The 144,179-nt window shown below is 43.3% G+C and overlaps 2 protein-coding genes and 1 long non-coding RNA gene across 3 annotated transcripts; 2 read left to right on the top strand and 1 right to left on the bottom strand.

Moving 5' to 3' along the window:
• The first annotated feature begins 30,462 nt into the window (after window positions 1-30,462).
• LOC134514923 (inositol 1,4,5-trisphosphate receptor-interacting protein-like 1) lies at window positions 30,463-31,982 on the top strand. The gene has a single exon (XM_063333322.1). The coding sequence runs from the start codon at window positions 30,463-30,465 to the stop codon at window positions 31,957-31,959; it is 1,497 nt and encodes a 498-aa protein (XP_063189392.1). The 3' UTR covers window positions 31,960-31,982.
• Window positions 31,983-36,207: 4,225 nt separating this feature from the next.
• Window positions 36,208-37,704, top strand: LOC134514852 (inositol 1,4,5-trisphosphate receptor-interacting protein-like 1). The gene has a single exon (XM_063333168.1). It carries the CDS (start codon window positions 36,208-36,210, stop codon window positions 37,702-37,704), a length of 1,497 nt encoding a protein of 498 aa, XP_063189238.1.
• Window positions 37,705-51,673: 13,969 nt separating this feature from the next.
• LOC134515167 (uncharacterized) lies at window positions 51,674-109,931 on the bottom strand. The gene is made up of 5 exons (XR_010070893.1): window positions 109,757-109,931; window positions 60,599-60,712; window positions 59,975-60,026; window positions 55,301-55,467; window positions 51,674-51,808 (listed from the first exon to the last, which is right to left on the bottom strand). It is a non-coding gene; the product is annotated as an uncharacterized LOC134515167 (long non-coding RNA).
• Between the last annotated feature and the right edge of the window lie 34,248 nt (window positions 109,932-144,179).

The raw sequence follows: 144,179 nt of genomic DNA, 5'->3' as shown, positions 1-144,179 counted from the left end.
CAGTGTGCAGGGTCTTAAAGACATTTGGGTGTGACAAGTTTTGTGAAAACAAGGAGTGAAGTTTGGAAGCAAGAGCGAGGATGCCAGCTGCTGCCTGTTTGTACTTCTCCAAAGCTCTTGGGGCATGCCTTCTGATGCGCCCATCCATGGGCAGCTGCTCACAGCCCTTGTTTGACTCTCAAACTCAGTCCATACTTCAGCCTAAGTTATTATTTCCTGCAATACTGGGTAATACTGGGCAAGAGAACTCGACTTCTCGGGGCCCCAAGATCCCTTTTTGTAATCCATGGAAAAAACTCCCTTTTCCTGGCCTCTCTCACCCATTTTGGGTCTAAGCTCTTTGTGAAGAAAATAATGTTTTTTCAGCTACAGTATTAGTGCCAAGGGACTCTGTCCTAATTGGAGTGCCTGGGTGCCACTGCAATATGGACAATGTGTGTTCACGTACCTCAGAAACAATCCTGTCTCCTCAGGGCCTTAACACCTTCTCAAAGCAGAAAGGCAACTCTCCACCTCTTCACCTGAACGCAGGTAACTGCAGAGCAGTCTGGCAAAAATGCAAAATTAAATAGGTTATTACCATAACTCTTCTCCTTCACTGTCCCAGTTTTCCCAGTAGTTTTGCTTTCCTTTGAACTGCAAGATCCTTCTTGCAAGACTTCACATAAACTCTTTCTACCTGATGGCCATCCAACCATAAGCTGTTGGAGAGAGGAAAATATATACAGCGGACAGAGGGAAATATTTAAGGCGGTGCAATTGCCTTTTTAGGGCCATTTAAAGGCAGCAGCCAGGAAAGGAAAGGTGTGGGAGGGGTGGTGAACCACAGTTTTGCGTGGTTAATAATAACCACACACAGTGTCCTCCTGCAAACCTCCTCCTGCAGCTCCTCTCGTTTAATGGGAAATCAGGCAAAAAGCTTTTGATGTTGCCTTTATCTGCACATGGTAGGTTTCCCCTCTGCCAGACTGTTGAATTGAAGGGAGCTGTTGCTCTGACAGGGCTGGCTGGTGGGAAGGGCAATGGGAAGAGACCACTGAGGGCTCAGATCCACACTAAGAGCACTTAGCTTGCCCCACGTACTGGGGTGGGGGGAGGGATGGCCCTCACAATTAGCAATGATCATTATCATCAGGCAAGTGATTCTTCAATATTCCATAAAGCAGGGCCTCCGACTGCACAAGCAACAGCAAATATTGTAGCAGATTTATTAGTGGAGCATGAAACATTTATATTTTTCAGATGACAGGGCAGATGATGACTGTGTTATGCTAGCAGGCAGGATGAACCTCATTCGAAAAGTGCCTCGTAGGTGATGCCTAGATATGACAGCAAGATGAATTAAGGTCTTTGAGCATCAAGATGGAGTGATAGACCCTGGGAATTGAAAACTAAACACCAGTGGTATCCTTCAGAAAGCAGCTGAGCTTTCTTTGTGTAAGTCAAGGCACAGCCTTGATAATTGTGGTGCCCCGGTGACATTGGCAGGGATTGAATTTTCCTGTCATCTTTTAGAAGGGCGGTTTACCAGGGTAAATGTTTAGTGCTTCGAATTAGAGTTATAGTTAGCAAGAGATTGAGGGAAACTGGTGTTCCCCAGAGATCTGGACTTTGCCAAACAACTTAGTTGAAGGGGTTTTGAGCCAGTGACAGCTTCCATTTTTACTGTTTATTAAATCCATTACTCCTCAAATCTATAAAAGACCTGGACTGGGGTGTCTTTGTACAAAGAGCTGATTGAGGAGGACAGCTGAATAAGGTCCAACTCAGAGTTGCAACTCAGGTAGGGCTAATGGAGTAAGTAATTGGACAATATTTAACTTAAACAGTCAAGCTCTTTGGGTTTACTGGTGTTTAATTGCATCCATGTCAGTTCTTGAAGGGAAAGGAAAAGGCCATGGAGTAGAATCAAATAGGACTTTCCCTCAGCCATCAGCAGCCCAGAGGGAGAGACTGGCATCTTTATCTTTTCTGCATATTTTATCCTCTTCTAGCTTTTGCCATTTTTACTTTTTTTTTATATATATATATATAAACATATTTCCAGATGACAGATCTTCCCACCATTCGCTCTGTTACCAAGTTTAAATACATTTTCTTGAAGCAACCCAGTATGTGAATGAGTTTCACACCTCCTTTAAAATGTACACGCAGGTGGATCAAAACTGTGCTTGAGATGGCAGGTAAGTCTGACTTATATCCTGGGAATATGTCCCCTGTGAAACTTCACTGTGTACAACAAGATCAGCTACCTTTCACACTCAAAATACTTTGAACTCAGCTGCATCCTGACAAATTGCAATGGTCTCCTTCAAACAGAGAAGGCAGGAGATTGTGCACCAAGGTGTGCTTTGTCTTTTCTTTCTCAAGAATGAAATGAGTTTTGTCCTTCTTTTTTTTGGTGAAATCTGCAAAAGCCAAAAAGCCCCAAAGCCAAAATCTGATCTCTCCCCTGGTTCTGGGGGTGTTTAACATCGCGCGTAGTTTATTTTAATCTGTACTGGACTAATTCACACTGGTGTCTGTGTTTGCTTCCATTTCACTGAAGAGTGAATTATCGTTACATACCATAGTTAGTCATCTCAAATTTGTCTGGTCCCACTGAGATACTCATAGAATCATAGAATCATAGAACCATAGGATTGGAAGGGACCTCTGGAGATCATCTAGTCCAACCCCCCTGCCAGAGCAGGGTCACCCAGAGCAGGTTGCACAGGAACGCGTCCAGGCGGGTTTTGAATGTCTCCAGAGACAGAGACTCCACCACCTCTCTGGGCAGCCTGTTCCAGGGCTCTGCCACCCTCAAAGGAAAGAAGTTCCTCCTCATGTTTAGGTGGAACTTCCTAAGCTCAAGTTTGTGCCCATTACTTCTTGTCCTGTCACTGGGCACCACTGAAAAGAGCCTGGCCCCATCCTCCTGACACCCACCCTTTAAGTATTTATAAGTGTTGATAAGATCCCCCCTCAGCCGTCTTTTTTCCAGACTGAAGAGACCCAAATCCCTCAGCCTTTCTTCATAAGAGAGGTGTTCCAGTCCCCTAATCATCTTGGTAGCTCTCTGCTGCACCCTCTCCAGCAGTTCCCTGTCCTTCTTGAACACGGGAGCCCAGAACTGGACACAGTACTCCACGTGCAGCCTCACCAAGGTGAACCACTCATTTATCTGCCCTCTTAAAAGCCACATTCGTTCATGTCCAGCACTAAGGGGTTTGTGTCTTCATCTTACCAATGAGCTTCATGTTGAATATTTTTGTTGCTGGAGGACTTAAGATTATGGGAGGTCTGCAGGACTTGAGCAAACTGCCTATCCTTTATCAACACTACACAGTGGCTGTGTTGGCTGCAAGCACGCTGGGAGCCCTTAATGTTTACCTATTTCTGTTTTCAGGCTGGTTTGCTCCATCTACAAGCACTGCTGGGCTAGTGGGAGAAAAAAATACAGGTAAATGGTAAGAAAAAACTGTGTTCCAAATTAAACGTGGGACTAAGGCTTGGTCTCAACAAGCCCAGGATGAGAAAAAAAAGTCGCTTTTTCTGCTATTCCATACTTCAGACTTTTTGAAACTGTGACCTCAAGTAATTGGTACCCCACTCAGAGATCAGGCAGACAAGGCTGTCGCTTGGCACAGAGCTTCCTCCTGCTGTGACTGCTACCCTGCAACACCAGCAGCTCTGTTGGCACATTGCAGGGACCTCTGCCGGGAGTTATCCTTGCTTGCTGTGTCCATCTGTCTGGGCAGACCACTGCAAGGACACCCGAGCAGAACTGAAGTTTTCCCACGGAGAAACTGGGCTTCCATCTTTGCAACTGCAAACAGGCAATACTTCCCCTCCTTTAAGCAAAACTGGAATTTCTGACACAGAAGAACAACATTTCTTGGATTTTATTATAAGCATATTACAGCTTCTGTGGCCCCGTCCTGCTGTTTTGAGCCAACGTGGCCTCTACCTCCCCTCCACTCTGGATTGAAGGCATGAGGTTCCCATGCTCTCATGCTTGTCCAACATTTCTTAGTCAAGCTGAAGTTTGCAGGGAAAATTTCTTTTAAAATTAGAGCAGCTGATGGAGTTGGAAGAAAAGCAATGAACTTCAGTGTTCTTCACTTCTCTGTGGAGTGTCTGGCATTATAAGTAATGCTTACAGATTCATTTTACATCGCTTAATTCATGCTCCTGGACAATGGATATAATCCCTAATCTCAGTGATTTCTGTCACTATGATACAAAATAATTTTATGTGCTTTTGAACTATATTTAAACAGTTGGATGAAAGGGCGCTTATGGATCCACTAAAATGGATTTGTTACATCACTTGAATCTGCTAGTGCGGGACATTCAGTGCAAGCTGAATTGCCTTTTGTGCCTGGCACAATGCATTCCCTTTTTATTCACTCATACCGTGAAATCCAGGACTAGAAGTTACATGTTTGGCAACAAGTAGGTCTCACAGGAGCCTGGATGTCAGAGTAGAATGAGCTTTCATTACGTAATGAAGAGGAAAAAGGGAATGAAACCCTAAAAAAGAATTTTACCAAATTCTTCCCACGGACATCGTGTTATTAGAGTAGCTAGTGAAGTTAAAACAACACCTAAAATACCAACAAGCCAAGAAAGATCATAAAACTGCAAGGAGCAGGAAAAATGGCACACAGCACACAAACAATGTAAATTAAGACAAAGAAAATGACTGTAAATGCCAGCAGTCCCTAAAACATTAGGGACTAATTTCTAACAAACCATTAGCTGCATGGGGAATTGTCAAACATTATTAAATATAATTTGCTACATCTGTTTTATTATAGAATTCATTTGGCACATATGCTATTTACGTTGTACACTGTTTGGTTGTTGTTTTTTTCTTTATATACCGTCTTTTTCTTTAAACCTTACCTGACACCCAGGCGTAGTAGAGCAAGTGGCTTAGGATTTAGTTTACTCCGGCCGTAGGAGCTCAATTTGTATGTTTGCATACGCACTTATATGCGAACAGTTTCCCTCCTGCCTTCGCCCTCCTCCCACCTCCCACAAGCAGATGCACACGAATGTTTCTGCGGCACAATCAGCCGCCAGCCCCCAGCAAGTGCTCTTTCTGCTGCCTAATGCTATGAATGCATGTATGGAGGACACGGCTTGCAGCCTCTGCAGGGATACTGTTACCATCAATATCATTGTGCCATTAATATTTAAATGGAACCATGCTCTGAATTGCATTGGGTTTTTTTAAACTAATATTCAAGAGGTAGGTGGTAGCCTGTAAGCACTGATATCAACCGCATCAGCCAGCCAATGCTGTAATCTTGATCAAAAATAATAATGTCATCCATAACACTGTAAAGATTTATTAGTTGTGACAGATCTATACATTAACAAATCACTACATGGCCCTGAATCCCAAGTAAACGGAGCCAGTCTCATAAGGAATGCTAAGACCTTTTGAGAACCCTATTAAGAAGTGCTTCACTTAGGAAAAATTTGCCCCAAAATAGTACAAATTTGTGTGTTTGTGTGTGGGCATGGGTGATGGATGGCTGCCTGTCCACTCCTCCTCTACAGGCAGGATGGGGGATGACTAGCAAACCAGAATGGGCCCAATAAGTATTTTCTGGTGCAGTTCTGGTTTGGGTTCTGTTGTAGCTTGAATTTGTTCTCATTTGGTTCCACTTTCCCTTCCACAAAACTGCAGGATAACTCGCATTGAGTTATTCTGAGAAGGTATCTTTTAAGCTTGATTTGACACCTTCACAATAATTGTTTAAAATAGGCATTCCGATGACAGCAGCAAGGTGATCTTGTCTGACATGCATTTTGGTAGCTTTTACTGGTGTGGTGTACAATGCATAAAGTCATGAGACTCCTTGTGATGTTACAGTTTTAACAAAAGCAATTAAAATAATGGAAAATGCAGACATACATTATCCATTCACGCTTAGCTCTTTCTCTGTGGTGTTTCCATCTCAGGTATTCTGGTGGTGGAAAAGTCCTCAAGAAAGAAAAGACAAAAGTATCTGGCCTCTGAGGAGTCCTGTCCCTGGGAGGAATGCTGCTAAGTCCAGTCACTTAAAATTCATGATACAGTCCATAAATATCAGAAGATTAAAGTAATAATAACCTGGAGGGTTTGGTGTTTAGTTTTTTTTTCAGGCTGCTTCCAGGCTGTCATATCTTCGTAGCTCATACTATCAGCATTTCCTTCAAAACAGAAACATTCTAAAACATCCATAAACATTCATAACAGAATATCTAGAAACATTCTCTCCAGAGCTGCTGTCCTAGTGCAGGCAGAGCTTTAGTGTCTAGGGACTTTCTGCTCCTGTTCCCATGAAAGAAGAGCTGGTACTGTTGTTATGCCATAGCCTGTACCAGAGAGGAAATTAAGATTTTCTAGTCTCGAACACTCTTTTCCTTCTCTCTCTAATGCTATCCCCTTCTAATTCTTGTCTCAGGGATAAGCACGTAACTCAGTGCTCCAATATTGGTTTCAGTCATTTAGTTACGCGCTGCCAGAAACTTGAGGGTGCCCTTGAGCCAGAGGATTTTGGAAACTAGGCCTCTCCTCTCTTTTGTTGCCCTAAGCGATCATGTTGCCTGCAATGGGAGACTACAATCTTGAGGCAGAGCATGCAAGGATGTGGAGGATACAGCTTGGACGCAGCCGAGACTTTCTCTTTCCTTCACTCTCAGGGGCTGCTGAAACAACCCACGCTGCCTGTTGCTCAGGCTGCTTCTCTGTTCCTCACATCTGGACACCGTGCTGCAGATCTCTCCCCACTACATTTAATGCAATGTTTTCTCTTCACCCACACCCCTCATGCACCGTCCCTTCAGCTCTTCCCTCCTGTAGGATTACTTTTCTCTGTTCCTCAGCAGTGTTGTCACATTACCGTTCATCTGAATTCCAGTGCCAAGATGATTTTCTTATTCTGCTGTTTTACCCTCTCCTTCTCTGTCTTCACTTTCAAGATTTTTCACAAACTATCCATACACTAGTGTCCTTTTTTGCTGATAACTGACTCCTCAATGACCCCAAGACACTGGACTTCATTGCCCACTTGCCAAAGTTTCAAACAAGCTTCATATTTTCTTCCTTAAACTTGGGATGTGCTCACTGTGAACGTCCATCAACTTTTATCCCTTTCCCACACCCTCCTTAGATCTGTGTCTGGCTGAGAGTCATTGTAATCCTAACAGAGTATGACCATGCTGGAAGAATAAGAACTTTTGCATTTTTAGTCACTAAGCCAGTGGCAGGACATGAAGGTCTCAAATTAACAACTACCAGTGGCTGAACAACTGATTTTGTATGGTCTTTAGGGAGGACCAGCCTTTTCCAGGCAGTTGTGCAAAGGGTGGGAAAGTAAAAAACCTGAGGATTTTCAGTCAATCTAACTGATCAAAGAGTCAAAGGAAAAACTGGTTTTGAGTGACTTCCTACTCGAGAGAGAAGAAGAAACAAGTCCTGTTTTGACTTTTAAAGTATTGTAAAAAATTTTAATGAAAGTAAAATTCTTAGGTATGAGCAACACATACCAAGAGACTATCTTCATTTTTTGAATATGAGTTCAATAAGATTTCAAGAGTTTTGAGACTTTGTTTTGGTCCTGAGCTGGGACAGAAGGAGAAGCATGTAATCCTCCAAGCTCTGCAGACTGGGGATCTATTTCCTGCCTGGAAGAAAGCTTCATTGTCAAGGTATCTGTCGACAAAAAAAGCAGCACCAACACTCACTCTTACGATGGTGTTTTCACTCAGGTTGACCAGGACCCCTCTGCATGGTTGGCTTAAAAGATATGGCAGGATCAGCTGGACAGGCTTTTAATTCATATTTTCTGCTGGAACATGTAATTTGTGGAGCTGTTACAGATAATATGTTACAAAAATATCTTTTAGAGTGCTCTACCTCGTAAGTATAAGGCCCCTGATATTTTTGGAGGAGCATCATAAGCTGTGAAGTGCACCCCTAAGGCAAAGCCCGAAGTATTAAAATACTCTTTTTATGTATGGGGAAGGGACACTGGAGTGGTGCAGTGATTTGTGTAAGGGCATTTGGTTACTGAGTGATGGAGCTGAGGACTGAACCTGCGCTTGTGCTGACAGTCTAAGTACAGTGCTGCCTTTCCTACCCGTCTCACTCACAGACAGCCTCTTCGTGTGGTTTGGACATCACGATAAACATCATTAATTGATAACCGATAAATTTTCTACTTGGTCTGGGATAATGTGAGAACACAGAGGAGGGTTGAACATCTTCAGCAGCTTTATTAACTGTGTATTAAAAGATAAAGTGTATTAAAGGAGAGATAAATTGCATTTGCAGGTACTTCTGATTTAGAGAAGGGGCTTTTTCTGGAGGATTTAACATATAAGACACTGGGGTTTTATGAGCAATTGTCTCAAATCATGAAATGGGACCAAAGCAGCAATTTGTTCCCAATACTGCAGCCACACAGAGACCTTGTGGCAAATGACAACTAAGGAAATGTCAGCTGCTTTGATAGAAAATACCTATGAGGATGTTAGCAAGAAAGCAGATCTAGGCTCTTCACAGCAACAGACAATGGGCATAAGCTGAAACAGGGTAAGTTCAGACTGGATATGAGGAAAACATTGTGGGGACAGTGAAACAGAGGAACAGGTTACCCACAGAGGCTGTGCTGTCCCCGTCCTTGGAGATTTTCAAGACATGACTAGAGAAAGCCCTGAGCAACCTGGTGTCATCTCAGAGCTGACCCTGCTGTGAGCAGCAGCTGCCTGGACTGTCCCACGACCCTGTGGAAACGGGACTCACTTCACCGCAGCAGCCAGACTGGGACCCTGAAGGGTGTTGTTCCCAGTAGGAGAGTGAGGACGTACCAGGAATTATTCAGCAACTTTACAATGGAGTTAGGATGCAAGTAAGGAAAATCGCTTTTTCTCACCACCTTCTCAATATTACCAGCTCATCTTTGCTCATCTTTGTTTTCCCTCCTAACCAGCTTCAGGCCAAAGCAAGCCTCTGTACTTTCCCCCCTGAACTCTGTGTAAGGCCAAGAGAGACAGACATGAGGTCTCTTCTGAATTAGAAGAGGGTGCTCAAATGTGGTGGCATATAATCATATATGTCCTTCTATGCCAGGCTCTTGCATATTGCTTCTGAGCAGTGCTTGATCTGCTAGCTGGGCAAGATTAAATACTGTACCGATATCCCCCACGTGGCAGCATCTATGACAAGAGCATCAAATCAGTCAGTGACATACCACCAGTGGAAAAGTCATCAATCTGTCTCCATAGTGACACATCTTCTGGGCAAGGTACAGGCAAGAATCAAAGTTATAAAAGGTGTTTTTCTTATGCTGCAGATTCTGTTTGTGTTTGCTTTCTATGCTTTTTTTTGTGTTGGTTTGTGTTGGTTTTGGGTTTTGTTTTTGTTTTTGTTTTTGTTTTTTTTTTCAAATGGGTCTTGCTGCAATATATACTTAGGTTATTTTTTTCCTCTTTTGTGCACTAGTTTCTCTCTTATAAAATATTTCTATGATGATGGGTTGGGACAAATTTTTAAAGCCTGGATCCAAGGTAGCAATAATGGTACTTACGCATTTCTATAGTGGGCTCACTTAATGAATCCCCGCAGCTCCAAACTCCCAGGCCATATATGTGTGTCCAGGGTTGAAATCCAGATCTGATTTCTCCACTCTGAACTCATCTCTAATAATTAACAAGCGTTTGCTGGATTCGCAAACATGCCAGTGCAAGAATCTCATGCTTATCTTACTTATTTTCAGTCCTGTCCATATTAGCACATAACTTAAAAAAAAAATCTAGTGTTACTTATTGTAGTATTTGGGAGTTCTGAAAAATTGCCTGCCACTAGAGGTTATTCAAATTCTGGTCTTGATGTATTAGCCTAGACAGTTTTAAAGCCATATCTACAGCAAGTAGTTAGCCATACTGCTGAACAGACATTTTTTTAAATGAACTACAAAGAATAGCCTATTGTGGTTAGCTTATTTTATTTACAGCATTTCACATGGTGTGAACATTAAAAATTTACAGAGTAATATTGATTTGCAGCTCCATCAAACCATTTCTACCCAAACTACGGAATCAAACTGTTTGAGGTAAGGTGCCTTATTCCAATGATTATTTGTGCTGCTCCGAAGGCTGCTCTCTGCGAGGCAGCCATAAATTCACCTCCGGGCAGAAAGTTAAAGAGGAGGTTCAGAAAGTAAATAATTGCCAGGAAGCATCAGGAAAGGAGTCTTGCTAGTGCGTGTGATGCACGAGAGCTGGAGGAGACTGGTGTGTCTGATAAGGGTTTAATAAATGCGTTTTCGGGGGCTGGGAGGCGGTGGGTCCCGCAGCCGGCTGGGACGCAGGGTGGCACTGTTGTCAGCCACTTGGCTGGCTGCAAAGCATCGCCCATTTTCAGCTGGTGAGAAAGATTTTTTTTTTTTTTTGTCATTTCTGTCACTCCCCAGATTAAAAAAAGCTAACAAATTTGCGTAGACCAGAAACCCAAATGATACCGGGTAATGGCACACGGCTTTGCAGTGACACTTCTGCCTGACAAGTGAGTTGCAAAAGGGCAAAACGCGGGGAAAAAAAAACCCTCTAAAAATTCAGAAAGCCACGGAGGTCCAAGTAACCTTTTAAAAAAAAACAACAAAAAAAACCCCAAAAAACCCCAACAACCCACAAATGCAAAAATAGTGCTGGAAATAAAGATGCCCTTCTCAACCCCATTAATGGGAACTTAATTAGGCGTAAAATTTATGAAAGACATTGGAAACGTGATCTTTTTCCCATTAGGGAAAACTGGGCTAGCTTCAAGTCTGTGGGAGAGCTGGGTGAGATTCGTATGTAAAAAGATACATCTCCATCAGGAAAGATATATTTGGAACATCTGGTAAACTTCTTTGGCCAGCAATGTGTATGTCTTGAAAAATATATCTAGAATTCTTTTCATCCCCTCTGTAATGCACACATGGAATTAAACTGTATTCCATGCAGATGTTATAAACTAGATCACTCAGCTTTCAGTCTCTCCGCTCACAAGTTCTGCTCACACTTTGGAACTAAACTGCCAGAATTTCAAAAGAAATTGCAGTGGTGGGATGACCAGGCGTCACTTGTCAAGACAAAGGAGATTAAAATCCAGGTATTTTGGAAGTACTAATCAAATTCAGCTGCTGTTAGCCCTTTTTTTTTACATTGCTACAGCCCAAACAAATCTAAAGTAAAAGTTTAAGATTCGCACCAGTGCACATTACATCAGGATCAAATTAATCTTAACTCATTTAACTCACTGCTCATATTAACTCACCAGCATAATAGGGGCCAGAGTCACAGCTAATTCATTTGAAAGCATCCAGAGTGAAGGGGGAGAAACAAAGATAGGATTTTGTACCTCAGTCTAATACTTCTGAAAATAGCACATCAAAAGAAGATCTGGAAAGAGCAGACAAAACTCTGCTTGAAGTTTATGGGTCAAATTCAGCAAAGACCTGGATGGTGGTGCATGTTACGCAGCAGCTGTGAGGAGGTGAAAAGATATTTCTGAGTAATTTGCAGTAATATGAACGCAGAGATTTCTCACTAGAAGGGGCAAGTAGCAACAAGAACGGACAAAGGAAGCGTCGAATCTCCGCGGCACCACCTCCCGCTTGCACGGGTTGGCTCTGAGGCTCTGATGTTGCCCCACGGGGGACACATCATGGAGGGGGTAGGTGCTCGGGTCTGTAAAAAAGGCAACAGGCAGGAGACAAAGTTAGGGCTGCTTTACCGTAGCCTGTTATCGGTTTGTTTAGAGGCCTTTGTCCAGTGTCTAAATTACTCGGTGTGTTACTCAGCAGCTTATGGCCAGATCTGAAGACACTTAGGCTCTTCACATAAATGTAGGTGATTGAGTCCATCAGTATAATCCATTAGCTTCGCCAGCCTAATCTTTTAAGTCTCTGGTAATTTTTTTTTCATTGGTGAAGTAACTTCAGCACCTGCAGTTTTGCTCTAGGGGATATATAACGAAGGAAAATTGTCCCTGTGAACACAGAATTGCTTTGGTCCATAAAATGGGGCATCCCAGGAAGGATTTATTATTTGTAATGGTCTTATAAATGATAGTGAGATAAAAGTAACATGAGATTTGAAACAACATGAGTGTTTTAAGGAGAGATCTGAGTGACAGGAGATAGTGAAAACACCTTCCTTCCCTCTGACGGCATTTCAGTGTGTCCACTGAATCAAAAAAGCTTTGCATTGTGGAGGAGAAAGGGAAGGGAAGGGAAGGGAAGGGAAGGGAAGGGAAGGGAAGGGAAGGGAAGGGAAGGGAAGGGAAGGGAAGGGAAGGGAAGGGAAGGGAAGGGAAGGGAAGGGAAGGGAAGGGAAGGGAAGGGAAGGGAAGGGAAGGGAAGGGAAGGGAAGGGAAGGGAAGGGAAGGGAAGGGAAGGGAAGGGAAGGGAAGGGAAGGGAAGGGAAGGGAAGGGAAGGGAAGGGAAGGGAAGGGAAGGGAAGGGAAGGGAAGGGAAGGTCATAATCTGCTGTTGAAATTAATGGCAAAGATCCTGTTCATCTTTATCAGGCAGAATCGTCCCTCTTAGGGAGACGATGCTACGGGCGTGGGGTTTCCCTCCCTTCCCACTTCCAAGGGGGTAAAGTGGGGATGCTTAATTGAAATGCAGGCCATGTCACTGGGAAGATTATGCAGGAGGGAGCTGCATCTCTTCCTGATTCCAATTCTATATCTTTTACAAAGATCTGTCTTAATGGTACAGTCCTGTGCTACCTTGTCTTATAAACCACTAAAGGAGGGAGGGGGAGGAAGGCAATTCATTCTACAGAAGTAGGTCCACTAGAGAGGTATTTAGGTTTTATAAATAGGTCTATAAATAATACATTTCTATTTCTGCTGGTTTTATTGCTATTGATATGCAATATAGTCCTCTGGGCTTAAATCTGCAGATATTTTTATTACTTGAGGTCATTGCCATGTTGCATTGTACAAATAGCACACTGCATTCACCTCAGCATATGTTTATTTTCGCATGCCTCAGTGGCTGTCTTGAAAAGACGATGCATCGGGTGTTATCCATCTCTTCTACCTGTCCTTAGATTTTGCTAAGTGCATACTTTTATGGATCAGTTGAAAAGCCCCAATCACTCTGTAATTTCAGATTTTATGCCTGAATGCTGGATGTCATCCTAATAAGTGTGGTGGTGTACGCCTGCGTGTGAGGCGGTATAAAAGAAAATAATGCTTTGTTTCTCTGATGGGCTTCTGCGACTATTTCATGATACGGTCTGCCCCTTTGCTAATTGAATAAGGATTATTTTGGAATGAGGAAAGCGGTAGCAGCTGAATAAGATTCAGTCAGTGCAATTAAAATATTAATGTAAATTGCTGTTAAAGAGACAATAGATTTTTCCCAATGTACATAGAAAGAAGAGAGGTGAGTGGTAGGTGGTCAGCTGCTGGGTTATATTCTCTTCCAGCTTACAGTGTAGAATGCTACTAGGATGCAATAATTTCCTCTTTGAAGCTTGGTTTAATTGTGCTGTTATATATGTCAAGTCACCAAATGAGACCTGAGACTGCTCGCCTGCTGCTGTGTAACCACCCAACAAAAACTTGCACCCTCCATCCAGATACTTGTGTGCTGGTTTCTGAATTTTGCCACGTGCTGGCTTGTGTGTGGACGGACACCCATGCTGTAAAATCACGCTGAAGATGCAGCGCTGGAATGTCTGTGGTGCAGTAAAATCCCATGGGTACCTCTGTGCTCCCCCCAGCCGCTGAGTCTGAGCCAGACTGGAGCCAGCATGCAAATTACGCGTCAGATGCCCCAAGCTATCATGGCATTGTAGAAAAAAAGATCAAGGCTGCGGCTGAATCCAGCTCTTCCAAAGCCACCCAGCGCCCCGTGCCCGGAGGGTGATGGAAACCGAAGAGATGGGCCAAGGCAGACCATAAAGCACTGAGACTGCACTGCCATTTCCAAGTGGCGTCTAACGAAATGAAAAGCTCGTCCCTTTTCCTTTGTCATCACCTCTGTCACATCATCCCACAGAGATCAACCCCTCGCTCACAGAAAGGCTTTCTCCTAAAATATATTAACCTTAGTTCTCTCTCGTGTCACCACTCTAATTGAGACTTAATGTATTTACCTCTGCATTTTTCACCCCCCCTCCCACTCCCCTTTTATTGGTACCGTGTTGTATTAGCATCCGTAAGCATATGCCCTTTCCCGTACATGTCAGCCGGGCAGAATGCTGTCAGTAAGACCTATCATTTATCCAGCGGTGTTCTGGATCATTAGCACAGTGTCGCAGTTTCACCCTCCATCCTGGTGCTTTCCCTAACGTAGATTTCACCACATAAGTCTCATTTTCAAAACGATGGCTTAAGTGCACATGTTAATTGCAAGATTTAATTATACGGCAGCAAAGTTGTGAAATTTTCCTCCTAATTAACAAGGAAAAACTTGGCGTAGGAGAAAGGGTATAATGGGGAAACGCCTTTCGCATTTCATCATTAACAATTCTCGCACATGGCTGTCGCTGTGGTGCGTGCCCTGGCTCATCGGCTTCCCTGAGCGAGGATGGATCAGGTGCAGGTGAAGGCCAAGAGGTCCATAGCCAGACACCTGCAAGGAAAACGGTGGTGTAGGAGCTGGAGGGGAGCAGAGCACTGGCATTACAAGAGAAATATCCAGAGAGTTTCAGGGAGCTTCTTTTCACAGACATGTTGACCTGCAGCAAGCAGGATGAGCCCAAATCAATTTTATACTGAGATTTCTTTCCAAATTGGTATCTAGAGATTTGGTTCAGATTCATATCCAGTCTCCGTGAGCTACATCCCAGCATTAGATGGGAATTAGAGACTCAGACAAAAAAATGCTGCTTCCACTAGATGAGAATCTGTTTCTATTTCTGCAGATCTGCCTGCCTGCCTGCCTGCCTGCCTCCTAATGTGCCTTTTGAAGGTGGGAGACATGTTTTTTCTCATCTTGGGTTTTTCTTTTTCTTCCCCCCCCCCCAGCTTCTTTTTCTTTTCTTCTTCCAGTAGCCAGTTCAAATATTTAGCCTTTCTGTTAACTCTCCTTTCTCTTTCCTTTCCCCAGGACCGACTCTCAGAGAAGCTGTGCTGGCTGGGAGCGTGAACAGAGCCAATGTCAGTATGAGAGAATCAGAAATCAAAGAATATTAGAAAATTAATGTTTTCTTTGGGGTAAGGTTTTCTCACAAGTCCATCCTAACGGGGCTGAAGGGGTACAAAGAGCGCAGCTTACATCAAAACTGCATCACCCCTCTGCCTATAGCTTGTTCTCTTTTTTCTTTAGCCTTTGTCATTGCCTTATGTAATTTTTTTATTTTACCTTAGTGCCTCTGGTGCTGATAGTCTCAGGCTGTTGAGGCACTCTGCTCTTCCTGGCAGCCTTGGCTCCTTGCGCCCGGGTCGCTTCTCCCAGGGCTCCCATTTCCCATTCATTAGAGGAAGAGTCTCCTGAGTCCTGGCAATCACCTTTCAGGGCAGGAAGGGCAGCACCGGAATCCCTGTGAGACTGGAGAGCAGGAGGGTCATGGGAGCAGGCTACTGTTTGTTCTTTTGCAGGAGCTCAGTCTGGTGGAATTAACTCGTGTAATTTTGGAGACCCCATGCAAGTAGACATTGCAGTATTTCAGGATTTCCACATAATTGCTTTGTATGCAATTGGAAAGTTGCATTTCTATAAAATAAAAAAATATTTTGTTCTTTGTTTGTATTTTTGTAATTAATAATGCAACATCCCTTCTAAAATGAGGATTCGAATCTTTGATTTTGACCTTATCAAAAAAGTTTTGATTTGGTTTTTTTTTTCCCAGGTGAATTTTTCTGGGAATCGACACGATCCCATGGGAAGTCCTGAGACTGGCAGTGTATTTTTTTCATTCATCGTGCAGTCGCCTTACCTGACATTAGAATTTCACATGCTTGTTCTTTAAGGCACACTGCACGGACATATAATCCTGTACACTCAGACTCCAGGTAATGAATAATCACATTCACGGATCAACCTAATTAGATAGCAGAGAGCACTGCCTACAACAGTGTGGAAAAGTGTGTATATTCACAGCTAGACAACTGTTCATTAGGGGCCTGACCTTGCAGACATTATTCATGTTGAGTGGTACTCACTTATGGGAGATACCCCTATTGTCTTCAGCACGCATATTACTATGTAAAATATCATCTGCCAATGTTATGACTTCCTTAACATCCCAATATTTTCTACCTTCAATGACACCTGGTGTAAATTATGCAAGCAAATTTTTTAAGAGAAGGCAGCATTGGCAGCGCTGCTGTGCATTTCATCACATCTGAAGGAAAAATCCCTGCCGACACATCAAGCCAGTTACCACCCTAGCGCTGAGATAATCATAACTGGCCTTCAGTATGCTCCGAGTCTGTTGCTGTGTGATTTAAACTTTGTTTACTCAACCCTCGTGAGGAAACCTGTCTGACTTTGTGTTGCAGAGCAGCAGAAGGAAATGGTCAGTAGACCACACTCCAGCTGACGGGGCAGTTACCAGCAGCTGGGGGTCCGTTAACGTATTAAAATGCACTAATGCAATTGCAAGCAGTTGTTTCACCAGTCCCTCAGGGATGAATGGATTTGAATTGCAGATTCTTGTTTTCCTTCTCTGGGGCTCTCTGCATTTTTTTCTGTCCATTTTGCATCCTGTTAGCCAGGAGGTCCAAGTCCCTCTCTGACCCAGCCTGGTCAGTCTGAGCGCCACGTGTGCCCCGCACACAACCCTGCGCACATACAAACCTCTGGCAAGGGATGGCTGGGGGCAAACCAGTGCTGCCAGGCTGCTTCATACACCTATTTCTGCCTGTCCCCTTTCCCTTGGGAATAGGCAGGGAACGGGCTGCATTATTGTGTCAGCTCCCTGTGGTTAGCCACTCCTCTGATGCAGTAGAGAATAAGCAGAAGCTATTCATCATCAGGCACCCATGGAAAAATTCATCACATTATTTTTAATTTCCCAGCGAATCCATTGGATGGTGGAAGGAGTGTTTGGAGGCTCCTTCCTCAAAGAGCATACCCAAGTGAGGCGTCAGTCTAACATGGAAGAAGTTGTGTTTCAGGAACAGATCATCCGCCCGAAGGCTTGGGACACCTGGGTTTTCTCCTTGTTTTGCTGCAGACTGCCTGCAGGACGTGAAGTAAATCGTTTATTTCCTGTCCCTGCCCCGGTCCCCTATGACATGCTGGAGACCCGTATGCCCTGACAGAGTACTTGCTGCCCTGTCTCTGCTGTGACTTGCCCATTCAAAAAAGGGTTTTCAGGGGCAAGGCTATTTTCCAGTGCTGTACTGCTTTGTAACAAAGTGAGTAATACCCTGCTCAGCTGGGCTAGGCGGTGAGAAATGGGTGATCTTTTCATTGCAACAGGGTAAAACCCATCTGCCCGTGCTACCTCTTGATTGCCACACTGCCTCCGACCCCATTTCTGCATCCAGGGCCAGCACAGCCAGACCCCTGCCTTGCCTTGCTCTGCAAGCACTGCTGTACCACAGACATTAATAACAAGGCAGCCCCTGTATTTGTTTAATGCTTTGCTGTCTGGCAGCTTTTCGATATAGGTAAGCTTCATGGAAGAAGCGGTGGTAATGAGCTTGTGTATTGGCTTCATATATCAGGCAACAACATTCGTACATACAAGGCACCTTCTAACTACCGTGAGTGGTTTGTGAGCAGCAAAGATGCTATCTGCTGCCAGGAAAGGACGTTGTTTTTAATATGTGAGGCATGTGTTGCTGTCAGGTTTTGTCGAAGAAAGGACGGCTTATCTTATCTTGTGACCAGGCAGCTCTGAATACAACCATGGACATGGTGCGGTGACACGGGGAGGTGAGCTCCAGAAACAGCCTTTACAGGTAGAGTGGATGTAAGGATTTTGTGCCAGCAGATCCTCTACCCTCTCCTCTTTCTCCAGTGAGGAGCTGCCCTGAGAAATATGGTAAAGCTATTTCTTCTTCAGCTCTATGGGGATGCACAGGATTTAGCGCACAGCTGTTGAGCATGCATGTAGGACATGGGTGATCAGACAGCAGGTAACAGGGCCTGTGGCTGAAGAGAGGCAGCTCCCATGCCCCTGTGATGCTCTCACTAGCCACTGGGATGGTTCATGTTTCTGTACCAGATGAGAGCAAGAGCAGAAACACATTCCCACAGTTCAGGAGCTATATGGACAGGGCTCTGTGCTCAGACAGGCACTTTCAAGCCAATCAACATCCATGTTATTTCTGGAATCTTGGCTATTAATTATTCCTTTTCTTGCTTTTGCCAATATCAGTTCATGTACACCAGGGTTCTTACCCTGTTTCATGGGGAATCAGGCAAAACCTTTGGGCCTGATGATGGTAGAAGATGATCTGACTATACTGGAAGTGGTCAGGAGGTCAATGATATAGAATCATAGAATGGTTTGGGTTGGAAAGGATGTTAAAGATCTTCTAGTTCCAATCCCCTGCCATGGACAGGGACACCTCCCACCAGACCAGGCTGCTCAAAGCCCCATCCAACCTGGCCTTGAACGCTTCAGGGATGGGGCACCTACAGCTTCCCTGGGCAACCTGTTCCACTGCCTCACCACCCTCACAGTAAAGAATTTATTCCTAATATCCAATCTAAATCTCCCCTCTTTCAGTTTAAAACCGGTACCCCTTGTCCTATCACTACAATCACTGATAAAGAGTCCCTCCCCATCCCTCCTGTAGGCCTCCTTCAGGTACTGGAAAACCATTATAAGGTCTCCCCCGAGCCTTCTCTTCTCCAGGTTGAACAATGCCAACTCTCTCAGCCTGTCCTCATAGGAGAGGTGCTCCAGCCCTCTGATCATCTTCATGGCCCTCCACTAGAGCTGTTCCAACAGGAACAAGTCCTTCCTGTGCTGACGACTCCAGAGCTGAACACAGTACTCCAGGTGGGGTCCCACCAGACCAGAGTAGAGGGGTAGAATCACTTCCCTCGACCTGCTGGCCACGCTTCCTGCACATCCTGCTTCTGATGCAGCCCAGGATGGGGGTGGCTTGCGGGAGTGCACTGCTGGCTCATGTTGAGCTACTTGTCCACCAACACCCCCAAGTCCCTCCCCTCATGGATGATCTCCTTCCATTCTCTGCCCAGCCTGTATTTGTGCTTGGGATTGCCGTGACTCTTGCACTTGGCCTGATTGAACTTCAAGAAGTTTGCACTGGCACACCTCTCAAGCCTGTCTAGGTCCCTCTGGATGGCATCCCTTCCCTCCAGCATGTCCACCGTGCCACTCAGCTTGGTGTCATCGGCAAACTTGCTGAGGGAGCGCTCAATCCCACTGTCCATGTCACTGACAAAGATGTTAAACAGCACTGGTCCCAGTACTGACCCCTGAGGAACGCCATACTTATACTCTGTTAAAATGAATCTGGTCTGGATGGGTCAGGCACCTATTCAGAAGTTCACTGAGGCAGTGGAAATCTGCATTTGATTTGAGAGGATCAGGCGGTCGAGATGCAGCTAATCCTGGCCAGGATCCTACTGTTGTCCCAGTCTATGGAGTCAAGCTGATCTTCAGTAATGTGATACTCTCAGTGGGAGTCAAGCTGATCTTCAGTAATGTGATACTCTCAGTGTCTTCTCTCTTATAATTTGTAACTCTTTTACAGGATTTCTCCTTCTCTCTGTTACACGTGAGTGCCAGGTCTGTCTGAACCCACGCAGATCCCAGGGTGAGGCCAGCACTGCCCCATCCCCAGCCGGCTGCCCCTCTCTGCCGTGCACCTTCCTGTGCCCATCACCGGGGCCAAGATCTTACCAGCTTTCAGATCCTCCTTTCTCACATTGAGAGGGAGACAGAAAACGACTGCAGGAATTATCTCAGCCCCATGCATCTGAGAAGGGTCTCTCTGCCAGGGTTGTGATTTTCCTGATTCCTTTTCCATAGCGCTGGCAATGATACAAAAGCAAAAAAAAAACAAACCAAAAAAAAAGACGATGACCACAGAAAAGCTCCTAGTCCAAAAAGAGCTGTTGCTGTACAGCAGTGCTGTGGTGACTTATTGCCAACAGACATGTGAGTTTACTATACATCTACTTTAGGTCATAAGTGCAAAAACATATCTCGTTAATATTTAAAGATGCTTAGCACAAAAGCATGCATAATTAAACAGCGCATCAGAGCTGATAATTCCAAATAATTTGTCTTCTGAAAAGGGACTTTTGTAATTTGTTAAACTGGTTTGAAATCTGCAGCTTAGCAGCAGGAGTATGTTTGCATTACAAAATGAATTATTTTAAATGCTGGGCTGTGTCCATCCTTTCTGAGAAGAAAAAGAGACACGGCATGAGGGAGGGCTTTTAAAAATGCACATAGGTGTGGATTCAGCATTGCACAAAGCTCTGTGTCTGTCTGAGATATACACCCCATTTTTAAAAGCAAAACTATATTCCTGCCAGGTGTAGCATTGCTTTCTCTCCCAGGATATTTTCATGTTCCATGAGGAGCTCATTGATATTAACCATGTCTTTCTCTAGATAACTCAATAGTGAAGGTATGCCTGTAATAAGAATGATCTATTAGTTAGTAAAACAAGTGACATACAAGACAAATATGAACAAATTAATGGTGTCAGGTACAAGATACAATATACCGTGAGCTTTTCATTACATCCAAAAGGCTATCTGAGCAAATTTTCTGCCTGGATGCTAAAAATCTATGAGGAAAGAAAATGTGCTTATGATCCATTGCAAATCATGCTTTTCAGAAGTGCCAAAATACAAATTGATATGTGACCACAGCTATTCTTTAATTTAATGTAAGATCAAAAATCAAATGGCAAATGTTATGGAGCACACTCAGATCGTTGAGCACACAGGAGAGTTATTTACAAGGCAAATCTAAAAAACCTATTTTACAGACCTCACTGAAAGTATTCCTAGAAGTTACTGAGGTTGTCAGGGTCTTGTTTACCTGTGACAGTACTGGGAAATCAAATCTCAGCAGGCAAAGCTCTGCTGCGGTGAAGCTGTATTGGCTGTTATTAACTCAGGACCTGGAGCTTTTGGCTTAACTCCCTACCACAGATGTATTTTCTGTTTAGGCCATTTGGAAGGGTGTTGGGAGGTGCATTGGAAATTGTCACTTATTAATGTCCTACTTAGTGCTGTGCTTAATATTTAAGAGCCCAGCACTCCATTGTAAATAGGAGTACGAATTAAAGACTGAACCATGTGCGCCAGGTCCTGCCCTGAAGTGGCTGACACTAGTAGTGGAGGGAGGGAGAAAGGAGATGGTAGGACTTTGCTCTCACAGCAGGAGAATGAAGCCCAGAGAGATTTTATTCAGATGGTATGTCCTGGATGTTGTGGCACCCAGAGTGGATTTATGATGGATGCAGGTATCTAAATTCAGTTGATCACAAGTGAGCATCTGTCAGGGCCGCAGTACCCTGATGAAGCAGGTAGTCAGGAGAGAGCTGATCAGCCACATTGCAGCTGCCTGCGAGGGCTGGACGAGGTTACATCTGACACTCCTCTGGCTGTGCTGGGAGCCCTCAGTATGAAGGCAATCTGAATAGCTCATCATTTTCTTGAACTTAAACGTCCCCATTATCTGTCTGAATACACACAGAGAGACATTAAGGCCAGCTCATGAAATATATTTAGTTAAATAACTAGTATTTGCATGCATAATTTAAAAACAAAAAAGAAAAAAAAAAAGAAGGGATTTTGGCTATGTCTGACTCGGCAGAGGAGCAGACAAGTAGTGCTGAGGCCCCTGTACCTGTGCTATATTTGGTTCAGGGCTCTTACTTTGTGCTAGATTTTGTCTGGTCCCAAAGGCTGACATCCTCACCAGACCTGTGATTCAAGGTTACCCAAAGGACTATGTACTGGTGCAAGCCAAGATGTCCCCATTATGGAGTGCATCAGCAGCACGCGTGGAAGGCAGCTTTTCTCCAGGAGGAATGTAATGGGCATGAATCAAAACTGCTCTGTGAACTGAAGCAGCCTAGAGTAAGCGGAGTGAAACAGGGGATTCACTTCAAATGAGCAGCATTGCTCAGAGCCCACACTGATGCAGACACAGCCTAGTGCCTAACCTTCAGCACCTGGGCATGGGAGTTTTGTATGAACAGTGAGGAAACCTGCATGACTGAATCTGTGACTTTTGGCTCTATTACAAAACTGCACTGATATCAAATATCGACTATCTAAAGTTTAACTTGTGAAGAATATGCATTTTATATATTGGCTATGAAGAAGAGACAAGGCTTTCCCATCCAGCCACTGTAATTTATTTCTCCTCTAATTCCCTGTTTCTTGGCTCTATAAGTTGGATGCTCTGGGACACCAATGATAGTTTGACTGCTAATAAGGCCCTTCAGACTGTCCACAGGGGGATAATCAAAGGCTGCATATTGTGGCATGTACTACTTCTCTCTTAGAGGTGATGATATTCTTTCACTAGCAAGTCACAGAATGATGATGATGCTATTAGTGGAACCATGGTTGTTTCTTTGACATAAATTTCTGCTTTTTTTGAGGGCAATGGCCTGCATTGACTACCTGATGCCAGAGAGAGATAACTTCCTGCTATTTTGTGAAAACTAAATATGAATACTAGGAATTAATCTTTTTGGCCTCTTTAGGGGAAGGCTAAAGACAGCTTTCTTAATCTGTCCTTCTAGAAACCACAGACCTGCATTCCATAGGTATTAACGAGATTCATCATTATTATCTTACAAACTCTCCCTGGGCGTTGGTACAAAACATAGCCCCATGGTGTTACATTTCATGTTAAGGTATGGACATAGGCTCACCAGGACACATCAGACGTATATGTTTCCAAGGTGGATATTCTCACTTCTGCTTGAAGCCCCCATTCTTTTTTTTTTTTCTAGTAAAAAAAAAATTAAATTGTGTTCTTTAGACAATCCCAGGGATATACAGGGAGGCCATGGGATATCTATTGAGCTTTCATAAGTCAGCTACTTCTTTGGACTCTGGGAGTGGGATACAGCTTCAGAATAAGACACTTGAACATAGGTACGTCCTTGCATATGCCAGCTTGTAAACTAGTCATCTAAACACCTGTTATCGTCAGCAGAAGCTCACTCTGGTTGCCTTCAGGGATGACCTAAAATATCCGCTTGACCTCCAGTTGCTGCCAAGCAGGTCCTTTCTCTTATCTACCCCCCAGATGTCTTGGGTCTCTTATAAGTCTCTTTCTTCCTCCTCCCCCTTCCAGGAGAAGTGGGGAAAAGCATCTGTCATCTGTTTCAGTGGCCAGCCTGGCCCAAACCATAAGAGTACCTTGGAAGTACATGAACTTTAAGGCCCCTTCCTACCCGAACCATTCTATGATTCTACGATATCTGAAGTGGTGCTAGAAGTTCATATTTAGAGACCTGTCTCCCCCTGCTACCCAGATATTGCAAATTAATGTTCAGGTGCTTACAAGTAGACACATGTATTTACATGACCTAATCTGAAATTGAATCTCAGATATATCCCTGTTCTTTGGTTTTGCCTGCTTCCATCTCATCCTGGTATGGAAGGATGTCTCTTGCTTAGCCTTCCCCTGAAGCTGTTTCCTCAGGCCTGCACTGGGTAGAAAGGCAAGGCAGTAAACTGAGGTTACGGACTGATGATCATCTATGATGATTCACTGCTTTTCAGCTTCTTGTCCCTGGCTGGAGGGCTGAGGCAGTGAGAGGAGACCATATGGGCACTGTGAGGCCACTGCTGTGCAAAAGCACACCACGTTTCCTTAAATTAGTCAAGGGATTAGCAGTTCATGCTCAGAATTACAGTATCTCTGGTGAGAGGAGGATAATTGATTCAAACATGCCAATTTGCAAGGAATTGCCTTAACATATCTCTAAGTGATGAAGTTAAATGTTTTCTCTCTTCTGCATCTGCAGCTGCCTCTTGGTTCCTCTTCTCCACCCATCTCATGGGAGCTGAGGGTGAGCACGGACCAGCTGAACCATTTTGGCAGTGTGTCCTCCTGGTCGCCTTCCTTCATGTTTGCCTTGGCAATGGGACTGAGAGTCTTGTCATTTGTGTAACTAACCATTTGTGTAACTTGCTTGGCAATGAAGAGAGAGTCAGCACTGTGCAAGCACACAGGCAGTTATAACACCAGCTGTGAAAAATCACAGTCTAACTAATGATAGAAATAAGTTACTAATAGTTAAACTTCCCCTCTCGCCAGCCTCTCCTCCCTTACAAACTCACTGAATCACACTGTCCAAGGCCAGAAGGAGCCATTTCACCACCCACTGTGACCTGCTGAGCTTTGCAGGCCATCCGTTTCTGCTGAGTTAACCCTGCACTGACCCAGCTAAACTGTGCGTGGCTCAAGCATATCTTCCTGCATCCAGCCGTGACCCGAAGGGCAGGCTGAGGCAGTGCAGATATCCCGCTGGTCCTCCTGAGAAATGCCTCTCCTTTCCTGTGGTGATTTGCCTGGGTCTCCATGGGTTTTATTCATCATTAACACCTGCGAAGCTGAGCTGGCCAAGCAGAGGCTTTGTCATGGGGCAATGCCTTATTGCCAGTCTCTGAGGAATAGGAGTGTGCGGAAAGGATGGATAAAAGAACATCCAGGAGAAGAATATTTTCATACCTACTATATATCTTCTAAACTAGATGGTGTTTTCAGCCTGCTGACAAAATCTACTTAACACGTCGTGCTAAACTTCAGCTCCCAGACTGCAAAAAGTCTCACTCTGGGCTGCTATTACCGTCTCCTCCACAGTGAAACGTTCTGCATGATTTAGTTAGCAAAGCACTGAGAAAGAATACTACAGGTTGGGATGAGCTTTATTCCAGAGTTTACCTATCTAAAATGATTAATGCATGCTTAATAACTTCAAAGATTTCCCATCTCTTCAGAAGGAGGGGGTTTCTTCAAAGCTTTCAAACAGAGAGTCTCCCTTTCGAATTGATGAAGGCATGGTCCCAGTGGAGATTTTATATTGCCAGTATGTACTCCTTCAAAGATTTCATTGTTGGCATGCTGCATTTGAAGATTTCCTGCCCTCTGTTACCCATTCATTTCATTTTTCAAAAAAAGAAAAGGAAAAAGAACAAGAAAATCATATCATTGGTGTCCTCTTCAAAGCAATTTCATGTCACACCCCTGAACCCTGGAGAGGAACAGTGTACACCAAATTTAGGGAGTTGCTGTAGAGTAATTAGCATCTCTGAGGAAAAGAGCTGCCCTTTCCTAGAATTTTTTTCCTTCCTGGGAACTGTCTTTGATGTGCTTTGATTCAATTGCCAGATCATTTTTCAGATTAAATGCTGAACAATAAGTAATTCTTCAGTGAGTTCATCATTCACCTGGAAGGTTTTTGGATCAAGAAGACACCCACTCATAAGTCTAGATGGATTTAAAGGTGCTTTCAAGAATGTCAGAGCAAAATCTTCTAGGATTTTTAGAAGTAAAGGAAAATGCTTATCACATGGAGTTGCTAAGACTGTAGGAACATCGACTAACTTCTTGTTTTGTAGCTGTTTGTGGAAAGAGAAGTACAATAATACATTAACATCTGGAATTCATATTTTAAAAGTTTGCAGGGACTGCTAAAATTTCTAGCTGCTTCACTTCCACTACTCAGTCCTATCGATATAGTTTAAAGTAGATCTGAGAAAGACATAATTCTTCTAATGGTTTAATCAATTTACGAACACTGCTTTTACTCCTATTTTCCCCTGTGTAATAAATTGTTAATTAGTGTGTGTCAGGAACACATGAAAAAAATAAAGTCCCAGCCTGTATAGGCTGCCGAGAAAAGGAGGTTATTTCTGAAACTGTACATAAACCTGTGTAAACTGGTAGAGCTGAGATTCCAAAGCAGAGGTGTCCACATCCCAAATAAACAGTAGTGCTCCATTGTTTTGAATTGTTCTTTCTAGTTGTCCTTTGTTTTGCCTAGTGAGTACATTCATCAGCTCTTCATGGCTCAGTAATTCATGAAATTCTCTTTCCATTAAAAATAAATACTGCATTTTATATCCTTAAGATGGACCCCATATTCGATTGTCTTTTCTATGGCAGTGTATATTGAAAACTATAAAATTATAATACAACTATTAATCCGCTGTATCTGCTTGTACCTAATTTTTATTAAAAATGTATTGTGCTCCAGCTGGCTCATAAATTACAACGCGGTTGAAAAGGCTCCAGTTGGATTACTTCTGAAGGAGAACATATTGAAATAAAGAAAGGCTTACTGATTAATATTTTGACTTTATATACAGTGTTACTAAGGTAGCAGCTTGATTACCATAGAAAAGAATTTGTAGTTAACTATATTGCAGATGTGGTGAATGTAACAATGTGAAAGTTGTGGAAAGTAGCATTTACCAAAGAAACAACATTATCATCCCTGATCAAATCTTTCATGTCATCTTCTCCTTTTATGAATGACATAAAAAACCTACTTTGTTTCAACAGTAAATTAATACATTTACAGGAATGTGGCAGAATCTGGAATCACATACCATCTGTTCTCTGTCTCTCAACTGCTACCACTGATTGGTTTTGATGGCCCTTCTAAAAATGCCTAGAAATAGCTGAAATAGCTTTCTCTTTAGTTTTAATACCATGAGAAGCAAAACTGCTTAATAACTTCTCATTTGCGAAGTAAATGGAAAGGAGAAATTAGGATATTTGGCTTATAAACAAGTAGGGGCCTCCTTTCCCCTTTTGTATGCTTAACAGTCAACACAATTTTGGGGGTAAAATTTATACATTAAAAAAAAAAACCCATGGAACTCAGTGAGTAAACTGAGAAATTTCATCTGAAAGTTGAATTATTCCAACTTGCACTTGCTGCCTAAGACCAAAAACACAAGTTAAATGCACACGATGCACCCAGTTGTTAAACTGGAGGCTGTGACTGCTCATGGGTGGCAGAAGCTCACTGAAAAAATGAGCTATAGGCAAATGGGCACACAGGAGCTTGGACTACAGCCCCCATGGGGCCTGGTAGCTCCATTTCCAGTCTGAAACAGTTTGATTTCAGGGTGGGTTTTTTTTTTCCATAAAAAGCTTAGCTTCCAACACAGCCCTTTGCATTTTTTGTCTGCCTCACATCTTCTCTCATTCTTTCTCACACAGGCACACCAGGAGCACACCAGGCTATGCTCCTTTTTAATTGATAAGATGACAGAGAAGGTGAATTTTCTCTTACATTTGTGAGTTAAATGAGAATAAAGACCCTTTATTGTCTGTACTTTGTTCCTGAAGTTTTGCCAACAATAATGTTGGCTTTATTAGCTGTGTAGGACTGAAGATGCTATCGTGGTGTCAGACCACATACCAAGATGCAGGACTGCATATGTTTTTAATTTTCCAGTTATTTGTCTTGTCCTTTTGGTCAGCCAAAGACTCATGAGAATACCATCAAGCAATGAAACAGAAATGGAGTATTGTATTGGAAACAGCAGTGGCAGCTGTATTACATAGAAATAAAAGATTACTTAATGGCTGCCTTCCACAATTTTCTGGGCCAGCCATACAAGGAGATTTACAAACGCTCTCTTAAGGTGTCAGTGTAAGAACATAAGCATTATCCTTGATGTACCATAATGCTGACTGACAAGATATACACATGATAAGACTACTTGAGAGAGTAAAGTGGTATTCCTTTTGATCACAGGTATTTACAGTCATATGTAAAGCTCAATTCATTCCCTTCTCTATCTGATAGCAATGAGGCAGAACACGGGATTTAATACAGAGTGATTACTGGGTAGTGAAATAAATAAAAATAACCAGAGGGATTTTGATGCCCTGCAGTATACATGACCTTTCTGCCCACTTGGACAGACAGGCTCCCAAGCAGTTCGTTGATGTGTACACATGGCACCTGGATGAGACACCCCACATGAGTGTATGGCCTCGCATCACATCTTGTGGTGGTTCAACCCCAGGTGGGAGGTAGGAGCACACAGCTGCTCATGCAGTTCTCCCCCTTCCCCACAGAAGGACAGGAAGAAGAGGGAGAAAAAAACAACTCATGACAACTCAAGACAGCTTAATAGAACAATAACAGAAAAGGAAAATAACAATTATAATGACACAAGTCACTCACCACCCGGTGAATTGGTACCTTCATGAGCAGTGATTGCCGATTCCCCCCACCACTCCCTGGCCAACCCCTATTTACATATGGAGCATGACACCTATGGTATGGAATAATCCATTGGCGATTCCGTTCTGTCTATGCTCCTTCTCAGCTTCTATGGGAAGCTGAAAAAAGTCCTTGAATAGTATAAACACCACCTAGCAACAGCTAAAGCAATATGCATTACTGATATTCCTTTCACTGCAATCACTAGAAAGAAAATTTAACTCCTTCCCAACTGAAACCAGGACACATCTGAGCTTCAAAAAAGTAATTTATTTGCATTTGTGAGTATTTTCCTTTTTTTTTATTCATTATACGCCTTTTTACAGGCAATTCCTCTGGAGTTTCAGTCCTTGGTTGCTAGGAGTTTCTGAGGAATAGCTGACTATGGCATCATTGCTGGTGTCTGAGCAAAGCTCTTTCTAGTTCTGAGACTATGCAAATGGTGAGCAAACAGACGTATCAATTAATATGAGACACTTTCACTACAGCAAATCCAACTGATTGAGGCTATCTAAGGAAAAAAATTTAGAAAACAATTCCAATGATGGGAACCTTTGCGTTTTTATTCCTTTCAGAATTTTCACTCCAATGCCTCCCTCCTACCTTTACTTTGCTTTCTTTCTCTGGCCAGAAGAGGAACACAAGGCACTGAGACCATAACTTCTGTGAGGAGAGAGTTGTAAGTACAGACTGAAATTTCTTGGATTTCTAAGGAAAAGAGGAGGAAGGACATCCCACACCAAGAGGATACACCTTGGGTTTCTAAAATTCACATTAACTTTTATTTCAAAACGTTTAATTTTCTTGAAATTGGGAATTTTTCTCAATGAATAAAAAGACTAGCTTTAGCTTAATATGTATCGTTTCAACTTTCTAAACCCCTAATGAAAAACTGTTTCACAAAAATTCTGGGGATGATAATGACACAATCAGGTGAGGAAACTGCCACCAAAGGCTTGTGGGGGTGCCCATGTTCATTATTTACAGAGAAATTAATATGTTCCTGTGAACTTATTAACTGTGTTATCCAGTTCCCACATGCTGTACAATGACACCAGGCCAGTGCCTCAGGGGCTGAGCTCTTTTGGAAGCACCAACACAAGTTTCTTCAGCACAATACACTAGACCCACTCAGCATCGTCATCCTGCAGGCAAGTGTGCTGCCAAACGTTTATTACTGCTGGAATTTGAGGTAGTTTGATATATCAAACTGAATTACCTCCAGCATTGTCCTGACTTGTAGAGGAGAATGACACTCGTCCTTCCTCTCCCCAAAACGGCTCCTCCTTTTACAGCAGTCAGAAAGCAAGGCCAGAAGATCCCTGTACTCGGTGCCGTTCAATGTATCCAAGCTTCCAAATGGGTAATGAAATACGGCACCTGCAGGAACTTGTAAGCAGTATCAAAAAGTGTGTGAAACATTAAACAGGGGAAAGAATTCAGTAGCTATGTACATTAATTATTGCTTAAAAAAATGTTCTAAGGAAATTCCAGCACACAGTTCTAGATCTGTGCATGAACAATCCCTAAGTATAGCGGGTAAGCGATCCCTAAATATACACTGTGATCTGGAGTCGCTCCTCAAAAGTGACTAATAGCATGCTAAACTTTGAGATCGTAGCTAAGTCATGGAAAGGACTGATTGTGCAGGTATCGTCCTGTAGACATAAACACTTGAGCAAGCCTGGAACTAGCACTGGATCCAGCTGCCCCTGGACTCCTCTCTGAGAAGGAGTCTGGAAAGCAAGAGGGTCCTCTCTGAACCTCCTGACTCAACGGGAGGCTCTCCCTCACAGTTCTGACTGACCCTGCCCTCCATGCAGTAAATGACCGATTGCACCTCACCATCCAATCCTCTTAAAACACACTCACATTTACTACAAAAAGCTGTCACTGAGCCGGGGTGGGGGGTGCTCAAGGGTGGGGCTGGCTGCCGGCCTGTGATGCGCTCTGTCGCCTGGGACACCACAGGGGACGCATCACAATTGAGGGGGGTGGCTATAAAGGGCAGCAGCAGCAGTGCTGCCCCAGTACGGCCTGGGCTAGCGGTGAGTGGGGTGGCGGGGGGAGGCTGGGCTGGACCAGGGCCAGGGCAGAAACGCCGGCCCCCGCGGGGTGGGTTCTCACCCAGCATCGAGGGCCCAGCCACTGGCCCCTGGGCTGGGCACAGGCCTTGCTGCCTCCCTGCTGCCTCGTCCCCTCCCCTGCCTGCCCCCAGCTCCCTGCGGCTCCCATCCCCATTTCCCCCGCCGCCAGCTCCCTCCCTCCCTCCCAGCCCCACTGAACCCCTTCTCTCCCTATTCCTACAGGCTATGGCTGCAACAAGAGTCCTCGCCTTGCTTGTGCTAAGCATCTTCCAGTTCCTGCCGATGGTTGGCGATGAGCGGGATGATGGCAAGCACGAGCGCATGCAGCAGCGTGTGGAGCAGCTGAGCCTGGAGATGGCTCGGCTGCTGCAGGACCATGAGCGGAGCAGCTTGGACTGGGGAGCCCTGGTCTTTGCTGCCTTGCAGCAGTGGCAGTTCTGGGCGATTGCTGGAGTCCCAGTCCTGCTCTTCAGGCTCTGCTGGTGGCTCCGGAAAAGGAGACAACGGCCAGAGATCAGCCATGAAGAGGAGAGCTCCAGCAGCAGCACAGAGCTGGAGGAGGAAGCGTGTGAAGGAGGAGATTCTGATGAAGAGGGGCGTCTGGTCAGGGATTATGCAAAGCGCATCCAATTGTCAGTGAAGAGCATGGCCTACAGGAGACAGGTGGTGGAAGAGCTGGCGAGCAACCTCCTCACTGTCTTACAAGAACGCTTGTCAAATAGTTTCTTCCTGGCGCTGCAGCCAGCCATCGGGGTGGGCAGTGCCTTTGAAGGTTGGAGTCCCGCTGGGCATGATGCTGTCTACCGCCTGCTTGTGCCCATGAAGCCCCCCCGGGGCCACACCTTCCACCTGGAGCTGGGCGCTGCGGGGGAGATGCCGGCAAAGAACTGCGTCCGCGTGGAGCTGGAGTGCACCTGCACCAGGGACCAAGGCATGGAGAATGTGCTGTGCTCCCTCCACCAACGCGAGGAGGGGCTAGGCAGAAATCAGGTTTTGAGCTTCCTAGGCATCCTCTGCACCGGCTCCTACCTAGATATCGAGAAGATTGCCCGCTGGTTCCAGAAGTTGGTGAGGTCAGCCTGGCGGGAGATGCCTCAGTCACGTCTCTACACTATGAAGGTGCTGCCTTCCAGCCGCTCCTGCAAGCTGCAGCTGACAAACGCCTCCGGGAGATCCCTCTTCATTGAGATGATGTTTGGGGTGCAGCGAGGCGACTCGGACATCTTCCTGAGCAGCCAGACTGCAGAAGCCGCCTTCACCCCAAGCACCACGTGGGCAGAGACCTATGATGTGGCAGAGGCAAAGTTCTTCAGGCATGTGGCCAGGCAGGCCCCGCGTGACACCTCCCACCTCCAATGCCTGCAGATCTGCGCTGGTAGCCTGGTGGGCACAGGCTTTTCCTCTGATGTCTTGAAAACGGTTGTGATGCACCTCCTGAACACCATACCCCCGTCAAGCTGGAGAAGGAGGGAATTCCTGATGCGGCTGCAGGATATCATGTGGTACCTGCACAGCTGCTTGGAGGAAAAACGCCTGCACCACTTCTTCTTTGGTAATGAGAACATGCCTGAGGACATCGTCTTGCCCGCAGCCTTCCAAGCGGCTGAGCCAATCAACCTCTTCCAGTGCCTGCTGCAGGATCCAGCTGCCCACGCCAAGGCACTGCGTGAGTTTGAGGAAGTGCAAGGTCGGCTCACAAGACTGGTCTTCTGCGGAGACTGAAAGAGGTCTTCTCGGACAGAGCTGTGTTTGTGTCCCCTTGACTGCCCGTGCATCTTTGAAGAGCATCCCTTCCTTCTAGGAGCTCTACTTTGTGCAAAGTTGTCAATAAACGGTGTGTTTGAACAAAAGCTGCATCTCTGAGTGAGTGCGCATCAGTTTTTTGGGGAATGCGGGCACAGGGGGCTGAGTGCTGATGTGGTGGGCTCTGGTTTCACTGATTCTCTAGCTACGGCTCCCCATCCTGCCTGTGCTCCTGCACTGGGGCAACGGGAATAATTTGTCACCCTCCACAGCTGGGCACATTGCCTGGGTGGCTCCGCAGGGAGGGAGCCTGACGTGGCTTCCTTGGGGGCCATACACAAAGCAAGCCCTGGGAGCGCCATAGCATTGCCCTCGGGTGACCCCAGCGAGGTGGGAATGACGCGGGCCGAGTGGGGAGCCCTTTGCACGGGGCACAAGTGACACGACGGCAGAGCGGGGCTCTGGCGGCTCTGGCTCCTGTACCAACATGAGACTCATGCTCCACACCCTCTCGTCACCTCAAGCTTGGGTTCCCACCACTTTAACACGGCAGACTTAACACGTGCAGCAAGGTTAAAGAAAGCTTTTGAGATGCCTCCAATTCCAGGCATGCACTGGCGCAGTCTGTGCCACGTTTCTGAGAAGCAGTGGCCTGGCAGCAGCCATGGCGGCAGGAGAGCTGCACTCATCCCTGTCTTTGGGACACCTCTAGTGGAAATCCAAGGATGGTCTGTGGGTGAAGATTTGGAAGATCTTCGATAGTTATCACGTCAAAAGAACTGCCCGTGTCTGAGTGCTAAAGAAGCCCAACGGGTGCCTGGTGCCCATGAGCCCAAGGGACGCGGCTTTTCCGGGCTCTGCGAGGGCCGTGCTGTTTTAAAACCAACTCTTGCCTTTTATCACAGCAGACCTAGTTGGGGCCAGCTCTGCTGTCTGTCTCTCCTGGCCCCGGGCTCTGAGCTTCTCCTCTGAGCCCAATCTGAGAGCAAAATGCCAGCTTCTCTCAGAAGCACCGCCCCAGGGTGTAGCCAGAGGTGCAGCGAGTCACTGAGTGTCTGCCCAAGCCATCGCTGCCCGTGGTACACTGCTGATGTGCCTTCTGGAGAAGTGGACACCTTCACAGCTGCCTTGGATCAACGAGCCACCCGAACTAGCACTCTGCGCTGTCACTGTGAAGCTTCATGCTGGAACTCAGTCGCGTTGGGGGCAAGATGTCCTGCAGACGGGGTTCGGCCACTGAAAGCCTGCCACAGCCTTTGGCATACTGCTTCACAAGGGTCTCTGCACAGTTCCCTCTGCCGCCAGGAGATCTCAGGCTTGCAAGACAGCTCTGGGGGGTGTCTGAGGGCATTTCTGTGCCCCTGACACCCTTGGGCTGTGTGTGGGAGGGACTGGCAGGTCGGCAGGTCCTGAGGCAGTTGGGGGGTGCTGGCTGTCCCCGCGGCCCCTTCCAACCATGGGAGGGGTTTGGAAACCTTCACAACTGGCCTGTGCCAAGCCAGGAGAGAGGCTGGGATGCAAAGTACAGAAATTCAAGAGTAACGCTTTATTCATGCGCATGAGGTGTCCCGTTCAAATTGGCGCACCCTGAATGCGGTTTTACATGAGGTTCTTCTACCTCTCTCTACCATTCAGGTACAACATGATGTGGCCAATCCCTACTTAACACACGCATACTACAATTTTCAAAGCAGCTCTGATTCTGTGGCGTCGCCATCCATCTGCTTCTGTCTTGATCTGCACGACCCTGGGCTTGGTCTGGCTACAGCTCCTTCTCTCTGGTGCCAGGCAAGGGGAGGGTTTCACAGAGGTGGTAGAGGGGCTACGATGCAGACATGATAGTCCGGGATTGGGGAATTCAGGGCATGGGAGTAACGGACAGGATTCAGGAAAAGTCAAGCCGGCAGAGTTGAGCCACCCACCCGCATTAGAACCTGTGCCACTAGGAAAGCACGCAAGGTATTAGCAATTGGAGATTCCTTACTGGGAGGCGCTGAAGCAGCTCTTTGCCGTCCAGACAATTTCTCCAGAGAAGTTTGCTGCCCACCAGGAGCTCACACTCGGGACGTCACTGAGAGGCTGCCAAGACCTGAACCCTGCAGCTTATCACCCACTCCTACTACACGATGTAGGGTCTGACGACACTGTGACGAGGCAACCTAGAACCATCCAAAGAGACTGTATGTTCCTTGGAGCAATGTTCAAAGGATGAGGAGCAGAGGTGGTGTTCTCCTCTCTCCTCCCAGTCAGAGGAAGGGGTTCAGGAAGGAGGAGGCAAATTGAACAGGTGAATGCCTGGCTGCACAGCTGCTGCTCAAGCTTCTGTGATTGTGGATCACAGAAAAAGCTGCTGGCTCCTGTGATCGTGGATCAATGTTGGAGAAGCTGGATCTCTTGGGAGCTGATGGCATTCCCCTGACCTCATACTGCAGGGAAAAAGAGGGGAGAATGGGCGACACAGAAAGGAAAGGGAAATGCCCGCGCAGCAGCCCTCTGCCAACAGCGGCAGCGTGCTCCTCGCAATGGTCTCCCCAGCACAGCAGCCAGTGAAGACTGTGGCAGCTGCAAAGATGATTTTTGCACTGCTTTCCCTTCACACTGTCATGACTGTGGTGGTGATTTGACAAGGGCCAAGAAACTCCCTGGCAGCTCTGGCTGGGCAGGGACCAAGTGAGAGGAACCGCTGAGGTGTTTCCATGTGTTCACCGGGATCAAGGCAAAGCATCTGCCCATCCCAGACACTCCTTGGGGAGTTGGTGCCACAGAACAGAACGTGCTGGACATGGAGAAGCTGGAGAAGCATGGAGAAGCTGCAACCCCCAAAGAGGGAGTTGCTCGTTGGGAAATCTCCACCCGCACCCCCAACATCACCCTTGGGAAATGGCTCCTTGGAAGCAGTGTCCTCTCGCCGTGGCACAGTTGGAACAGAGGTCCTGCTATCGACAGGCCCCATCCCACCACCAGGATATGCACCACCACCTACCCATCAGTGTCATGAAGGCACCGAGAGCACACCCACCATCGCAAGCTCAGAGGCCAGCACCAAGGCAGCCGATTCCATCACTCAGGATGGGATCTCAAGGAGCAAGTAAAGCATCCACAGGCCACAATGCCCCTTTTAATGTTTGCTAAGGGTTTGGGGCTGCCTCTGTGATGGTGTGGTCCCCGCCAGGCACCATCATGACCTTTATAGCCCATAACCCTGCCCAAGCAATAACCACCTGTGGTGGTCACAATGGGTGCATCTGGTCATGATGGTGGCATCTGGGGCTCCAAGGTGGTTTTGGGGAGTCAGATAAAAACACAATAGCCAAGGACCAACTTAAGCAATGCTGGTACTGTGGTCAATATGCAAATAGGGCTACAGGGCAACCATCTTACCCCCATAAATAGTCACCCCCAAGAGCCTTTGTGATTCTCCTGCACGGCAGCATCTCCCCTTAAGTAGCAACGCCTCTCAAGATTACTTCTCGAGATGCAGAGATTCCTCGGCACAACAGATCCTGGGTAAGTGACTAACAGCACGCTAAACTCTGAAATCTCAGCTAAGCGATACAAAGGATTGATTGGGAAGATACAGTCCTTTTGACATAAACCCTTGACCAGGGCTGGGACTGGATCCAGCTGCCCCTGGACTCCTCTCTGAGAAGGAGTTTGGAAAGCAAGAGGGTCCTCTCTGAACCTCCTGACTCAACGGGAGGCTCTCCCTCACAGTTCTGACTGACCCTGCCCTCCATGCAGTAAATGACCGATTGCACCTCGCCATCGAATCTTGTCGAAACACAGTCGCATTGACCATCAAACGCTGCCGCTGAGCCGGGGTGGGGGGTGCCCAAGGGCGGGGCTGGCTGCCGGCCTGTGATGCGCTCTGTCACCTGGGACACCACAGGGGATGCGTCACAATGGGGGGCAGCTATAAAAGGCGCCAGCAGCAGCGCTGCCCCAGTACGGCCTGGGCTAGCGGTGAGTGGGCTGGCGGGGGGAGGCTGGGCTGGACCAGGGCCGGGGCAGAAACGCCGGCCCCCGCGGGGTGGGTTCTCACCCAGCATCGAGGGCCCAGCCACTGGCCCCTGGGCTGGGCACAGGCCTTGCTGCCTCCCCGCTGCCTCGTCCCCTCCCCTGCCTGCCCCCAGCTCCCTGCGGCTCCCGTCCCCATTCCCCCTGACGCCAGCTCCCTCCCTCCCTCCCAGCCCCACTGAACCCCTTCTCTCCCTATTCCTACAGGCTATGGCTGCAACAAGAGTCCTCGCCTTGCTTGTGCTAAGCATCTTCCAGCTCCTGCCGATGGTCGGCGATGAGCAGGATGATGGCAAGCATGAGCGCGTGCAGCAGCGTGTGGAGCAGCTGAGCCTGGAGATGACTCGGCTGCTGCAGGACCATGAGTGGAGCAGCTTGGACTGGGGAGCCCTGGTCTTTGCTGCCTTGCAGCAGTGGCAGTTCTGGGCGATTGCTGGAGTCCCAGTCCTGCTCTTCAGGCTCTGTTGGTGGCTCCGGAAATGGAGCCAACGGCCAGAGATCAGCCACGAAGAGGAGAGCTCCAGCAGCAGCACAGAGCTGGAGGAGGAAGCGTGTGAAGGAGGAGATTCTGATGAAGAGGGGCGTCTGGTCAGGGATTATGCAAAGCGCATCCAATTGTCAGTGAAGAGCATGGCCTACAGGAGACAGGTGGTGGAAGAGCTGGCGAGCGGCCTCCTCACTGTCTTACAAGAACGCTTGTCAAGTAGTTTCTTCCCGGCGCTGCAGCCAGCCATCGGGGTGGGCAGCACCTTTGCAGGTTGGAGTCCCGCTGGGCATGATGCTGTCTACCGCCTGCTCCTGCCCCTGAAGCCTCCCCGGGGCCACACCTTCCACCTGGAGCTGGGCACCGCAGGGCAGATGCCGGCAAAGAACTGCATCCGTGTGGAGCTGGAGTGCACCTGCATGAGGGACCAATGTGTGGAGGACATCCTGTGCTTCCTCCACCACCCTGAGGAAATGCTGCAGAGCAATCAGGATTCCACCCTCCTAAGCACCTTCTGCACTGGCTCCTACCTCCATGCGCAGAAAATTGCCTGCTGGTTTCAGAACTTGGTGATCTCAGCCTGGGGGGAGATGACTCAGTCGTGTCACTACAGTATGGAGATGCTGCCTTCCAGCCGCTCCTGCAAGCTGCAGCTGACAAATGCCTCTGGGAGATCCCTCTTGGTTGAGATGGTGTTTGGGGTGCAGCAAGGCAACTCGGACATTTTCCTCAGCAGCCAGACTACAGAGGCCATCTTCACCCCAAGCACAACTTGGGCAGAGACCTACGCTGTGGCAGAGGCAAAGTTCTTCAGGCGTATGGCCAGGCAGGCCCCGCGTGACACCCTCTACCTCAACTGCCTGCAGCTCTGTGCCAGTATGCTTGTGAGCGCAGGCTTTTCCTCCTATACTTGGAAGACGGTTGTCATGCACCTCCTCAACACCATACCCCCGTCAAGCTGGGGCAGGTGGGACTTCATGATGCGGCTGCAGGATATTATGTGCTACCTGCATGGCTGCTTGGAGGAGAAACGCCTGGACCACTTCTTCTTCGGGAATGAGAACATGCCTGAGGACATCATCTTGCCCACAGCCTTCCAAGCAGCTGAGCCGATCAACCTCTTCCAGTGCCTGGTGCAGGACCCAGCTGCCCATGCCAAGGCATGGCGTGAGTTTGAGGAAGTGCAAGATCGGCTCACAAGACTGCAGGTCTTTGGCGTCTGAAAGGTCTTCACAGACAGAGCTCTGTTTGTGTCCCCTAGACTGCCCGCACCTCTTCGAGAGCATCCCTTCCTTCTGGGAGCTTTATTTTGTACAAAGTTGTCAATAAACAGTGTGTTTGAACAACAGCTGCATCTCTGAGTGAGTTTGCATCAGTTTTTTCATAGAATCATGGAATTGTTAGGGTTGGAAGGGACCTTAAAGATCATCTAGTTCCAACCCCCCTGCCATGGGCAGGCACACCTCCCACTAGATCAGGTTGCTCAGAGACCCATCCAGCCTGGCCTTAAAAACTACCAGGGATGGGGCTTCCACCACCTCTCTGGGCAACTTGTTCCAGTGTCTCACCACCCTCGTGGTGAAGAACTTCTTCCTAATGTCCAATCCGAATCAACCCATCTTTAGGTTTAATCCATTCCCTCTCGTCCTACCATTACCCGACATCCTAAAAAGTCCCTCACCAGCTTTCTTGTAGGCCCCCTTAAGATACTGGTAGGCCACTATAAGGTCTCCTTGGACCCTTCTTTTCTCCAGACGGAACAACGCCAACTCTCTCAGTCTGTCTTCATAGGAGAGGTGCTACAGCCCTCTGATCATCCTCGTGGCCTTTCTCTGGACATGTTCCAGCACGTCCATATCTCTCTTTTAGTAGGGGCTCCAAAACTGGACGCAGTACTCCAGGTGGGGTCTCACGAGAGTGGAGTAGAGGGGGAGAATCACCTCCCTTGACCTGCTGGCCACGCTTCACCTGATGCAGCCCAGCATACGATTGGCTTTCTGGGCTGCTAGTGCACACTGACAGCTCACGTTGAGCCTCTCGTCCACCAGCACCCCCAAGGCCTTTTCTTCAGGGCTGCTCTCAAGCCAGTCACCGCCCAGCCTATATCGGTGCTTGGGATTGCCCCGACCCAGATGGAGGACCTTGCACTTGGTCTTTTTGAACCTAATGAGGTTGGCACGGGCCCACCTCTCCAGCCTGTCAAGGTCCCTCTGGATGGCATGTCTTCCCTCCAGCGTGTCAGCCGCCCCACACAGCTTGGTGTTGTTGGCAAACTTGCGGAGGCTGCACTTTATGCCACTGTCCATGTTGCTGACAAGGATGTTAAACAAGGCCAGTCCCAGTACTGATCCTTCAGGGACTCCACTTGTCACTGGCCTCCACTTGGACATGGACCCATGGGCAACGGTTTTAAACTAGAGCAGGGTGGGTTTAGATCAGACATTAGGAAGAAGTTCTTCCCAATGAGGGTAGTGAAACACTGGAATAGGCTGTCCAGAGAGGTGGTGGAGGCCCCATCCCCGGAGACATTCAAGGCCAGGCTTGATGAGGCTCTGAGCAACCTGATCTAGTTAAAGATGTCCCTGCTTACTGCAGGGCAGCTGGACTAGATGACCTTTAAAGGTCCCTTCCAACCCAACACATTCTATGATTCTATGATCTTGTCATTGACTGTTTCAGCAATTCACAAACTATACACTCGTGTGATGGGTCACGCTAACTCTGAAGGAGCCTTTTGCCGTGTGATCTGCAGTTAACACGTCACTAGGAGATTTTGGAACTGTACCTTTTAATACATGTTATTTTGCTTTGAAGGTGCACAAAGGCTCAGCGTACTGAGAGCTTCCTCAAAACACCTTGGGCTCTGTCCTATACACATCGATTGATGGAGCCATTAAGACCTGAATGGACGAACAGTAATGATTCCATTTGGACCGATCCAATTTCAATGACATTGTCTCATACAATTCCATTAACATTGGGGCTGTTACAACCTCAGTGACAGATTATTATTTCTTTTAAAAAAGGAAAAGGAAATTAACAGAATATATTGAATTGCACTGAATTGAGACAATAAATAATGGAATGTACCAGACACTAACCTCTCCCTTCTGTAATTCCAGGAGGAAAAATAGACATATTTACCAGAAAGTTGATGACATATGTAGCACTTACCTTAAAATATGTGGCAAATCCTTATAACATATGGTTAGAATTATGAAACTGGCTTGATCTCATATTGGCTGCAATATAACTTCAGGTGTAGGATTAGACAGTATGTATCTATCTATACCTATCTAACAATGGTCATTGCTGCAGTTACTGAGAAAAACACACTGCCAAGTAAGTGCTCTATAATGGAAGAAATGAATTTAAAGAGCTAAGTTTTTTGAAGGCACAATAGGACCAGTGACAAAATGAAGTGTGACCCACTAGACCCTACATTAATATGCAAGGCTGATATTTGCATGGACAGAGGAAGGGATGGCCTGTGTAAGTGTACCCAGAAGCCTTCCTCTTCCTCCAGGGCTACTTGAGGGCACAATCTAAGTAGCTCTATTCCCCAAGAGGAACAAGAGCTATACCATATTAGATGATCTTATACCATAAACTTTTGTTTGTCTAAAAGGATTTCTTTTGACTAAGATTTCTATAACTAATCACAATCTCTGACAGATCCCCACCCTTAATTCATCTCATCCTGATGAAAATTTGCACACCTCCACTGCTATTAAACAGTATCAGGACAGTTTTGTACTGTCTGAAGAATTTGACACAAAAAGAAGGACATTATTCCTTGAACTAGCTTACTGGATTCAGCTTCAGAGTGAATGTCATGATCTTTGAAGATGCTATTCATAGTACTTATTCCCACTGGATATCCAGCACCTGAAAACACATGTCTTGAATGCACAAGCACATTCTAGGGATTAGTGTAAAGATACCACGAGGAATCATGCTAAGAAGCTGTGCCTTCCATCTCCATGATATTGTCAACTCCTTAATCCTTGCTAGCATAGGATGATGACACAGGCACAGAACACGGGCCACACAGATGAGAAAATGTGCAAAGGGAACATTTTTAAAAGTGGATACAAAAATGAGCCGGCAGTGAATTTGCAATTCCAGTTGTTGCACCCTCTTTTGAAAATGTGTCTTCTTTGCATTTGCTTTCAGCAAATTTTCCGCTGTTTTCTAGCCCCCTTAAGTAATTCCTGTGCATTTGTGGTGTGGTAGTTTGCTATCTATTGCATTCAGAGATGGTAAGGCTGTCTGTTCTTTTTTGTCAAGCCCCTCATTTCCCTTTTGCACTGCTGCTGGCATCAGCAGCTCTGTTGCAATTCCCTGTCACTTGCAGTAAACCAAGTGAAGAGACTAGACAGAAGAAGGACAAAGGCCATTCCTACAGCATTCAGGTGAGTTCAAGACCCCTTAGTGATTCTTCCCATTCATTTTACCCTTAGATAAACCCCTTTATCTTCAGTGGAGATAACCCGCTTTACTGTAGTATCAGAAAGCAGATAATCAGTTGTGGCTTTTGGCAATGCCTGACAGCACCAGGTCTGATGGTCCAGGCTGAGCGAGAACCATGTGCACGTGCAGCTCGGAGCCCAGCGGGATCATCAAACCCCTCCAACACACCAGCACCTCCCTCAGGGCCACCCGCCAATGAAAAGAAGATCTCATCCTCCCAGCTTACAGCCTGCTCTGCTTCGCCAGAGACATCTAACCCTCCACCCAACACTGCTCCTGCCCCAGCACCCCCGCCTCCACCACCTCCACCCCCACCCTCTGGCACAGCAGCGGTGACCCCCATGTCCCCCATGATGAATACACCTCCAGCCCCTCCGATCCCTGGCATCCCTCCACCCCAACCCGCATTGCCTGGCATGAGGGGCATCCCTCCCCCTCCACCCCTGTTGCCCAGCATGGTGGGTATCCCTCCCCCTCTTCCCCCATTGCCTGGTATGGGTGGCATCCCTCCCTCTCCACCTCTCCTGCCTGGCACAGCAGGAAACCGTATAGAAGCCGTGGTGGCCTTCCAGTTCAGCTGCCCTCTTGGCTCGGGCAGGCCTCCCCCCAAGACAGTGAAGACGCCAACACTGAGAATGAAGAAGCTGAACTGGCAGAAGCTGCCCTCCAACGTGGTGAGAGGTGGGTGCTTCTGTCATAGAGTCACCGCTGCTTTAGGGGTGACACTATCTTTGAGTTTATCAAATGCGGTCGATTGCCTTTAGATACAGAACCTCCCTGATTTCCATTACCTCTGACCTTCAGAGCTTAAATAGTAGTAGTTTGGAATGGCTTATTTATAACTTTGAAATTAAAAGAAGGGGGAGGGATGGGAATATTTCCCTAATCCACCATGACATAGAATTATAGAATCATAGGATGTGTTGTGTTGGAAGGGACCTTTAAAGGTCATCTAGTCCAACCCCCCTGCAGTAAGCAGGGACATCTTTAACTAGATCAGGTTGCTCAGAGCCTCATCAAGCCTGGCCTTGAATGTCTCCAGGGATGGGGCCTCCACCACCTCTCTGGGAAACCTGTGCCAGTGTTTCACTACCCTCATTGGGAAGAACTTCTTCCTAATGTCTGATCTAAACCTACCCTGCTCTAGTTTAAAACCATTGCCCCTCGTCTGATTACTACATGCCCCTGCAAACAGCCCCTCCCCAGCTTTCTTACAGGCCCCCTTTAGGTACTGGAAGGCTGCTCTAAGGTCTTCCTGGAGCCTTCTTTTCTCCAGGATGAACAACCCCAGCTCCCTCAGCCTGTCATGCCTTAGACTTGAGTTCTCAACAGGTTCTGATCTGAGTGCCCCAGACTTTAATTCTCCAGTTCATCTATACTTGCATCTGGCCATGTAAAAGTCATGTTAAAGTCATATTAAAGTATATTAAAGAGGAATGGGAATCATTGACTTGTCTCTTGATTTTTGGGTTCCATTTCCCTGTCCTAGTGGATCCAAAGAGAAGCATGACATCTGAGAAGAGGCCAGGACAGGCAATGTCAGCTTTGTCCTAGACAAGCAAGGCATCCACTGCATGGAGGCCGGCATAGGTGAAGTCTAAATGAGGCGTGTGACCAAGTAACCAAGCCAGGTGGGAAACCTGCTCAGCTCAGCTCGAACCCAACGGCTCTTTTCAGAGCCCAAAAAAGGTCACTTGCGGAGAGTGCCGGCCCGCCCGTAGCGGAGCCGGGCGATCATGGCGAAAAGGGTCTTTTCCCGAGTTTTTCTGAGGCCGGGACAAGCGCGGGCAGCGGCAGGGACCCGCCGGCAGCTCGCGCGAGGGCAGTGGCACGTGACAGGTGCGACATTTCTTCCTGAGACATCTTTTCGAAATTGCATCTCCCGTTTGAAAAATCAACCTCTTCCTTTGAAGCTGAGTGTCACTTTTATTCCCTTTCCTGTTTCTGGTTGCTAGAAAGTGATAATATTTCAGTCAAAGAACGTAAAATGCTTTGCATTACTTGCAAACAGTTACATTTCAAAATCTAGATTAATTTTAAGATTAATTAAAATCATAATTATAGCCAAAGTAGAAGCCAACTGTATTTTATGCCGTTCTTTGAATAAACTTAATGATAGACACAAAGCTGACCACAAATATCAAATCATGCCTATTTTAGTTTCCTTCCTATCTGAGTGTTTGAATGACTTTTTCTAGTTTATGGCTTTGGGATTAATTAAGCTGTTAGACCAAAGTTAACAATATGGTGTCATGATGAGATGTCCTGCAGTTAAGGCTAAGTAAAAAGCCTTTAAGTGGTAAATTGGTGAATGAAGATGTTTATTACCCCGATTATTGCTAGCTACTTAGTCTGACTGTGCCCTCTCTAAAACACCCCTAAGAATTTTGACCCTTCTATCACATAAGGCTCAGTGTGATGAAGAGTTTAAGGAAACAGACCAGAGTTCACAGAAAGTAAAACTATGTGCAAGATTTGCTAAAAAATTCTTGGAGTGTAGTCCAGGAAGATCAGCCCAGAGGAGCAGCCATGTTAACTGTTAGCCAGGACGGTACTTACTGGTTAAGAGCACAGGTCACTGTAAAGAGCTTTATATTGGTACGCAGAAGAACATAGATTTGTTAATCACAGTGAGCTCAGTATGTGACTGGGAAGTCTGGGTGTTCATGTGCATGAATAATTGTGAATTCAGCTGTATTAATAATGTGTTACCCAAATTGTGCTTGGGTCAGCGTCTACCCTCACACAGCCTTTGTGGTTTCCAAGTCTGACCACCGTGTTAATATGCTCACTGGTTTTATACCCTCTGTGTGCCTGCATTAACCCAGTTGGAGCTTGAGCTGGTATTGCCACTTGGTGCCAGCAGCCAGGCTGTTGTGAAAATGAATAAAGAGAATGTAAGTTCTCTGAGCTTCACACACACATATTTGTCTCACCCAGACCCATGGCTTTGACCCTTTGAAAAATTTCACTAGATTATCTTCGATTTGCATTGGATTTGCGCTCTATGATCTCAAAGGCCTCTTCCAACCATGAAGATTCTAATTGCTTCTTTTTTGTTTCCCAGCTCTTTGTGAGCTCTCTGCATCTTTTCTATTGTCTCCCATTCAGTATGAAGAGGTCAACTCCCATTTCTGATTCACCCTTTATGATAACTTCTGTTTGTACTGCCAGACAATACTTTATTTTTCACTCCCTATCCACTGATCCACAAACTTATATTAAGTTAATCTCTCTAATTACTCCTTAAAAGTCTCCTTTGAACACAGAACCCCCAAACACTACTATTTCACCAATAGACTACTTGTTACAGTGTTGAAGGAGTTAAGTAGGAGGGTTTTTAGTTTTCCGTACTGGAATAGGATTTAGCAGGCTCTGATCCAGCATGAAGAGGGAAATGGTCTTATTTTAGTTGGGATATGATGGCTCCTTCAACATGACTGCTTTAAGGAAAATACTAAAGGAATGATTCCCCCTGCCCGAATCCCACCAGCTGTGCAAGATGCTGAAGTTATCTCCTGTGAGGGAATTGCAAACTTTCACATCGCAGCCCATGGGGAAGAATATCCTGGGAAGAAAAAGCCTCCATCCCATACATGTCATCCAGGTCTGAGTAAAACTAGGTAAGGAGCACTTCCCCCTTGCAGAGTAGTTCTGTAGATGGAAAAGGGCTTTTTGCAAGGAGAGTGAGAAATGCATTGCCCCCACAGTATTGTATGAAAAGCAAGAGACCAGACTACACTTGTGTTATTGAGGCACAGGTACTTGCCTAAAGACTTACAGATTTACAAATGGGGACTAAGAAATTTTATGGAAAAAATTAACAGAGCTAGCAATAGTTGCAGTTTTAAAAGACTAAAAACCTGACAATGCCCCTTGGTTACAAGCTGCCCCAGCATTGCCTGTACTGCTACACCTCTAAAGAAATATAGCTGGCAAGAAAATCCACTTGACTGTGCATATAATAGCTATCGGCTAAGCCAGCTTTTTTCCCCAAGGGCTCATGAGAAGTTCTTTGCTTGAATTCTCAACCACCAAGGAGCTCCGGGTGTTGATAGAAATAACTAAAACCAGTGCCTGGTTCTCCAAGCAAGGAAGCTGAGTGCATTGTCCTTCTCCACAGCCTTATGGAATTTTTTTAACTCGTGCGGACCTGAGATCCCCAGATGCATTCCTGTCCTTCAAGGCAGTGGTAAAGGTGATACCTTAGTAAACTGAGAGGTACTGTAACCCAGCAGAAAAGGGGCACTTGAAAAGGCCTAGAAGAGAAGACGACTCCAATGTAACAAGCTGTTGTAGTACATTTTTAACAGACAATTTTATGTTAGTCAAGGGCAAATCATGGGGGATTTTCTGACCCTTTCTGATTTGGTGTCTATTTGTGGTTATTATTTCAATAGGTGCATTTCAGAGAAATCAAGAAAGTTCACAGTAACTTTGAAGTGCAATATGATACTTTTCAAACATGCCCATTTGCCACCTACAACTTTCCCTATTGCTGCTCATAAACCTTAATTTTGCTGTATGTTAGGTCAGACTGTTTGGGGATACAAAACATAACCACTGCTTAGATAATGTCCATCTTCACTTATGGCTGACTGTAGGCAGGTCACAGCCTCCCTGTGACTCCAGCAACAGCATTGCTGTCTCTGAGCGCTTCAGTAGGTGCAGAGATGATATGTGATTAATGAAGGCACAGAGAGACATGTCTGTTAAAATCTATGCAAAATAGAGGTAAAACATGATAAAGTTAATGCAGTCTGGTTTTACCCCTCCATGTGCTCACAGACCCTGCATGCGCAATATTTCTGTATGGCAGGGGGAGATGCTACTGTTTTGGTTAACAAGGGAAGCCATCAAGGATCAAAATCCATATCCTTGGTTTTTAGCTAATTACCTGCAGCTACTGTGCTGGTGGAGGATGAGGCGAGGCTAGTTATCCCCTGATAACACAGAAGCACAGCACACTGGTGGTCCATTCTGTGTGCTGGCTCCCAGTTTGCTCTCCCTTGGGTCAGTATGTCTTAAGTGTGAGGAGCATAAGGATGTTGAAGTGTGGCCAAGGGTTCCTTGTCCTCTTCAGAGAGATTTTACTCTCCCACCCCTCTTCTTTCTATGTTACTTCCAAAAGTGATGGCCCCAAATAGTGCACAGTTACTGCTCACCCAAACTTCACAATTCCTAAAGCAGGATAGCAATGACTGTGCAAGTCTTATTAGCAGCCATGGATAAAGAGCCTTGTAGTTTGGTAGCCCAGTGCAGAGCTGAAATTCTTGGCTTGGCTCCAGCAGCAGAGGTTTGCCCCTTCAAGCACTGCTGAAACAATTGATTTTATTTTCCCGAGAGAGAAAATGAGTTAGGTGTAGCTGACAAAGATTTTCCATGGAACATTTTTCAAGCGTTGCTGGTTTTCTTTCTTTAAAATCTGGAGACATGAGGATGATTATAGTGAAAATATTTTGCATTAAGCAAATTTTTAGGTCTGTGTGAGTAGGTTGACTAGAGGTCGGGGTTTTTTTTGCCCATAGGTCTGGTAAAAGGTCTGTGCTTGCCCACATGAAAGGCCCTATTATCTCTCACTGCAAATACGCACACTAGGCTTTTCTCTCATCCATATGACCTATCAGGGCTTTCCCAACTGTTATGGTTTGAAGAACCCACAACAATTTATTGTCAACAATTATTCTATTACCTGATGACCCTTCCCCACCTGGGAAGTGGAATCATGAAAAACAAGGAAACCTGAGGACTGAAATATAAACAGATTTAATACCAAATAATTAACATTAATAATACTAGAGAAGCAGTATTGATCCCAATACCAATATAAGATATACAAGGATTATACTCAGCCAATTCTATCAGTAGGAAGGTGTGCACTCCCAGCAATGGACAGCAAATGTCGGATACTGTGAGTGCTACAGCTTTGGGAGGAAGGGAAGGGCTCAGGGGTTTGGCACTGGGGCAAGAAGTTCTCAGAATCACAGCCATCACAGAAGAGAGAGAACCCCTCATCAAACTTTCTAATTTATATCAAATGTGATGTTCATGGTATGAAATAATCCTGTTGCCCATCTTGGGTCAAGTGCCTGGGTCTCTTTTCTCCTTGTCCCTGCACTTGGTGAGCTCAAAAACACTGAGACCTTGAAACCTGCATACCATATCTGGCTATAAAGTAAATATTTTCACAAATTTAGACACTAGAGTCTTCTAAACATGCAGTTTTCCCAAGCATTAGAAGACACCTTACTGAAATATAGAATTACTGAGAGAGAAATTAATCCTGTGTTGCTCAAACCAGGACACCAACCCAACCCACCAGGGCAGAAGCATTTAACATTTATAACTCAACCTAGCCAGAAGCCAAAGCCCTCCAGCTGTGGCAGGGCTCTTTACCCCTCTGGTAAAGTTTTGGTTCCTGCCCCTCCTCAGGGAAAGCAGAGCTCAGATGGGAAATGCTGGGAGGAGGAGCTGCCTCTTGGCTTGTTTGCAGGGTGCGTGGAGGCCCGCCAGTTCTTGATGCTGAGATGACACTGGGAAGGGATCCTAATGGCAGCTCCTGGCAGTTCATTAGCACCATCAAAGTGTTCTGCCCATCCATTAAATGTCATTACCCTTAGTGAACTTAATGCTATCTTAGGATTGCATTTCAGTCTATCTGATATCTGTGCAGAGGTGCTGGCAGCAGGGAGCTGTTGGGTGGCCTCTGTGAGGCAAGGCCAGTGCCACCCTGTGCCAGACATGGCCACTTCCAGCTGGTTCCAGATGGCTCCAACAGACTCACCACAGGACACAGCTGAGCCCCTCAGCCAAGATGGTCCCTTCTCAGAGGGGAAAGCATATTTAAGAAATGGTAAAAGCACTGCGTGGCAGCTGTGAGAGGGAGGAGTGAAAAAACATGTGAGAGTAGCGGCCCCACAGCCATGGTGTGAAGAAGGCGGGGTGGAGGTGCTTCAGGTGCTGGAGTAGAGATGCCCCTGTAGCCCATGCAGGACCTTGATGGAGCAGATACCCATACTGCTGTGCGAGGAGGACCCCACAGCAGAACAAGTGGATGTGCTCTGAAGGAAGCTGCAGCCTGTGGAGAGTCTATGCTGGAGCAGTGTCCTGGCAGGACCTGTGGCCCCATGGAGAGGAGCCCACAGTGGAGCAGCACCCCCCACCCCCTTCAAAGGAGCCCCTGGGAGCGCGAGGTACCAGGGTGTGGGGCGTAAAGCTCCAGAGGGGAGTTCATCTGGTGAGAGGGAGCTCAGCCATGGTGTCTACCCAGTAGAAGGCTGTGTCTTCTGCACTTGCCAGAGCAGTCGTAGCAACACAGACAGAGCTCTAATGGAAGCATGCAGCCACCCAGGCCTCTGGTTGCAGGGGGTGCCACAACCTCAGGGCTAATGGAAGGTAGTAGGGAGAACAGCTGTGTGAGGTGCTATCAGGTGGATGATCTACTCAGCCTGGTGGCAGGGCTAAAAGAGGAAGCAGAAAGGATACTGAGCATCAGGGAGTGTGAGAAAGAAATAGATTAGTGGAATTGGGCTCTGACCTCCCTGAGAGAGAAACTGGAACAGCCGCCAAAAAAAAATCCACGTTAAAGGAGATCCTGCACCCTCCCCCTGCCAGACTGAAGGCAGTAGCCAAAAAGAGAGCTGTGAATGTAGGCAAGTCTGTGCTAGGGGTGGCAAGTGAACCCCCTCCTTGCCCACCTCCCCTAACCAGGTGCCTCTGTACAATAGGTATGAGGCTCTCAAGGAGGTAGGCCAAACCATGGATGATGTGGGGAGGGGGCCAAGGAAGCTGGTTAGTATTCAAGGATCCCAAGAAAGAGCTCATCAGGCAAAAAAGCCAGGAGGCCTGCAGGGTTTAACAAGGAGCTCCTGGACAAGCTCAAAAGCAAAAAGGAAGCCTACAGAGGGTGGAAGCAAGGACAGGTAGACTGGGAGTAATACAGAGAAAATGTCTGAGCAGCCAGGAACCAGATTAGGCAAGCTAAAGCCCAGATAGAATTAAATCTGGCCAGGGACATCAAGACAACAACAAGAAAAGGACAACAAGAAAAACTTCTATAAGTATGTCAGAGATAAAGGGAAGACTAGGGAAGATGTGGGTCCTCTCTGAAAGGAAACAGAAGACCTGGCCACACAGCATATAGAGAAGACTGAGATACTGAATGACTTTGTCACCTCAGTCTTCACAGTCAAGGGCTCTAACAACACTGGGCTTTGAGCAACCTGGTCTAGTGGAAGGTGTCCCTACCCATGGCAGGGGGGTTGGAACACGATGATCTTTAAGGTCCCTTCCAACCAGAATCATTCTATGATTTCCTCCAAAAATGTCTCGCTCTTGAGTCTAACCTTTCTGTAGCTGAAGCCACAGACTGTTTAGCTTCTCACAATGCTGGAACAGTTGCACACGCTGAAAGTGCATCTGTTTGAAATGTAATTAGGTTCATCATGGATAGTGAATTTCAGTTTTAATTAGGATGAGAGAACTTCTTTTCTCTTTAATCCTGCAGGACTGTTCTGAGCAGGTCTGCCTATCTGTATGTGAATTTGTTTCCCTCTGTTTGCTTTAAATACGCACAGAGTCTGCACACAATTGTAGGTACCAGAGGGAAAATTTGTGTCTGATATAGTGACATAGGGAAAGCAGCCACGTTCCCCTAGGCTATCCCTGAAGTAGAGTGAAACACCTTTAATCCTGTTTCATGAAGCCCTTGCTGTGCAGGCAAGAGCATGTGGGGCATGGGGACAGGAAAAAAGAAAGAGCATGATGGGAGAAGCAATGTCCATTTTGGTGTAATTCAGCTGCTGTTGACTATGAGATATTAACACAAAGCTTAAGCAGCTGTCTGATATTTTGCAGTAACAAAGCTTGATCCTGACAGGAAAAAAATAGTAGTGCAGAGTTACCACCCTCTCTTCAACCTGCCCATATCTGCAGTTTTATCTTCATCATTACTATAAATTCATCTTTGCAGCTGTGGAAATAACTGAAATAACTGGAATGCTTGCGGATGGCTGCTTTTGTCACATTTTCTGTAGCCTGTAGATGAGTTTTACCACAGGGAGAGCCGGGGGGTTAGTATTGGCTGTAGATCTGCAAAGCCTTTGTTTGTAATAGTCACCTTTTAATATCCTTAAGCCACCTTTGTAGATCCATTATTGTTGTTTTGTCGTCTCAGGAGTGGTTCATTGCACACTTTTTTCAGCCTCTTCAGGTACTGCAAGTAGTAATGGGACTTCTCCCCATCCCTTAATCCGCACAGTGGAGGAGATTTATTTTACGGTAACATTTCTGTTTCATAGGTTAGCTGATTAATTTGTAACATTATCAGGATACAGGAACCAGCACTAAAAAAACCTCTAGAAATAGAAGTAAAAAATCCCAAGCGTGGTGAGAGATGACACGCTGACTTCTGGTCAGCAGGGATCTTCACAAATTCTCCTTGCCTTGAGGGAAAAATTTTCGCTTTCCCTTGTGATCTGACACCATCTGGCTCCTGCTTCCCTCAACTGCTCAAGAAGGCTTGTGTTTTGGTCCAAGCACTAAGCTTGTGTTTATTTGTAAACACTCATAAATCACTTTGATTTCAAAGCATTTTTGTACAAATACAAGAATTTTTCATGAGATTTTGATACAATAGGAATCTGAATTTCATTTTAGATCACTTCAAAAGGAGGAGCTTTGCATTATTAGCTTTAGAGAGCTTGGAGTATTTGTGGGTTTTTATGTGTTTGTAAAGTTGACTTTATAGTTGGTTTTGCGTTCAAACACAGGGGAAGGAGGGAAATAATCAGGTTCCATCAGTGTAACCTATCAGTTTAAAATGGTATCTTTTCTTCCACTTAAAAAGAAATTGGTGTATTCATTTATACGTATAGTTAATTATCTTCACTCCGGTGATCTAAGTATTTCTCACAGCTAAATGACTGCAGCATTTTGAATCATCCTGAATTTAAAAAAAAAAAAAAAAAAAACCGAGGAAAAAAGTCATGCACAAAACATAATGAGATTCCTATGGGTTTAAAAACGTCTCTGTATATTCTGGGCTTCTATAAAGTCATTTAAATGAAAGAAGTATTAAAAAAAAAAAAATTCCTTGCCTTAAAGATGAACACAGACATAAAAACTTATTCCCCATGGAAATTGTGCCTTTAAATGACATTTTACTTTTATGAACAGTTTTATTACAAAATAGATTTCCTGCAGCTAATTTCATCAGTTGTCCCACTTCGCTGCTACTTTCCACTGCCTCTCTAACTTCTTGTTATCTAAGTAAGGGTACATTAATTGCTATATGATGTAAGAGAGTTGTCTGCATGCCAGAGCCCTACGCAGGGAGGCATTGTGCCTAGCAGGTCTCACTGAAGATGCCTGCACCCAGCTGACTGTGGTAGCAGTATTTAACCAATTTTTCCATGTGATGGATTAAGTGTCATTGATGGATGTGGGTAATGGTATCTCCTGAGTGTCATTTTAACAAGATGTATATGTTGTTGGACGTATTTCACAAGTCTTTGTAATAATGCATTAGTCTCACTGAGAAGGAATAAGTGATTAGTAGCACTAATTAGAAAGTTCTTGGAGACAGACTTTGGTTGATAAAGTACGGTGTGAGATTTCAGTCATTAACAATAACACAATGAGTTTGAGGTAGAATCAATCTAGGAGGGTGATCGCACAGATGACATTAAAAATTATACATTCCTTATTAATATATTGATTTGCATTCTGAATTAAGTGATGGCATTTAATAAAGAAGAAAAAGAGGGATTTTTTTTCAATTATATTTGCTGTGTGAGTGATGTGTAGTTCAGATTCAGAGCAAGGAGTTTAATCTTCTGTTATCTGCAGCAAGACCTGCATTTATGGAAAAAGAAAAAGAGAGAGCATGAGAGAGGGAATTACCTAGTGCCTGGGAAAGCTCATTATCTTGGATCTGGGTGGGCTGGGAAGCCTTTCACAAATATTGCTAGTCATTTCTTTTCTTTCTGTGTGGCAAAAGTGACGAAGAAATCAATTTCTCATTCTGCAATTTCCATTTCCAATTACCAAAGCTGAGGAAATCTTGGAAATGGATGAGAAATGGATAATATTTATGATTCCATTCAAAATGTTCACCTATCTGGACCAGCCCTCGCTGGGAAATAACCCTGAACCCAAGCATCAGAAGACCACATGCTGTCTTTGCAGAATTGGGCTAGAGGCAATAGCTAGATATCTCTACCTTCAGTCCCACATGTTAGTGTCAAGTGGCTCAACAACCATTTAGTTCCATTTAATCACATCACAGCAGGGGCAGTAGCTGGAGCCCCTGCATAGAATGAAGGAAAGTCTGAATCTATGGAACCATCTGTCTACAAAGTCACTTTGTCTCATTCCACTACTTGCCCAAGCTTGCTATATGACAGTGCTTAAACCTTTTGCATTGCAGGGTTGGTAACATCTGTATATTGCTATTCTTCTCTGGCCACCCCAGTGAACCTGCACTTGAACTGGGGATAGCAGGCAAGGTGGTATTTTGGGTCAACGCCTCTGCTGAAAAAAATCTTACATTCAACCAAAAAAAAAAAAAAAGATGTTATGATCCTCAGGATGGGGATGTATCACAAGGGAACACTGCATGGTGGAGCTCCTCATTAGCACACGTGCTCAGTGTCCCTAACTCAGTGACTGTCACTGGGTGAGTGCTCTCACCCTGTGTTGTGGACTCGCACTGCTGATTGGTATATGCCATAGCAGAAACACAGACGAGTAGCGTGCAGTTCTGATATATTTTGCTTCATCTTCTTCACAGATCAAAAAGATGCCTTTGTGAAGTTGCTCAGTTATCAACTCCACCCCAAAGGGGACAAGCCTGACACTCCGCCACAAGGGAGCTGGTTTCTGCCTCAGTTGCCTGCAGAATGCCAAGCAGAGGAGGACGTGTCAGCAAAGGTGTGGGAGATGTACATTGTGTGAAGGGGAAGGAAGGGTTACAGTCCAGGGCTGTGCAATTTGCCTTCCTAGAGATGTCTGTGGGGAAGAAGCCTGTGCTTCCCGAGTGCACAGTCTGCATGTGCCTCCGGGTTGGGCAAAGAAGATGAATCTGCAAAAGTGTAATATGACTGTCAGCAACACTAGATATTCAACCAGGATTAAATTCTTCTGTGCTCTGGGTGCAGAGCCATGGATATTATCAGCAGGAGGGGAGTCTGCACACCATGGGGTAGCCTCCTGCTGAGAAGCACTCAAGGTTTGTTGCACCTCAGAGAATCCTTTGTGAATTGCAGGTGCATCATTCTCAGCCACTTAAGTACAAACTGTAGAAGAAATTGGAGGGTTCCCATTGCCTGAAGGAAGGGCGCAGGCAGGTTTAGAGGGAAGAACAGCTCCCACTAGCACTAGTGCATGGTGATAAGGGAGGCCATCTCCAGCACTGTGTCACCTCACTTCAAGCCCTTGGTATCTGGGAGCTGGTCTGTCTACAGACATATCTACAATGTTGCTATCCAAGCTACCCAACTGCCACTGAGACATATCTTTAGAGAGACATCTCTCCACTGAGTCTTACCTATTGGACTCGGTTTGAGAACTGTTCTGTTGAACTATTATTTGAATTATTCTTCAAGATTTGGACAGGCATACGTCATACACGTGACAATTGAAGACAGCTCATTTGTGACCTCTATGACCCCAGATGTGCTGTAGTTCCATGTCCAAGTAATTGCACAGCAAGTCAGTGTAACCTACCTTCAGACAACATGGATACGTTAAAGGGGACGCATAGGCTGCAGGTAAAGTGACCTTCAGATGCGCTTCCTTCCCGTGGAAGCAAGTTTAGGATCTGATGCAATCTCGGATCTCAGCTTGAAACAGAGCTGGGACGCAGCTAAGAGAGGTACTATGTGTGGGAACTGATAGGCTCACCCACAGGTCTTACGCACCAGGCAGAGCAAGGTATGCCTGAAAGAGCTGCTTCTCTCTATGTTAGCAGCAGAAGTTGCCACATTAAAAAACAAAGGTTGTGAGACTGGTGCCTGCCTCCCCTGCCATCCTTGAAGGATTCAGTCCTTCAAATCATCTATCTGTAGAGTGGGATCAATAAGCAACTTTCTGCTCCTTAGGGAAAACCATGTGTTTTGGGATAGGTTCTCTCTGAAGCTTCCCTTGTGTTGATGGAGGCTTCACAGAATAGTATGTATTACCTATTGAGGTAAAAAGAACTGGAGAAGCTCTGGGTTTATGAGGAGGAAAGTGGTAGGCTGGGAAAACAGGTGTCCAGAACTGAAACTGAGCCTTTCAAGAATTACATTTTTAGCAGATGCTCAGGACAGAGTTCTATTGGTTTATAATAAGCAGGACAGGCAGAAGAAACCTGCTCTGTCCGTGAGTGCCTTTTGAAGATTCTACATTTCTGATGAGTTATTCAGATCATTTTCAGAGAGGGGAAAAAAAAAAAGCAGCAGATGGTTTCTATTGCAAAAAAAAAAAAAAAAACACACCAAAAAACATCTGCTTGGAGACTTTCCTGAGAATTTTTGTAGCTGATCCCCTGAGTGCCTGACTGCAGGCCTGGCATACTTCGGTTTTGATGTCTGAAGTTTATGGCATAGCAAGGCACAGAGGTTTAACAACGCATTCTGTATGTGCTAGGGAGGAATTAAAGACTGCACCCTGCAAGGAAAAAACAGGGTCAGTAAGTGTTAGCAAATCCTCTTAAGAAGGCTGACTCAGAACCGAAAACCCCTCTTTAATCAAAAGATTTCTCCAAATCTCATCTTGTCCTGAAGATCAGAGACAAGTGAAAACTCTCCAAGGATTTATTTTTTTTAACTAGAATTCTGCTAAATTTTGGATGGCAGCCCATGTTTAAAAATTAGGCAGCTAATTTCAAGTATCTTTTCGGACATTCTTGAAAGAAATAGCTGTTTACAGGAACATATGTGCATGGGAGGCCTTATTAAAGGAAGAAAAATGTCTTTTATGAACACTGTCAGGTATCAAAAAGGAAGGACACTAGTGTGTAGGAAAGTAGTCGAAGCTATAAACAACTTCATGTTTGAACATAAAGGAGTTATGAGCTTGCTTAATCATAATGGGTGGTGGTCAGAAGATAAACTATGAAAACCTGGGGTAGGGGGAATCTCAGTGAATTTATTTGTTTCAGTCTGTTTATTCCTCTAGCATTCTGTGTAGGAGGGTCAAAAGGGCTGTTGGGAGACCTGTGTCAGGTTTGAAAGCTCACTATTTTGTCTCTACTACTTGCTGCCTTTGCAAAAACATATGTAAAATAAAACCCAAAAAGCAGACCAGCAGACCTTTATATACAATCTCCAAGAGGTGGAAAGACAAATGTTAAGCTGGACTTACAGGCTCCTTCTTGCCCAGATTTCTCACTGCAGAATGATCCACTCTTGAGATGAAGGATGAAGAGTTCTGCTCTGTTTGTCTCCCTCTTTACTTCTCCTGAATCTCAGAACAACTTCTGCCTTCATATTTAATTCCCCTTGGGAAGAAGGAGCAGTAGGTTCAAACCCCTGTTAAGGAGGAGGACATGGCGGTATAAATCAGTCAGCACTCCTGGCAGTACACGCTCATTCCTCGCAGTACCCGTCTCAGTACCGGTCTCAAAAGACAGTGTTTGCAAGAAGGTGTTTTGAGCAGATATGCATTGATGTAAAATATGTCCCTCCTATCTTTCAGTCACTGAAAGTACCTTTGTGAATACAGCCACCTCAAAAAGTACTTTGCAGTTTTCCTTGTCATTTGGCCCTTGCATAGATCTTGATTTTGTATTAAGATCCACACTTCATTGTGTCACAAATACAAAAATTATGAAGCCCTTATTCATTAATGAATATGCATAGTTCATCAAAAAAAATAGCTTTTGCAAGAAACAGACAGAAATACTTGGAAAGGTAGCGTTCACCACCTGGATGTTCAAACACGATGTCTAAGCAGATTGTGATAATCTTCCCTTATAATCAATGGAGAGATCTATTTCTCTGTGGTTTCCTCTCAGACCAAACTAAGTGTCAAGGAGAGTTCAGAGAAATTGCATCCCATGAGTGTGAAATCTGTTTTTTGACTATAAAGGGTTCCTAGGGTGACTGGCTCAGACTTATGCACCTAGCTTATATCTATCTGAAACTAGGAAACATAAATCCAACCTGCAGTGTCAGAGCTGGGCTCTTTATGTTGACAATTTTGAAAGATAACAGGTACAGGTGTTGATGTAATATGTAACATACGTAGCACAATTTATAACAACAAGTGCTTCTCCAAGATATGAAGAAGCGAGACTCTCGTCTCTCCTTTCTACCTTTGATGGACACTGGCTTTCCTACAGTACATTCAAGGCTGTCATTAACATTTTGATCCTGATTCTTTGCATGTATATTCTTCAGCTTTTTAGTTTTGGATCAGGCTGTTCTTTTGAAGCACGTATTCTGATTTTTTTTCTACTTGCCGTGCTTTGGCTGATGTTAAAGAGCAGTCTTGAAGCACACAAATTGGATTTCTTTTTGGCTGAAACTAACCCGGAAGATATGTTCCATATGTGCACCAGTATGCGACTGCTAATGGGAATTCAATCCAGGACACCGGAGCTCCTCAAGAATGAAAGGCCCTTACACCACCACTGTAATGTGGCTATCACCGGCTGCTCAGCACCAGAAATTTAATTCTGCAGACCAACTCCTGCCGGACTGCACTACTTGGTGATGTAGAAGAGTCTTTCTGTTAAACCCTTCCTAAGGTTTGGGATGCTCAACACTGGAATTAGATGAAGCTGACCTTTCCCCATCGTAAAAACAGATGAACCTCTCAAAATCCTTCAGCCCAGCTAAGCACTGCAAAATGCAGGTATTTTTCCTTAACCTCATGTGGCTTGAAAGCCGTACTGAAAATATACCAGTATTACCCTACCCAGAACAGGAACAACTTCTAAAAGTCATTGAGGGGAAAAAAAGCTACAGAAATTGCTTGTTTAGTGGTTTGAAGAGGTTTAGGGTTGGTTGGTTTAGGATTTTTTTTGGCACTCTGTTTGGATTTAGATCACTTTTTCTTCAAATCTGTCATCATTCATCCATCCAATCAAAAAATAATTACATACCGTTTGATAAGGTAAGCCTAAATAATGTTTTGAAATGTGTATACAGGTGATATTTAAGATGGGAAAAAGGTAAAGGTTAGAGAAGAGATCTGAGGCGTGGTTTTACCAGGCAGGACTGATGCTGTTAAGAGAGCTGTATCACTTTTGTAGCTCCTATGGCTTCCGTAGTAAAGTTTATCTGACAGAAATTGTCAATCTGAGAAGTACTGAACCTGTAGTTTACTGAAATCCATCACAACCAGGTATACCTTTGCTTTCAGGCAATCTCTGGGAAGAGTTTCCTTATGTCATTTGAACAAAGATCCACTTTTTCATGAAAACCAGGGAGCAGTTTCTCTAAAGCATGAGCTGTGTGGAAAGGCTTGTATACGCCTCCTTGAGTGGAGCCTGCTTGTGCACTTGATATAAATTTAATCATTATACATGCCATTCTTTTTTATTAAAATAATAACATCTTCCAGGCAATCAAGCTGAGTTTCTTGAAACTCAGCAGTTTTACCTGCTTATTTATGGTAACATCAAAGTATGGGCACTCTCATTACAGTCTGTAAATAACCAGGGTTATGTCCTTGATCGGTGAAATATTAGAGTGTTGTGTGAGTGGGAGTGTCTGTCTGTTACTCTTGGGAGACTATAAAGTGAACAGAAAATAATTACCTTTTTTTTTTTTAGTATTTTTGATAATACAGTCATGCTTTACTGATGGGGTATATATCATGATCTGCTGGTCTTTTATACTGTCTCCCACAGCGTCTCAAACAGAAGCTGAAGAAAACATCAGGCAGCACAATATGATGGTTCCCTTCATATTTAATCCCACAGACGAGTCCATGCAGAGCAGGACATGACCTAGTCCCTTTTCATGAATTAAGTGCTGGAGAAAAGGTGTCAGGGAACAGAATCAGGGTTTGCTGGTGCAGTCCTGTTGAGTACCGTTCAGCGCAAGCCCTCTAATGTTTTTCCACCCAGTGACAGACCAAAGAGTTTATATACATCAGGGGTATGCTGAGGGGTACGCATTTCAAGGTGGCAGCTGGCAGTGGCGGCTCTACAGTAGCTCAGTTCTGTGAGAGCTGTGAGCTCCACTTGTAATCCAGGGTTTTACAATGACTCCCAGACCTGCAAAGGGTGGGGAATGCCCCTGCACAGCTCTGAGATCCTATTGAAAAGGATGCGCTATATGGAAACCAAAGAACCTCGAGAGCAAGCTTTTTAGTGAGCTCAGGAAGCTGGACTTCCATGGGACTATGTCAGAGCTGTTCCATAGGTGATGCTGTCACCCACATAAGCGAGGACATAAAATCTCTGCACCACTAGGGCAGAAAACTGTGTCTGTGTGGTAATACAAATAGTGCAAAGTGAAATTCAGTTTGGGTCTAGTTGTTCTGACTGGCCTTGGGATCCGTATTCTACCACAGGTAGATGTGGTCATGGGTGGTACTGTCTTAAACTAATCTGCTCCTCCTTTGCACCATGCAAGTACATGAGTAGGAGCATTTGTGCCCTCAATTACCTCATCTCCAAGGATTAGGAGCCTTAATACTGTGCTTTACTTGGCCATACCCAGTAATTGGCCGTCCCATTTGCAATTGTTCTTCATTTCAGTATTTATTAATTTTTCATCATTTACCTCAAGGGATGGGATGTTAGGGGTAGAAACGTGAAATTCATTGCCAAAATACTCATCCTGCCAACACAGTATCTGTGATGTTTACATTTCTGATGTATTGATGAGTAAAGTTGAGATTTTGGGGTGGGAGAGATTCATGGGCAAAGGCCTGAAATAGCATGAGAGCTTCTAGAAATATTAGGTCTGCAAGGGAAGGGATATGAGGTTTCTGCCACTCCTTAGTTGATCATTAGTAGGTTGTGTGAATATTTGTGTGTCTTCCATCCTCAGAGCTCCCTGAATATATTTGCATTTTTACCTGTAGCTAGTGCTTCATTTTAGCATTTCTCCAAACGTTAAATGTCCTGAGCGAATGTATTGACACAGCACAGCCTGTTACAAAATTGCCCACACTTTGTAGAGATGTGTAAATTGCTTATATTATTATTCTTTCCTTTCTGACCTCTTTCTCTATATTTTTGTTCTCATTTAGCTGTTCTCACACAATGACACGCGCTAAGTGTTCCCTTCAGCATGTGAATGTCAAGATAACCTGAGGTTAAATTATAGCTTGCTAAAGAGGAGCCTTGAACCATGTGATGTTATGCTTCCATTTCTTTCTTGCTGGGGGTGGGGGTAGGGGGCAGAGGGAGGAGAAGGAGGTTTAGTGGCAGCATTTAACAAAATATCCAGATTCTAGCTTTGTGATTTTGCTCTTTATTCGCACTCTCACTTAAGGTGTACGCCACGCTTGTGTGTGTGTTAAACAACATCTGAAGAAGTTGGAATACATTAGCATTTTAAACAACATGAAAATGCACAGGGTACCATCTGGGACTCTGCAAGTTGTACTATGAAGAAATAAGTTGTATTTAAAAGCTCCATTTAATGTTTGGAATAAAATCTGTGTTTTCTTAACAGCTGAGAACAAAACATTTTCCAAAAACAAGGCTTAGCTGCTCTGGGCTCTCCCCAATGGCCCGATGCTGTGTGAAATGGGGAAGGAGAGTCCCACTTTATGCAGTTTTCCTCCCTTGGTGGGAGGAAAATTCTTGATGGCTTTTTTGGTTTGCTTACTTTTCCACTCTGTAGGCAATTTTAAGAACTCACATGCTGTGCTACATGAAAACAATTTCAGAGGAATTTACCTAAAAAAGCTTTGTTTTGCTGATTCTTTTTACGGTTTGCTTGCCCATGGCTGGGCATCAAGCCTCTCCACCTTGTCTGGGGAAGGGATGCTCTCGTGTGAGCAGTCTACTGCTCTCAGTAAATCACTTCACTTCTCTGTACTAGTGATCGATTTTGTTCTGATTTTACTTACCTGTCAAATGAGTGTTCCACTACTTCACTCAGAGGTCTACACATGGAAACTGCTGTATTAGAAAAAAATGACAAGTGAAAATTAGACCAAGTTAATTAAGAAGCTTCTCTGCTCTGATGTTTTCTTATGAGCTTTGTCAAAGCTGCATTTCAGGGTAGATACGGAGGATCCAAAAACACCAGCTCACCTTGGTCAGTCTCAAGGTGAGTTGATCAAAGCTGGCGAGTGTAACTCCATGATTAATTGAGGATAGGCTACTCTGCTCGTGTTATTAGATTTACATATACCCTTGATTGTTAACACACAGAGCATGCTGGACATAATCTCCTGACACTGAATACGATGAATGGGGACTCTGAACGTTCTCCTCGTTTTGCTCCAAGTTGATTCCCACAGCATTTGAATGTGTGCTTAGAGCTTAGCATGCTCTAGGGCTCTGCTAAACTTAATCCTGCAGGATTCCTAAGGCAGGTTCCTGTGAAACATGTAACACACAGCAAGATGGCAAAGCAAGAAAGTTTTATTACCAGGCTACAGATAGCTCTTAATACATCTCTCGCCAAAGAAGACTTTATACCATGCAACATCATTACACAGTCTTGATATCTGCGACAAATCACTCACCACTGCTCTGGCTTTGGTTGTTACCGAGGCAGTAAAGATGGCACGGGTCTGCTTTTGCAAGGGAAGAGGTGTGCCTTCTGAAATAGGGCCTGGGCTGTCCAACAGCGGAAGCAACTGGAAAGTAAGAAGAGAGGTAGGCTGGCTGCAGGGCTGGCTTGTTACCCACCCATCCTCCCATGGCTGAGCTGGGCTAGACACAAACCCAGTGCAAAGGAAGCCCCTGAACAGCACTCTCTTCTGTCCCCTTGTGCTGGGGAAGCATCCATGCTGGTTAAGGTTATGGGGTATCATTTGTGCTTCTGGGGAAATGGATAAGGATTGCTGAGAGCAGATCAGAGAATGACAAGATGCATTTTCCTGCAGGATCCGCTTTCTCTTCCAGGTAATAACTGAATACATGTAATTGGTAAATCAAGGGTCTTGTTGCTTTAAAGCAAAAGAACGGCGCATCCAGGAGTACAAACCCTAAATAATGAATAATAAGAATAATGTTATTGAACAGCTGCAATGCTGCAGTGAGTACTTAAATGTCAGCTTTAAAAACCTATATGCCAAATATATCTTCTCTTGGAGAGAATATTTACCTTAATGTTCTCTAATGAAAAATATAGCTAAAAGATTTATAATTACAGTGGTACACTTAGAAGGGATTTACAAGTATCAATGTATCTACTGAGCTGAAAGAAAATCCATTAAGTTTTGTCCCCTAAAAATGGCTGTTGCCTTCCCTGTTCCCAAATAAAATAAGTAGATGTTTTTCCTGTGAACATTCATTAAATGCTCATCAGGCATAATATAAGTGACAGCAGAGCTTCAAGACACAAATCACTCTCATGAATCCTCACACTGGATCATTCATTTAAATATGTACTTGTCTCTTCTTTTCTTTTTTTTTTTTTAATGATGCCTTTTCTGTTGCAAGAAGAGATGTTTGATTGCTCTTTACAGGTAAATTTTTTTTACCCCTTTTTAAAAATCATTAACATAATAGAAGAGTGACATTTCTCCGTTTAAATGATGCACAAATAAGACAGGGAATTTTTAAAGACATTTTTGATCTTGTTCTTTTAACGCAAGTAATTCTTTAAAACAAATTGCCTGAAGTCAAAGAAAGTTATTGCCCCCCTCCCCCAAATAAACTTCTCTTTACGAGGAAAACCTGAATATAAATGAAATCTTTTAGTCTACAAAGAATAGAGAAAACTATATAAATTGAATGAAAATGGACTATTAAAGGAAATTAGGAGCATACGCTGCTTTTTTGAAAAGGCTCAAACATTAGCTATAAGTCTTTTAAATCGGCTGATTGTTGGTGGAAGAATGAAATGAGATAGACATGATATGCATAATGTAGACTCCAAATGCATTACTACATTCATCACATGAGAGTTGAAGGGAACAGCAAGGTTTATCCTAAAGGGAAAACAAGGCAGGGAGGAACATTTACATTGTCTGATGTGGAGAAAAGGATGATATAAATTCCATTTAGAGGTCAGCCTGTCATTTCCCTAACTCAGCTGCTTGGTAAAGAGAAGGGAGTTGTCTTAGCAAAATCTCTCCACATGCTATTGCATTCATGGTGGTGGGATGAAAAGCCACAAGAGACCTTTCTCTGAAGTGGGAGCAACTAATCAATGAATCCATTGCTTGAATGTTGTCAGCCACCAATGCAGCGCACACATTATCGTGTTTGAAGAGATGCTGTTGTTAATGCCCATAGCACGGAGTTATTAAATCCCGAAGCCAGCCTGTCTCAGAAGTCGATGCCTGGTTATGGCTCCACAGACTGTCTTGGGTTTCTCCTCATCCGTGTTCTGAAGCAATGACAAAGCAGCAGGACTGTGAAATCCTTTGCCTGTTCCAAGGATTGCTGTGTGTAGGAGTACATTCCTTGCACAGGAGGGGAAGAAAATGTGGACACCCTCCAACTTGAGGATTTGCAGGAAGGCAGCTAAGCCAGCTGCAAAGTCTGGGATGCTGAATTAGATACTAGTCTAGAGTCACCACTGATCTAATCAAAGACAGTTATACCCATGTTTATATGTATCAGAGTACAGGTGCCTATATCCCATGAGTCTGGCACTCTATTTTGCATCCTGCTTCCCTTCTTTCCCTTGGGGAGGAACTGTGCATCAGCAAAGCACACAAATCGAGGTTACCGATGTCTTCCTTTGCATTCATTTACTCTCTTGATAGCAGTTTTTCTCCTCTCCATGGATCACTTTACTATAATTTAAAGTCATCATACACCATCATCTATTTGCATTCCTGCGGTTTAGAGTCTTTTAGAGGTTGTGTGTAAAGCATCTTTAATTCACAGGTGTAGTTTAAACAGTTATGGATCAGATCCAACTCTCAGGGACATCCACTGGGACATTTCTGTGAGTTCAGTTCACTCTGCAAAAGGCAAACAGCATGGACAAGAGGAGGGGATGGTGAATGTGATGATTTACCTGTCACTGACCTCAGGACCAAGATATTGGTCTTTATTTTCTTATCTGATGTGGAAACTCTCAGGAGAATTCTGTGAGCATAATGATTCTGTTCACTTATCCTTGAAACATGCCACATTAACTTGCAAAGAAGGTACGTGGACTGGAGATTAAAATGAGTTTATAGGGTATCCATACAATATTAGCAGCAGAGGGCACAATTCTGCTTTTAATTCCATGACAGCAAAGCTGAGCCAGGTGGGATTATGGCACATCAATTCAATATAAAAGGAAGATATACCTAAAATGAGTAAAAGCGTTTGTCTGGATTCTACAGAAAACAGGAGTGATCAGATCAGGCATTTTGCTGCTTGGGAAAAACCCATCTCCCTGTTCCAATAAGAAGCAGTATCTTATAATTAGAAAGCAGCTGACTGTCTGTCTTGAGGAACTAATATGGTACAACAGCATTTCTGATTGCTTCAGAAAATAGCCAGCAGTATGAGCAGTGATGTGAGAACCGAAGCCGTCTGGCTCGCTAACAGAGCCAGAGTACTTCTTCCCACGTGAATGTAAACGCAGCTTGATGTCCTTAGCCTTTTCCCTCTTCTACAAAATTTGCTGTAGCTGAGAGGCCAGATGCCCTCTGACTGTATTCCGGGATTGTTAACATGGTTTGCAAATACAGGTCATTGATACAGATAATGTCATAACTGAATATACAAACTACCCAAGCTGATCTCTACACGAGCTTCACTGTTGCTCATGAGCTCCAGCATGCATTTCTTATCCCGTTGATCGTTTTTGATGTCTGATTTCTTGCACACGCAGCAGTGTGCAGGGGCAGGGGCTTCTCCTCCATGGCAGGACTTACAGTCCCTTCACTTGTCACGCCTTCAGCTGCCTGTGCCCCAACTCCCACCTGCATGGTGGGAATGAGGACCTTTCCCTGGCACATTACAAGTTGCAAGGTGCTTGGGTGTGAAATAGTTAGCAGGCCATATCATGCAGCTATTTCATTCAGTTAAGAGATTTACAAGGAGGAGATTCTCATAGCAAAATAAGTCATTAAGAAGCTTTTCTACAGATTTAACTCCACCATATTGGAATATGTGGGGGCCTTATGCACAAGGATACACATCTGTCTCCAATTCTATGAAAATATAAACTGTGGTACAGAGAATAAATCCTTCTAATTGGCTGTTCACCACATTTGCTTCCAGGTTTGTTTTTATTCTCTCCTTGAGCGATCAAGTGTTCCTCAAGCATGTTGATTAAAAGTTATTTATCAATCATAGTTCCTCTTTTCTGCAGACAGTGTTTGCAGTAGCTGCTGCATAGCTTGAGAATATATTGTGTCAGCCTGGTTCTTTATTATGCTGGTGTCTAGATCTGCACTTCCACACACTTACAAAGAATCAATACGTACAACCCACCAACTAGTCTTTCTAGTGATTATGATAACCCAGTAGACCACTAAACTGGGAATTGGTTTGATTTTATTGTTTTCTCAGACACCAGAAGCCATCCTCATCTTTTAACAGTGTTTTACAATTAATTAAATAATCAGCAGACTTCCCTGGGAAAGGATCTATGAGAAGCACAGAGCAGCCCTGTGTGCTGCTCTTGCCGCAAGGCTGGGAAACACTATGGCTGCGTGACTCAGGTCAGCTCACAGACACACTAGAAAAACCCTATAGTTCATTTCTTCTAAGTTTCCTACAATACCCTTGACAGTGTCCACGCAGCTGGTGTGCTCTGCTTCTTAGGCAAACTATAGTCATATCACTGTGCCTTGTGCTTCCTTGTCTGTTTGACATACTCTTCTAGTCCCTCTTGCTGGATACACAGAGTCCTGCTTTTTCCCCGATGATGCTGAAGCAGAGCATCATGCCCACATGAGGGTTGTGAGGGATCGGCAGTCCCTGTGGTAATGACACTGCTGCTTTCCCAAAATCATTGGTCCAATAGGTGGTTGATCCACATCACTATTCACATGTGAAAGTGGGTTCAGAGACAGCATGTCCTCTGCTGACCTAAAATCACACTGCCATAAATTGCTGCAACTGGGCTGATAAGTTCTGCAAAACAGCAGCGGGTATTCGCTGGGACTGAGATCTGTGCTACCATGTTCACCCACCATGTTATCACCGCTGGCACGTGCCCCGCAGGCAGGGAACAGCGGCAGAGTGTGCACTCCCTCCATGGGCTGTGCAGGCATAGGCTGGCTTGCATCGATTGTTTCAGTGGAGAGTAAATCCTAGGACTGATGGGTGAGTGATGAGAAAAGATTAGGAAGCTCCCACTGAAAGGCAGGAGCCGTTGCAGCCCTCTGAGAAAGTCTTGATGGGAGTATGCTGTTGTACTGATTGTAACTGAGGGTGTAGCAATAACTCATTGGAAATTGGTATGGCATGCAGATTCAGAAATGTGAATGATTGGGAAAGTCTGAAAAGAAATGCAAAGTGTCAGGAGCAGAGAGGAAAGCCCAGCACCCTCCAGAGGCTACGGTAAATAGCTGAAAGGGTCAGTCTGACCTATTTTTAGTGTTCTGCCGATTTTTTATGAAGGGTGAGGAAGAGAGATGATCCTGGTGGAGTTCCTCCAGCATGCAGATAAATAGCCTTGCTTTGCAGTGCTTCACCCAAGATGACAGCACTTGAAGTGCAAAGATGAAACGAAAAAAGAAGCAACAATGGAACACGTTACATTAAAATATCAAAACCCAGTGACAAGTCAGGTGTAGTTCAGTGCCTTCTTGGCCTTTTGATGCACTGCAATTATCGCACAGGGAAGATAAAAGCATTTCTCAGCGGTTTGGGAACAAATGTCTGTGAGGCAAGAAATGGCACTTTTGCCTTTGGGCCAAATTCCTTGCTGTTTCAAAAGGTGAAACACGGCTGAGATAAAGGAACCTCCATCTGCTTCCCCCAATACATTACTCATTTGACATCTTTGCATGTGCTCTTAACATGCTTTCTCAGGCTCTGGAATATGCCTCCTCCTTCTCAGTGCCCCAGAAAAAGAGATGACATCTCACCAGGCATCGAGCAGCACAAAACACTCTGTATAGCTGTGAGAGCTGGTTGTGGGTGAATCTGGTGCCTCCAAGGTATTCTATTGATTTGAAGCCTGAATAAACAGAAGAATGAAAAACTACAGGTTTGTAACTTTTAATTATCATTTATAGAGATAACAAATTGTGAAATCACTGCTATTTTGCAGAACTGAAAACACACCCCCTCGAAGTGGAATTTCTTGGGAAAGCTTTTTGTCTAAAATGCCACTGGAACAGCCAGAGAAATAATTATCAACCTTTTTTGTTCACTTACAGAGACTTCAGTAGGTTAGAAGTGTTGATATTGGTTTTGGTCTCCACAAGTACTATGCACTATATATACGTATGCTTACATTATAGTCTAATATAACAATATATATATGATGTCTTTGGGCAAAAACTGGTAATAATTTTTTTAACTAGCTTGAAATTTGAAAATAAGATCACAGTAAATAATTTTATTTTTATTGACTGACATTTTTTACTTGCTCTGGTCAATTCTTTCTGTCAGGAGAATCAGATTCCTGACCCACTGAAATCTATGCGGTTGTGCCTTTCCCTCCATTGCAGATAGCGTCACCTTAGATTACTTTTCATTCTCTACCTACTGAAGAGCTTTTTATAACTCATGAGACAAATCACATGGAAGTTTTTCTTCTGAGCTAATAAACACTTCAAGAACAATATAAGGTTTACTTTAAAATTTGCCTCACAGGCAAGTGTGTACAGCACTAGGTTTTTTTTATACCAACATTTCTTGGGAGGCAAAAGAAATTGCATGGGATTGCTATTACTACTCACCCAGCTTCATTTCCGTTTCTAGAAGTCTCAGTACTGTGCCCTCTTGTCTTTTGATGTAGTCAAAATTATTTTCCCATCTTCACCTTCTAAAAATCGTTTGGGCTCTGAGCTTGATACTCCTCTTGAGTATCTCTGTTCTTGCTTCCCATATGACCATTGGTGGCAATGTTTTGTTTCTAAATCCTTCTATGACTAAGTGTGGGCACCTTTCGCTCAAAGGGAGCACTTCCCCAGTGCTTCCCTAATACGTTCATATGGATAGAGCAGCAATCGCACCCTCTCAAAGCTATAACCCTGGGTGTTATTTGAGGGTTTACATCTCTGTCTGAACTATGGATGCACAAACCATAGGCATAGACTCTCTTCAGGAATGCGGTGGGAGGAAGAGACTTCTTGTGACCTCTGCCATGAGGCAATTTCATTGCATCACTAACTTAAAGAAAATCCTTTCTTCTCACCTTAGTTGACTGATGGAGATGTCCTCAAATAAGTTGTGTTTCTAGCAAAAGTCTTCCTTTTTGAACATGTCATGGATTTTCAGTTCTTGGAGAGATTTTGTCATGCTTCCTGGCCAACTCCTAATCCACATCTATTGGCTTCCCATGACTGAATAGATCAGGAATTGAAAAAAGTGCTCTAGAGCTCAGGAAGGCATATTCTGGGGTGAGGGATGCATCACCTAAACATAGGCTGTAGCAGATTTCCACCCCCTGCAGTCCAAGCAAAGCGTGTCCTACAACGTACATGGGCACCAGCCTGTGTTACAGCAATGAGAGCTTCTACCTCCATTACCTTCTACCACAGTGAAAAATTTGGCCAGAAAACTTTCTTTTAGGGATACTTAATATGTTAGTGTGAGAGTATTGGCTCCTTCAGAGCTGAAGATGCCTGAAATCGTCTCCCCTTGTGCTGTTGATCAGAGTGGTTTTGCTGGAGCTGTTACACCCCATGACCATGATGATGTGATATCCAGTGAAAGGCTAAGCTTCTAGTTCTCCCTTGATGAAAAGCACGCAGTGTGTAATGGCTGTATAAAAAAGTGCTGAGGACTGCTTTTTATTAATGCTGCCTTGGTGTTTTTATGTGCGAGGCCCAGTAAAAGCTACTGACCATGGACCCCTGTGGTCAGTTCAGCTGGGGGCCAACAGGAACAACCGTAACAGGGTAGCAGCAAAGAAATGAAGAACTGGGAAGGCAAAAACCCCACCTGCCATCTTCTGTAATATTTCTGTACCGCAGAACAAACTCAGCTCAAGCTCGATGTGCCTCTTTGTGAATAGATACGTGAAATTTTCATGTAAATTGGTGTCAGCAGCCTTGGAAATAACCAGAGCTTGCAACACAACGAGCGAATAGCAGGCGTTTTCAAGGGAAATAAGTCTACAGATTGATGGATGAGTTTTGGGAGGATAAATTGTTAAGCTTGTGAAGATGAAAGTCTTTATTTGCACAGGTACAAAGTTTAAGTACCTTTTTTTGATTCACAGTTTTGAACTACAAAACAGCAGCATGCAGTGTGCTATGTGTAACTTAATAATCTGCTTTAAAACAAATGTGAGGCAACACCAATTAAGGCCATGTTTTTTAATGAATAGCTGCTCAGCCAGGTAAAAAACCGTGTACCATATTGTGCCATCCATTTTAAGTAGAACTTCACACAGACCTTCAAAGGCAGGTTCTGCCTAACAAATGGATGGAGCGATGCATCTTTGTTTTACAAGGCAAAAGGGAATAGCGTGGGCAATGTATGCTCTGCATGTGTGTGCGTGCATGTGCGTGCTCGCGGTGTTGAAAGCACCAGATTATGCTGAACTGATTAAACAAGCTTACAATTGCATTACCGCAGACACTCTGATGAGAGCCAAAATATGATTGGCAAAATATACATGACATATTGTAAAACAGATAAAATGATAACAGCTTTTTACTGAAGAGCATCTGCTATTCAGTTGGGAAATTAGGGTGGAATGCAACTGTTCTTATAAATCACAAAATGGCATTGCCATCATCAAGAATTTCCTGTCTTAATTTTTTAAGTGTGATATTGTTGTTGCTCTTGCTTGGATGTCAGAAAGTTGGAGACTCTAACTTTTTTTCTCTGAGCATGCTACACAGAAACAAGTTTCTTTAACCACACTTTAGGATTAAGTTCTTTAACCCTTGTGCTCATTGACAGGTATGAGGACTAAGCCAGATCACCTGGATAAAATAACCTGACTGTAGTGGGCTTTGAATTTGTTCAGTGGAACTGTATAAGGAGGGAGAGCGAATCTGATTACTCTGACATTAGCTGAACCTCCTTCCCTTCTTATTGCAATCGTTCGCCATTTGTTTCTGCAGGGAAGACTGCACACACAGACTGTATTGTTCTGTGCATTGAGCTGCCGGGATTAGACATATTCCGACTGAATGCAATGACCTTCAGATGCTTCCATGGAAGAAGGTCTGTTTCTTAAGCCAAACAATTAACCACTGCAGGATGGATGTTGCCTCACTATCTATTGAATTGCTTCCACGGGGTGTAATGACTCACTACTTAATTGCTATGTAATTTTATTATTATCTGTAAAATGTTTTTCAGAAAGGAAAGAAATCATTGCAAATGCTCTGATGTAAACTGATGTAAACTGACCTAGCTTTTACTGACTTTTAGTAGTCATGAGTTAGGTCCCTGGCTGATGTAAATGAGTGACTTGAAAGGACTGTCCTGATTTAAGTGGCCTGCTATACATTTCCCTTACAGGAGCAGAACACATGAGAAAGTGTGACCAAAATGCTCTTTATGGTCTAACCTCCAATAACATGACATCAGGGCAACCCAGATCCAAACTATTTGCCGTGCTGCTATCTTTCTGATCTATTCTGACTGTTCTGCTGCCTGCCACTAGGCAATCATTTTGTAGTCTACAACCTGCAATCAAAATAAGGTTTTGTATAGTCCCTTAAATGCACAAGCTGCTGTGATTTTCCTGTTCCACACTACAGCCAAGACTTCTTGTACCTGCTTCACCTTACTGTCTGACACATATGGGTTAGTTGTCCTTTTATTTTTCTTTCTCCTAACTGGATCACCTTAGGAGGTGCCCGTGTATATTGATTTTTATAGTACTCAGCAGAAGGAAGGGATTCTACCATATAACAGTAGCACTTCTGACTGGACTGGTTCCAGCCTGACAATTCTGTTTACATCAGAGGTTCATCCACTCAGCCTGGGCACTGTGCTTTTACATCAATGCACCATTTTAACCCTGAATTGTAGTCCAGGTAAGAGTTGTTCTTGATTTCTCTCACTATAATCACTGAATGATAGAATACCAGGTTGGAAGGGACCTCAAGGAGTATCTCGTCCAAGCTTTCTTGGCAAAAGCACGGTCTAAACAAGATGGAACAGCACCCTGTCCGGCTGAATATTAAAAGTGTCCAATGATGTGTAAATGTATCCTGTGGATGCATGAAAATGCAACTTTTCTGGCGCAGGGAACTGTTTTTTATCTCTACTACTAGCCTTCACGTCCATCAAAGGCTGTTGCACTCACCATCATCCTGTACCAACATATGTGTTTAAATGAATTTAGCACATGCTTGGTAGCAAATTATTCTGACCAAGGATCCCCCAAAACACCTCTGTCCTTTTTCTGCTGCTGACCCTGTGGCTTTTAAAAACATTCCTCTTCCCGTCTCAAAATTGCTGCATCCAAAGGCTCAGCTGAGGGGAAACAAGAGTTGGTAACTCCTTGTTTTCATTTCCTCTTCTGCAAGGCTCATGGGTACTGTCAGGTATCTCCTGTCTGAGAGCTGATCTGTGTTTTTGATTTTCATATGGCTGAGTAGACCAATGACCTGGCAGAACTACACCATTCAATACAAATGCTGGATTGAAGATGAATTAAAAAAGGCATGACTGGTCTTGTAGAAAAAAACTAAGGTGACTGTTACACCCTGTGCTCCAACAATGTGCTGCTAACAGAAAGGTAAGCAGAGAGCTATAAACTCCAAAGCAACTGATAGTGATGCTTAGCTGGCCACAGTCAATCCTAGAGCCAATATCTGGTCATTCTGCACACTGGGGATGGACAAAAGTGAAACCATCTTCTCCCTCACCTTGCATGAAACATCATTCTGAAGCTATGTAAAAAGAATGAAATGAAAAGAAAAATGAGGAAAAAAGAGGACAGGGATGTTCTGAGGTAGCATATATCAGTCAATGCTGTTTTCCAGGCTCCTTTTTGTCACCAGTCCTTTCTAAGATTTAGCTCGGGTCTAATAGATGGTATGAGATATAGCTGGCTACAGAGACAGGGCCTGCCTTACTAGGAATTAAGTAACTCTGCTGAAATGGATGTGGGCATCATCATATACTCATGAGCCAGCCATGTGCCTGGGCAGCAAAGACAGCCAACAGCATCCTGGGCTGTATCAACAGAAGAGATAAGAGATCAAGCAAAGTGATTATCCATTCTGCCTGGTACCTGTTAAACCACATCTAGATACTTTATCTCGTCTGGGGGCGCCAAATATGAAAAAGACATTGACATACAAATTCAGCAGAGGGCCAACAGAATACTCAGGGGTGGAGCATTTTACTTGTGAGGAGATGATGGGGGACCTGCTGCTCTTCAGCCTGGAGGTGTGGTTTCAGGCCACCTAACAGCAGCCCCCCAGTACCTATGAGAAAGTAATTGAAAAGGCAGAGCCAGGCTTTTCATAGTGGAGCATGGTGGGAGAATGAAAGAAACCAGGCATAAAATGAAACAGGAGACATTCGAACCATATATACGGAGAAACTTTCACCATGAGGACAGTAAAGCAAGTTTCCCATCGAGGTTTTGCTGTCTCCATCCTTGGAGATTTTCAAGACTTGACTGGATAAAGCCTTGAACAACCTTCCTTATCTCATAGCAGACCCCTCTTTGAGCATTATGTTGGACTAGGGATCTTCTGAGGTCCCTACAAATCCAAATTACCTGGTGACTGTATGATACTTAAAGACCTGTTTAATTAAAAGCTCAAAATTTCTTCAAAGCTCTTATCTTTACCCCCTGTGCACTGAGGACTCTTTTCCAATTTTGAAAACTCACTCATTGCAGTGACCTACCCTGCTCAAATGAACTCCTTTAAAGCCTCCAAGCTTTTCAGATCCCTTCTTTAGTATCTGCTTGTCATGGTGATGTATTCACTACCTGTTCCTACTTTCCTGCTTCAAAGGCACTTGTAGGGATTGCTCAGATCTGCAGTTTTTTCTAAAATCCTGTCCAGTTAAACTCACAATTTGCTCACTTCCACACAATTCATGGAGGTATCCTTTTCGTTAAGCTTTTCCATGTGTCCCTTCCTTGGGGAGATCCACTAACGTGATCTGTATGCCATTGCACTTCGGAACAGAAATGCATTTCACCCTACATTTGATGGAGAGCTGAAAGACTGAAGCTTAACTTAAACCTTACTTTTCAGTGCTTCACGAATCATTCCTATACAAACAAAAATGAAAGCCCATGGATTTCTTTTGTCTTATAATTTTTATTACACATTATGGAAGAGTTCAGGAACAGTCAGTAAGTTGAACTAGAACCAATTCTCATCTGTTGTTATGGTTACCAGGAGTAGAAAATAATTTCCTGTAATTTATCTTAAGATCATTTATGTCGGATACAAACACAGATTAAGCTGAATACCATGGTAATTTCTTCTTCAATTGTGTTAGGAACCATAAGACATTCATTTTTACTTCATAAATAAGGGTTACAGTATGTCATGCTCAGTCAAAGAAGATAAAATGAATCTAATTAAGTGCCATCAGAAGATCACTTTGCTGTTTTTATTGCGGCAATAAAAGTGCCCTTACCTTCTTATTCTTAGAGAAATGACAGAGATTATTATGGAAATAGGATGAGATCAAGTAAGTCTTGCTTGACCTAGACTTGGATACAACAATATCCTTGTGTCAGTGATTGTTGAAGTGAATAAGCAGTTTACAAAATCTGATGGGCTAAAGCTCATAAGAGATGCACTTGCTTTATTAGAATGAATGAAACCGTATGTAAGCCTCAGACAGATCTTGTTTATTGGGTTTTATATAAACAATATCATCTTTTTATTGATCTATAGGCCTCAGTGGTGATGATGGCAAGCAAGGCTTTCAGATTGATGACTGCAGGTCCCTAACGTTGATTAGTTGATGTGTGCACAAGTGAAAAGAACCATTTAGCATTAGCGGTATGTGTATAATAATCTGGAGGTTGCTTCAGGGCATAGAAGAGCTCTGCATGGAAATAAGAACAGCGGAGAGCCCTGAAAGAGCACAGGTTAAGTGAAAGGCTGTTAAGCAATATCTTGAAGACTTTTCCATTGAGTTGCCAGAGTCTTTAAAATGCCAGAAGGGAGTTTAAAAAAAACAACGAAATTCTGTGAAAAGTCTGCTATAAACCTCAGGAAGTTTAGTGGAGGCTGGCTGTCTCTAAAGTAAAAGTGAGTTCAGGCAATATACAGCAACACCACCTGACCCATGTAGTTGGAGATTTGATGGAGAAGAAACCCAGCCTCCTATGTCTACCAAAACCCCTGGTCACAGTGGAGCGGCCAGTGAGGCAGGAGCTCCAGAGCTGCATGTCTGCCTACCACACGGGTTTTACCTTACACTGAAATCACGGGCCAGTCCACCCCTGTTCAGTGCCTGTGCAGGAGTGACTTGAAGCAGTGCGATCTCCCACTGCTGGCCACCAGCACCAGGCAGGGAGACATGACTCCTCAACCAACAGGGTCACAACTGGGGGATCAAAACCAGATGACAGCTGCACAGCATCTCCCTTCTGCAAAATGTGGATGCTGCTGCTTTCATTGAGATGTTACGCACAAAGCACCGATTTGTTCCTATCCAGCATGGTGGGGTTATTTCAGAAAATTTTCAGAAAAAGTTGTACTTCTGCAGTTTTCTTGGTGGAACTTCATTAATTTTCCTCTGCAGGCAGATGTGGGAACCAAACCTTCCATAAACATAGGTTTTCAATAACAGCCCGGATCTAGTCCTAGTGAAAGCAGATTCCTGCAATAGACGGACTGGGTGAGCCCCTTCCACCTTAGGAAAACATTTGTAAAAGAATATGACTTAGAAATGTACTCTGTCACCATTCAATCACCTCCCACTCAACTCCTCAGGGAGAGGAGGCTGAACATGGTGCCACCACTGCCTTCCCTTTCTGCTTCCCACCATCCCTTGCTCTCCTGGGGCTGCGGGTCTGCAGCAGCTCTCCAGGGCAGTGAGTACAAAAGGCGATGGGCTGCTTCTGCATGGTCTCAGCAGGCATGTCCAAGGGCCATGTCCAAGAGTGCACTACACACCTGGCACCTTCAGAAGAGAGGGGGCAGGACAGCCAAGCCTGCAGGGCCAGTCAGGTGTATTCGAGCAGTAGCATTGATATAACCCACATGACCGATGCTAGGGCTCCTCTGCTCTAGATTTACTGCTAGCTGAGGGGTGTTTGCAGGTGAGCTATTTACAGAAGCATCAGCCCAACAAAGTCAGGGTGGTAGGTATGTCTCCCACAAAAGACTTAATCTGGGTAATGAAGTAATGCCTGTCCTATTTCATTGCATGCCTTTTTCTCAAACCTAGTGTTTGCTGCTTTGGCTGGTCAGAGCCTCATCCCCAGCATCTGAAAACTATAGTGAGATAAGAAAAGACATTACTTCTCCATCTCTGTCGCATTGCTCTGGATCTTGAACTAGGGCTCTGGTGATTAAGCAGAGTTTGGGAGGAGCGTTTGGTCTTCTGGGAGCTATCAAGGGGGTGATTGTCTGTCCATATGATCAAGAAGGGTATTGCCAAGAGATCAAATAGCTCTATTGCATGCCTTCAGTGAGAGAACTGTCCCTGGAACAGGACAGGGGACCACAGATTTGTTGGAATGAGTCAGTAGGTTTGCTCATATGACAAATAAAGACAACTTTAAGTAAACCTTGGCAAAAAAAAAAAAAACAAAACCAGAAAGCACTGCCTGAAATCAAAACTAACTAATCAGAGAGGAAAGAAGACCCTGTACTAACATGGTGAGTCATAGAGTTTCCTTCAGGTAAATAGAGTTTTCTTTGGCTACTGGAGACACTCTTATCTGAACCTCTGTATAAAGTACTTTTTTTCTGTTATGATACTTTTGTACAGCGCATTTTTGAAAATCCTTAGTACTCATTCCGCTATGGAAAAGGTCCTGCATCTATCTGTGTGGCTGATGCTACATTTTTGGTGCCTCCAGGACTGCACTGATAGACTTGCCTACCTTTTGGTATAAAGACAGCATATTTTGGCACGCAGGATGAAACATGCTTCAAGTCCTGTTTTATCTGGTAGCCAGCTGTCAGCTTGTATAGTGACTAAAGGTGCAATAAATAGAAGGTACAGAATGCAACTGGAATGGTAAATATGACTGAATCATTGGCATAGTAAAGGCAACTAAACCCCATGTCCCCACTAAATGATCCTGGGAAGTTTCTTACTCAGAGACTATCAAGTTCAGCAGTTTCTCCTCACAAGAGAGAGTATGCCTACACATTCATATTTTTGTATGGGCTTAGGGCCCAAGGGGAGACAACTTCTCAGGAGAATGTTGTCTTTGCCATTTTGACTTTAGTTGATCTAGCAGAGATTTTAAGTGCCACAAAAATCCCATAATGCTAATTGATTTAATTTCCTGAGCTGGAAGTGACAAAGAGCCGAGTGCATGCTATCCAGCTCACATGAAAGCTGATGTGCAAGTTGAAAATCAAAAACATTGCCAAGGAGATCATGACTTGCATGGAGTTAACCCATATCAAATGAAGGACTCTGAAATCCTTAACCTGCTTCAATAAATGACATTTCAGTGCTAATAAGAAAGGAGGAAATGAGGGGAAATATTTAAGGGAAATATATTGTAACTGCAACTGCTGAGCCAGATCCACTGCTGGTATAAACACTATTGAAGCAAATACAAGATCTAATGATTAGCATCAGCTAGGAATATGCCCCTTAGCACTGTGCCATTAAAGTTCCTGAGTGTGGGAGTTAACAAAGGCAGTTTAAAGTGTATTGGAAAATGATTTTTCATTCCATTTTAAAAACTCATTTCATGCATTGTTGTGTCATCTACTTTTAAAATTACAGTCCAAGCAGAAAGACCAAAATGTGATACCGATCTTTTAAATCACGATCCCCAGGGCAGGAGTACATGATTGACCTGTAGTTATTTGTTAGGTCTTTCTAGGCCATTCAGCAGAATAGTATGCAGGAGTCATATGAGTACCTATACAACAAGTAAAAGGTATTTGATTGAGAACTATATTAGAGTAAATAAATAACAGTGAGATAGCTCACGCTGTGAAGTTGTGACTGAAACTTAAATAGCCATTTCTGCTGCCTTGATGTAATTGGTGACCTACTGGAGCCAGCTCTTTGTTGGTAATCTATATCAACGCTCGGACAATAGTACCTTTCAATTCATCGTTTCCCGAGAGATTTAAAGCAGTCATAGAAACATTTTCTTTTGCTGCATGCCATTTATTTCTTTGAAGGACGGAGCAGTCTCTCCTAAACTCCCACTGTGCATTAAATATTACAAATTAAAATAAACTACTCCCTGTCTAAATAAAACAGTAGCCACAGGGGCAGGCTGGTATCAGCTTATTTTCTAACATTTTTCTCAATTAAGGAGAAAGACTTCAGTAACCAGAATATAACACAGTGTTTCTTCTTATTCTCGGAAAATATATATGTGCATATATAAAAAATACAGTTCCTGAAAATGAGAATTAATTGTATTCCAATATACTTAGTGGATGGGGAACACTATACAACTTCTTATGCCTAGCTTTATTACTTAATCATATTGGCTGAGCTGGAAATGCCTCTTGTGTATGTATTCAAGATGATTAGACTTGCAGTAAGATATTGACTGGAAAAATTACAATTTATGAGAAATGAGCTTTTGCTGATTTCTTTTTTCTTGTGAATGAACGGAGAGAACTGGCCAATTCTGTTTGGATTTCTCCATTGCTGTTCATAACACATGGTGGGGAAGATGTCATAAGCCATTAATTTATCTGTGTTAATGTAAGGCTTTTTTACCATATAAAGCTCTAGTTTTCTCCTTTCTATCTATCTTAATATAGTTTATTTCACTAAGAACAAAAGCAAACCTTGTATGAGAGATTTCCGTCCATGTTCAGAGTTTGTTCCTTTGATCAAACTTCTGTATTCAGCCATACTTCTGGATTCTGCCAGGTTTATCTGAACCACAAAACACTCTTCTTGCTTTTTTGGACTAAAAAGTGTCTGTCTGCTTCCCCTGTCCCCAGTATCTGCCACTGTTCTCTTCTGAAAAGATACCCCGATAGCTGAAGAAGGTTGGTGGCTCTGGCTTATGTTGTCCTCTTGTAACTTCAACAGAAAGCTGCTGTCCTGTGCAGGAGCAGAGAGGGAATGGGAAGCATGCGGGGACAGAGGGAGCTGGCCATTTCTGTGCCACCCCTCACCTTGCAGTCACCACTTCACTGCTGTATGTCAGAGGAGCATTAAATATCTGAGCATGACTGGTGTGCATTCGAGCTCCCAACCGCCATTGACATCAGCTGGGATGTTTACGACCAGCGTCCTTAGGAGTCAAGAGCCCAACACTTGTGTATGTGACTGGTTAGCATGGCTCCCCTGACGAGTTACTGCAGAAAATGAAATGGTTGCCAGCTGCCTAGCAGAGTCATGGTGGCTTGGAGGCAGGTGGGTTTGTGTTGGGGACAAGGCAGTCTGAAATATCTCTACGTGACATTCAAAGCTGCATCTATTTTGCTTCTTGTGCCAGTCACGCATGGTACAAACAGCAGGTTTTGGGGTTTTTTTTTTGACTGTTCTTGACCAATCTTTTCTGTAAACATATTTGGAGATTTTCTGTATCCTGTCAGATGTTTTGAGAAAACAGCTATGCTTTGGCTCCCCATGCTTCCACAGCACCAAATGACTAATTTCATTTCACTCCATCCCAGACAAAACTTTTTCTTTCACAGAAAATATATGTTTCTTCCTGTGAAACAAGCACTATAAAAAGTGCTAATAAACATACACACAAACACACAAAGCATTAAGTCTTAGTTGACATTCTGAGTTGTTATCACTTGTGTGCATTTACTATTACAGATGATGGTAGTTGATAGTCACAGCTGAAGCTGAGATTCCATGGGAGAAGCACTGCACCAGAATAGCAAGAATACGATATGGCTTAGAGTTCAGAAGGGAAAAACAAGGCATGTAGAGGTACAGTGTCCTGCCCAAAGCCAGAGCAGGTCCTGAGCAGAACTGGAGACAGAGCATAGGCGTGCCAGTTCCCCATTTGGTACTGCTTGACTATACTGGTTGATCTAACTTTTTTTGCGTTGTGTGTCTCAGCACCCTGCAGAATCAGCACAATCCTCGCTACAAGCTCAGTGAGGAGAAAAGCTGCACGTTTGCGTCTCTGCAGGCTGAGTCTCTGTGATTCATTCACAGAACACATTCACGGTTCAACCAGAGAACAAGTGCATCAGGCAGAATTATGGTTGGATTTTGTCCCCACTATGGGATTTCGGTTTGTTTTTAATGTGAGGCAATGAATGGCTGATTGGGAGATTAGGCGTGGATTCTGTAATCATAAAATGTTGTATCTTTTGTAGCCCAAAGCATTCTCTGAAATAAAGCTCCCCGATTAGATGAAAGCATACATTGGAGATGAAGAATTCACAGTAATGTAATTTCCAAGACAATTCTTCCCATATCTTCCAACCAAGGAGACTTTGGAAGGAGGAATAAAACCAAAAGACAGTAAATATGATTATTTCATCAATGTGAGGTTCCAACAGCCCTTTGTTTTATGCAGTAGGTAAATGAGGTGCAGCACAAGACAAAAATGATGCATAGGATGGGTTTCTTTTCCCCACTTTGTGTGTACAGATAGCCTGTTGTCAAGCCGACCAATGCAACCTTCATGGTGCTGTACAATCACAGTGACTGGGATTCTTCTCCTCTGAGAATTCTCATTCCTTTCATTTATGCTTTCAGGAGATCCTGAGCTCAAATAGCTTAACTGCTAGTCATATGTGTTAGATATTAGTAAGATCCATGGCTGAAATTTTCCTGATGTGTAATCAAAGTTGTGGATGACTTTTGACAACACTTCAAGCTGCAGTAGAGTAAACTTGCAGAGCATAGAGGAAAAATTCAAACAACTGTGACTTGAGTGGAGCACGGGGATAGGCATCCACTATCTGTTGTCTCTTGCAGTAAATAATTAAGTGTGACCAAATGAAGCTAGTAGGAGCATGGTACAAAACAAGCAAAATGCAGTAGTGCTTGCACACTGCAGCAGATCTGTGGAAGTCTTCCATAGTATGTATTGGACCCACCGCTCATTCCCAATGTTGGCTGCGACACCTGCAATTTCTGAGCAGCATGTAAACACATTGTCTTCCTCACTGACCCTTTCCCATCAGCTAAATCTCCTCAGAGCTGGTTCTCTTTGGCCTGCCTTCCCACCGCGACACCTCTTGGTCTTCTGGTTATGTCCATACATAGCTGCTGCAGTTTATGAGAAACCATTCTACAAATTAAAATGTCACTTAAGTCAGGAAGGTTGGAGAAAGTTCAGTGAATTCCCACCCATCCTTTTTTCCAACTCACTGTGGTTTTGCTTTTGCAGTACTGGTATACAAATAAGCCTGTGAGTCTGTCCTCATCCCCTTATGAAGCCCATAACTGTTTTATTTTAATCAGACCCCACTTCAAAGCTGCTATCTGTAAGCACAGTCAAGTTCTGTCTGGAAGAATGTCATCACAGATCTTCAATATCTGAAGTTCTTGGCTTTTATAATATAACTCACCTCCTTGTGCTTTAACATTTTGGTTTTTTTCTCCCTTTAATAGGTGACACCTACACTTTGAAAAGCCACAAAAATGAATATAGATGAAATACTAGACAGGGTCTGTATGAAGAAGGTGTGAACAAATAGGTTTTTACTATCTTAGATAGTCCCTAAAGCTGCTTTCATCTGTGCTCTCTTAACTTCTCTTGCTGAAATTGATTCATTGACAAAACTGGTCATTTAAATGCAAAAGCCCCAGTTCCCTTCTGTATTCTCCATCGCTGTGGTTTTATGTAGCTGGAGATGTGTTGTTAGGCATCCTTCTAGGGTTTTTAAACTCTGCTATATTTCTGGAAGCACATATTGGAAACAGCAGTGGTTTGTTTACTTAAATGTAAGGAATTGTTACATGTAACTGGAAAGAAATACCTGGTTTATCAGGCATTATGCTAGTTAAAATGTGATTTAACCACATAATGGAGATTATGTGTTTGATTAAAAGCTTATGTTCAGAGGATAAAAAGGGCAAAATCATCCTGTGAGTCCCACAATGGTCAAAGAAATATGCAAGAATGGGTAGAATTTGTAACATTTTCTGTTCGTTGGGCTGTCAGTTCTGCTTCTTTCTAGTCTGATTCCTTAATGGACTGAATATGTTATCTGGCATGCATGTGTACTTTTACCTACCAAAGGCAGTTGCTGAAGTTGTGAAGCTGATAGGAAGAATCTATAGCTGCATTTTTGTACATTCTCCTTTCCACCTCAGGCTTAATACTCCCTTTTCATCAGAAAGTCCAAATTATCCAGGATTCAATAAGAAAATGACAGAGTATATTTCCGTGACTGCATTTTTTTTCGATGGTTCCGACCTGGAATATCTCACTGTCTTGCAGCCCTTTTTTATTTACTTTGGTTTTTTTTTTTTTTTGGCCCTTTAACCTCTGTGACATTTTTGGGAGGACTTAGAGCTGGTTAATGGAGGCATTCTGGGACTAGGGCAAAGTGATGTAGTGTTGGATACCACAAACACCTATGAACGTCCCCAAACATCACCCATCAATCCAGTTGCAGGTCTTTTAATACAAAAAAAAAAAGGATCAAGCTTCCAGTATAGGGTGTGGAGAAAGCTGAGTGAGGCTGATTGCAAATTTAGCAACCCAAAAGGATGCACTGTCAGTCGGAAATCAGCAGTCTGATTTACACTGCATCTAAGCATGGTCAAAATCAAGCCCCACAAGGCAACTAAGGAGGACTGAGTTTATATTAGTCTTTTGTATATAGGGACTTCATTAATAAACCTGATGCAGTGAGGATCTGTGATGCTGTCACGGCAGGAGATTCTGTTTTAATTATTTTATGTGATTTTGTAATTTTAATTGTATAATTATTACTACATTAAAAGACACAATTACATCTTAAATCTTCTTAAGAACTCAATTTCATTACATTTTTATTACTTTGTAATGATATGATATTTTATTATTAGATATTAGAAATTATTAGAAATAATTTTATGATTACACGGTTTTAAAATATGATCTTTTTACTGTTTCATCACTTTATCTTACAACCACCCTAAACATGCAGTGGAAAGGCTGCAAGCAGTTTGAGAGTAACCTAGATAAGACATCAATGATGATGCTGAAATTTTTTCACTTCAGCTGTTGCCTGCCTCACAGAATTAACGAAGCAGCCTACGATGACAGAAGTTAGTTCAAAGCAAAACTCTAGTTATGAAAACAGCTTTTGTGGAGGGCTCATGCTTAAGATGAGTCATGTCACAACTGTCTGCAAGATCAGGAACCATGCGAGATGAGGTGGTGAAGCTGTCTGGTGCTAATCGTTCCATTTGCTCACAGGAACGTGAATCAGAGGCACTCCTGTTGAAATAAGAGGCAACACTTTTGTTACGGAGATCTGAGGCTTGTTTTAAACCTGAACAAGGCTCACAGCCATCCATCTTGCAACACCCAACGAAGCGGATGTTTTCCTAAGTACAGGGGATGAGTGAAATGGTCTGTGCTACATATTAGAGCTTGAACCACCTTAAATGACCTCATTTCCTCTCCTATTTTTTATGATTTGTATGTATTTACTGTTTGCTTTCATGTGTTTTCCTTTGTGTGTTTTTATTAGATAAAGTGTCCTTGTTGCATTATATTAACATTTTCCATTGTTCTTCAAACTTTGATATTATACATAAAAATATTCATCCTTTGTCTCAACTCGCTCCTGAGTCCTGTTACAATCAAAATGGAATAAGAAAGCTTACTTTGATCTACCGCAGTTAATAGAAATACAAAGGCAAGGAGGCAGGGTGGGTAGGGATGTTTCCACCCTACCCTAAAGAGCTACTACTAACCTGAAAAACAGCGTGATAGTCATTTTAACTGCTGCTCTGCCACGAGTGCACTGAACACATGCACTCTGTGATCAAGAAGGCTGTGATCTTTCTAGTCTGTGAGACGTCGCAACAAGGACAGAATTAATCCCCAGTGAGGTTATCTCTGCCTTCACAGTTTGGTCCCCAGAGTGAATGGCAGGTCTCAGCAGAAAAGGGACTTGTGTCCAGATGCCTTCAACAGTGTGATGTCAACACAGGTAGTTGGCAATTTGTCCCCCTGTACATTCATATTGTCTGCCCCTCAATCCAAACTGTGCAGCAAGAGAGAAACTGAATCTTAGACATATGACATTCACCTTAAACCAGATGAGTAATCACAAAATCAAAATAAAATGCCAATGTAATATATCCTGATGAGCCCATACTGTTCATCTTAGATGCAAATTTGAAAATTCAAGCAATTGTTTACCCTCAGTTTTCTCTCCTCTGTTTTCAGATCTGTATTTTCTCTCATGGCTTCACCTCACTTAGACATAAACAGGACATAAACTTCAGTGGATCCTGTTATTTTTGTAAAAGCCTAGGTAATATTTTGTCTGCCTAAATGTGACAAATTCTTTTCATTGGGAATGGACTGAATGGAAGTATTGTACCAATATTATTAGGAACAAAAAATAAACCAGACTGCATTTCCAAAACGTGTATCCTGCTATGCGGTGGTGTCTGCACTATGCAATTGCTAGAATTGCCCTGGTTGTGCTTCTTTTATTTTTTGACTGGCAGAAAATATTATCTCTATTTGTTAATTTTCTCATAGCTACTGTGTACCGCAGTTCAGAATGGCATTTGAAGTTGTGCAATGTAGTGTGGTACATCAGGTGGGAATGAACACTTTGCAGGGAAGCTCAAATCACAGTGTGCAGTCGAAAGCCACGCTTCATCTCCAGCCATTTTTTCAAACCAAATGAGAATTTACAGATCAGGACCTGATATGCTGAGATGCTTTCTCTATTCAGTGTCACAGCTGACATACGTGGGAGGGCAGCAGTACTCAAATCCATCACAACTACGCCTAAAAAGCAGGGAGATTTTGGCATTGTATGTTACTGCTTTTGATCACAGCACAGGCCAATTATTACTCTGTCCTGCTCTTTCCTATCCCTAGGCACCGATGAAAGTATCTCATGCCAAAAAGGTTTGCCAAGTCAAAAGTGAGAAATTAAAAGCTCTTCTGCTATATCATAGTGTCAGCATTTGGATCAGTATTTTTCTGAAAGGTGGTTGCATTGATTTTAAAGCAGAATTTGTTACTAAAGCAACATCTGTATTTGCTACTATGAAAGGAGAGATATTGCTGTCCTTGGAGAAGAGTAACAATGTGTTGAAGTTTGGAGGCTTAGGATTTTTCTTTGTATCATCATTGCAGGTGATGTTTGGTTAAAGACGAAACACTTTGGAAGAAACTCTGGCTTAATTTTCATCTTTCCTCACTCGTTAACTTCTCTGAGACAGGATACAGAGGAGGAGAGAGCTGAGTTCTAAAAATAAAAAACTTAAAGTACTTACAGCTGTGTCTTGGATCTTACTACCTCACACGTGCATCTCCCACAAACCACCCCAAGGTATGCAAAGCATCCTACCCTGTTTGTAGGGCAGCAGAAGAGTTGCAGAGATTCTCTGTATGACATGAGTGCTTTGCATGCGCACACACACACACACATTTACACTACACCTGGTTTCATCCAAGTGCCTCCAACGGGTGCAGATTGTGCTTAATGGAGTCAAAGGGGCAGCCTATAAATTGATTCCCGTAAGCGCTGAATCAAATGGCCAGAGAGGGCTTCAGGATATATTGCATACACAAGCAGAAGTGAATCGCTGAAGAATTTACTATCAGCAACATGGATCATTTGATCACATCCAGTTTTACCGCTTCTGTGAAGAGCAAAATAAAAGAAACTAACCAACCCCTGAATCCCATTCCACCTGCAAGTTGTTGTTTTCCTACATCCCTACTAATCCCACGTGAGAAATCAGATATATTAAACATTGAGGTTTGGATAAACAATGATTCACGTCTAAGAAATCTTCCAACACTCTTCCAACACTTTTTTTTCCAAATCCATCAACTGAAATTATGTGTCATGTCCTCTTGTTGCTAGGACCACTTCGGCTTTTGATGGAGGGGGGAGATAATTTTGTATTTTTCAAAAGATAAACTTTTGATTTTGACCAATTTAGTACAATTAAAACTGCAAATTGCTTGGGGATTGTATTCCAAAGCCGATTCATTTAATGTTAAATTATGTTTCTAAACTGGGAGTATTGCCAGTATTGTCTTTATTTAATAAACAGAAGCCTATATGCTTTGAACTATTTGAAACTTTTACCACCAGTAAAGAAAGATCAATAATGTTCCCCTTTCCTAATACTCTGAAGACATATCTCTTCCTATAATTGAGTGTAAGGGCAAAATTCTCAGTTGATAAAAATCATTAGAGTGCTTGAGGCTTATGAGAAGCTCCAGTAGTGTAGGTATCTGTGGGAAAAAAGGATGGGATGGTAAATTTCAGATATTCTTAGCCACATTCTCCCTGAACCTCTAAGTATCGGGGATTTAAATAGCTATTCTTCAACTTGCTGATATCAGTAAAATTGCAAGAATTACATATGAATAGTCCTGGGATCATGACTTGCAGGGTTAGGTTTGTATGCTAATAAAATGAAGAATAAGTGCTCATTTGCCTGCCTGGTGGCATGAGTACATGTAAACCTGAACAAAATCATGGTCCAGAGCACCCTCCTTCACTAGAGTAGGTAAAAATTTAAAGAAGGGATAAGTAGGGTGACTTGAGGTTGTCATATGCTCATTGTCAAACGTATTTCACCCTCCCTGCCTGACAAGTGTGTATCCACTGCCATGGTCCAGATCCTTGGGAACTGCCGTGGCACTCAGTGGAGCGGCACAGTGGCATAAAGAGCATCGCAGTGAGGGGGGATTCGCCCGAGGAACAGCTGGTGGTGGAGCACTGCATCCTGCGCTGACCTCTTCAAAATGCAGAAGGCGCCACAAGTTTGAGGCCAAGCTTCTGAGCAATGGAAAGGTGATGGAAATACCTTCTCAAAACTTCTTTTGGATTGGAAAAATGTTTTTCTGTGAAGCAATGATGCTTGTCTCAGGGGAAGGCTGTGAATCTGGATTAGTGGTTATTGAATGCTTGGCAGAAGTCAGGTGGGATTTTCAAAACCCACTCGTGTAACTCGGCTCCATCTGAAATCACTGCACGTTGGATGTTCGCCTTTGGTATGAAATGATCATGGCTAAGACTGCTTAAGTCTGAAAATCTGCTTCAAGAAACTCTCTATAGCACTTGGTCAGCTTAACTTAAATTGTCCTATTTTATTATATTCTTGGTCTTCTCCAGGAAGAGGAAGGCTATGAACATGACTGATTTTAATTTTTTTCTCAATAGATCTGCAAAGTTGCGAGAACTGAGTGTATCTATTAAGCATTTAAGAAAATTATTAGAGAATTTTAGAAAAAAACAAGGGGTCATGCGCAGGAAGAACATGTCTTTATTTTGAAAAGGATTTTGATCTGCTGGAACTTGCTTTTGTTCCCAGTTGGGGACTGGAATTGAATGTCTGCCCTGTGAGCTATGACAGCATCATTGTCCCTGGAGCCTCCCAGCCCCTGGCATGCTGGGATCCAGTCATGGATCTAGGAAATGTGGGGACCACATGTGTAGAGTTTGGTAGCTGTCTTTCTCACTATGTCCAGGGTTCCCTGTTCCTCATAAACTTCATCTGAGGATCATAACAGAGAAATTGTGGACCTTCTTAAAACGGGTGATGGCACAGGGGAGACACAACTTCCAGCCTCTCGTGAGAGCACTGGGTGAACAGCCACTGAGCTGTGAGACCCACACCAGCGTGCGGGTCACTAAGTCACCAAGTAATCTGGCAGGAAACGTGGTTGGTTACATTTGCTTACGTTTTCCATGCCCCTCTTCAAAACATTTAGATGCAGATGGATTTGAATTTCACATGTAAAAAGGTGCCACTGGAGGTTTTTTTTTTTAACCAGATTTCAAAGCCACTTTTGCCTGAAAGTCAGAAAAACAAAAAAAACATAGGTGACAAAACTGCCCTGTTTTCCATGTGAATACATGAACTTTGCTTCCCAGGTACTCTCACAAACTGGGAACGAAAGTACTACCGTGTTGTACAAAAGTCTGTCCTATAAATATTCTTTTTCTGGCCAGAAGCAGAAATGAATTGAAATTTCATAAAGCACCTCATTCCCATGACATTTTCAGGCCCTCTTTGAAAGCTGATTAATATGCAGTGAGTGCCCTGCTATTAAAGTTCACCATGTTATGATATTGATGTTCTGCTTTTATATTTTGGGGCAAAACATTGCTTTGGATAGTTTAATAGATTATAATAACCTATTCTACCTGCTGGTGTGAAACATAGATGTCTAATTCTCTAACAGATTGGAGCAAAGCTTGTTCATTAAGAGATCTGTGCTTAATGAGAGAGAATACTACAATAAAATCTTTTGGCAAATGGCCTAATTTTACACCTTCCATGCGGAGAAATTAATGCTCTTTTTACTTTGCTGTAATACTTGGGTGGGTGCTCCAGCAGCTCCTCTGTTCCTAAATTGGGTGATTCTCCTATCATTTACTTTCCTGCGTTCACAGGCTAATCTAGATGAGCTGTGCCTGTCAAAAATAAATAAACCCAATGTGCCTTTCCATGCTTCTTTCCAGAATTGCAAAGCATTGCTCCTCTATCCCCTTCACTCAGCTGAAGAGTTTACAGCAATCAATAATATTACTTTCATCTACTTTTTTTTTCTCCAGCAATGTCATTATAGTTTCCTCTTTCAAGTCAGGGAAATAAATGTGAAATAATCCCAAGCTTCCTCTCCCTAATGTATTTTTTTTTCTAATTTTCCAAATGAATCCCTGTTTCTGGTTAAAGACTAGCACAGTGTGATGAGTTCATTAGTTTGCTGGCGTGCGTTCTCTGACTCACATTAAAGCACTAAAGGTCTTTGAGTTAGCAATAATTAGATGAGGTCATTAAAGCTACAATGAGATCACGATTGCCAGAAATGGCCTCACATTGTATGAAGTAAGGTCAAATCAGCTATAACCATTACTCATTCCCGATTTTTTCTTCATTACATATGCATTAAGTAACAGTAGTGGGTAATCCACAGCTTAACGTGAGTGAGATGCCCTACAACCTGTCATACGCATAGTATTGTACAGTGAATGGAAAGTTGCATGGTGAGATCTTTTATAGCAATTGTCTCTTTCTTACACATGGAAACCACAGCACGGACTAAATAAGAATGGATCAAAAAGAAATGGCAGGGGCTGTTGACAAGGAGAAGGAGAAGCAAGGCAGGAAAACATGGGCTGCATTGTTTAAAGTCACCGGGAACATTTTCCAGGAAAGATCAAATTAAGAGGTAGGAAATGAAGCTCCCAAGCAAGACAGGCTCAGATGCTTCTCAGGTCTATGTCTGGTCTGGTCTAGCTTCCATAGCTCTATGGAAGTCCACAGCCACCATGCATAGCAAGCCAGTCCATGCGGTCATCTTGCCAGAAGGCAGCACTGTTACCTGAAACGTACGAGACCCCTGTTCTCTATCACATTTATCTTTGATCCAGCGACAGCACCGCTCCAGACAAAGCGGAGAGTCAGCCCAGCCAACAAAATGCATGGATTACTTTTCTTTTGCATAGGAATGAGCGCCATGCCCATTCTTTAGGGACAGTCATTCATTACAAGCACGTAGTAACCTGGTGAGGGATGGCAAAACTTCTTCCGTTTATTTCTCATTTTCTAAACTGCCAAAAAGCAGCTTTAAAGCCAAGCTTCTCCATGGCAATAGATAACACAAATCAAGCTGAACAAATAGTTAAGTGTAAGAATAGCCAGAAGAGGAGAAAATCAATATACTAATTAATGTACCAATTGCCTCCAGATGTGTATATCATAGAAATCTGGGCCATTTTTGTATGGTTTCCGATTATCTCTCTCCTCCTCTTCCTCAGTCTGTTCATTAGAGGCACAATGGAAAAATGAACCTTCCAGCACAACAATACGCCATGTTCCTTCAGCACCGTGCAACAGGCAACGTGCTCCGTGAGAGCAGGGCAACTCACCGAGCACTTCACAGCAGCTCTCAGCTCTGATGCATTAAAGTCTGCAAGAAATTTAAGGCTCCATTTCACCTGCTTTCACTGTGAAATGCCTCCTCCCTAGATTACAAGTGACAGCCTCACCTACATGTCAAGGCTGAGGAGACACGTGAAATTACATGTCCGTTCTGGGCCGTGCCAGAGGAAGGAAAAATGCCTTCTTTGACAACTACAGTCCAGACATGAGGTATAGATCAGAAGAAATAAAAATCAGTTGTGGCCAGGAGACCAGGGAACTGACCCAACAACAACTTATACTGGGCACCCTTCTGCTGCCTGCTGCTTCTCCCACCCTCTGGAAAAACCGCCTGTCAGGAGCGGCTGGACTCTGCTTAGATGGAACTTGCTGGTTGTAAACACGCACAGACCCAGATTTTGCTTGCAGGCAATTCATATTTGCATTGTCCCTCGAACCAAAATAATCAATGATCTTAACTAGCACAGACATCTGAATTTCCTTGCCTTAATTTTATACCTTAATTATGAACAATAATAATAGCCGCTCAAGTGCTTTTAATTCGCAGAGGCACTGTTGTCTGTGTACAGAGGCACTCTGAACGACCAGGGCAAGTCACACAGCTCCCTTCTGTCCAGTCAGGTTGTGAAATGCTGTTCCTCACTCTAAAACCCACTTTTTGCTTGTTATTTTAAGTGAGGAGTATGGTCCTTTTCTGAAAAAAGTGAGGCAGTTGAATACAGATGCTAAAGCGTGCAGTGAGTTTTGGTCGACATACGGATGCTGGGGGATCTGAGACCATTCAGTGTCACCTCCAGAGCGCAGACACAATGGGTCAGATTGTTCGTGAGCTGCCAGTGTCCCCAGAGAGCACGCAGTTAGAGTTCGACCAGCAATAACCTGCAAAGATGCTGTGTCTAGGCATTTGCCCTTTTTATTTCCAAACTTGCTTGACTGATGATGGGGAAAAAGACGTGGCAATGAAACCACAAATGGAGGAGACTGCAGATTTGGCATACTAATGCTTTTCTGACATTTCAGCTGCCCTGAGGACCTACTTCTCTATGTTGTGGAACCAAGGCTTGGGGTTTTTTCATGGAGTTTTTCTTTCTGTGAAGAGGTAAATCATTAAGGCTAATAGATCCTAAAATGCCCACAATGACAGAAAAAATGTTTTGTTTTCATATGCGCAGTAGAACTTCTGTGCAAATACATAAGGAGCAACCAGGTTCATTAGCACTGGTGTGTTAGCCTGAAAGGGAAAATGAGAATATAAGCAGCTAATGTTGTTTGTCCTGTAATCCATCTTCCGTGTCACTGAGGGGAAAGAAACCTTTCCTAAAGTTCCTATCAATCTTCCTGACCTTTTTTGCTGTTTACGTCATTTGCATCTTTAAACAGATTGTTTTGTGCTGTGAATTTTTCCCTTGATACTTCATGTGAAAAAAAAAGATTCTTCCCCTTAGAAACCTCCTCTTCCAAATGCCTCAACTCAGACAGGGATCTTTACAGCCCCAATGGAAAAACCGAACATTTGCTGTTTTGCCCATGGAGCAGCAAGCCGAGCCTCTACCTAAACTGGACCTGAAGCGATGAACCTCCCTGTTCATTCAGCCCAAAAGAGAAGTAGGGGACGGGGGCTGATGGACCAACCCAGAGTTGGTCACTCAGTTTTCTCCCTTCCTGGCTTGCTCGAACACCCTGCAAGCTATCAGCAAAGAAGCACAGGGGTGGAGGACATACCAGTGCTCTCGTAGCTTGAGTACTTTTTGGAGATACAGCAGGTTTTACTACTCTGCAGGAATGACCTTTCTTGGTTTTTTGGCTTGGTATTTTTTGCAAAGCTATGTCTTACGCAGTCAAAAATAGACAGACCATGTCATGACACCTTTACCCTAAAATAAATCACAGAATCTTCATGGTTGGAAAGGACCTTTGAGATCATCGAGTCCAACCATACACAGAAAAAAAACCTCAAACCCCTACAATCTCTGCCACTAGAGCATGCCCTGAAGTGCCACATCTAGACGTTTCTTAAACACCTCTAGGGATGGTGACTCAACCACCTCCCTGGGCAGGCTGTTCCAGTGCCTGACCACTCTTTCAGTAAAGTCATTCTTCCTAATATCTAAAGATACACCAGGGACACAGTAGTAGAGCAAATAGGGGTAGTTGATATAATAGAAAACATAAACACATTTACACATTCAGCATTTGCACACTGACACTTAACAATTAGTGCACAGCTTCTGATGGACCATTAAATTCTTCAAGTAGTTAAAAGTGTAAGAGTATATGGGCAAGCTAAAGAAGATCAAAAGTTACTTTGTCAGCTGTGGCAACTGCCTGTTGTTACCAAAGGCCATGTGAGTAAATAAGGCAATCACAAGCATTGTTTTAATTAATTTACCAGAACAGAATTGCTTGGAGTTTACCAGTAAGTAGTCAAAAAGCAAATCTGTCTAAAAGATAAAGGAATAAAACAATAACCATTGCACTATTATAAAACATACCCATTTCTTCTCTGTTTCTAGAAGAAAACAAGCCCATCTTTCACTTTTTCCTATGAGTTTCCATTCTTGCAGGGAATTTTGGCAGAAAAGCAGAGGAGGGTTCCCCAGCCGAGCTCTCAGAAAGAGCAGACCGGTCTTCTTGGGAAAGAAAGCGCTCTGGCTTGAAAGCTTTAGGAGCTGGCTTTGAGGATTTCACACCAACAAATAGCTGTGCTCGGATTTTTTGATCTCTGCTTTGCTAAGTACACAGACGGCAGCAAATCCTCACCCCGCCACCCAACAAAGAGTTCATCTGAGTCCATATGAATTTCATTTGCGGCTGTAATTAACGGGGAGGGAGAGAAGGAGTGCAGAACTGCCCATAAAATCTCACTCTTAAAATTACACCCCACAAAACAGTAGGAGCTGACTGTAACATCACAGGACATGAACGAGGTGACTTATTAAATCACTCCCGACCCACACTTCTGTAGGAAGCTGCAAAACTGAAAGCTTTGCTATTTTTAGAGGCCGGGCTTCTGGAGAGTGAGAAGCAGCTTACTGACAAAGAAAAGAAAAAAAGAAGAATGTGCTGTATTTGTGATTGTTCTCATGGCACTGACTCAGCATTCAGGCATTCTCAGTGGTATCAAAGAGGGGATGGACGCGGGCGAGGGGACCTGCCTGAGCCCAGCTGCTGCTCCTGCTTCTGCACATCTCCCCAGGTTCCTCCGCGGGAAAGGAGACTTGGGAAGTGGGTTTAAAAACCCGACATGCAAAATGTACCCCGTGTGTGCCACGGCGTGCTGTGGAAAATGATCATCAGTAGAATTATACATGCTATATTGCCTGCTGAATCCCCCAAAGCAGTTAAAGAGCCAGGAGAATATGAAACTGTCATTACTCTGTCTCCCTCCCTCTGCTTCGGAGCATAAACCTCTGCCAGACACTCAGGCAGAACAAAACACTTAATCAGTGTTAAGGATGCATCTGGTCCCCCCAGAGAGATGAGCTGTTCATTTATGCTTGTTTACAATATGTTTATAAACATTAGTGGACAGGGATAGATTACCCCAGTTTACTGCCACATAAAGGAGTCAGCTGCTTACGCTCCCCGTCATATCTGTGTGCTTTTCTTTTACATTACTCAAGTGGTACCTTATGGCAAGTAATCTTTGTGAATTAGGCCTGAAATCAGGAGTGTGCCTGTAAAATTTACACCGCTTTCCCTGTTATTATCTCAAAAGCATTACTTTTGGATCAAATCCCTACCCAAGATGCCTATTTTTCCTTGCTATCTACATTGCTTTACTGCTTTTTTTTTTTTTTTCCCTGTGGTCCGTGAAGGAATGACATTGTTTTTATGTTTTAGATGAAAAGCATATTGTTTGGACAGAAATGGGAAAGGTAGTGTTGTGATGACAGCCCCCCCTACATCAAGTGTTCATACCCAACAAAAGAAAGCAGTCTTTGTAAAGGAATTGTTACTTTAATTGTTCTTATTTTAAAAACAGGTTATCCATGTATGTTCCCTCTGAATTATGACTTTACAGAGCAGTGGCAAAATGGAGAGAAACTGTGCAGCTTTGGTAATGCACCAAATTTCTGTGTCCTCTGAAGAGGGGGGAGGAGACAGGAGCACCACCGAGTTCTGGGAACAGCCCTGCTCTGCAATTTTACCTCTCAGTTCACCTGCCGGTTATCTCTTTTTTCTCCATCTTCTGTTTGATTATGAGCGTTTGATCATTTTAAGCCTTTGAATGGCACATCATGATCCCTGATTTGAGTTTAATAATCATATTCAGGGTAAGAAATACATATGGTTGCAAAACACTGATGTAACGGAGGAGAAATAAATTGAAAGAAGACAGTGGAACAGATTTCACAGAGAGTGAACGTGATGGGCCAGGCAACCAGCTGGGTGTAAATCAATACAAGCCAATTGCTTTGGGTGAGGCTCTACTTCATTAGTGAGAGAGTGTAACAGCAAATATTTGACTTAAGGTTGTTGTGTTGTGTCCATTTATAGGCCTGGAATAAAAAGGTGTAGCCAGCTGTAGCTTCTTCTCACTGATCTGGGATTTATCACAGAGCCTTCCAGGATAAGGTCATAATTTTCATTTTGTTGGCTGAAAGTCAGGTATTGTAAGGAGCATCGTCACACCTCTCATTAGATCAGCATTTTAAATGATCCAGCAATCCCATCAATCGATGGATATGTGAAAAATGTCCACGAGCCTGCTCTCCTCTAATGGGATTCCCCAAGTTGCCATCAGGCATGACATGCATAACAAGCCAGACCTGAGAGCGCGACTCACTCACGGAAAACCAAATCTAGCAAATTACGGAACAAGGCTATGTACCATATGGGAAAAGCAACCCAAGAAAAATCCACAGCAAAATCCTCCCTTCCACACTCCCCCCCCCCCCGAAGCAGTTCTCAGTCACCAATATTTGCACACTGACAACTGCCCTTCCAATGAAGTGCAGCGGTGCCCCGGAAGGCAGGTTTTTCACTTTCCTGGTAGGAACCTGCCTGCGCTGTTCACTATTTGAGTGCTTCACGTCAAAACCCAAAGCCACTGGAAACCCAACCAAAGGGATTTCCTGGCCTGTTTTCACTGACAACAGAAAGCAGAGCTCCCCACGCTGACGGAAGAGCCTTCAACATGCATACCTTCGTTATTCTCTGCATCGTGGTACTAATTAGTAGACACAACCCCCTTTCCACTAATAAGTCTTTTGGTGGGAGACTGAGAAAATTATATTTGTTTGTACCTGCTTCTTGAGGGCTCTGTTCTCCAAAGAGTAAAACACACGTTAGGGAGGGAAGAAGATTCCTATTTCTATACACAGGCAAATTGATCTGTTTGCAGGGTCAAATAGCTTGTAGACAAGATTAATTCAAAAAAGGGTGTGGATAGATTATTGGTATATTATTATTATTATTATTATTATTATTATTATTATTATTATTATTATTATTATTATTATTATTATTATTATTATTATTATTATTATTATTATTATTATGATACAGCACTAATATGGACTCAAAATAAGTTAGGCTGAGTCATGCAATGCTTCAGTTTAGATTCACTACCAAGATTTGGACTGAAAGAAGCCAAATAACTTTTCAAACATAGATTATTTCTACCTAAAATATTGCTGTACTCTGCTTCACCACATTAGGAATAGTCTGGGGGGAAAAAAGGCACTTCAGATTTCCAAGTCAGATAAATTCATTTCAGGCACACTGGCAAATTTCAAAAGATTAAGGTACCAAAATGAAATTTAAAAAAGGACAGAACAATGTTGGAAAACTTGGCTTGGAATCTCATTTTACATGACCAGTTTTTGTAGAACTGGCTATTAAAACTTAAAAGATCAAAATTCGTGATGCTGTCCACCTGAAGTATGTCTTTGGGAGACAGCAGATTTTATATGGGTCCCTAACCATTGCAATTCATCTACACCTTAGAAGTAGTCCCTGCCACATTACCAGACCAGAACAAATGAGTGGTAACACGTATCTTGCTTTGTAAGCAGAAGTTTCTGCCACTCTTAATTTAGAAGCAGTTCCATTGATTTCACTTTCAAGTTTGATACATAAGAGCGGCAGAATCCAACTCTGAAGTTTTATTCCTTTTCACAGGCTGACCCTGGACAAGTTTCAAAGTAGTCAGATAAAATTGTTCAAGGTTATTCATGGATATCCTTACAAGAAATGCTCAGTTGGGGTAGAACTTTTCCTCCTGGAAAAGAGATGGTTTGAGGAACATGAGAGGTCTAGAAAAGCCTGAGTAGGCTGGAAAAGCTGTAGAGAGACTGCCAGGTCACCGCCCCTTTCTGTACTAGTGGCCATCAAATGAAGTTACTGAGAGCCAGGGTCAAAGTAAACAACAACATGTGGTTCTTCATGAAGTCAGTGATAGATACATGGGAGTCCTTGCTAGAAGTCACTGTGGATGCAAAAAAGTACTTGGAAGAGAGCTTTGTTTGGAGTTACTCCACAGACAGAGCATTTCAAGCTCTGGAAGTCCCAGGAGCTGACAATAGCTTGAGGCTGAAAGGTAACAGGAAAGAGCAGCCCATGTTCTTACTGTTCGTTAGAGGTTAGATTTTGGACCCAGTGGAGAAAGGACAGAGGGCTACGTGAACCCTTCATCTGAACAGTACTGCTCTTCTTAGGCTCCTGTACTCTGGTGTCCAGTTCCCTGGTTTTGCACATGATGATGCCACATACCTCCTTTGAAGAAGCCATGAAGCATACCTTAAAATTAGCTCTGCTGTTTGCCTCTCTGCCCCTAATGCCATTCAAGACCTTCAAAGACGAGAAATCTTCATTTACTATCCAGCCATAATTTATCAAGGGAGAATTTAACCATGCCTTCTCTCCCAGTTCTCAGGATCTCTTTTTTTGTTGTTGTTGTTTTAATCAGTGGTTATTTATAGAATAAAACAGATGTAGTTTTAGCATCACCACAACATCTGGTTTAAGAGGGTAAGCTCCACACAGCTATAACAAGAATGGGTGAAGATAGCCTTTTTCAGGAGAGACTTCCTAGCAGAGAGCGCCAAGGAATCTTCATGGGCGGTTGTGTGTAGTGTCCTACATCCAGAGAGAGGCAGCAGCTTCCCATGCATCGTGTTCCCTGTGGCTAACTCCAGGCTTCTTCCTAGGCATTCTGCTACTTTTTTTTGGTCCCATTATTCTGGGACTCTCTAACTAACAGGGAGTTAACTCCAACAGGCCTATAGAAAACCAGGGCCCTCATAATCAGGGCTCCCCGATTCAAGGTTTTAACTTTGGGGAGCTCTCAGGCTTTTACCAGAGTACCCCTCATCATGGGTGTCAGGTCCAGTGAGGAACTTCACGTCTACATGCTGCTTCTGAAACTATTTTTCTTCTATGTATTTTTCAACTTGTGAAATTAGAGAACAGGTTACACGCAGGCTTAGTTGGGAATTCCAGTTTTGAAAAGCTGTGTTAGCTTGGCACGGGCTTTTTTTAATGAAGAAGTAAAAAAAAGTTTAAAATGTTTTAAATATTGTAATCTGCTTCATGCAGTGTGCAGATAATTCAGGCAATCAGACTACCTAATGTGTAAGTCATTAATTCCTAGAAGCACCCTACACATTCCAATCATAACGGCATCACCCATTAGAAAAAAAAAAAAAATCCATACTCCTGTGTTTGCTCTCATTTTCATCTAATAATAGGAATAGCAACCTCAGCACAGGGCATTCTCGGGGATTAATGACCAGCTGGGACTAATGGCACCCTTGGCTACACCTCTGGACATAAATGCCTGTCAGTCTATCATCAATCCTCAGGAAATGCCTGATGCCCAGATCATTACTACTTAACCTGTAGTTAGAATGAAAATGAAAAGCAAATGCAGGGAGAGTTATAAAGAATTTCCACCTTTTAGATGCAGGAGAGTGTGTTTGCCCCAGTCGGAAAGCTTGGCTTTAATAAGACATCACAGCAATCTGTATTGACTAACACGCATTGAGTCTGTGATTAGTGCAATTAGCCCCCTTCACAACACATTCTGAGGCAAGAGAAGCGAGAATTCAGGCTGAGAAGTGCCCCCAGCCCTCTCCCTCCCGGGGGTGGGCAGGGCACAACACCAGTTTTGGTGCTATCGCTACCTTCTGTCCAAAACATGGTTTTGCGTGACTAGCAACGTGCAGCCAGGATATAACCTTTTCATCCCAGTGCTTCTCAGGAGGGCAAAAGCTGAGAGCCTCAGCCTGGGTAGGTAAATTATTAACATGCCATGGGAGTTATCAGCACTAATCTCATTAAGAGAAAAACAATAGGAAGTACAGCATTGGTTCAAGCCAGCGGTCGGTCTGGTTTCGTACTTTTTTCATACTGGCTTTCAGAGGAGGTGTATGTTGAAGATTTGACCCAAGAAATCTCTGTATGTTGTGTAAATTTTCAACATATAGCAGCAAAAGCAATCCAAAACACGTGCCTCTGAATTGCTGGAAATGCCAGAAATGTTTGTGAAGACAAGTAAGAAAACATGGGTGTGATTTGACTGACAACCAACTGCTGCCATTTTTACTTTTTGCTGACTGAATGACCCCAGGAAATATTTATGCTGGCAAACTTGTAGGTGCAAAATGGGAAAATGAATTGAAGCTAAAGCTGGCAGGAAACTGCTTTCTCCACTCCCCTTAGGTATGTGTGGGTGTTCACATATTTAGAAACTTAATTAATAGCTCTCAGGGACTTTCCCTGGCTATTTTTCAATGAAGAACGTTGCCAGTTGATTTTTTTTTTATTTTTGCATTTTTATATCACTAATTAAAACTGATAAATTTTGGCTTAGAAATAGTCAAAGGAGGAAAAGTGTGATCTTTCACTTTTTATTTTCCTGATAGCTGTTACCAGAAGACAGTTCAAGATAGTCAGAAATGCTGTATATTTTACTTTCTGATGCACCTCATTTCACCTGTAGCCTCTTGAACTTCTCTCACAAGCCAACAGCGACCAGGTCTGACCAGTGCTTTAACCCTTAATCTGCTGCTTCTTTAACTGCATCTGTGCAATCTGGCTGCACTGAGAATTTTCAATGGTTAGGGAATTAAACAAATGTGCAAGCATTTCTGGGGTTGAGGCTTTAGAGGAGACCGTGCCATTCTAGCGTGATTATTTGTAAGTGGAGGTCTCATGAGCTGTAGCCTGTTACAGAGAGGTAACATCAGAAAGGCTAGTGCATCAGTGGGACGCAGCATCAGGAGATGACTCGGCCCCACTCCGTTTATCTTACGGTTTTAAATGCCTTCACTGTTTTAATAGAATTAGGAGGTCTTTTTCTTTCCTGTCTACAGATTTTTTTTTGTTTCTTGCATATATATTCTGCCGATACTGCAGAAATAGTTGCTACTTTCTTTCCCAGAGACAACTACATTTGGCAATGGTTGAATCAAATTCTTAGGAAATCTTGAGTCACTGAGCACCAAGTCGGAAGAAAAACCAAGGTCGCTTCATAGAAAGCAATCCATCAGAGAAGAGCGCTGGGAAAGGACCTCTCGCTGGCCTTTCATCTCTTTTGCATGTGTCACTTTAATTCCCGCTGTGTTGCTCGTGTGTGAAGGAAAGGGGAGATTTTTCTAATCATTCATCTTAGGATATTTTCTTTATTTTTTCATTCCTATAAATGTTCAATATAGATGAGTGGGATGACATAAGAGCCCAGTGCAGAGCAAACACAGAAGCTAAACCACCCCATGCTCTTATTGAGATGTACAAGAAGTGGTCTAGCTAAATCTGTCCAAAAGCCTCTGTCTGAATAGTTGATCATCTCCGTAGTTTGAATTCATTCATCTTTTCCTTTTGTGGGAAAGAAAGGAAAATAAGCTATCTAAATCAATGGGATTAAGCAGTATTTTGCCAATTTAGACTAACACCTGGCTCCTTTTAGATAAGGCCCAAATGAACATTAACTCATGCCAAAGCACACGCCCAGACTGTTGACCTAACTGTTTAAGCTATCGTTCCTGAGATTTGGATGAACGAATGCTGGAACTAATCCTGTCCATTGCATGTAACCTTATGCCCAGGCAGGCATTCATGAAATGTTATCAACATCGTGTGTCAAAGGACTCTTAAATGTATTTTTTATTATTATTTTTAAAGGGAGAAACCAGAAATGAGTATCAATCAATCCAATCATAAGCCACGTGAAAGTTTTGCATCCTATGTACATGACAGGTATTTAACATTCATTAAAACTGATGTAAGCATTATATTATTCAAGGAGCAGAAAAGTCTGGGGAGTACAAAATACACAAAAATAGTGCAGAAAATAAAGTAGTAATCAATGACAGAGGAAAGACTGGCACATAATTACCTGCTTTGCTATGCCTTGGGAACTCTTAGCTCCCCTCTAATATGAACACTGAAAGTAGCCATTTATATGGCAACTGTGAAACAAATATGCCTGATCCTTTGGTCGTGGATTCCATTGGGGCCCTTTGAGACCGACACATCCCCACGTCCCCCGTGGGTCAATCCTGCAGTTGTTCCCAAGCCAGGAGGTTGTTACATCAGCATAAAGTCAGTATAACCCTCACCCGGCTCCGCTTCATCACGTTTTAATCTATACCTGGCTGGGTATGCAAAGATGTCCTAATGCATCACCCGGTAACACAGAGCCTGGACATCCATGCCCTTAAATCACAATAGGTTATTGCTGGTTCGAATTGATTGGGTTTTTGTCCAAGCAAGTGGCAGCCGAAGGGATTGTGAATCATATCAGTGGCGATGAATAGCCTGCAGCGGCAGGTGGGAGTGTGCGAGGACAACAGGGAAAGCTGTAATAACCCCAGTAGCTTAGTGTCAAATAAAATCAAGAACAAGAGCAGCGTTAGCAGTCACTGAATGTTCGTCCAGTATTTTTATTCTTTGCAGCAACGTGTATCTATTGTAGTCAGTTTTTGTATTGGTCTGAAACTACATTCGCCTTCTCCCTGGTCCCCCTGCCTACTCCTGTGATTGGATTTGTTATTGGGAGAAGTTGTTATCACAGCAATAGCACAGAAACGGCTAGATAAACACAGACTTTTTCCCTCTTCCAGTTAATTTGTCCTGTCAATTAGGTGTTTACCCAGGGTGGCATTACTGTAGGAATAAAAGCCCCAGTCCCTCTCAATCAGATGGCATGTTCTAGTCGAGCTAGGACTTGTGCTGAACAGCTGTACCTCAATTAGAAACTGATATCCATAAAGAAAGCACCATTGGCTAATTATGCTAATAAGATATTAGCTACCACCTCTTCAAACTGCAGGCTTGTCACGTCTCTCAGCGGTACCTTATTTTATTGCAAACTGTACTGAGGAGGATTATTTACCTTCTCGCCACAGCTCCCACAGGAATGCAACTTACCTGCTTACACAATCCGCTTTCAGAGCCCAGTCCTGCTAGGTTTTGGAAGGTTCAGGCTCAGGATTAGCCTTATCACAACTTAAGGAGATTATTTGATAGGAACAGTTTTAAAAGGCAATCTTTTCCAAGATTGGCCACTGGAATGTCCACTGCTTCCAACCCAGTGAGAATACCATTTATTTGAAAGAATGATTTCACGTTCAGTGGGAAGAACGCATGCTGCCCTTTGTGTTAAAGAGCCTGTTTTCATGTAATTCATACAAGAATAATTTAGAGCTGTAACTCATGGATTTAATTTCTTATTTGTTGGGAAACTGGTCTTCAAAAAGTGCTTTGGATCTGTTGTCTTGTTGGACTCCATACTGATTTGTTATCATTGATTAAAATAACTATTCCTCATTATTAACCCTTTTAGAATTATACATGTAGATTTAATATGAAGCACGATTAGAGTAGGTTTCTGCTCAAATCAAGTAGGATGCTTGTACACTGAGAATGAACTAAATATCAGGAAAGATAATAAAGCCTCTCCTTATTAAAATCGCTACCTCCAAGTCAGAAGGGTCGTTTCAGCTGCTTGTTCATTTGATTGCACTTTTCTACTCTAAAGTCTGGCTGCAGAGGATGAGAACTTGTCTTTTAGGGTGATGTCCCTACAAGAGCTCAGAGGGAGTCCCCTGAAGGGCAGCGCACCCCCTGCATTGCGGGCCACGTGGCTCAGCCAGCCCCACGGCAGCCCTGCCCCGGCGGGGGGAAATGCAGCACAGCTCCTCTGAAGCCCCTCGCTGCTGCCTGGTTTTCAAGAGAAAGATTTACACAAAGGCCAAAGCTCAGCAGGGCAGTGCTAAGCTTCTCTGCTCTAGCACATGTTTGTGGGTCCATGAGAGAAAGTTGCAATGGTTGTTTATTATTGTTGTTGTTATTTTGTTGGACTCAATAACAGCTTGTTGGCGCTGATTAAAGTCACTGTTCCTCTTTAATTAACTCTTTTCAGAATTGCACATTGAAATTAATTATTTAGATATCATCAATCACTCTGTCTTCACTGGAGTCTTGCAGTAATTGTTAGTTTTGTTAGTTTAAGTGTCTACAATTTCTGATAACTTTTAAGCACACGTTTAGTGTGGTGAGCAGGACTAGGGCAGTGGCCGTCCCCCTGTATTCGGCACTGTTAAGCCCCACCTCAAGTACTGTGTCCAGTTCTGGGCCCCTCACCACAAAAAAGACATCGAGGTGCTGGAGCGGGTGCAGAGAAGGGCAATGAAGCTGGTGAGGGGTCTGGTGAGGAGCGGCTGCAGGAGCTGGGGGTGTTCAGCCTGGAGAAAAGGAGGCTGAGGGGAGACCTTATCACTCGCTACAACTACCTGAAAGGAGGTTGTAGCCAGGTGGGGGTCGGTCTCTTCTCCCAAGTAACAGGCGATAGGACAAGAGCATATGGCCTCAGGTTGCGCACAGAGGAGGTTTAGATTGGATATTGAGAAAAATGTTTACACTGAAAGGGTTATTCAGCATTGGAACAGGCTGCCCAGGGAAGTGGTTGAGGCACCATCCCTGGAGGTATTTAAAAGACGGGTAGACATAGTCTACCTTAGCAATATGGTTTAGTGATGGCTTTTGTCAGTGTTAGGTTGACGGTTGGACTAGATGATCTGCAAGGTCCCTTCCAACTTAGGCAATTCTGTGATTCTGTATGCATTTTATTTCTTCCAGTTCACAAACAGCTATTAATTACATTTTATTTGTGATGCTTTGACTAAAACGCATAAAAAGAGCCAACCACTTCCTTCAGAGCCATGGCTGCAGTCACCATTAATACTTGACAGTCTAATTCCTCTTTAGATGATAACTTCCCAATTATTCAGCAAACTGTGAGGAATATAAAACTTTAAACAATGTGGGCTTTATTCCAAATAGAAAACAGGCAAAGAAAGTGGATTTCCCAAAGCATCCAGAGAGGGTAGGAGCAGGACCAGACCTAGCATCACGTCCGCCAGGACGCATAACCTCCCCTAAGCCGTCTAAGGCAGTATGGTCTGTAAGATGTATTGCATTTGTACCACATGCCATGAAGACAGTGCATAGAAGCTGACCCTTCAGAAGAACATATTGCTGGTAATCTCCATGTTGGTATGTCTGATGCCACTGCCTGAAGCACTGGAGATCACCTGTTTGTGTGAGGCGCATAAAGCTGGAAGGCACTAAAAGTTGAACTACCTCACAGTGCAGAAGTGAAAATCCTTAATGTCACTGGGACAGGGACAGAGCACCTCTGAGAACAAGGTCTGAGAGAAAAAACTGTCCAAAGACCAGTTTAGTCACAGCATTAAAAAAAAAGGTGGAGGACAGAAGGGTTTTTCAATCTGGAAGTATTTCCTTCAGGCAGGAGGCACAACAGTGTCCACATGATTTCATTTACCAGCAAGAATTTGTTCTTGTGCATGTTCAGACACTAGCATGGTAATGAACCTATCTTGTGTAAACAAGCTTTTTAATATTCACATTTTCCTAGAGTCCAAGACATATATGAAATGCTTTTTACATAAGGTGGCTCTATTGAAATCTGAACGCAACCGCTACTGAATCTAATGCTTTCAAACCTTCAGAGTAAGCTACACTGAAGTGTCTACCTGTATTGTAAATAGAGAGAAAAGAATTATTCCTAAAGTTAATTAAAAAAGAAAACCTACCTCTATTTGCATTCATAAAATGCTAACCTGCCATCCCAAAAGCAGCTATTATATGTCAGCATGTCATGTGCATTGGGAATATCTGATCCAATTCACAGCTCATAAATGTCTAATTAAAAAAATATATATACAACAATTTTAATTGGTTCATTGCATCATTTGTTTTTATTACGGTTTTAAACTCTTGCAAAATAGTCAGGGCTAAAACTCTCTCAATTTGCAGGGGAAAAAAAAAACTATGAAGAAGAAGATTCTTGAACAATATAAAGATAAGTAGAGTTCAATAATCACCATATGTACAGTGATGGGTAAATGGCTGAATGTTACTTAGAATATAAATCCAGGTTTTAATACATCACGAAATAGATTGAATCTGTGACATGTTTTAACAGTGCAAGAAAAGTAAGCATCGAATTATAAAGAAAGGGGAGCTAAGTTCTGGGTTCAGTGCAAAACTTTAGGCTGAAAAGTGCAGCAGATATTTCTGTGAGAGTACATTGCTTCTAGTTTAAAAAAAGCAAGAGAGATAGAAATCAGAAAATTATGCTTATGGTTGGTTTTGTCATTGTTGATTTTTAGAATACTGTAGGAAAAAAAGTTAAATAGGAGATATCTTATGGCTACCTTAGTTTTTTATCTAATACTTGATAAAGAAAATTCAATTCATAATTATTTATGAACCAACACCAAGGACTTTATTACTTTGATTACTCACTAATCATTTCCCGTAAATGCAGTGACCTAAAAATCCCATATAATCAATAAAGTAGTAAGTTCCAGATTTAAATCACTGCACCTTGTATTCTTGAGTAAACCTTTGGGTAATTTACAAAGGCTGTTGAATTTTATAGTAAGTGTTTTTCAAACCAAGCTGGATTCTAAACAATAATGACTTTTTAATGTGGATCTGTGATTACATTGTCATAGTGAAATACGACAGTCTTTGACTGCATTCGAAATGAGGCAGAGGGTGAATTACTCCAAAGGCATAGATTACCATAGCCTCAGGTAAAGCAATCTTCATAAATTAAACTCCAATCTAAAGTGACCTGTCACTACAAACCTGTTGCTACTCCCAGTAACTTAAATTTCAGTGTACAATTTGCAAACAAGTTCTTTTCTTATTAACACAATGGGGAAGAGTTACTTTGCTAAAGTGCTTTAAAGTGAATGTGAGGGAGGAGAATTATACATAAGTATTTTATGGGTTTATTTTCCATAATTTCAAAAAGCTGTGAGTTTAGGAAATGCAACTTGTTGTCTGCTAAAATGTTTATGCTTTTAAGATATCTAAAGCTGTCAACTGAAGGAGCCTTTGGCATAAACAGCAACTACAGCACTTTCCTAGCTCATTTTTGACACACTGAGCATATTTGACTCATATGCTCAGCAATAACATCGACAGTTCAATGATATTCAGAAATGGTTTGTACATCTAGCTGCTTGAGGCAACATTTCCCAAGGGGTTTGCTGGGTTTGCCATACCTCAGTCTGGCGAAATCTAGTTTATAAATGTTTTTTCAGAGGTACCAGAGCAGCTGTCTTCCGAAAATGATATGGTTTGCGTGGTAACCAAAAGCTGAGGGCTTTGTTTGGGGATGGCTTTGGGTATCCGCAGCAGAGACAGCTGCGAGTCCTCCCACCACTGCAGGGACCTTGCAGGCATAGCAGTCCTGATCTTCGGTAGTTTTCAGCCTAGCCTAAGAAGGAAAACTGATACTAACCTTAAATTATTCAATAAACACATTGCAAGCAGTTACCTACAGCTAGTCAGCAGCTGCTGCATGAGCACCTCATCCATCCTTGCAGCGTTAGGTGGGTTCTTCCAAGCAAAGGATGGAGTCATGCAGGATGGGCAGCTGAGGACGGGAACCATTGCATTTAACCCCTTGTATTATCTTTACCTGAAACAGCCCAAGTCTACCAGACTGCTGAAAAAAGTTATGCTTCCTTGCCTACTGCAGCAGCATATCCGAAGCTTTAAGCTCCCACACGGTTACATTCTCATGGCTAGGAGACAGCCTAGGTGATAGCAGCTGAATTTCCACCATGGCTGCTGGTACTCAATGTGCTGAGATTGGGCAGCTGTAAGGAAACATCTAACACAGTCGTGTTGCCCAGCCTGGCTGGGAGGTGGGAACAGTGAGTGAGAATGAGAAGAGTGAAGGTTGAACAGCATTTCTGCCATTCTGCCTTGAACTTTCATCAAGGAGTAGAAGGGGCTTGAAATCAATATAGACTGACACTATGGGTGAATACTCTCCTCTTCAAGGTCCAGCAAAGGGTTGTTGACTCTGCCTTGTCAGCACAGCTAAAAACACATAGGGAAAAACTGTTCTTTCTTCATAAAGATTATTGTTCCCAAATTCATACCAGGGATTCAGTTCTTCACAGCATGGACATCTGAATAGCTAATTCCAGATTTAGCAAGACTGAGGTGATCAAAAACAGAAAGCAGGGAAAGGGAATAGGGGAGGGTCAAGAACCTCTTGAAATGCCAGAAAAGTAGAGCAGGTATCACTCCAGCCATTCAAGTCCAGCTTTTCCTCAGTGAATGTTTATGGCTTCAGTCCTGATGCTCACACATCTCCCCCCCAGCTTTTATCCTACACACCTGTTGGCCCAACAATTGCCCTGCCCGTACTCATTGTGCTACCAATTGAGGCTTATACAAAACTGCAAAGTTACCCTATGCCCTACGAAGACCAGAACTAATTCATTGGAGTCACATGTTTTGATTTTCAGAAAGCAAGATCAAAGTATGGCTCCTTTTTAAGGCGACATTAAAACATTCTTTTTTGCTACATTTGCAGCTATCCAGTGGGCAGAAAGAAGAAAGTTTAACAGGTAGGAATGGAAAGTGAAACACGTAATTTTGTTGATACAAGAACTAGAATGAAACATGTTATGAAAATATTTTCAACTTATTTTTAGGATTAATTTTAGAGGCCAAAAATTATAATCCCATGATGGTTCGGAAAGCCCAGTATTCCTTGCACCTATCTAAATGAACCACAGATAATGGCTATCAATAGCAAGATCAATTTGTGTTAAGCAAGCCCTTCATACAGCATGGCTCTTTTCTGTTAAATGTTTTTCATTGGTTTGCTTTTTAGTTTAATAAAAATCTCAGTCAGCTTCACATCCATGATAAACATGATGCTCTCACAGCGTGGGCTCTAGGTTTGAGTCACAAGCTCAGTTCTGGGCTCCCTGGGTTGACAGGTTTATATATAAGAAGGTAATGAGGCAGAGAAAGGTTTCCCTCTTCTTCCCCCTCTTGAGGGTGTTAAGCCTTCCCTATTAAGAATGACAGAGGTCTGGGTCATGAAGACATTTATGAGGAACTGAGCAGAGCAGGTTGAAGAGGGATGAATTTAGTATGTACCCAATTTCTTTTAATATCAGGTTTTCACATGGCTTCCTTTAGGATGAGATCTCCATCCTCAGCTATGTCCATTTCCTGCTCTCTTCTTCTTCCATGTTTTATTCATTTTCTCATCAAAATCAATGAGCCTTGTGTCTTAAGAAAACAGGTGTTATACTGGGATTTTGTGTCTGCCAGGCAGTTTGCAGCTCATGCCCTGTTAATTTGGAGCCTGTGATCAATTTCAACTAAACTTGATGTCTAAAAAGATATGCCACCTTTGCAAGAGTCATAAGAACAATCAGCTGTGTTGTGTGTCGTTCCACGCAGAGAAAGATCCTGCAGATGTCAGAGAATCTACGCTACGGTGACTGAAAAGAAACAGTGAGCCTAAAGAAGAAAGGTGACCAAGTTAGTTAGTTTATTAATATAGTATTGCAGTTTGAGGAAACTCAGGTGAAATAATCACACAAAAAAAAACATTTTCCAGTTCTCACAATTATGTCTGCATTTGTAGGGAGGTATAAAGACTTTTAGATGTCTCCAGGATTTTTTGCATTTTGTATGTTGGCTAGGCGTAAGTGTAACTGTGAAAGTCCTGATCTTGTTGAGTAGTTTGACATGTGGTTCATGCTTAGATCCTGTCAGGTTTCCAAATATTGGAGTTATTCACAGATACAGATTTTTCCTCACTAATTTTGCTTGAGATACCAAATATAGCGGCTAGTAGAAGCATGCTTCATCCTACAGAAAAACACAAATATAGCTCCTATATTTACCACCCTTTCCTCGGAGGGATGGCTGAAAGCACTCGGTCAGCACATGGCACTGTCATTTCACATCTTCCTTTATCTGCTTTCCAGCAACACTGCTTGCACAATATTAATTTGCTCCTCTTACGATGGTGTCCTTAATTGAATGACCTCATACTATTTTTTCCTGCCTCACTCAGTATAAAAGAGCGGTCATAGTCACAGAAAGGAAAGAAATTCATTATTTCCTCCCACTTACCACTCTCCAGGGTTTGGCCCCAGCCATACTCACTGACCACTGTTTGGGTTGCGTCTGCCCACAGAACTGCCGCTTTCCTTCTGGGCTTTTCTGGACTGCTCCACACCACAGCTCTGTCTCATGTTACACTTCCATAACATCCTTAGGAGGTGAAGGAATATTAACCCTATTTCACTAGTGAGGAATTCAGACAGGGAGGGACGGGGGCTAAATGCCTGGTTTTGGATTCCTGACGCTCCAGAGCACTTATTCTCTTACACCGTTTCTCATGTTCAAAGAACAAACCTGATGGACATCATTACAATCCACAAATGAAGTTTAGTGCAGGGGTAGAATCCAGTTTCCTCTACAACACACATGGGAGGGCACTGGACAGAGCCTGAACATCAGGTCCCTCACTGCTCACCCTGATTCAGGCCCCAGAATAGCCAATTCCAGTCTAAGGGAGCCTCTTGTGCCAAAGAAGGCCAAATAGAGGCAAAGGGGACAGAATTTTTTCTGATATTTTCTGGGTACTCACTTGGCCCTGTGAATGGGAGCACCTGGCCAAACCGGTTTCAGAACACAAAAGGTGAGACGCAGGGAGCTGTCATTCGACTCAGCTCCATCTCACCTTGGCAGACACTTATTGGTCCCTATCCATGCAGAGATAACTTGGGGGGAGCTGTGGAAATGGCTCAGCCCGGGATGGTGTCAACACTGCATTATAATAAGAACCAAAACCAGAACCGAAACCCGAATGGTGCCTTTAGCAAACAAAATGCCCTGAGTCACGGTCCCACCACTATTCAGCAAGTATGTGATATCATTGCTATCTGAGGGGCCATCAAACCTGCGGAGATAACCATCCCAGACAGTGTAATCCATTCAAGCACAGTCCTGAAACAGGATATTTAAGTCCAAAATTTTGGGGAGCAAAAGGGGGAATCTTCCAAAGATACAGCTGGCCTGTAGGAGATTCTTCCCCCCCTTGTCCAGGACGCTGTGCAAGGTAACTTCCTGGGATTGAGTGGCTTTACCTGAGAGAGAGGGTAAGTGATTTAATAATATACGTATGATGTCTAGCATGCTCTAAGATTGTGATTTGTGCACTTGTTTAAGGTATTCCTATCTAGCATGCTGGTGGTTTGTGTTGTACTTTTCGGGATCACTTGTTAGGTGGTAATAGTGTATTCTGTGAATTGGTTTTGTTTTTTCCTTAAATTGCAATAGTGCATTCTTCCATTGTATCCATAAGAACTTGCAATAGTGGCGTATCGGACCTGTGAGTGAAGTCCAAATCAATTGTTAATTTGAACCTCTCAGTGAAGTCTTTTTCTCTCTGTCACACCCTGGAAGTGGTCTTAGGCCACCTAGTTTTTGTTTCTGATGAACAGTCACGTGAAGCCAAGGAGACATTCATGAGCTGTGCAATCTGTTTTAAGGGATTAATAAGGAATTATATTTTCACATTAATGACATAATAAAAATAATTACAAATAATTTTAAGTTTCATTGGAAAACAAACATCTCTGAACGGCTTGCTCATTTTGCAATTCAGAGTGACTTTTGATTGCTAAAATGCAAATGCAGGATTTATTACTTTTCAAGAGCTGATAATGGAAGACTTTTTCAGTGAAAACACCACTGAAATTACCAAAGAAAATAAGTTATGAACTCACATCACAATCCAAGATACCATGTCAGCTGTGCTAGGTAGCATAATACATATGCCACGACAAAACTGACAGATTTCGGCAGATAGAAATGGGGTTCCGTACCGCAGAGCTTGTTAACAGCAGAAGTTAGAGCTACCTCACCTTCAGCAGCACAGCCAGGAGCCAGCTGCGGAGGAAGCACAGGGTATGAGAAGAATCAAAGCAGAAGACAACAAGACACTAGGTGGAAGATAGTGAACAGTAAGACTATGAATTGGTCTATTTTTAACACAGCTCATCCATTGTCTTGCTCTGAAATTAGTTTTTTTTAAATCTTTTATGTATGATTAATCCCATTGCTTTCGCACAGGAGTCTGATACAGTTTGGTTTGCTGGTGGATATTTCAAGCTCCAGGTAAGGCACTGGATGAGAAAAGAGGTGGCTTATAGAGAAATAATGCCTCAGTGTGTCAGTACAACTTCCATCAGCAGGAGCCTGTGGATGGGCCACACTGAAAGAAATCTCACAGAAAACCATCCTCTGAGCACAGCGCACCTCTGTCCCCCAAAAACATGGGGAGCATTCTGAAGCATGAATAATCCCAAAGGATCAACCAACTGTGAGATGTATGGAGGACAACATGGGAGGTCGGACAAGGCTCTGGGCTGCAGGCCGCTGTGGGAGTCTCACACACAGCAGGGAGACCTGATGGGGAGGTCCCTGCACAGCGAGGGAAAACGAGTCAAGGGGTGGCAGACAATTCCCCCACCACAGGTGCAGGGGACTCAATGCCTGTGGTTGCAAACAAATATTTTGAAGGGATCAAAACATAACCATTACCTCCCTCATTCCCCAGTATATCCTCCTTTTTGGACTGTATCTCAGCCTTTGGGGAATGCCTCCTGAAATTAGTGCCCATGCATTTTGTAAGGAGCAGATAAAGGAGCTTCCACCTACAGGAGAAACCTCACAGCTACCGAGGCTGTCGACACATTCTGACTGCACACACTTGCTTATTTGCTCTGCTGCCAAGAATATCAATTGGATACTACACTTGCTATTGATCCAAAGGAAGATTTTGTTGTTGTTGTTGTTGTAAAAAATGTGAATGCTTTATACTATGTCATGTAAAGCTATAAAGCAAAATAAAAGGTACAGGAGGAAAAGCAGCAAAACAGAACGACAACATTAGCACTGCGGATTTTCCAGCCTATAATGGCACATTCTGGCAGACAGACAAAAACCATGACATATCTATGGATGTCTGCGACTGGAGATGATTCAGCTCCTCTCTGCCGTGCCTTGATGGGATTGTCTGTGATGACTAACATAGCTCTGTCAGCCTGCCTGATATCACTATTTGCAACATCTAAATTGAGAAATAAGCATACCTGGAGCGTGCAGGGTGTTCAAGAAAGAATATGGAGGGTGGGTTTCACTGTCCTCCCAACTCCTTATCCAGCTTGAGCTGCTGCACACAGGTCAACGAGCTGTAAAGTGCTGAGTGGTCTCTGCCAGCACCCTGCCCTCCCCATCTCTCTTCTCTGCCGCTCAAGGAGAAATCTTCTCCCCTCTGGGTGTACAGTGGGCCCGTGACTGCCGGCAGAGAAACCTCCCACACATATGACGCAGATGAGGCACTCAAAAAGCAGTGAAAGGTACGTGTTTGTGTGGGAACGGGCTTTTGAGGGATGGGCTCCTGCTCTCCCTGCCGGCTGTCACATCTGTTCTCCCAAGGGTGGGCAATGTCTCTCTGATCAGCTTTTAGTGTGTTTTGCACTAACTGGTGTCTATGAAAAGCCAAGTTTCTGCACACTTGTAAGGCTGTTCCTGGCCAGTCATGAGCCAGCCTCTCACAGTTTTGGTTGTATTTCTCTGACACGCACAACTGTGGCTGCTTCACGTCAAATTTAGCAGAACTACCTATGCTGCTTAAGAGCTCTGATTTTCATTTATCTGTTTTCAGCTCAAAGTTGTAGCTTGTGACAGAGATCTAGCTTCTCTTTCCTTGGAAACAGCAGAGAAACTGTGATTCCCATGGCATCTTGGTATCTGTGATAGTCACCAAATGGGAAGGTTTCACAGCTGGATGCTCACACTTAACTGTGGACCTGTGTGCTCTTGTACTCTCTGTGGTCATAGTGGCCTGTAGCACTGTCTTTCTGTCCTTCTGTAGCACTGTCTACACACTTAGCAATGTGTCCTGGGCAAAGGTTCTTAGTCTGCTACACAGCTGGAAAAGGAGTCAGGTTCAGGATTGAGTGGTCCCAGGAGGAACCAATAGTTTATTCTATCTTTTCTTCAGACTTCCCACATGATGGATATTCTGTGTTTATAGAGTCCTTGCAGGGACATATAATTACAGAAGCAAATCACTTCTTTGGCATGGCAAGAAATATAGCGAGAGGGTAAAAGACAATATAGCTCATATTCCTGCCTTCTTTGCCTTGTGGTTCTCTTAAATCTTCCTTCTTGTTAAAGGAGGGTCTCCTGAGTCTGGGATGCCCCACAGGAATTCTTGGCTTCTCCTGTAAAACATGGAGCCTTTCCTTCCCTCTCATATAAAAGCAGCTTCATTTTTCCTTAGCTGTCACGCAGTCCATCATCATCCCCCCCAACAAATCATTTTTTTTCCCTCTGAACCTGTGAACCTTTCCATCCATTTTTCAGAGAAATGCAAACAATCATGAGGACATCTGGCTATATTTGTAATATGTGCATGGATAAACTTAGAGACAACAGTGTAATAAGATATGCACTGAATGGAAAATAAATCTAAACACTCACCAGCTTACGTATAGCTTAAGTATCAATCAGTGTGCTTCAGTGGATGTGCTCCAATGTACCCCCACTGTAGATGCAAGCCAAAATCTGAACAGCAACATACAGCCCATTATCAATCCATTAGTCCTCACTGACTGAACTATACACATAAAATCTTGTTTTACACGCATACTCCTGCCATTCCCCAGCAGAGATAATGAGATTACATGTGCCGTATCACTCAGCCTAGAAACTTGTCACATTCTAATGAGTTCCTTCTCTCTGCCCACAGACACAAATAAAATACCTGCTTTTTGTTTTCCTACATAAGGGACTGCCAGCAGCCAGAAGCTTGCTCGTGAAAACTCAGGCACCCACTGCAGCACCCAGCTAACACACGTGTGATGATTCATTGCTAGTTTTCTCTGTCACTTTGCATCACACAGGAAACAGAATAGCACAGGATGTGGCTCCCACTGTGGCATCACTTGTTGCTGGGAAATTCAAAGTGGAGCATCCCCCCCACCTCTGCAGGAAAGCGATTTTCAGAATAAAAAAGAGATTCCTTCCTTCCTCCCTTCCTCCCTTCCTTCCTTCCTCCCTTCCTTCCCCTTTCAAAACCTGTAGATATTCTGTAAACAGATAATTAAGTGCTTATTCTCAAAGCAGAACATTTCCCAGCAGATGACTGATGTTTATCGAGTTTTGATGGAGTTTAAAAAGAACAACTGGATAAGCTTTTTTTTTGCTTTTTTTTTTTTTTAATTTGGTTAGTATTGGTGTCATGATACCTTTGCCCTATACAGTTTTCCTATCTTTGAGCTACATTTTTTGTGTGGATATTTACAACTGACCAATGACCACATTACTGTAATTCTTACTATGCTTATTTAAAAGTATGTCCGCACAAATAGTTATAATGAGCTGTGTACCCAACTATACAGGTTACCAAGACCGTCGCAAAATCTGACTGCTTCTAAGACCAAGGGCTCAGCCTGGCTGACAAGTCGTTGTTGTGCCCGCAGTCACCATCTACACCTGACCCATGGTAGCAATGTGTATGTTCTTAGTCCACAGCAAATGTGAAACATCCAGTACAGTTTGACTACCTTAGCCAGCAGACAGCTACTGCTGAACCTTGCTAACATCACAGTGCACCCGAACGAAAGGATGTTTTCCCACTTGGAAAAACACTTCTTTCAGAAAAGGCTTTTTGGGGTGAACTTTTCTTTCTTTGTCTTTACCATACTAGCATTCTCTCCTACCAAATGGTGGATCCACTGGTGGTTTATCCAGGGAGCTCCATGCTGAACCCATCCCTTGGGGCCGTATTGACAGGACAGTGCCACCACCTAGGTAAAATTTTCCTGCATGTCGCACTGTGCTTCTGCAAGGCTACAGTCCCCAGTGTGTCATTTCAGGGTGTCCAAGTGGAGTGTAAGTGGTGCATGTGCCTTGTGCTGTTTCTCTGATTTGGAATAACAGCTGCCTTTTGTGAAAAAGGAAAAAGGCCCCTTTTGTAAAAGTCACTGGGCTAGAATTCTGCTCTGAGATGTTGCTGTGCAAATGGCATCCTTTGTTTTATACTAAAAGGGGAAGCCCTGCTACAAATAAAAGAAGAATCTAGCTGCTCAGTTTTACTTTTTGATGTTGGATAGGTCTACATTTTACTGAAGAGCTGGAAAGGTAAAAATATGTACAAAGGGATGGCCAATTTATGCCCTAGATTTTAAAGCAGAATAGCTCATTGATCTTGTCTGGTAGTTTTGCTTAAAATTCAGTGGTACGATATGTCTTAGAGCCTGAAGAGATGAGTGAGAATCTGTATAGCTTGCATGAGTTGAGGAGGAAAAGGAAAAAAAAATCTCCCATTACTGTATAGAGTGGTTGTCTTTTCAATTATGGATGAAAAGATGAGTATGACCCTGAGGGCCTGGATTCAGACGGAATACAAGGGGGGAAGAGCCCTAAAAACAAGCAAAATCTTTACTAAGAGATGATTAAAAAGGAACATAAATGTCTGGAAGTGTTTTGAAGAAGGAAGCGCCATGGAGGGGGAGAAAATGATTATGGTGGAACATGGAGTAATGGCATTAAATTAACAAAGGAAAAGGTCTGTTGAATATCAATAAAATCCTTTCTGTTTTCCTGTGGCATCATCTCCCAAGGGAAGTTGCAGGAGCCCCATCATTTGGGTCCTGGCAAATGACTTGGGACAAACCACAAGAAAGTGTGGTTTAAGGCACATTACTGTGATGTTCAGGGATGGAATTACTGACCTAGTGGTTCATTTCTCTCCTCCCCCTTCTCTGGGAATCTACAGCGTTAATGAAAATAAAACAAAAGACCAATGCAGTAGAGGATAGCTCTTGTTTATACGAGTGGTGGTGCTACAGCAGCAGAAAGCAGCACAAAGGCGCGTCTAAACAGATCAAAAGGTCTGACGATGGCCTCCAGCACATGGGGAGGGAGATACACGGAATAACTAAATTGCATGAGGAGTGAGAACAGGACAGGTGAAAGAGCTTGCCAAAGGCAGCTAGCACCCACGGACAGGCAGTACCAGAGCTACATAAACGCACCTGTGCCCTCGCAAGGTTTCTTCTGCGAGGGACTGTTTTTGGTCATGCTGTATTTCTGTCAAAAGGAGATGCAGTCCTAGTAATTAATAAAACAAGCGGTTCTTTCAGAATGTGGCCAGAGTTTTCCCCGAGATTAGTCAGCTTGCAGGACTCATTCCCTTCAACAGGATGGGAGTCTGAAGGGCCCATTTTTAGTGTAGTACCAGGCAGGGTAGGGGGTGCCGCTCGCACCTTCCCAGGCCACTTGTTCCGCATCCCCCATCTCCTGGGGGGAGCAGCTGAAACACAGAAGTAACTGGTGCTGCTGGGGAATCCAGCTGCTTGGAAAAGCCAGAATGAGAAGCGAAAGGGAAAAAAGGATCTGGAAAATTGGATCAGTGTAGGAAAAGGCATGGAACCGTATCTTGGAAGTGAAAGGGTGGAGCTCAACTGCAGGAAGGTGCATGCATGCTTGGTAATAGTGATAATGTCTATTTTGCATCTATATTTTAATTACCCATTAAGGATCACAAACTTCTTCAGAAGCACTTGTTGGCTAAGCCCCACAGCACGCTGGTGCAGTAGAAGAGCATCACCTTTTCCAGGTGCCTGGAATACCCGAGACAAAAGGGCCTGTATCGTTCAAGTGAGGCCACACTGAACATCCGCTGTAACTTCAAATGCCGCTCCTGAGCTTTCAGGCTGTTGCTCAAAGACGATTTCTGGTCTTACATCCCTGTATACGAATGAGCTCTACGATTACGCATTTAAACTCCTTTGCCAGTAGGACGTAACCACCTGCACAGAGTTAACCATGGGGTCTGAAGGCTTTCTTGAACGGAGTATCTAACCACAAAAAAATATTCCACCAAGTTAGCTCAATAATTATTTTAAAGGAGAAAAAAAACCCAACACCCTTTTGAAGTGGATTCTTTCAGCACGACATTAGAAAGCCCTGGCAGCTGGCTGACCCGGGAGGGCGGCTGACGGGGCGGGGGCGGGGCCGGCAGCGGCAGATTTAAACGCGGCGTAACCGCCACCAATGGCTGCTCGCCGAGACGAACAGTTCCGGTACCGGCACGGCCGCAGTGGAGCCGGGCGATCGCGGAGAAAAGGGGCTTTTCCCGAGTTTCCTGGGGCCGGGACAAGCGCGGGCAGCGGCAGGGACCCGCCGGGAGCCGGCAGCTGGCGCGAGGGCGGCTGACAGGGCGGCGCCCCCAGCCCCGTACAAGGCGCCCCCAGCCCCGTACAAGGCGGCCCCAGGGAGCGCGGCGGCCAGGACGGGCGGCCAGGGCGTGGTCCGGCAGTTTGCGCGGGAAGCTGAGGAGCGGAGCTCGGCCACGGGCTCTACTCGAAAGACGCAGCTTCCTGCGTCTTCTGTGCTTGCCAGAGCAGACGTAGCCACACAAACAGAGCTCCCGTGGAAGCACGCAGCCACCCAGGCCTCTGGCTGCAGGGAGTGCCACAACCTCTCAGGGCTGATGGATGCAGAAGGGGTGACAGCTGTGTGGGGTGCGACCAGGTGGATGATCTACTCAGCCTGGTGGCAGAGCTAAGAGGAAGCAGAAAGGTTGAGGAGCATCAGGGAGAGTGAGAAAGAAATTGATTGGTGCAATCAGGCTCTGAACTCCCTGAGTACAAAACCAGAAGAGCCACCAAAAAAACCCTGAGTGGAAGGAGATCTGGTACCTTCCCCCTGCCAGACTGAAGGCAGTGGCCAAAAGGAGGCTAGCGAATGGAGGCTAGTCCGTACTAGAGGTGGCAAGCGAACCCCCTCTCTGCCCACATCCCCTAAAACTAGGTGCCTCTGTGCAATAGGTGTGAGGCTCTCAAGGAGGTAGGCCAAACCATGGATGGTATGGAAGATGGTCTGGCTACACCAGAAGAGATGCCGGGACCAGTAAGGCCTACCCCCTGTTTAAAAACTGCCTCCACAGGGAAGAAGAGGTGTGTTGTAGTAGTAGGTGACTCCCTTCTGAGGGGAACAGAGGGCCCAATGTGCCAGGCAGACCCTTTTCATAGGGAAGCATGCTGCCTCCCCAGGGCCCACGTCAGGGACGTCACAAGAAAACTTCCCAGCCTGGTTTGGCCCTCCCAGTACTACCCGCTGTTGCTCTTTCACGTGGGTGAAGATGAGGTGGCAACACATAGCCCAAGAACAACCAAGAGAGACTTCAGGGCCTTGGGACAGTTAATAAGGGAGTCTGGGGCGCAGGTTATCTTTTCTTCCGTTCTCCCAGTTACAGGCATGGACTGCGAAAGAAACAGACGTGTGCATTCTGTCAATACATGGCTCCGTGGCTGGTGTCACCACCAGTGCTGGGTTTTTCGACAATGGGATGGCCTACATGGCACCAGGCTTGTTGGCGTCGGATGGGGCTCATTTTCCTGAAAGGGGGAAGAAGGTGTTTGCTCATGAGGTAGCGGGGCTCATTGACTGAGTTTTAAACTAGGTGTGTTGGGAGAGGGGGGTATTACCTGGCTTGCTCGTGACAAGGGATGATACTCCAAGGTCTGAGGGATGGGTCACTAGCGAAGGCCCTCAACCTGTTGCTCCGAGATGTGCCGGGTACGCTGCAGCACACTCAAAGTTTTATGAGGACGAGCCAGGGGCTCCTGAGGAGATAGGAACTGGGGAGTCACAGATAAAACACCCCAAACTAAGACCACATGAAGAGCAGCATGAAGGAAATGCAGCTGCTGCGGCCAGTGAGTCAGCTTCATCGGGCACAGTGGTGAAGTTCCCACTGACTGAGAAAGGGTAAACATAACCCCCATTTTCAAAAAGGGAAGAAAGGAAGACCCAGGGAACTACAGACCGGTCAGTCTCACCTCTGTGTCTGACAAGATCACGGAGCAAATCCTCCAGCAATCTCTGCTAAGGCACATGGAAAATAAGGAGGTGATTGGTGACAGTCAACAGACCTTCACTAGAGGCAAACTGTGCCTGACAAATTTGGTGGCCTTTTACGATGTTGCCACAGCATTGCTAGAAAAGGGGAAAGCAACCAACATCATCTACCTGGACTTATGCAAAGTGTTTGACGCTGTCCTGCACAACATCCTGGTCTCTAAATTGGAAAGGCATGGATTTGATGGATGGACCACTCGGTGGATAAGGAACTGGCTAGATGGCCACACTCAAAGGGTTGCGGTCAACAGCTCAATGTCCAAGTGGAAGCCAGTGACAAGTGACGTTCCTCAGGGGTCAGTACTGGGACCAGTGCTGTTTAACATCTTTGTTGGAGACATGGACAGTGGGACTGAGTGCACCCTCAGCAAGTTTGCCGATGACACCAAGCTGTGTGGCACAGTCGACATGCTGGAGGGAAGGGATGCCATCCAGAGGGACTGGGACAGGCTTGAGAGGTGGGCCTGTGTGAACCTCATGAAGTTCAGCCACGTCAAGTGCAAGGTCCTGCACCTGGGTCATGGCAATCCCAGGCACAAATACAGGTTGGTCGGAGAATGGCTTGAGAGTAGTCCTGAGGAGAAGGACTTGGGAGTGCTGGTGGATGAGAAGCTCAACATGAGCTGGCAATGCGTGCTTGCAGCCCAGAAAGCCAACCACATCCTGGGCTGCATCAAAAGAAGCACGGCCAGCAGGTCAAGGGAGGTGATTCTTCCCCTCTACTTTGCTTTGGTGAGACCCCACCTGGAGTACTGCGTCCAGCTCTGGAGTCCTCAGCAGAAGGAGGACAAGGACCTGTTGGAATGGGTCCAGCGGAGGGCCACGAAGATGATCAGAGAGCCCCATCCCTGGAAGTGTTCAAGGCCAGGCTGGATGAGGCTTTGAGCAGCCTGGTCTAGTGGGAGATGTCCCTGCCCATGGCAGGGGGGTTGGAACTAGATGATCTTTAAGGTCCCTTCCAACCCGAACCATTCTATGAATTTTGAAAGGAAGCACCAACAGGAATCTGACCATTTTGTTTTGCTCAAAATTCAGCTGAACCCTTTGTCGCTGCACAAAATCACTTGTCTGCATGAATGGGTGTCAGAAAAGGCACTAAGGGAAAATGTAACTGAACAAGAGAGCTTCTCTGCTTTCCTGGGAAGAAACTTAAATATAAATTTTGTCATAGAAGTGTGACCAATAGCTGAAGAATAAATCCACTCACAAAAGCAAGAAGCCATACGTTCTTTTAAAAGTAAAATATAATAAAATAGTCATAAGGCAAATTGCCTCTCATCAGGATAGCAGAGAAAACTAATTTAATTTCTGTAATATAAGACAACAATGATTATTAAATCTCATGAAAATAAATTCAACCACCTTAAGAGCAGGCTATAAATGCTAAGTATATCATGTCAAAAATTAACATATGAACTTCAAATCTGTGCACCAATTCAAAATCTGATTTAACAAACTGCTGTTATTAAAGTGAATTGGAGAGCATTCCATTATAAAACCAAATGAAATCTTAACTCTACATGAAATAAATACTTTTTTCAAAGCCTAAGCAGAATGCATTAACTTAACATGCAATGATCTAAATTATGTATTAAACTCAATTATTTTTATTAGTACTTTCCAATTAAGGTGGCATGATTAACTCCGTTCTTATTAGAGTCTCAGTTCTGATCCTACCTGCACCTCAACTTTGATATCTTCTTGGGGAGAAATTGTTCACAGGGCTATTGTAATCAAGTCTGTCCTCCCCTGGATTTCTGACAAGAAATAGCACTAAGGTCTGTTGTGAAGAACAAAACAACACTGTGATTTAGAAGGTGTATTAGAGAAGTGGTGCTTTCCATGAGCTTTGGCAGCATTTTGAATGCAAGAGTATGAGTAGTAAGGTTCAAGAACTCAGTTGTTCAGTTCTTGCCCAGGTTAATCCTATGTCTGTATTTTTGAAATTACCACTTTGTTTTTACACTTTTTCTTCCTTAATATTCACCAAAGATCTCACCCAGTTTGAAATGTAGAAACAACTTCTAACATGACACGAACTCTGAATCAGACTCACTCACACCAGTAATATTAGCATCTGCAGTCATTGGACTAATTCACTGAGTTAATGCAGCGAGTTATTTCAAAAATATTATTTTCTTATAAAACCATCTTTGTTCATACAGAAATCAAAATTAATGGCTCTGATTTGGGAATCATTTATTTGTGTGGGGTTTTCATCTTGAATTGTTGATCATTGTTCACGTATTCCTTTTTCTAGTGTAATTTCTCACAGCCAGAAGTTATGCCTTCAGCATTTATAATTTTTCTAATGCTAGTAAGATGTGAAAGTTCCCTGGGAACATGTTTTTAGTCCTAGAGAGGTCATGAAAAGAGACTTCACTACCACAGTGTATGTATCTCAAGGGTTTTTGCTATAATTGAAAACCAGGCTTAGAAAAATTTTGAAAGATGTGGTCTGCACATCTTGAAAAACAAACACAAGATTATAAATGTTAGTCAGATCTCTTCTCATTTTCGCAGGGGAACCTCGCCTGGATTCTGAGAAAAAGCTTCACACTTTTGCTGAAATGAGGACTACCGGATTTGACTCACTATCTCCTTCATGCACAGGGCTCCTGTTTGTAAATCAAGAACACCAGCACAGGCACAAAATGCAATCCTTCATAGGGTGAGTGTTGTGTTCATGCTCCGTACTTATCTTCTATTGTGTCTGTGCCTTAGCAAAAGCTTTTTGTTTACTTGTTTGATGAATTTCTTTGAGTTTAGAGAAAGAAATTAATTTTACTTATTCCTTTATGTGATCATTAGAAAAGCTTTTAATGAACACAGTAAAACCCAACTAATTATCACAATGGCATTTAACTCTAAATAAAATTGACAGGAAGCAAGAATATGATACATATAATTTTGCACAGTTTATTAAAACACATCTATCACTTTTTTTCTCCTAAAGTAACCTGATCATATTATTCTATGATAATTTAGCTAATATTTTTTTGTGTGCGTTTAATATTTAAGCGGTTTTTACTGGTATTAAAGTCATAATGCATTTTATGGAAATTACCTTGCATTCTAATTACTTTTCTTGGTGAGGAATGGTAAATAGAATTATCTCGTTATACTTGTTGTAGATGAAAGCAAAGAAATATTTAAGGACAAGAGACTGCTAACAGAAAAAAATCCATATTCACGTTTTTTTTCAAATGACTCCATTTTATCATCAATTCAGAGGTGCGCAATTCCCACAACCACTAGCAGGAATGAGGCATGTATACAAACAACAGAAAGGCTCTGAATGGCAAGTTGGATGCTTTTACCATCAGTAGTTCCCTTTTTTTCTGTGGTCTGCCTTTCCAAACCTAGGCTGAGGAGAGCTCGAAGTAAGACAATGTGCTACCTCAAGAAAGCAAGAAACACAAACACCGTGTCCTTGAGCCCAAGCTGCCCCATGCTTTTAGTAAATTAAGCCACTGTTAGAAAGCTATAAATTGTATCCACAAAAACAGTGAGGTCAAGGCCTGTGTAAAAGTTAACCTCTTGTCTTGTCCATTTTTCCAGCTCTTTATGTGAAATATACGTACTGACCAGAAAAACAGAGGAATTAATTGCTGAGAAATCAAATTTTCATGCCAGCTCTGCTCTCAGTTACTCCACTGAAGTCCAAGTGAGGTCACAGGTAAGACTGGATTAGTGTATCTGAAAACAAGATAAGAAAAAATTTTTATGAACCTTTATAAAGATGAAGGTGTGCTTCAGGACACATGGGTCTCAATGGGGCCACTTTGAGTAGGTCATCTTTTGGGGGATGCGAGATGGAGTCTGGCTCCAGGGAAGTCATGCCTCACTGGCCACTGTGTGTCTGGGTGTCTCTCTGAAAATCAAAATGTACCATGGCTCTTGCTTAGTTTGTATGACTTTGTAACATCTAAAAAGCTCAGAGCAGTAAAATAGACAGTGACACAGCACAGTATGAAGCAAAATTAGGCAGAAAGGAAGAAATAACTGAATATTAACAAAAACAAATGAAATTTCAGATGCTGGTGTTTTTCTGTAAGGTTCCATAAATTTCTCTGGCTTTGCATTTTACTTGACAGCATACGTATTTTTCTTGAGGACTTTGTTTTGCATTGGTACTGGGGTTTCCTTGCGCCGATCTTCACAAGTGGAGGCAACAGTTGTGGCATAGGTGATGTATTTTATGGGACAACTGGCTGTAGAAACTGTACAAAATTATTATCTCAAAGTGCCTTTTAGCCAGACACAGATCTCTCAACATGACTTTTCTGCTCAACTTAAGCAATACTTTCCTTGTAGAGACAGTTTCAAAGCAAAACCCTTGAAAGTGGATGGAGATTTGAATTTCATTAATTCAGTGAGCCTCCCGGGGCATGCAGAGACGACATGGCCATCCTTAGTCTGACATGGAGGAAGGTCCTCCTGGAAATGTTCTTCCCAGAGATACTTATCTGTGTAGTGACACGGACATTTCTTGCCTGGCAAGTGAGAAGCAGGAGTGGAAACGGAGGTGTCCCCTGTAGAAGGACATCGCTGAGGCTTTCCTTTAGTCCAAAGAGATGATCACTTTTCTTCTCCACATGCTCTTAACTTCGAGGGTTGGTATTTTCTGTTAGCCTCTCCAAATTCACCTGCAAGACAAATATTATAAGATTATTGTTGATCTCATTTATTTTACTTTCAATCTTCCTATTGTAGTACATTTGCAGTATCGGTCATGAAAGTGCATGGAGTGAAGCCTTAACTTGCACTGAAATTGCAAATTCAGTTTAATTGAAACATTCTGTGAATTTCTGTCTACATTAAGTAATCTTTTTCATTTATAGGAGGGATCCTAGAAAGTTCTGTGAATAATGCCTATTTCACAATCTTCTAAGCTTTCATTCCACTTGAATTTCATTCCACTTTTATTTACTTTTCACCTCACTTCCTTTTCTTTTTTGAACAGCAAGCAAAACAGTTACTTACTCCCTTGTCATCACTGAAAACCCTACTGTAGACGCTAGCATAGTAGTCCAATCTACTAATCTATTTATTCCTTTTTAGCCAAAACATCTTCTGCAACATCTACTGTAGTTGTACAAACAATAATTGCAATAATATTTCACTGTTGTACTAAGGATCAGGTTATCTGTGTAGAATATTTAGAAAGGTCGGTCTCTCATATATGGGGCAAAGGCAAAAATAAAGCCACCAAAGAGTGTCATTAATATTTACTGCAAATGCACTATAACCTTCTGAGTTTGCCATGCACATTTCTCCCTGTAATGGAACATGTTTCGAAAATGGATTAAATCCTGATTTTACTTTACTACTGTACATATTACAAATGCATTTAATTTCAAGTGACAAAATAAAATGTAGCATATGACATCCTAATCTGATGTCTAGCAGTTTCACCAGAAATTCTCTATGAGATATATCTTTTTTTTTGTAAAAATGTCATCATTGCATGAGTTAGCTCAACAGGGCCTTATATTTGAGCAGCACTGAAACTCTATCCCTTTACTTAACCAAACACTAGCTAAACTGAAGAGATCTTAGAAAGAGGGACAAAAGTGAGTTGAAGGAAGTTTTATATGTTTTACAAGGCACAAAGAGCACTCTCTCTTGGTGTGCTCCACCTTATTTAAATAGACGGAAGAAAAATGCATGCAGTGCTTTTGAAGGTCCACTGGAAGACTTATCATTGACTTTTAAAGACTCAGGATGAGCAGGGAGGGCACGAATGTGATGTAGCTGTGTGTCAAAGGCAGAGTCTTGTTTTGGAGGTCACTGAGTATCTCACTGATGGAAAACAAATAAATGAGTAATAACATTAACTGAATGATTGGGTTATGGGCATTATTCTCTCCAGAATCCTTCAGAGGCTTCAATGTGTTGACTTCAGCAAGGTAAAATCCTCTCAGGGCATCGTGACCATTACGACCTCTTTTCTCTCAAATTATGTTAGTCCTGAATAACAATTATGGAAATTAACTTATTAGTGCAAATTGATACATGATGCTGGGCCAGCAGAATTGACTGTTCTGTATTATTTTATTTATTTATGCTGCAGCACCAGTTATAGTGCAATGAACAGAGACTGACTCTATCATTAATGTAGAGAGATTTTAAGTTAGGGATAGACTCAGGAATTCATCTGTGTGAGGTTTACCTCAGAAACATCAGGGAATATTTTGTTGTTATCTGCAATTTGCTATGGTTGAAAAGCAAAAGAAAGGTCTTCCACAACACAAAGCCCGAGAATTATGAAATCACATTTGTTCTTTGAGCTTCAAAATGAAATCCTGTTTGTTTAAAATCATTTGTGCCATCTTCAGAGAGCAACATATATTTTTCCCTCTTGTATTTGTTCCTCATTCACCTATTTTTCCACCAAAATTTGAGATGGAGAGGAGCAAACTGGGGGTAAAAACGAGCACATAAGTTCTAGGAGGGAGGAAGCTGAAACGAAACATGTCCAGGCAGAGATGCAGGGCTGCTGCCCAGAGTCTGCCAGTGGTGCCTGGGAAGTGCCAGGGGACTTTGCCGGCATCTCATGACCATGTGGAGACCTCCCCATGCTGCTCAAAAGCAGATGTCCCATCTGCCCAGCTGCGGGGAAACCCCTTGCATCTCTAGGAGGGCAGCAGAGAAACCTCTGCGAGTGCCAAATCCCAGCCCAGCAGACCTCCCCAGATGGGGGAAAGCCCACGTGCACAAACAGCCGTGTAACCCAAAAACCCAGCTGGAGCGCCCACTGACACAAAGACCGTGGTTAACTCGCTGCTGCTTCACCCTCTCCCAGAAAGGCCCGGAGGAAAGTCTGAAGGAGAATTAAGAAGCTTTGGAAGTGGCCAGCTGCATTCAGATGCAAATTTTAGTCTGCAAGGTTTTAGATTAGCAGCACTGCCATGGGACCAGAATGACCTGTCCTGAGCCTTGAATAAGGCATCACAAATCGGCTTTGCCACTGCCCGCGTCATGCTTGCATGTGAGCCCTTCTAATCTGCCCTGTATTGCTCCAGTTAATTTGGGGGCAGCCCCTGAGGCTTAAGAATGTTTACATCAACGGTCTGACAAACCATCACACATAATGAGGAGAAAAATAAAATTCAAAGTATGTTTATATGGGGGGAATGGAAGCTAATTTTTTCAGGAAAAGGTAAAAATTCTTCTTTCCGTTTCTTCGTGTTACTGCATGGAAGTACAACAGCAGCAGTTGTAAAGCAAATTTTAATGATATGCCTGAATGTCACAGCTAAATCTCTGACAAGTTTTTACAATGGCCGCATTTTGATATTTTTTTCTTTTTTTTTTTTTGACCCTAGAGATTACGATCAAAAGCTTTCCTTTCTTTTTTTCACATTTCACATTAAAACCTCCAAACTTTAAAATTAAATCTTATCTGCAAATTAACAAAGCCTGTGTTTCAAAATGAAAAATGGAGATAAGAAATACTTACACTCTGCATGTAAAAAAATTATCTTTAATTTAAAAAAGAATGAAATATCTTTTATTTTCCTGTATTTGCATATGTCAGGGAGTGTTTTGGGCAAAGTCTGATTGTTTGCAATTTTGCCTGGTCATCTGTCTAATGGTACCTGGCTGCACACAGCCCCCACTGGCCATTTCAGCCATTGGCAAGAATTTGGGTGCAGAGGTGTTCTGTGAATGCTCATTTTCCTCTGGCTGTCTGAAAGCTTCCAAGAAGGGCTGGCTGTATCAATTTCCCAAGCAACATGTGCAGATGGAGCAGCGGAGAAAATGGCTTTGAAGCAGAGAACTGGACCCTGTATGCATGCATCAGTGTTAAATCAGTAGCCTCCAGAGCGAAAAACAAAGCACAAAGGGGCCAGGCTCTGCTGGTTAGAGTTATAACAGAGTCAGAGCCTCAGAGCACAAGGCAAAGAGGCAGAGATGGAATGACCACTGGCTGAGAAGCTGCGTGGTGGTTTAAAAGACGAGGTGTATTGCATAATACAGACATTGAAATGCTCAGAAATTTGGGATAGTTCCTGGAAAACACTGAGCTGCTGCTCAGTGGTGTGTCTGGGCACTGAGTGCCCCTGGGTGCCTTGTCTTCCACACAGGGCCAGCACATGGACACCAGATGCCACTGTGCCCGAAGGCCATGTGCCTGTCCCTTGCATGGCTGAGAAGGACGGGACACAAAAGGGAGAGTGTGGGGAGCCAGCACTAGCAGCAGCAGCTCGGTAAACAGTCCCCAAAACCAGATTCCCTGCTTACAATCTGCTTATATAAACATCCAGCACGTGGCAACTTTTCTCTCTCTCTTTTTTTTTTTAAATGTCTACATTTTTGTGCTAAACTCACAGCTTAAAAATTCACCCATTAGCCCCAGAGAGACATTTAAGGTTGATTTCTCATCTCACAGTCCTTCTCAGGGACCTGGGGGCATGAGGAGAAGACCCGAGCAGAAGCCTGCGGCTCAAATGACGGGGCAGGAAAGCTGCTGGCGATTTCTGCCGGCTTGCTGGGCTGTCGGCTGGCAAGCAAACTTGTTCCTTCCAGCGTGCCGCGGGAGGGAGCAGAGCTGCCGAAAGGAGCCCATCAGTGTCACTAACGCGGGAGCTGTGCAGCTGACCAAAACCGAGCAAAATCCCCCTTCTCGCAGAAGGAAGTGGTGTAGAAACGTATTAGCCACACTTCCAGCCTCCAGCACCTACTGGTGCTATTGGGCTGAGCTGCCGCCAGGTTTCCCTGTCCCAAAAACAGGGGTGGGGACGGGTGCCTATGTAAAGCAGCACATAGTGATGCCTCCCGCTTGCTTGAGAGGGGCATCGGAGGGACAGGTAAAGAGGGAAAGTGTTTTATATTGTTTGATAGTTGCACAAAGTGTTGTAGTGCTCTGAGCCTTCACACCCAAGCAGGGGGGTGCAGAAGGGACAGGAGCTCTGGACCTCTACGTATTGCTATTGTGTAGCTCTCAGTTCGGTCTGTTTGTCAGGGCAAAGGGAAATAGGATAATGAAGTCTATAGATCTTCATGGGTGCTTAAACCTGAAGCTAGCTTGGTGCAGCTTGAATCAGGATAATGTCTGAAACTTTCTGAGCCCTTCCTTTTTCTTCTCAAATGGCAGCTTTCTGAATAATTTAAAGCTGTCAGAAACAAAAAAACCCAAACAAACAAACCAAAGCCGTGGTTCTTCTTCCTTTCTCAATCCTGATAAATAGATGTGAATCTGCTGACAAGGAATTCCAGTGAGCTTAAGATATCGGTTAAACCTGCACTTCACTTCTTCTAATATCTCAAAGATTTCTGGGCCTTCTCTGATCATGGCTGGAACTCAGCCAAGTCCCACTATGAAAAACAGCAATATAAAGTGGAAAGTTTGCCAGGTATTCCTTGTTGAGGCCTTAAGTACAAGGCTGTTACCGTCTTTTCTTCTTCAAAGAAATTTCTTGCAGTTTCATAAAAATTTCAGCCTCCACCAAAGTATGCCTTTCAAAAATCCTTGTTACTGTTTAAAGTTGATGCCATTAGTTTAGTGCTAGTTCGGAGTTTTGCAGAGAGATCTATTGTTCTGTGTCCTTCCTTCACCTGCAGAGTCTCAGTTCTGTCTGTTTTAACTTTAGCAGTACCACTGCAATTCCCCAAAATCTGTGGGACAAGCAGCAAATGTGAGAGTACAGTCTAGGTTAAATTTTTAGTCTTATATCATGCAAGTGTTTAGACAAGTATTCAATTCCTCCAGCATTCATTCAAGTCCGTATAATACCAACAATATTGCTTTTCCCAGCTCTTTCTCTATAACTCTGAATTTTTTAGGATCTGGATTGGGCATTAGCACATGCTTCCATAGAGCTGGCACCAAGTGGAAAAAAGTTGGTCTCATTTACTTGGGCTTCTAATCACTGCCCGTATATCATATCACCCTTACAGTAGCAAAAAAAAGCAAAGCCTAACTTCTCCTAGGACAGTAAATATGGATTAATTTGGGAGACCAGAGATGATTGTGCAATTCCCCGTTACTGCTGATGCCATACATCTCATACGTCTGGATCACACAGCGGAGTGATGTGGCTGCAGGGCACCTCTTGCTGCATGGGGGTAGGGGCTGCCCCCCTGAGACAGGGGAAAAGAGTCGAGAAGTTGGAAAATGGGAGTTCTGACCCCAGGACCTGACTCCAGTTAATGGATTTAGTACTAAATGTAAGTTATTGCAAATATAAGAAAGTGGAAGACAATTTTAGCTATTAATGAGAACAAGTATGAAGTAATTATTTCTTGTCAGTCTTAATGAGATAGTGCAAAGAATGTGCCAGTGGATTACCACTTTATGCCCCCGCCTTCACTGGGATGAAGCTCCATGTTGAAGCACAAGAGATAATACAGGGCAAGATGGAAAAATAACCTAAAAATTACTGCTTTGAGTACATCCATAAAAGCCAAGTGTTTAATACATTTAGGTTATGCAAATGATTTCCATTGGCTTTATTTATGCATTTTTAACACATTCAGCATGATCTTGATTTGAGGAGGAACAATGAAATTACAGCAAGTAATTTGTTGATAATAAGCTCTGTCTGGTTTTTGTAATTAAAAAAGTGATTAAGAAAGGCTAAGTCATTAATGCTTGAACTGCTGCTGCTGGGATATGCACAGTAACACACAATTTATAAACTTTTGGCAGAGGGATTTATTTACTGGTTCTTTTTCAAGAAACTTATTTCTTTATGGTATTTAGAGAATGTGAGAAATAATAGATCAATATTATGAGCAGAGAAGAGCAACCATTCTGATAAATGCCAGTGGATTTGTAAAACTAGACCCATTACACAGAGGACACAACTGCTGAATCTTGCAGCTCAGCTACTTCGTCTTTTGCCAGGCTCATTATCCCAAGGGTAGGTGGTCAGATTTGGCAGATAGCTAGGTAAGCTACAGAGAAGCCACAGCACTCCATGGCCAAGCCCAATGCTTATGCTCCTGTCTTCAGCCTCAGAAAATGGGCAGTTTTTCCTAAGTTTCTTGGTTTGTGTATCCACTTTTCAGTTCCGAGCAAACGCAGAAGCACCAGCAGAGTATGGAGCAGGTCTTCTGATATAAATGAAAGCAGAAAATTCAGGACCTTCTTTCATCCTATGTCACAGGAAGGCACAGGCTGGTATCTCAACACCCCAAATATGAAAGAGTACTTGAGATAGTATTTAATATTGCATCTAGTGCCTGATCTCAGCTACAGGTCTCCAAACCTGTTGAATGTTTCACATTGTTAAGCGGGATGTGCCTATCAGCCTGGGCTGGGAGTATGCAAGAGGGAGAGGATGCATCCCCGTCTCTGTCTGTGGGATGGAAGCCAGGATCCTAAATCAGCTGTAGCAGTTTCAGTGCAGAAATATTGATTCAAGAAATTATTTGCATGCAGAAGGCCACTGCTCTTTGAATTTCATGTCATTTATAACTTGCAGAAAACTCTTTGAAAATTGAATTTTAAATTTTGTCACAAGTGTCACAAGGTTCACTTTTTCAACTGTTTTACCTTTTCCTTTTATTGCAATGCGTGAAATAAGGGTAAAAGTCTGTACTACTTTTATAAAGAGTAAGCAGCCAGGGTAAGACACTATATATATAGAGAGAGAGATATATAAGTAGACATAGATATTAGATATATTATAGATACTTCTGTCATATAAACATGTCTCTCTGAGTACATTATCAATGAAAGCTTAACCACATTTTTTAGGGAGCAAGGATTAGAGGGCAGATCTAGTCTCGGTAGAGGTAGGTTTAGGTTTGGGACTGGATTATGTTGGAACCGATGCTGCAGTTCTCAATACCCGCTTTCAGAGCAATTTGGTGCAGAATTTTTCATGAGCTGGAGATAAAAATTATTCCCTGATACAGTGAAATCAATTAAGATCTATCAAACTTCAGGCAAATCACTTTTTGCTTGGTGATGCCACCTGAGAACAGACAGAGGCTTTTAAATTTATTATTACCCTTGCTGAGCAGCAGCATGGCTCCTAGATTAGTCTTGTAAAAATTATGAAATTATGTCAATAGAGGTCTTATATTTTCCTGCACAGGGATACTATAGGAGATAATGAGACAATACCAGGAATCAAAGCTTTTGCTTTTGAAAGATTTACAGCTGCTGCTTCATACCATAAGTCAACACTGAATAATTAAAAGACTTGTAATTAAAGGCTAATTTAGTATTGATTGTGTCCTAGAGCAAGGGGGCCAGTTCACTGTTCTCACACCATCCTGTGCAAGCTTCATCAGCCAGGCAGCGAGAGCGTAATTATCCCAAGTAGCCGTCAGCAATGGGACGGCGTCTCCTCCAAGCCATTCCTGTGTGCTCCACGTGTGCGTTAACAGGAGGATGGAGCAGGCTGTGGGGGAAAAGTGATTATCTTACAAGGTCTTCAGTATCAGACATCCCCTCAGACCACTTCATGCTCCAGAAGTGAACATCGAGTCTGTCTAGTTTGGGAAAGTAAGGGCATGGGGTTACCTCTTCGGTCCAGATTTCTTCTTGCTTCTGTGCTCCCTCTCTTCATGGTTCCTGTGATGGACCATTTTGGAGTGAGCACCTTTCTTAGGTGTCTCTGGTTGCTGCCTCCAGTGCTTTTCAGAAAAAAAGTTCAAAACTGTTGTCTGACTAGAGGAATAAATGAGAAAAGGAGGGCCATGTGTACCTGCTCTCTAATCTACAGACCCGTCTGCACCTATGCAGCTGTGCACATGATTTAGCTAGACTTTCTGAAAGTGGAAGACTTCAGTTTGCTAATGTGCACAGAGAATTTATTCATCATTGCACTGATGAACAGGAAAAGACCATGTGTTGTAATATGGCAAAGGTGGCTGTCAAAATTCAGGAAGTCACATTTCTTTCTATGACACCTTGATGATCCTCCGATTAAATTTCACTGTCCCTTAAGCAGTATATTGCCACCAATCAATTGATTTTTTTTTTCTTCCAGAATCTCATATGCCTCCTATATGCATCATATATCATAGAAATTAGGTCATATTTAATATACTGAATCATAAACATTAGAGATGGAAAATCTCATTAACTCATCAAATTGATTCCTTTGTCAGTGCAGAGAGGTTCCCAAGTAGAATAGAATTTAATTTTTAACATAACTTATGTTCAGCCCTCAAATGTTTCTTTTTAGTGGGTGTTCCACAGAACCCATTTAGTCCTTGCTATCAGTGATTTTTATGATAATCTGAATTTCCTTTTTGAAACTTCATTCCACAACTTTTAATTATATCTCTACATTGCTATTTCTATCTCCAGAAAAATAGCATTTGCAGGTAATAAATGTACACTTTCTTTCCAGCACTGTTCAAAATATGAAAATATGGGGCTAAATATGGAAACGCTCCTGTAATATCCATTTGCCAAGATCTCCAGATACCCTCCATTTTGTTTTCTGGTAGTGACTTTTTTCCTTCAGATTTTCAGAAACGGAAGTAATCACTTTTAATTCTGAAAACAACTTTTGCTTAATGGAACTATTAATTACTTTTCAGTATTTATTATCATGAAAAAATTCTAACCCTATGTTTTCTTATAAAATATTTCACTTTTTTTTTTTTTAATCTAAGATTTGGAACAATTTTCACTTATTTAGCCAAATATGCGTTTTGGACTCACGGAATCATGGAATCTTCAGAGTTGGAAGGGACCTCTAGAGATCATCTAGTCCAACTCTTCCAAGCATTGCAAATCAATTCTATTAGCTGTCTTACAGCTGACCTGATGGTTTTGCATCAGATCAGAAAATCAAATTACTTCAACAGCAGAAAACACTCCCATTAGATACTGCTTCTTTTGAGGGACAGAGAGACAGAAGTCTATCTGGGAGATCCTTTGTGGTTCTGCTTCTCCCAGTGAGTACAAAGCCCAAAGAGAAACTTACCGCCAGAGTCTATTGTGGTGGGTTACGTTCTAGGATTTATTTACGTTTTAATTATACTACACAAAAATGGAACAGTGCTGAATCACTGGGTGGGACTGAGCATCCTGTGTTTTTTCTGTCACTGAGGAACACCTGGGAACAGGGACAGGGAACAGAACCATATCTGAAAAACCTTATCTTCTTCTGTCTGCTCTCAGATAGACTATTTTCTGATGTCATTGGGTACTCAGATAACGTAAAACAGCCAATGCGGCAACAACAACAGAAAATGCAGATAGCAGAATCACAGAAAGGTTGCAGTTGGAATGGAACTCTGGAGGTCATCTGGTCCAACCACCCTGCTCAAGCAGCGTCACCTAGAACAGACTGCCCAGGACTGTGTCCAGACAGCTTTTGAATAAGTCTAAGGTGGGAAACTCCACAACCTCTTTGGGCAACCTGTTCCAGTGCTCACCATTACAGTAAAAAAGTGTTTCCTGATGCTCAGATGACACCTCCTGTGTTTCAGCTTGTGCCCATTGCCTCTGGTCCTGTCTCTGGGCAGCACTGACAAGAGCCTGGATCCCTCTTCTTTGCACCCTCCCTTCAGGTATTTGTATACATTGATGAGATCCCCCTGAATCTTCCCTTCTCCAGGGTGAACAGTCCCAACTCTTCCAGCCTTTCATCATAGGAGAGATGCTCCAGACCCTTAATCATCTTTGGAGCCCTTCTTTGGACTCTCTCCGGTGTGTCCATGTCTCTCGTAGTGAGGAGCCCATAACTGGACATGGGACTCCAGGTGTGGCCTCACCACTGAATAAAGGGGAAGGACCACCTCCCTTGACCTGCTGACAATGTTTAGCCCAGTGCAGCCCAGGATACCATTGGCCTTCTTTATGGCAAAGGCACATTGCTAGACCATGTTAACTTGGTGTCCACCAGGACCTCCAGGACCCTTTCTGCCAAGCTGTTTTCCAGTTGGATTGCCCCTATCATATATTGGTGCATGGGGTTGTTCCTCCCCAAGTGCAGGACTTTGCACTTCTCCTTGTTGAACTTCATGAGGTGCCTGTAGGCCCATTTCTCTAGCCTGCCAGGTCCCCCTGCATGGCAGCACCACCCTCTGGTTTATCAGGCACTCCTCGCAGTTTTGTGTCATTTTCAAACTTGGTGAGGGTACACTGATGAATGTAGATAACCTTTTTCAGTTTTGCAGAGTATTTGGAGTATAAAGAATAAGTACAGAGAGGATGGCCTATTTATGAATTTTGATAATATAGATTGCTTTCTCTCAAGGCTTCACACCACCTTATTAGAACCTTTGGCTGCCAGCCAAAGGGCAATTTCTGACCAGTTTCACTAATTTTCCCACGTGCAGCAATGTCACCATCCTGCTTGACCTTTCAAATCAATTCATCTTGAGATACATTATTGACTAATTTCCTGAAATTCAGGTGAAATGTGCCCATTTTTAACCTTGGTCCTTTCTTACATAATGAAATTACCTTATCCTCTGGTACTAACATTGCCATTAGTAAGCAATCAAAATTCTTCTCCAAAGGCTTTTCGATTTTATTTGCTCTTTCCACACTGATTTCGGTGATGTATTTCATCTAATCCTAGTGCTTTGTCAACTTTTTAACAGTACTAGGAGCTTTAATTGCCTTATTATCTTCTCTACTGCAGTGAGGTTTTTTTCTTTAGCATTTCTATTCCCCTCAAGCAAAACATGGACTCTGGGATATTACAGGTTCTCCATTTCCTGGGATGAAGAAATTGCTCAGACCCTTAAGGATATCTACTTCATCTCTCAGCAACATTTAATCTATCATGGCTCCTCTTTATCTTCCTAATAAATTTGCTTCTCAGGCAGTAAAGGCTTCATCATCCGTGCTCTTCAGACACAGCAGCGTCCTGTTGTTTGGTGTCCTTTTCTTCTTTTGTGTAGTCAGAAGACCTGAGATCTGAGGGCTAAAAAGCAAGCAAGCATTTTGGGTCAGGACTCTGGTCTAAGGAGGATGGCAGTCAGCTAGGAGAAATGAACCCTGGGCTCCACTGCTTGTTTTTCATGGAAAGGCTGAGAAAAGAGGAAACCTGCCCAGCCCAGAGGATTTGACACAGTAGCAAGGTGAAGTGCCTGTCAGCCTTTCCATGGATGGATGGTACTGGGGATCAGGTCAAAAAGGTGCCTTGATTCCCAGGCCGAGACTCTTGCAGAAAGCTTAGATTCAGGTGCCTCATTATGTGGTCCTCCAAAGCACGGGCACAAAATGGGTTTGGGTGACAGGGAACAGCACAGCTACTTCAGCACTGGCGCTCTGGGTTACTGTCTTTGCTGTAGCCTCACTCACTTTAGATGGCAAATGGCTGCCCTGGCTCTTCCCCTGTTGCTGGGATCAGTGGCAGGGCCCCCACTACCGTTGTCCTGTTGCCTCCCAACTGCAGCTCTGCCATGCCTTTGCTCTGGCTTTATCAAAACTGAATGAGCTTAGAGTGTGACAGCTGATTACCTCCCAGACCAGACGCTGCAAAGGGACTGCAGACAGGGAACCGGAGCCCTAAGATGTGAGAAATTTAGGATTAAAATCTTCTACTGTCTTGCAAATGGATGTTGTTTTATTCACCCAGCTTTCCCATCACATATTCCAGATTACACACTCGCTCTGGGTGTCGCTTGCAGACAGCTCTGCTGAACTGAGAATAAAGAGATGAATAACATCACCGCCTGAATATAGCCATGAAAATCATACATGAAAGAAAAAAACATATTCCTGCTCAGGGCGATATTAACTGGAACTTTTATGTTATTTATGTTTTACCTCAGATACACATATATACCATCAGAAAAAAATCTAGTACTTATAGTAAATCTACTGCACTCTGTTGTAAGCTTGGAAAAAAAGGTGTTGATTGATTTGCTCGTCTGAGTTATTTAGAGAGAACTGAAAGCTGGAGGGCTGTTAGTTTCTGCTAAAGTGAGTACTTTTCCCCCTGAATAAAAACATTTAATTTAAGGGGTCTCAGTGTTTGTGCACGTATTCGGGTTTCAAACGCAGGAATTAAATGTCAGCAGAGCCAGACCTTCAGCTACATTTGATGGCTATACTGAAGTCAGTACGGCCACATTGATTTATGCTACCTGAGGAACTGACCCAGAGTTGTTACTTTCCACGGGACATCACATAAACGGATTTCTGAGTGCACAGAAAAGAAAACGCAGCATGGAGAGTGACTTCAAACCAGAAGCCGTGTCTGAAAAGAATGCTCTGCCCTTTTGCAAATACACTAATCTTTGTCAGACACTTCCAGTGGAAATTATGTTATCTGGGCATCTAATGTCCCCCGTGTCCCAATGGGAAGCTGAAAAAGATGCTATCAATTTGAAGATCAGGCTTGTCTTTGAAAATTGTTCTCTTCCCGCTGTTACAAGTGATGTCTAAGATTGCAGTAGCAAGAACTTCCATTTTCTTGACAACAGCTTTACTGTGAGTTGCAGAAGAGCGGTTTCTGTGCATTGCCCTGCAACTACCGCATCTAGGGCTGAATACTTTCAGTTTTTTCAGTAGCTTTTCTGTGCCATGGACAACCAGTACAAGTACTGTGGCAGTGAAGATACTGTGGGTGAAACCGGTGAGTTACAAACCTAAAAACATCCCATGCTGCGAAGCACTTGGATTCTCAAACTGGATTTAACCCTTATAATTCAAATCTGGGTTGTAATATATGTATTTGCATGGATCCTAGCAGAGCCGCTATGGCTTGTCGCTGCAGGGGATTTGGTCCAGCTTGACTTGGTGAATTTACAAGTTTTCTAGTAAAATATTGAGAATATTTGACCATCTCATTTTGCAGTGGCACTAAATAACTCGAAGAGCCTTGTCTGCCTTTCTGCCTCCACTAAATCTGCAAACAGTTTAAACCTGACTTTTGACTCTTAAATTACCTCAGTTAGATGGAAAGGGTCCCACCCGTGCACTCAGGTTAAATCCAAATTGAAACACTAGGGGGGGAATACAGTATCTCAATTTCTGATGGATTGTTTTACTGTTTACAAATAACCTCCTTTAATAACGCGGCCCCTTCTTTTGGATTAGTAAATTGTTCCAGAGAATAATCCATCTTGGCGGGAAGCATCTTTCTCATGTGGAAACAGGTGCATCATAGTTAGGGTTGAGAACTTTCTTAACCTGTGCTACTGCTTCAGAGGAGACAGGCTTTGGTTATTCACCCCTGCACACGTGTAGTCTCCTGTGCGACCTGTTAGCAGTTTTACTTCCTGTGGTAAATAATGAATAATATACTTCAGTAGGTATTTTCAAATAAGCAATAATTCATGCTAAAATGCCTAAAACTTTGGGTATTAACAAGTAGTTCCAGAGATATCCTAGAGGTATCTGAGTATGTGTAAATAATATAACCAGCAAGCAGTGATTTAAAGCAAACCAAACTCAGTGAAAATTTTCACAAACCAGCGTTTCAGTATTTGACCAGTTGTGATCCTTATCCAGTGCCCAGAGCTACTCAGTACCATAGCTTCAAACTGAAGGCAGCACTTTTGCCACTGCACATTGCTGCTGTGTCCCTCTAATAGGTGAACTGATAGCCAGGAACCAAGAAGATTAGGACTCAACCCACTTTAATACACGAAATGCATCATCTCCAGGAATTGTGCATGGGATTTAACTTGCTTTTTGGAAGTCACAATCTAATCTACAGCTTGAAACCATGCTCACTGTCACAGCACGTGAGTGCTTTAACAGGCTGACTCTGTGTGTGTGTCTTGAAATTTCAGTGAGCCCAGCTGATCGGATTGGCGCGTTCACAGGCAGCGAGCAGCAACCTGTTAGGAGACTTGAGATTCTTTATCATCCTTCATGGGGATTACTTTCAAGGCACCAAGAATTGCTGTTAAATAAAGGGGTAGTAACACCTGTGAACAGACAGAAAACATGCTTACTGCTTCAGACGAGAGTGTAATGGTTAATGAGAGAGGCAATGACGTCCACTCAAGATTTTCCATCTTCTCAATGATGTGTCACAATACAAAGGGCATTGCAGATGTCAGCTGATAAGGGATGCATAAGTAGAACTGACGTAGTATTAGAGGGAGATAACAGAGAAAGTGGCTGGACTGTCATATTCTGATGAGATAAGCCACCAGAGTTTCCTTTTCTCAGACACCTGTTCCACAAGCGTATGCCAGATATAGCTCCTCCTCACAACATCCCGCAGTAAGAAGAAAGGGGCAGAAAGGGGTTTTAAGCTTTGAAATTTTCTGGATTTTTGTTTTGCAAAATACCAGGAGAAATGAGGAATTGCATGCAAAATTTTAAATTTCTGGATTAAATATTTTTGTGTGAATTTTAACCAGGAATTTTGCTGATCACTGAAATATCATCACAAAAATTTAGCAAAGCATTCTTCTCCGTTTGGAGGGCAGGATTCAGTTATATATCTGTCTCTGGCTTCTCTGACTGGACAAAAGGGAGAGTACTGCTATGGTTATATGTATGATTATATATGATGAGACAGTTAATTATAAATAAGACAGTTAATAACTGATGAAAGGTGCATTTTTGTATGATGCCAGTAACGTAGTTGTATGCCAACAAATCAAAAATAAAGAATAGATTGGTCTCCATGTTAGGCAAATCAAAAAATTATGTGTCCTGCCTACCTGCTCAGCCAGGCAAGGTCTGTAAAACAGGGACAATACAAGTTGACATTTGGGAACCAGTAGGTCTGATGCAAAGCCACTAAGTGGGAAGTTCAGAGTACAAAGGAAAGGAGGCAGTTGTTCACGAAACATGTGCTCTAACAGAAGCAGCTCTTGCCATAGGACATCATTGATGCTGAAAGTTGAGGAGAGACTGGACAGAAGTCCCCAGAAGAGACATCCCTCGAGAGTTGAGATGCACAGAAACTACTTCTGACTTGGAAAGACTCTGAGCTGCAGAGGCTGAAGGTTAGGAGGAATTACTAGGGGAAACATTAACCGGTTTTCCTATTCTTTTCTGCTCTTCTGTTCTCTTCTTGGTCTACCAAGGCTGGTGGACATTCAGTCTGGCTTAGAAGAGCCACTTTTTCTCAGTTTCTCATGTAGTGCCCATTAGCCACATTAATAATCGCTTCAAACCTCCTAGTCCTCTGGGAGATAGAACACACAAAGATGTTAAATACAGCTATGATGATTCTGACCTATCTTAAATTCAGATACCAGATGCTTCTGCTTGCTTTGGGATCCTTATCCAGTTACTCTAAGTCATTCACTCAGTTTTCTATTGTGCACCTAATACAAGTCACAGAATTCAGGATGTAGGAACAGGATTCATGAAAACACAATCATGATAGCTTTATGGGTACCTTTTTGTGTTTTGAAGTCTTGCATTTAGAATGGATGGCTCACTCCACCAGTAAAATTCAACAAATATTCAATAATATGAGGCAACTATGTGACAGGGTCACACTTTGTTATCTCAGTCACAGCCAAAGCAGCCTGTAAGAGCAATTTTCCAGCAAAGAATAAGGGCAGGAGAATGGGGACATCTCTCCTCCGTTGTAAAAGAGGCAGAGGAACTTCTGAGGACTCCAGTTTTGTAAGGGGCTCTGGTCTTAATTTCCATTTTAAAAAAAGTGTGACAGGATTTGTCACCTGTCAGGCACAGCGATTCTGTAACCACAGCTGTCCCAAGAAGTTAAGCCACTCTGTCATTATTGTGGGAAAAAATAATCTTGAAGACAAAATAGACAAGTTCTGCTCTCCTTCTTCTGTTTTTTCTGTGTCTTGTATTTGGATTATGATCCCATCCTGCAAGATATGCCCCACGGAAGACATACATGTAGAAAGCAACGTGCTTAGCAGTCATCTCAAGCTGCCTGTTGTCTTCTCATATACATTGTAGCTCACAGTGTTCTTTTTAAATGCTAGTGAATTATAGCTGGACAATTCATCCTGGCTAAACTAAATAGGATAGTTGCACACACTGCAGCCTGTCTGTCACAGATCATCATTATGATATTAATGACCATCTGTAAGCAAAGTACATGGGCAGGGTATTATTAGTGCAAGCAATTTAGCCACTATACTTTTTGTCAACATGAATGCAGTTTAAATTAAACTGCAGTTGGCTACAGCTAAAGAAGCTTTTACTTAGCTTGTAATGAGCAGATTCCAGTTTTCTCACAAAATCCATTCCTTCAATAACTACTCATGAGACGATTGTGGAGTTGCAGAGACCCTGTGCCTATATTATCTATTTCTGCTCGATTGGCTGCAAAAGCTCAGCAGGTCTGGACCCTTTTCTCCCCTTCCTGAGAGTGAAATATGATTTTTGCTTTTGTGTTAATCAGAGTTCTGCCTGTTGTACTTAGGTTATGTCTATTTGAATGAAAACGTTTCACTGTTTCATTTTTTTTCTCTCCTGAAGCCAAGTTTTTTAAGCTGAAAACCTGATTACTAGAATACAGTACTCCCACAGTAGTGCGAATTAGTCGTCCACTGTGCAGCTTTGCAGACAAGGGAAGACATAAGACTGTTTTAGAGTCAGTCTCTAGAGATCTAGTACTCCAGTTCATTCTGCTGTGTGTGTCTCGGAAATCCTCCAGAGTGCAATCCAATGACCATTGAAGCCAACTGGCATTGAACTGTGTCATAAATCCCAATCTCATGATCGACAGGGTTTAAAAATCCCGTGACAGGGGAAAACTGTGGATGTTTCTGCTGCAGTGGCAAAAAGGTCTAACGAGAGACATGGCTGTGTGCACAGGAGGAGAGAGGTAGGAGCAAGCAGGTGGTTTTACCTCTGCCTCTGGCACGGGTCAGGCTAATACTGAAAGACAAGGTATAGTTCTGGCATCCATGATTTAGAGATAACACTGGAAAGTCAGAGAGGCCACAGGCAGAACCAGGGCAATTAGTTAAGGATGGATACAGCAATGATGCACTACTATGGCAAATAAAGCGTCTTCACTGCATCAGGACAAAACTGGATGCCTTCGCTGAGCATAGGATTTCACAGAGGTATGTGAGGGGTATCTGGGATCTGTATAGGGTGTGAGACCAGTTTTATCCTCATGGCTTTAAGCTCTGTGAATCTGAGAGGTATGACAGCCATACGACAGGGATCCTCAGCAATAAACCTATTTTCCCAGCTTTCTGAGTAAACAATAACCTGATTGAATCCAAGTGTGCTGGCTTGCACAGAAGCAATGAGACAGCTGATTTCAGTTACAGGAGTACTGCCTGGAAGTGAATTTGGGTAGGTTGTTAATAGGCCTTTGGGGTGCTTGCTTGAATGTCATAAGGAGTGGGGGGCGGGGGGGTGGTATTTTAAAAAAAAAGTGTACTGGACACAGCATACATTTTATTGGAGTTTTCAGCATGATGTAATTCAAGGATTGTAGGCCAACGTTGGCTTTTTTTTTTTTTTTTACTTCTTTTAGTTTTGATCTTATACTACTTTTTCCAATTTGTTTTTCTTTTTTGTTCCCAGTCCATTTCTTTTGATTGATGTTGATATAGAGAGATTATACCAGCTTATACTTGTCCTGTTTCTTGTCTTAGCATCTTTGCCATTCCTGAAGACATTATTGGGCTGGGTGGATTTTTATTTTGACTTACTATGGGTGTTCCTAAACTGTCATATTGTTGGTGTATTCAGTATGGAGTATCCAAAGTCCCCAAGACATTGAGGATTCCCCTGTTTCTTAACCCCAGCTGTGCTTTGAAAAACTGTCTTTTACTCTGAAGACTTCAACATTCTTATGTTAAGCACACAAAATAGTAAGCATAATAAGCAAAATATTTACTGTATAATTTCTATATTAAAAGTTCATAATTTAAATTGAAAATTAAATATTGATGCTATAATCCTAGGTAAGAAAGAATTAAAAATAGCCAAAATATTTCCATAAAGAAGGCAGAGGGAAAGTATGAATCTTCTCATTATAAAATTCCTTTATTCCCTGACCAGCTGGCTTGAATTTTTGGAAAGAGCATACAGATAATTTCTGGTGTTTGACCAGCACTGCCGCATATTAGAGACACTTAGCATAAAGTGGACCCAGCAGTAGAGCTGTTAGAAAGCTTCCAAAATAAATGTCCACTGGATTTCTGGCCAACTGCTCAGTTTGACCGTGATCAAATCCCTTCTTATTTGCTGTTGCTGAACGTGTGTGCCACAAGTCTGTTTGCTTGGCATTATTGCTCTGGAATACTTATTCTCTAAGACATAATAATGTTTGCCTTCAAATGTGGAAACATATTAATATGTGAAGTAGAGCATAAGCTGGTTGTTCCGTTAGATGCTTACCTTGTGTTGTTTACGCTTCTTGTATCTAAAAGTCTGAGTCGTCTAATTATGCAGCAGTGAGAGCTGTTCTTAGGTAATCAGCTACATACTCTAAATAATTAACAGGAAATAGCTCATGCTAGGCTTGTAGAGGAAACATAAACTGGTACGTGTGCATATGGCAATGTATAACAGTACATTAGCAGAAGTCAGGGCTTGCTCTGATTGGCATTTTGGCTGTCATCTGGCTTTTAAGTAAGATATTATCCCATTCTCCCTAATTTGAGAATAGCTACTTTTGCACTAGACTGCTCATGACAAATCTCTTACGCTGGAGTAGGAAGGGAGGCAAGGGTGCTTGCTCGATGTTTCCTTTCTTGGTAAGTACATCTGCCTTGAAACCTTCAGGTCCAAAGTACACTGTCACATGGAATACACCATCTCCTTCCAGTCCTTGGGGAATTCACATTTGAGAGACTGTCAGAGCTGGAAGAAATTGCATACTGATTGAAACAGCAATGAAACAAATTTTGTTGCCCTCAACCACAGTATCACTGCACCATTCTTTCAAAGCTGCAGATCCCAAAAGTTCATCCTACTTGCTTACTCTAGCCAGGTAAGAAAAGGTTTGTGGGAGCACAGAGCTAGGAAGGGAAAAAGGAGGGACCAGTTTGCCATCCCTTCATACAATACCATTTATAAACCTTGTTCATAAACAGATCAAACTCTAAACAAATTCAGTGGTAGGACAAAACAACTGCTAATATCAGCATATTGTTACAGAGGTTGAAAGCTTCTTTGTAGTAGCTAGACTAAAATTGTTCATGGTTTATTGCTCTTGTGTTAGCATTGTCCTTTAGCTAAAATAACATTTTTCCTAGAATTTTCCTCACCATGCTACAGCCCTGAGTATCTTTGATGAGAGTGAATTTACCTCGTTCTCTATTCTGTTCTGGATTATATAGCTTTGCAAAATAAAGTCAACCCCTTTCAAACTCCTCTCATAAAATGTGTTCTCCTTTACCCGATCCATTCAGCACATCCACTCCTTAAATTGAGTCTTCAGACAATTCTCCTTGGTGCCTTGCACAATGGTGCACATGCTTCCTCCTTAATGTTGGGAATGTCCTAATGGATACTGTTTATTATTTCAGCTGCTCTTCTTCCTCTGTTCAGAACACATTAATGACTCATTAAAGAATGATTTTTTTCTTCTGAAACCCGTGAACTTTTCGCTCTTTGTTGTATCCAGCTCATGAGCTCTCTAATCAGCTCTGTCATCGGTCTCCATATGCGTGACATGCACTTTGGCTACGAAACCACATTCCATTTCTAGCATTTTTATACTACTACAATTATTTCTTTGTTTTCCTGTGTCTTAGTGATGACTCTCAACCCTGTGTCATCAGCAAAGACTCCCACTTTTAGAGCCAGACCACCTAGTGAAAAGTGATCCCAAGACCTATCCTTCTGGAACTTCGCTAATACCTTCCTCTAATCCATTGCCATATCCTCTTCAGTCAGTTCCTCAGTAATTAAATGTTTTGCTTTCATCTCCAGTGTGCTCAGTTTAACTAGTAATTTCCCAGGCAGTAAGTTGAGAGGACATTTCTTCCTAAAGAAAAAAACAACTGTGTTACTAATAGAGAAGTCTGAGTTTGATCCAACATACTTTCAACAAGATTTTTTGTGTTTCATTTTTCTTTTGTTCAGAATTTGTCCTAAAGCATTGGACATACTTGATCAGAATATTTGACCTCTAGTTGCTAGTTTGCCCCTTTTTCTTTCTCTCTCTCTCTCTCTCCTATTACATATAGGGACCAACAATCATAAAGATACGTTAATTATAAGTTTTGGCCATTGTTCTGGAAATTTCATATTCCGGTTCTCTGAGTTCCAGCATGGGACAGCACTCAGCTCACCCAAATTCCATCTCCAGACATTGTCATTTCCATTAGCTCAGCCACGACTCCTTAGAAAGTCTATAACTTCACTTAATAAAATGATAGAGCTGGAAGGGAAGGTTAATCACCTAACATCCCTAACATAATCATCTATACCTACATAATTCTTGACTCTTAATTGTCCAACCTTTCCTAGAAACATTGTTTAGAAGATTCAATAACATTGTCAGGAAATTTATTCCAGAATTTCTCTATCCTTACCATTAAAGTTTCCCTTGTGTCTAACACAAATTTTCCTTGTTTGTAATTTAAACTCATTAGTTCCTGTTCCAACCTTCATGGACATAGAAAGCAGACCATATCTTATCTGTAACAGCCTTTTGTCTGCTTAAGGGCTATTATGCACCCCTCTGGGACCTTTTCAGTAGCATAAATAATCCCAGTTCTCTGGCTCACACACAACTGGTTGTATTAGCTTAGATCCTGACCGCTCTTACCGCTGCCTTTTGGACAGCATCTTTTTCAGAGAATGGTGCTCCAATAGAGCAAAACTTTTGTAGAATCTTTCTTTGTGCTGAGTCAAATATATGAATTACTTGATGTTCTTTCTCACAGCACTCCTGCCTGAACTAGAAATGACATCGCTGACTCATGTCCATGTTTTGATCTGCTAAAACTCCAGGGTCTTTGTCAGTAAAATTGCTGCCTAGCCTATTGCTACCCAGCTCAGATAAGTGCAGTTGATTATTCTTGCTGAAATATTATTTGCTTTGCTTTTCTCCCTAACAAACTTCGTTCCATTCAGCTTCCTGCTAATTTTCAGAATGTTCTTTCAATAGACAAGATCATTTTGAATTTTCAGTGAGCTTGTAGTCCATCCTTGCTCCATATCCTCTGCAAATTTAATAAACATATTTCCTATTCCATCATCCCCGTTAATGAAAATATTGAATAAATGTGGACTTAGGACAGACTCCTGCAGAATGTCACTCAATACACCCTTCCATTTGGATAATGAACCATTGATAGGTACTTGGTAAGTATAGATTTCCAATCACTTTTTCACCCCTCTCATACCGGTTTCATCAAGACAGTATTTGCCTAGCTTCCTAATGAGAATGTCAAGTGAGATAGTGTCAAAAGCCTTATTAAGGTCAAATACGCCTATTGCCTCTCCCTTATTCAAACAACCCTTGATGTGGTCAAAGAAAGTTAGATGGATTTGACACACCTTGCTCATGACAAATCTATAGCGTCTGTTGCTTATCCACTTTTATCTTCCAGGAGACAGTTTGTTCCACTTTTTTTTTTTAGAAATCAAAATGAAGATTGGTGGCCTGAGTCCTTTACAGGATTTCTGTTTCTTTTTCCTTAATAACCTGAAATCCTCTGGCTCTGCTTCCTTTTACACACTCGTCCCTGCCTGCTACTGTTTTGTGTGTTCAGTTCACTTTTTATTGCCTACTTTCTCTTTTATTTTATCACTTGATTGAATAGGTAAGGCAGAGTATTTATTTGGTTCAAAGCTCTTTATTGTATTTCCTTTCTGCCACGGAAAATATTTCGATATTTTTAATGACTTCTGTATTTCCCTTCTGTTCTGTGAGGTTTTACTATCCCTGGTTTTACAGAGGAAACAAAGGGCGACGGGAATTGTACCGCAGGGGCCAGGTTCTCCAATGTAGTGGTTTTCCTCTGCTTATGCAAGCCTCCGCTGTGCACAGGAATGGCCTGCTTATCTATGGAGCAGGGCATGCACCGTGCACTCTGGGCACATGCTGGCACTGCTTCCTTGCCCCTAAAAGACACTGCAAAACAACTGCACATAACTTTGCAAAGCCAAACTAAGGGCAGCTGCAGGTGTGGGGGCAGCATTGAGCTCTGCCCGGCTCTTAGTGGGGCAGGGATTCAGAAACTCAGCTGTTGGTCCTCAAACTGCATCTGCTACTCTGTGGGTTGGTGCAACTTTTGCTGGGGATCAGCCCTTCTAATGGAATTCTGGCAGTGCTGAAATCAATGGAAAAATAACAATTTTTGGCCTTAAAACCAGGATTTGAGCTCCAGGAATGGTTTGCCCGTTGTTGTGGTTTCAGTTGGTATAGAGGTAACTTTTTTACTAGCAGCTAGTATAGTACTGTGTTTTGAATTTGGGATGAGAAATACTTTTGATAGCACGCTGGTGCTTTCAGTTGCTGCGAGGCAGTCAAGGCCTTTTCTGCTCCTCGCACCACCCCGCCAGGGAGCAGGCTGGGGGGGGGGGGGCACAAGAAGCTGTGAGGGGACACAGCTGGGATAGCTGACCCCAACTGACCAAAGGGATGTTCCATACTGTATGGTGTCATGCTCAGCATATAAATCTGGGGGAAGAAGAAGGAAGGGGGAGACGTTCAGAGTGATGGCATTTGTCTTCCCAAGTAATGGTGACACGTGATGGAGCCCTGCTTTCCTGGAGATGGCTGAACACCTGCCTGCCCATGGGAAGTAGTGAATGAATCCCTTGTC

The sequence above is a fragment of the Chroicocephalus ridibundus genome, chromosome 4, assembly GCF_963924245.1.
Source record: "Chroicocephalus ridibundus chromosome 4, bChrRid1.1, whole genome shotgun sequence".
NCBI lineage: Eukaryota > Metazoa > Chordata > Aves > Charadriiformes > Laridae > Chroicocephalus > Chroicocephalus ridibundus.
Note: the sequence above shows the minus strand (reverse complement) of the source record. Positions and strands in the feature narration are given on the sequence as shown.

What these genes read in the sequence shown, in the direction of transcription:
- LOC134514852 (XM_063333168.1), top strand. Translation starts at nt 36,208, where the DNA reads ATGGCTGCAACAAGAGTCCTCGCCTTGCTTGTGCTAAGCATCTTCCAG.
- LOC134514923 (XM_063333322.1), top strand. Translation starts at nt 30,463, where the DNA reads ATGGCTGCAACAAGAGTCCTCGCCTTGCTTGTGCTAAGCATCTTCCAG.